Source organism: Pomacea canaliculata, linkage group LG6 (assembly GCF_003073045.1).
Source record: "Pomacea canaliculata isolate SZHN2017 linkage group LG6, ASM307304v1, whole genome shotgun sequence".
In the NCBI taxonomy this organism is placed as follows: Eukaryota; Metazoa; Mollusca; class Gastropoda; order Architaenioglossa; family Ampullariidae; genus Pomacea; species Pomacea canaliculata.
Window position 1 is genome coordinate 15,815,327 of NC_037595.1, and position 123,450 is coordinate 15,938,776.

Sequence of the window (123,450 nt, forward strand, 5' to 3'; positions counted from 1 at the left end):
GCCGACCTGCTTTTCGCCGCCGGACGTTTCGGCGCGGGGCACTTCATTTCGGCATTTCACGCGGGACCTTTAGCCGAAGTCAAGTGTGGGACGCCCCTTAGCTCACACATTTCTCTCGCCATTGTAGCAATGTATCAGTGAACTCTCTCTCACTATCCCTCCTCATGTGAACCGTTAGCTCACACATTTCTCTCGCCATTGTATCAATGTTTTTTCTCAAAGCTGTTGCGCATAATCTGTGACAATCAAAGTGAACTGTCTGTGAAGTCTGTGTGTAAAATTTGTTTGAAATAAAGAATTATTGTGTAATCTAGTAGTTACTTTCATTCTTTGAGAAGTAAGTAAGCTCTCTCTCTCTCTCTGACATAATGCGGCGAAACGTCCGGCGGCGAAAAGCCAGTCGGCAAAACGTCCGACTCCGAAACGTCCAGCGGAGAAACGTCCAGTCGACAAAAAGTCCGGCTCCGAAACGTCCGGCGGAGAAACGTCCGCCGGCAAAACGTCCGCACACGAAAGAAACAATGATAAAATTAATACTAACGGAATGGTTCAAATTGTTCTCCGTTGTGTTCGATACAAGAAACCAATCGTGATGCAACACTGCGACTGACCTTTTGGCACAGTTCCACATCGATTGTGGCAAAATTTTCGGTAATAACATTGCGAATGTCAGAAAAATCTACATTCGTTATCAATATAAAATCGGGCGAAACTTTTTGGACACCCTGTATGTCTGAACGTGTCTGTTTGTATATTCTTGTAGATGTGTACACGCATGTTCAGTGACTTGATGTGGAGATAATTAAGAGCTTTAGCCATCTCATACACCGTGTTTCCAGATAGTGTTTCTATCCAGTGTATAATTCCATCCAATAATTGATCTCCGTTTGTCTTTCACCACTGTACCTAATGTTAAACTTTGGGTGTGACATGTGTCACAGTGATGTGTGAATTGTGACCTGTCCCGCTAGGTGTCCTATTTGTCGGTGTCACCAGCCCTGTCGGACAAGGCCAAGTTCCCACTGTTCGCCCGCGTGACAGCGCCGGACACACAAACCAACCCTGTTCGCCTGCTGCTGCTGCAGACCTTCGGGTGGCGGCGGGTGGCCACCATCCACCAGTCCTACGATCTTTTCGCCGCCGTGAGTACAACTCACTCTCCTACAGCTTTCGTCATCTTACTAAGAAGGTTAAGAGGATAAAGGAAGGCAGAAAATGGTTGATGGAAAGACTGAAGCATGAATGAAAGTGATGAGGTTACTACTGTCACATGATTGTCACGTGCTACTAAAAATCCCTGAGATGTGCCATGTTTTCCATTGTGTTTCACCAAAGCTTTCCCGTCTGCTGTCTCCCCTGTCAGGGACAGAAAAAGAGAGTATGTATATCTATTCTCTCTGGCTGGGTTGCCTCTCCTATCAGGTATTGTGTCCCCTGTCAAGGATTGCTTCTCATCTCAGGAACCTTATTACCTAGTCAGACATGCGGCGTGTATACATTAATGACTCGCTCTGGCTCACCTGTCAGGTGTTGTGTCTTCTGTCTTACCTAGTTACTCATGCGGCACCTGTGCACTTATTCTTACTCGCTCTAGTTCACACATGCGCCCTCGGTCTTTTATCTCCAGACGACGGAGAACCTGGTTCGCCTACTGCAAGAAGCCAACATCACCATCATCAGGTCCGAAATTTTTATGGATGACCCCACACCGCACGTGAAAAGTCTGAAGGTTAGTCCTCTGCCATTAGATTCCACGTGGCATCAGGCAATGAATGTGTTCAAAAGTTTCTTTTTAATGGCGGTGTAGACTTTGTAGCACATGACACCTGACAGAGTGAAACAAATGCCTGCTTCCCTAAAGCAACTCGAGACTGTGCGCGTGTTCAAGACGATAGATGTCATCATCTCGTCTGTCCGGTCTTCCTGTCCTTATCCATACCGGCAAGAAAGCCACGTGTTCTCCAGTATCGACACTTGTTGTCATGGTGAAAAAAAACAGTGTTTTGTTGTTGGTCACGTGTTTGTGGACTACATGCTTTGAAATAGCTTTTGACTAATTGGGAATAGCCCTGAAGCTATATGGAAAGACTTCTAGTCTGAGGGACACGACTGTTGTAGCAGAAACTGACAAAGACTGATAACGATAAAACACTTTGCGATAGTAACACGATGTGTTTCTCCTGCTGATGTCAGGACAATGACTGTCGGATTATCGTGGGAGCATTTTACCAGGACAAAGCCCGCAAAGTGTTCTGCGAGGTAAGTATAGTACTCTGAGCTCTCCTCCATCTCTTTCCATCTTCCTCCCTCTCCTTCCCCCCTACTTCCCCCGTGTGGTTCTAGCTTCTGACAGCTTTTCGTTCCCCGTGGGAATTGCAACATACACCTTGATTATCTCGCTCTCTCTCTCTCTCTCACACACACACACGCACGCTCATCCACACACGTATACATGCCGACACACCCAACGCACACCCAGTCAAAGCTAAATTGAATTGTTTTCAGCCGGAATGCTACGCCACGTGCATCTTCTTTCTTTGTGCCGATGAATGAAGGTGTGTGTGTGCGCGCGCTTTTGTGTCTGCGTCACTGTATATGCATGTGTATGTGTGGCGTTGTGTCTGTCTGCCTGTTGCAGGCGTACAAGGTGGGGTTGTACGGGTCCCGGGTGGTGTGGCTGCTGCCCGGGTGGTATGACGCCGGGTGGTGGTTGATGGCGGATCCAGCAGTCGACTGCAGCCCCGGGCAACTGATAGAGGCCGTGGAGGGTCACTTTGATACCGGCATCCTGTCCATCAACCCCCGGTAGGCACGTGTAATGATGATGTAATGGTGGTGGTCGGGTAGGTGTGGTGGTTGTGTGACAGCAATGATCTGGTGGGGATGGATGATAAAGAGATGTAATATAATGTCAGATCATGTACATCAGACCAGATGACTCCGAGAGTATGCTCACGTGCGCGCGCGCGCGTGTGTATGTGTGTGTGTTTTTCAGCGTTTCTTTCTTTGATTCTCTCTCTCTCTCTCTTTGGAAGCAACAGGTTAGTGTTTTGGGAGAGAGAAATCACGAATAAATTCTTCCAAAGAATTCAATGATAATTAGCAAACAGCTCTGTCTCTTGTCTATTTGTCTGTCTCAGCTCTGAACGCGCCATCTCAGGCTGGCTGCCCTCGGAGTTCACGGCCGCTTATAAGGCTGCGGCGGGTGGTCGCCATTTGCCCGGTGACACGATCGTCTCACAAGGCTACGACGCCGTCTGGGCCCTGGCTCTGGCACTCAACCGGACACAGGAACAGTTGACAGGCGAGTGTCGGTGCCACTCAGTGGTCTAGTTCAAATGAACTAAGAAATATCTGAGAATCTGATCGATGAGCTGCGCGTGCATTTAGAAAGACTAAGAAGAAGCCTTTGCTTTAGGAATCCAGAAAATTTTGAAGAAAAACTAATTACATCAAAAAGAAAAATAGTTTTACTACGTGGCTTAAGATGATGTAAAAAGCAAGGAAATTTTTCAAAAACGTTCCGCTCTGCCTTGTGATACACAGCCATTGCATTCATTGAAAGCAAAATGAGACAGACGTAGAACTACAAATTAGTTTGATTCCTTTATGATATCCAGAGTATTTCAAGAAAATCTATACAGGAAAGTACATCTTCAAAGACCTTGAAAAAGCTACAGGCAGTAAACTTGCTAACACACCGTAAGAAAGATGTTAAACAGAACAAAGAAAGCTCCTTGCTTCACTCCTCGCTTTCCGGGAAAGTGTGTGTGTATGTGTGTGTGTGGGTGGGGAGGCCAGAGTGCCTTTCACCAAAGGCGCAAATCAGCTGACCACACCTCCTGAATAAACATACGGAAATGTCTGATGTGGCTAACTCCTGGAACTGCTGTAGAAAAATACATATTTTTTCTATATATATATAAGGAAATAACTACAGTATTTACATCATGACAGAAAACAGGCTAGTGTGATCTTTGTGCTGTCCTGTCTCCTGTCCTCCTATCCCAGTCTCACGTTTTCATACCTTAGTCTCATCTCCTGCTGTCCCGTGTGGTTTCCTCTTGCTTGTCTTGTGTTCCCGTATCTCAGTCTCATGTATTGCTGTCCCCTGTTCCGTGTGGTTTACTTCTGCTGAAGTCTTGTGTCTTGCTGTCTCAGTACATCTCATATCTACCTGTCTCATGTGGCTCTGTTTTGCAGGTAGCAGCAAGGGTCTGGAAGACTTCACCTACGAGAACAGCGAGATGGCCCGGATGTTGTACAACAACCTGCTGCAAGTCTCCTTCACTGGCGTTAGGGGACCCATCACCTTCGACGCCAACGGTGACCCAGTGGGTCTGGTCAGTGTGGGCCGTGTACAAGGTAAGCAGATGGTTTAGTGGGTCTGTTAGTGTGAGCCGTGTACAAGACAGAGAGATGATGAGTGTGAGACATGTACAAGGTAGATAATGTAGTGTGGTGTACAGTGTTGGCAACTGTACTCTCACTTTTCCACGTGACTATTCTTTGACAACAGACCTGAAAGTAGTAGTCTCAACGTTAAATTACTGCAGTCAGTGGCGTCCAGAATCGTTGTGTTGTCATGGTAACACAGCTATCGCCCTCCATCACCTTCTTACATTTGTAACTGTGCGCCGTGTAACTGTGTGACATATAACTGTGCGCCGTTTAATCTTTTCTCATGATGCTGTCTGGCGGTACAAGGAGGCCTCCACATCTTGATCATTGAGTATTGTCCAGTGACAATAACTAAGACTAGCGGCATGGACTTCGTAATGGTGACTGGCAACTCGGCTCTAACCACGATGACTAAAGACAGTCAAATTAAAGACTACCTGCCTGCTGAAAGCACAGTAACTGCACAATGAGCGCACATAGACTGCACCGTGAGTTGTACGCAGTGATAATATAATTTGAACTCTCCAGGAGGGGAGAAGCAGACGGTGTGTGTGTACAACCCCACGAGGCCCACAGGTCAGCGGCTGGAATGGTCCACAGACACGCCATTGCTGTGGGAAGGTTAGTCTGATTTCTGGTGTTTATACATCAGACAGGATGGGATGACGGAGGTAGCTGGACACACACACACATGCAGGCCGCGCAGACATACATTCTTACATCATGAATACACAGGTGCAAAAAACAGCAAGGTAAGCTTTGTCTGTCTGTGATCGTCTTTCACGTCAATCATCAGCTTCTTTCTTTAACAGATATTAACATTCTCAATGGCCGTCTAACTAGTAAGATTTATTTTTGTCACACCTACGACTTTTTTTCGATACATGTCGCGACGCTGTATCCTGAGTGAGTTTACTGAACACAAATGGCTGATAACCAGGTACGTCACAACTATCACTAACTGGGTCATAGCCTCGTTGTGAATACCAGACGGGAATGTGTATTCTGGGTTAATGTAGCAGTTGCGTGCTGTGTTGTGTTGCGCAGGTGGGTTACCACCCCGTGACTCTACAATGACACGAACGGAGTACGTCACTCTGTCCTTGCCTCTGTACGTCACGACGTGTGTCCTGGCCGCCCTCGGTGTCCTTCTCACCTGCGCTTTCCTCGCCTTTAACATCGTTCTCAGGAATGCCAGGTGAGAGAACCTGGAACAACTTAGTGAAGGTCAGACAACTCTGTCAAGAAAGAAAGAGGGTGAAAGAAAGTAGCTGCATGTTTACAGGTTATAAAGTCGAATGTGAGTTAGAGTGTCAGCTAAGTGAAGAATGAAGAGGTGAAGAAAGTACACCAAGAGCCTGAAGAAAACCACAGACTGTAAGTGAGCACACCTCCTGAGTGTAATTGGACACTGGGATTAATAAAGTTGGTCATTGTCATTAGTTTGATACAATTATTAAACTGTAAACGTTTACAGTCTCGCATCGCCAGGCAGATTTAAAAAAATTACTTACGAGTCTCTCGGCGGCACAGAAGATAGACATTTAATGCAAATCTGCAACTCAGCCTTGACTATTTACAGCTATCTATATATAACTATATACGTGACTATTTACACATATCTATATATATATATGATTATTTACAACTGTATGTACATATCTATACATATAACTCTTTACAACCTTGTCTATTCGTCTGATTATTACAACCATCTATTCATTTGACTAACCCTGTCTATACATTATTTTGATTATGTACAACCATGTCGGAACTTTGCCAGTTTCTAATATGTTTTTCACAAACATCGGCTAATTACTCTCTATGGCTGTTGTTAGAAGTAAAATGTTTGTTGTTTATTTGTCTGAGTTAGTGGTCGGTCTGTACTATCGTTGTCTATTATTACGTCACAGACTCGTTAAGATGTCGTCTCCTCGCCTCAACAACGTGATCCTGCTGGGGTGCGTGTGCACCTACTCCTCCGTCTTCGTGCAAGATGCAGGAGGGGAACATGGAGTCCTGGCTTGTGAGGTAAACACATTTAACACTACTTGGTCTACTTGGTCGCTGTTCACACTAATAAGAGGACGCCAACAGCTTCAGTAGCAAGATTTTCTGCTGTAACTTCCGCTAAACAAGCCATCGTTTGCATTGACCCCTTCACTCCTTGACAATTCAGTCTGTGGTGTTGTGTGGAAGGTGACTTTCTTACTTATGTAACTCACCCCCACTCTTTACATTCTCTTGTTTTTATGCAAATGTCTGTCTTCTCTTTCTGTTTATTGAATGGAGGGGGGGGGGAATTGGTGTTTTACGCCGTGTCAGTAACTAAGGTTATATTACGGCCATGCAGCCAGCCCTGTAAACAGATGCCACGTGCAGAGAAAGAACAGCGTGCCCGAGACGAGAAATGAACTCAGGGCAGCCAACCTTCACTGTATTGGTGACAGGCGCTAACCGTTGCGCCACCGGACCGCTCTTATTGAATGGAGGTGCACCATGTCAGCTTCATGTCTCTGTAGAGACCGCCCTTCATTATCTTGTAGAGACAGTTTGACATTCCTTTAGACGCAAGCTATGAATTTCATACTTTTAATTTATTTGACAGCTGCTTGCTCTCTGTCAGTTTCTTCTAATGCACTAAACTCTTACTTTGCGTCCATCGCGAGTAGAGTTGATTCAAGTGATAAGTCAAAACAAAGCAACTTACTCGAATTACAAATCTTCTACAGCTCAAAAAATATTAACACAGCTCTCAACATTCTCCTACTGGAGGTATTGGATATATACAAAGCACTTACATAGCTAAAACAAACAAGCACCAGAGGCTCTGACAACATTAACAACAAAATACACCGGTCACTTCAGAAATGCTGACTACTTACATGAACTACATCCCACTTCCCAACCCTTCTAAAACAAACTAGTCATCGCAGTTCATAAATCAAGCGACGTATACAATCCTACTATCAAGCAATCTCAATTCTTTCATCACTCTCCAAACTCTTGGAAAGCATCCATACCCATCTCCAAACTCACCTAATAAAATACAAAGTTCTCCACCCTGATCAGAGTGGATGTAGACCCAAACACACAACACTAACATCTCTAGCAAAACAGTTGTTAAACAATGTAAACGTTAATTAATTTACTGCAGCCCTTGATAGACTTTGCAAAAGCTTTCGATGTTATTCATCATGATCTGCCCATCAAAATAATGTTTTACAATCTTAATAACAACTACAACCAATTCCCTCAGCCCTTTCTCTCGAACAGAACTCTGAGAGTCGCAGTTAAAGACCAAATGTTGCATCCAAGTGAAGTGAAATTTGGCATAAGGCTCAATCTTGGGTCGTCTTCTGTTCTTGTCTGCGTAAATGTTAGTTATCTATCTTCATCAGTGACCTTCCCCTTCATGCGAAATGTTTGCGACGACACAACAAGACATGCATGTCACAAACAAACTGAGGCACTGGCGGCTCTCCAGAGTGCTGGTGAGTTTCAGCTCTGGACGAAGCTAAATCACATTTGCACTCATAGCCTCATTGTAAACACCGGAAGGGGATGTGTTGTCACGTGCAGTGACATCAGAGGTGTCGTGCTTTGTGTTTCAGATCAAGACGGCGCTGCTGGCGGTGGGCGTGTCCCTGGCCTTCGCCTCACTCTTCGCCAAGACTTGGCGAGTGTACGTCATCTTCACCAGCACCAAGGTGCAAAGGCGGGTACGTGGCGGGTAGTGAAGATGAGATCATTATAATTGGTAGCAGGTGGCAGAGATTCGCTTCTTCTTAGTCCTGTTTGCCCCCAGTGGAGCATAGGCAGGGCCGCCGAGAGCCAGCCCGGGCCCCGGGACAGACCTCTCCGGGCCCCTTGTACTTGTGATCGTAAATTATTTTTCCAGTATATAATGTATGTTTACAATTCGAATCTCAATATCTACACTCAAACTCAACTTCTGCATGTGTAATGCTTGGGTGTTCTGTCCTTAGACCTTTCTTTAAAAGAAAAAGAAAAGGAGAAGAAGAAAAAAAAAATCCACTGACCAAGGCCGGGCCCCCTTGACAGCCGCGGGCCCGGGTACACCAGACCCCCTGTCCCCCCCCCCCCCTCTCGTCAGGCCTGAGCATAGGGCCGAAACCACACCATGCCAAAGGATACGGTTCTGGGCTTCCTTCTTCTGTTGGGACCATGTCATACCCGCTGCCTTCTCCTCGCCGTGGACCGATCTCCTCCATGTCTGTCTGGGTCTCTCGACCCTAGGCTTCCCCTTTGGGTTCCAGTTTAGAGCTTTTATCGTTAAAATGTCAGCAAGCTTTCGCAGGGTTTGACCAATCCAGCCCCACTTCCACTTCTTGATGTCTTGGATGTCAGGTTTTTGGTTGGTTCTCTCCCACAGGTCTGTACTGGAGATCTTCTCGGGCCATCTGATGTTGAGGATGTTGTTTATAATGTGAGTGTGTCGTGTCTTCTGACAACATGTTCTTTGTACTGGCGATATGATGCATCTGTTGTGTCTTGCCGTATGTTGTGCGCTGTGTTGATTGATTCAACAATTTTGCCGACTTGCATGGCGTGACCGTGTCCTGACACAAATGTGACTGATGGCACACAGTGATCTCTACCTGATGTCATGGTAATGGACTGACCACACCGGCGTCACCTCATTGTGTTGTCATGTGCAGGTGATGCATGACGGTCATCTGCTGGCCATCGTCGCCGCTCTCGTCTTCATCAACCTCCTCGTGCTGCTCTCCTGGTGGATCCTTGACCCCCGCACGCTACAGGTCACCAGGACAACCACGGTGGAGGTCAGGGATCGTGAATATAGCACACACACACACACGCACTCACTAGAATGTGACGTCCTCCTATCTAACCTGTTATCTTAAACTGTCTGCCTTGCCATTTGTTTGTAAATAAAAATAACTGCAAACATGTTTGCGGGCGCGTAGGTTCGTGCGTGCGTGCGTGCGTGCGCACCCCTCTTAACTGTCCAGTGTACGCATGCGTAGGAGAGTGAAGCGGGCGGCGTGGTGTTGGTGATGGTGCAACGCTGTGAGCTGACCTGCCGGTCGGACCGCGAACTCTACTTCCTGGGTACATTGTACGGCCTGCATGCACTCGTGCTGTTGCTGGGCACGTTCCTGGCTTGGGAGACTCGTAAGGTACGTGTGTGTGTGTGTTTTTGTGTCCGTCTGTGTGCGTGAGTGTGTGTGAGTGTGAGTGTGTGTTAATGTAACGACTGCAGGCAGTCTTTACATCACCTTCTTCAAGTGCTTGAAACATTAAACTGTGTTACCATGGCGATGTTGTGGCATCGCTGTCCAAGAAATCTCCAAGACGCTGTTACTTGTTACTTGTGACGTAACCGTAGTGGCAAGATCACCGATGACGTCACAGTCTGTCTGGGTAGGTTACATATGATGAAGTCACGTCCTGTCCTGTAGGCTGCATGTGATGACGTCAGAGCCGTGCATGTTGACCAGGTGCACTACCCCGAGCTGAATGACTCCAAGTTCATCGGCCTGTGCATCTACAACGTGGCGCTCCTCTCCATCCTGGCAGTGGTCGTGACCTTGACAGTGGACTCGTCCTTGAACCTGCGCCACCTCCTGAACTCTACGCTCGTGCTGCTGGGCACCACAGTCACCCAGTGCCTCATCTTTGTGCCGAAAGTAGGTGACGGGAAACCACAGCAGTGTTCTGCACATATGTGAGGTCAAGGTGGGGGTTAGGGTTAGGGTGAGTCTAATCTGCACAGTTCGACGCCAATTAAATGTTTGTTTGTCGGTCATGTTGTATGGTTGTATGTGGAGCTAGACATGAAAGTGCTGTGTGCTGTGCTGTTGTATCCTGGGTGAGGGAGAGACGTTCAAGAGATAGTCTTGGCGTCGGACCACGGAAAGATGACCTGTGTGTTCCTGATTTACCTTTTCCACGCATAAAGCTACTTGTAATCCCTGTACAATCTCATATATAGCTTGTTGTGGACATTTGTGCACATAGAGAAGAGAAGGCAACATGAATGCTGCATTTAGAAGTTTCCTGTTGTAGGTTAATTTTGTGTCGTTCTGTGTCCTCTAGTAGGGGCGTGCTATAGGGCATCTGTTGTTTGTTGTTTGCTGCTGCTGCTGCTGCTAACAACTCTTTACTTTTTACTCTTTACAACTCTTGATGACCAGTCTTCTCTTAGCGCCTTCCTTATCTCGCTGTCTCCTCGGTACGTAGCAGCCATGTCTGTCACGTCAGATAAGTCACTGGTGTCTAGACTGAGGTGTCAAATAGAAACCTTCACAGTTCATCTGCTGTCTGACTGACATGACACTGAACACTACAGTCTTGCTCTTTGTGCCTCCTTGTTTTCTCGCCTTCAGCCACCGGCACTTGAACACGTGACGAAATTTTAATCTTGATCGGAGCTTGAATTGTGACTGATCGTGTGCCCGAAGTTATCATGCTTGACATGGATGATCGAGATAACTGTATGCCAATAACATGACACTTTTGATTGTCTTGTAGGTAATGACTTACCGTCACAACCGAGTGGACGATGACAACAAGACTACAGTGCACACCATAGCAGCCAGAGAGGTCACGGCCAAAAGTTTCGACTGCAGCAACATGAGCGGACAAGCTGCCCACCACACTCGCTCAACTCGTGACCTGCAGCTTTTGGCTCCTCCATCTCAGACAGACTCGTCCATCGGGTCCTAGTCCCGCCAAGCGCTTGACTCAAACCCAAACGGACAAGGACTTCAAGTCCAGGGCCAACCGTGTGTGACGGCTAGCGTGTACGTCACGGCGCCAGACGTGTCCTGGTGGTACGATGACGCAATGCCGGTGTAGAAACGTCACAAGTATTTGAAGTGCACGTGATTTTCATGGCACTTCCTGCGGCCCATCGCTCTGTGGGAGAGACTGACATGTGGAAAGCCTCCCTTCCTTATCCGTCCGCCCAGTTTTCTCTCCCGTAATTGTTATTACCCGTCACGTGATCTGTGCAGTTGTCTGACTAGTCTCAAACTACACAAGCAGCAAATCGGTTTCATTAGTGTGGCTATATTAATCTACATGTATTTACATCCTGGAAGTTAATAGCCTTATTTGACCAAGCTGTTGAAAGAGTAGGTCAAGTAGAGGAGATGGGCACCGCCCTTACGTACTATGATTGTAGTGAGAAGTCTTCAGGCAGCTGTGTATCATATGAGATATGCTCAGGCAGCTGTACATGATTGTGAGGTATGTTTAGGCAGCTGTTCACGATAGTTGTAGTGAAATGTCTTCAGGCAGTTGTGTGTGGTGACTGCTATGATAAGTGTTCAGACAGCTATGTACAATACTCGTGCTTTGTATCTGTAGTTTCAGTATCTAACCACCCGTTGTGCTGTCCCGTCCTGGGGTGTACCTGAAGCAGCTTTGGGTCAGTGTCTTTCATCCTCGCCTTTAACTAGTGTCTTTGACTAGAGATGCGGTAGTTTATGATCCATGCACAGTGTTACTCTCTATAACATCCACATAACCACTAGACAAGCTTCAAATGGCACAGAAAACAAAACTGTCGTTCGTATTGTCTGCCGTAAGCAAAAGACAGTTACACCTTGATGTTGCTTGTGATTTTGTTTCTTGTATGGCTGACTGTCGGTTTGTAGTCTTTCGTGCATTGAGTTTATCTCCACCCGTGGAATGCGCTCTACGTGTTATTACTGAGAAAGATTCTAGTCTTTCTGTTGATCTCAGTGCAGCTCTTCAAGATTTTTTTTCAATTATTTTTATTGTTTCGTGACATCATCATAGTACTTCTGACTATTGTAAATATTCCCCATTCCCTACAATATACTCAGCAATCTGGCAACAACTCATTGGTTCACATAATATTTTTCAATACCGAGAAAATAAAGCACCGAAGTCTGTAAACAGACCAGTCACTATGTATTCGTGCTGTTAAGTTCAAACTTGGGTATTTCTTCTTTTTGCCGGCGGCGGTGCAAACACACATAGCCAGACATGAAGAAGTTGATGAACAAATCCTCAGGACCTGTTCACCTCATGCAATCAACCCCATTGAAGATTAATTTAGTTTTTTTCCATGTGGTAACTTTAAGCGAGACATATCTTTCACAATATATAAAACATACAAAACAGTCTTGCTAGCTGTCGGCGAGTCCACAAGCCAAAGACCATTTAATGAAAGGGGAAGTATGTACCAGTCGGTCAGTCATTTGTCCCTTGACAGGTACCTGTCGTTGGTGGAGCTGACAGGACCAGCCATGTTTTGGGCGATAGTCAGCAGGTCCTGTACAGAAAACCAGAACAGATTTTAACGTTCCTCTGGCCACCACGACGTCGACCATCCTCCAAAGACCAGCTTCCGTCGCTTGATTGTTGCAAGTAGAGGCTCCTGATGTCCTACGAGTGTGGCAACCGTGCTTTCTAGGTTTTATAATCTCTGTACGTGGACTTTGAACGTGCAGAACCCGAGAAAAAAAATTGCACAAAAAGAGCAGCAGTAACAACTGTCACTAAGTTGATGTGCTTGTGTATGTGAGAGTGGATTGCGGTTTTCACGGGAATTAAAGTACCGATGGTACAAGACTCCTTTTAAATAAGCGATATTGTCGTATTAAATCAGACATCAGCTTCTTGATATCTTTAGAAGTGGAATGTTACTGAAAACTGGTATGCTTAGTTAAATGGCAGATCATTTAAATGTACCATATATATATACCATACTTGCAATAATACCATGCCTAAAAAAAAGACAAAAAGAGTGATTTTTGCATTTACTTGGTATACAAAATGTATAGGCAACCCAGCACATAGCCCTCATAAAAAGTACACAACAGATTTGGCAAACTTAATTTGCACGTTTAATAAATATCCTTGTTGTTGAATTCCGAGTCGTTCAGTCTTTTGTTTGTGCAATAACAGGGGTGGGGGCTCGTGACCGTGCGACCAGATTTTTAGTTACTGTGGATATTGTAGGAATGTGTCAACGTGGGTGGTAAGAGTTACATCATAACGGTCACTCAGTGTCCAGTTTCCCCCCGGGGGCCAATGTTCTTATGTTGATGAGAAAAGGCAGGAACATTTTTACGGTCAATAGCATCATGACTACAACTTTTCAAGGTTCACCTGTGTGAGACTTTGTCCGTATCCACATCAAATGTGTTTAACGCAGGATAATTTATTTTGCACTGTAAACTTTACCACTAGTGTTCTCCTGAAAATATTTGTCAGTCTTCTGTTAACATGCATTGTCATTAGTGTTCTCCTGGACAGGTTCAATAGCTGCACACACTCTGAGACATAAAAACCAAGCTAAATCAGGTATTAGCTTCTAGATGTTTTTATTTAGAAGTGGAATGTTACTGAATACAGAAAATCCACTCTGTACATAAATACATCATGATCCCAATACTGAAAACTGGTATGCTTAGTTAAATGGCAGATCATTTACATGTATAAGCTATATACCATACTAATAATAATACCATGCCTAAAAAATTGACAAAAAGATTGATTTTGCATTTACTTGGCATACAAAATGCATAGGCAACCCAGCACATAGCCCTCATAAAAAGTACAAAACAGATTTGGCAAACTTTATTCTACTGCTGTACATCCTAAACCATTATTTCCATATACACTATTTCCAGAAAAATTATTTCAGTGTTATGAATTTTATTTTGTCATTTCACTTTCTTAGCAGTATAAAATTATGTTTAATCAGCAGATAACCAACATGGAAGGAAGAAGTGCAAGCAACAATGATTGTATGTATTGCAGGAAGACAAACTACATATCCTGAGTATAATAACTATACACCAGACAGAATGTGAACAGTCTCAGATAAATTTAGTTCACTGTATTTCATAAAAATTACCATCACCATGTTAACAAGCTTGCAAAGTAAGCACCTTATTTAGGTCTTCAATTGATAGAAGGATGTCAACACCCTCCTCCTCCTTTCTTTTTATGTCATCTTTCACCCTCACTGCCTTTTTTATCTGTAAAATAAATCAGATGCCCATCACTGGTGGATAAACAGAGGGAGTTCCTGTCATTGGCCTTAGCAAGCTTGAATAATCTGCTTCAAGGGAGTGTCTATTCTATATGCCCCTCTTAGTAATAATAAAATATATAACTATAAAAAATCATTTAACTTTCTACACTAACTACAATTTGTACACAACCTCAACACATCTGTTTTAGAAGGACTGCAGATATATTTGGATAGTATTTCAATTCCGTTTAACACCTGTCAGCCCATCTGTTTTATGTGCACTAGCACCAAACAACAATACAAATTTTTTCGTATAAGGACTGGCTTTCTCCAGTACAGCTTTTACCAGAAATCTGTTTTGCATATCATGTACATAATTACAAAACATGATGTGTAATATTATCACATCTAGTCTCCCAGTCAACTTTCTTTGTGTCTGATACCCACTACTTCAACAGATCTACCTGCGGCATATGTTCAGTGCAGCCACAGTTGTGTGTTTAGTGCAACCTCTGACTCTGGGAAAGTTGTTTCAGTAAAGGTATGTAAGGGTAGTGGTGGATGTCAACAGATAACAGCATCTAAACAGAAAGAGAACTTACTGTGGGATGCCCACAATCAACAGGACTGATTAGGCTCATGCAACATTTCAGCTGACTTGGCTTTACACAGAGAGAGAGAATGCATCAAGTCAAAAGTAGTAAAAAAACAATTAGATGTACTTGAGTGCACCAGTACAGACACCAACAAAACCTGATTCATCACAGAAACATCCTATAATATTAAGATAAGAAAATATTGGAAAACATCACACAATATTAAGATGAGCAAATATGGAAATGCATAGAAGACAAAAAATATCTGCATTAAGATATGAAACTTTTCTTTCCATTGTATATGTAATCCCCAAAACTCATCCTTTTCAGTGTATAGTGGTCCAGAAAATCAAACACAAATGCATACAATACACAAATGAAAAACATCACAAAGAAATAATGTTGCCATGGTAACCATTTGCCAAACCTGCTGAAGTGGCTTCCAGGTTTTGAAAGAAGTAACGTTATCTGATAACGATAACCAGTTTTAAGCATCAATATTGTAACTAGATTCTTCATCAGTTGACTGCAAGAAGCCTCCATTCCTGTCATCAATGAGTGCATAGGTCTGTGCATATTGTAAAAAAGAACTTTACTTCTTCCACCTTTAACTGATAAGAAGGTCCGGTAACATCAGAAGTCAGACATGCCCACATTCATATATTTTGTACCTTTGATATTTTTATTCTGCTAGGACTCCAGTCTCACCTATGGTAATAACATAAGGTAATAAGGTGATGCTGGTAAAGGTAATGAAGTGAGGTTAGTAATAACATAGCTGCCTTGAAACTATGCTCTGCCCTATCAGAGACAAGATAAAGTCTCCTCCTATTTTCAGCAGTTGTAACTGAGAAAACTGTCAGCAGTTGTTACTGAGCAAATAATATAACTTTCAGCAGTCAATTCTTCATGGTCCCCATACCACAGTAGTGTAGCCCATAGTCACACCCTCCCTCCCTCTAAATATGCACCTCCCACTAAATATGCACCAGCAGAGGCTGCTGAGCAACTCTTGTTACTAAGCATTAAGCTCTATAACTATTAAGCTCTATTCCTATTAACCCCTTGCCCAGCACAAGACCATAAAGATGGCAGATGGTGCTTAAGGACCTACCCAAGTCAAACATGAAATCAAATGCAAAATACAGGGCAGTTAAATAGAACACAAAGCTGTCATTAGGTTTGTAACAAAACTTCAATGATTTTCTCTCTCTTCCTTTCCTCCCCTAATCTCTTCTACTTCTGTTTGCCTGATCCTCATCCACACGGTTATGCAAATCATCAATATGCATAATTGTCTGTTTGTGCGTGCATGCACACACACACACACAGGCACAGGTTAGACACACATCACTATGCTGTGCACAAGTGTCAGCCCCTCGTCAGCTGGTGTCATGTGACCACAATCCTAACACTGTGGACCTTGTGTGCAAACTGACAAGCTTGTGTGCAAGCTTGAAGCAGCGAGTTAAAGTTGCCTTGTGCAAAGAAAATCCCCAGTCATTTTGTGTCAAGCAGCATATATATGTAAATCTTTGAGAACAATCCTATTTTGCTCAAGCAGCATGTTCAAAGATTAGAGTTTTGTTGGTTTGTCCAGATTGTTGCAAAGACATACAACTGGCTGATAAACTCTGACACCACACTTGATTATGTTCATGTGGCTACACTAACATATTTAGCAACAGCCTTTGAAACAATTCAAGTCTGTGCAAGGACATTTAAAAATGCTAAGAACAAAACATATTTAAAATTAATTATGTATATTTGTACAGGCACACAAAAGTTTCACTTGCCAAGTTGACTGCAGGTATTACAAGTAACAGATAAGATATAATGAATCGCTAAAACTACTAAGAAAAGCAGAATTATTGGCAAGTAACTTTTGATCAACGATTTGACCACCTGTACAGAATGTAGCTTGAACATGAAGACAAGCTTGGCATCAAGAACTTCAATGAAAGAAAGAAATGTTCTGCACAACCAATATCAAAAGAGAACATAATATCAGAAATGACACTCGTTCTCTGCCAAATAAAAACACATTCATGTTTTAAATGCTGTACATGCAAAGGCTACAGATTCCGTCAGTAAGCACATGTCATCAAAAGATATGATTTGTGTCAACTACTGTTTTACACAGAAATATAAACTAATGAAACCCAGATGTCAACCTGGGTACCTACTGAATATTATATCAATAATTTGCCCGATCAACAACATGAACAATGCTATTTTAAAACAAAAAAGAATACCAATGCATTTACTTAAGATAATTTACCATCGCAAAAATAATTAACACATTAACACACTATCTGAATCACACCTAAATGGACCTGACACAGACTCATAGAGTGCCAAGGTTATTGCAATGTCTATGGCAAAGTACAAATCACTCCAGCAAGCTAAGAGCTTACAGACCACCATGACAAGACAATGTCATGAACAGAGCCTTGCATACTAGTGTAGGCCATTGGGTAACTCCTGTGAAAATGATGGTAACACGAGGGATACGGTACATACAAGTCACAAGCACATCAGGAATTGGACAAAAAGGAGATAGAAAGCACAGCTGAATAGAATACCACCTACTCGCTGATGGAAAGGGTAGTGGCAGATGTTTAGAGCACTTTGGTCCAAACCTGAAGTTGTGCTAGTTTAATACCCATACACCACAGTAACCTTCCCCAATTTGACCCAGCTGTCAGGAATGGGTACCTGACTAAACCGGGAGGTGGGGTTGGGGGTTGGGGAAGGTAAAGCAGTGAGAGGGGGAGATGCACCACCCTCACCTAAAGCTGGTCCCAAAAAAAGTGTGGTCTCGACCATCTCACTCTTTACTAACATAGGTTAGGGTATGACCCTGACCTTCCCCAACACCTTCAGGCAACACAACAGTGAGACAAAGCAAACAATTACCAATATACTGACCTCTGCAGACTGTATCTCTATTTTAAAAATAAAAAGCAAATACATATTATCAACAACACTGGCATCTTGTGTATGTACAAGCAAAGAAAGCAAAAACCTCATGATGCTATGTGAATGCCCACAAGTTCACAATGTAAAAGAACAAAAACACTGGCTGTCTGGAGGAAAACAAAAACTAAACAGCACTGATTACCTTCCTTCCAGTTCACAGAATCTCTTGGACCAACTTGTAACAACTTTCACCCAAACTCAGAAGGCAGAATACTCCACATCCATTGCAACATGATACCAAAAATAGAAACTATGACACATGGTTAAAAAAAGTACAAAACAGTTTACTGTATTATGACAGCTTTGCCTTATGTTAGTCACCACAGGAAACAAAAACGCAGAGATTTTTCAAATGGATCAGATAAGCATCAGCCTTAAACTTCATGACAGAGATCTTCTATTTATGTCTGCTGCACTAAAGGTACATAAAAACAAACCTTTTTCAGATCACACTCTTAAACACAATAATATTACATGCAAGCTGCAAATTACTTTTAAAACAGACCATTTCCTGATCCCACACTTAAATGCAACAATATTACATACAAGCTGCAAATTACTTTTAAAATGTTGCTGTAAAAATTAAAAAAACCTATAAAAAAAAAAACCCACCTTTTTTTTGGTCACCTGACAGTTATGAAAGATGTCAGTTCCTTCAACCAAACCATGTTCACACACATCAAATATAAACATCAGTCACCTGAAACTATGTATACACACATTCCAATTGGTCTAATATAGCATATGTCTTGGACAGGAAAAGGAATAATGTATAACCTGTATGTAATAATGATTTTGTAAATATGATGCCCTATACAGAATTTTTACTTTTGACTTGTTACATGACCCTCAAACTAATCAAGAGGAAAAGTCACAAAAGGTTATTCCTAAACTCATTACTTCTCATTCTAATCAAACACACTGCTTTCCTCTGCCTGAATGGAGTTCAATTACATAACAATTCTTTATGCAGATAAAATGTGACAATATATATATATACAGCTACTATCAGCAGGTTCTTACAATTCGTATATCACTGGCCTATCATTAATCAAGTACAACTTCAAATTAACACACTAGTAAACAGACACAAAAAAGAATAGGATATTTTACAAGTATCAAAAACTTCATGCATATATACATCATGTGAGAAAACAATATTAAAATGACTAGGAACAGTCTACACTTAAAAGATAAACTATTTTTACTTTGACATATAACTAAAGTACATTGAATCAGTAGGAAATATGTAGTTATCAAGTATCATAAAAGCTCTTTTAAAAAACAATCCTAAAATACAGCCTTCTCTCTCTCTGTGTAAATGCCTTAAGTCTGCAGTTAAGGCATTTCCATACTCAATAATTATATAATACAAAGCTTTACAAAATGTGTCCTATATTCCTCTAGTTTCATCATGCCATGTCTTTATTTAAGATAGTAACAGCCTATGAAACAAACCCATAGCACAGGGGTGGAGAATGTCCAGCCTGCAAATTTCAGTAAATCTATGCTTTTTTTATACCAACATAAATTTATAAACCAAGTCATATTAATAACTTACATTTTTGAGGAACAAGGAATTTCATTAAGGGACAGACAGAACATATACAATTTCAGTACATGATGGGACACATATGTTTCTTGTCAGCTGCCCACGACCTATAGAGACAATTTGGGAGAATTATGCATGCATGTGACCTTCACCCTAAGCCAGGAGAGACCACTTTCAGTTTGATATCAGCTGTTAATATGTGTAACTGGCGTCAACCATGCCAGCCCATGCAATTAAAAAAAAAAAGTTGACATTGCTGTGTACCTTAGTGAACAGTTCAGACTTACAAATATTCAACACAATGACAAGCAGAAAATTGTGCATTAAGAAAAAAGGTTCTGTCTCCTTTAGGAACTTTCTAATTATAAACATATTCTACAGACTCTAAACAGTTGTTTTGCTCTGCTTTTCACAGAAGCAGAGCACATTTTTTGCACACTTAATTACAAAAAGGTAGACTGTGGTGACTCACAGGACAGTAGTATTGAATACACTGCAAAAGTGTTAACACACTGCCGTGAAATTACTGCTTGACCAAATTGAACACGCTAATTTTTTTAAGTAGATAAGACTGGTCAACATCAAAATTCTTACTGACTTAAAAAGGTCCTAATCTGTAGTATCTTCATGAGCTGAACACGAATATGACCATGAAAATTTTTTATTGGCTCTTGTTTTGAAGATATTTGATATAGTTCATTTCCTATGTTTCAACGTGTAAATGTACCCAGCAGGACTGTCACAACAAGACGTAGGATACAGTTTAAGCTACTGTTACATGAAACTCTTATTATTTTATCCATTAAGTTACAATACATAACACTATTGCCTCGAAAGTGCGTTAATACTGTGGACAATTTTTGCTGAATTTGTGGGGAAGTGACATTTGCCAACCAGAAGAAAAGTATCACTTCTCAGGTGAAGAAGGCATATCATCTTTGCTTCGGATGCAAGATTGGTGACCAAGACAAGCCTTGGGCCCCACATATATGCTGTGCTACATGTGCAACACACGCTTTCACAGTGGTTGAAGGGCAAAAGGCCATCAATGCTGTCTGCAGTCCCCATGGTGTGGACAGAGCAAAGCAACCACACAAATGACTGTTTCTGCTTGGTTCCTCCTCTTTCCGGCAGGATAACAAAGCTAAAGAAGTGGAAAATAGTCTACCCCAACATTCTTTCTGCATTGAGACCAGTTCCACATGGTGAGAGACTTCCTATTCCAGGAGAATATTCACAAATCAGCTGATGAGGACGAGGGTAAGCCGACCTGTTGATTGTTCTCCTGGTCATGCAGATTTTCACTGCGGTGCATCATCAACCCCAATAACACAAGACCGAAGAACTTAAAATGACCTGGTTCATGTTTTCATCAAGATATCGCAACAATGGAAAAAAGACACCAGGAAAAACTGTCCACTACAATGCTGGCTGACTACTGCTGGACACTCCCCAGAGATGATCCTGAACAGAACAGCTGTACAGGAGACAGGCAAAGAAATTTAAGACATAGTTTATGACTTGATTTTTTACAGGTGTTAACCTGTGGTCAATTACTATTAGCATACATTTCGTGATGTACACAATAATTATTACAGATTACAAGAAAACTAGAGCCACGTTTGCATTTTGATCATCATATTTGTGTTGAGCACATAAAAATTGATGAGAAAAGAATAATTTTCATTAACACAACTTTTGTAAAAATTTGTTGACCAGTGTAACTTTGTATGGCCTACGAATGATGTTATAAATATCAAAAAGGGCCATTTGAGAAAAAAGGTTCCCCACCCTTGCCTTAACAGTTTGCTTAAGCAACACTAAAAATTTATAAATTATGCACATATGAAGTCTTTGAAAATTTGTCTTTATGCAGTAAGTGATTTCTTTCCACACCTTTGACAAAACCACTAACAACAAGCTGCCATTTACCATTTACTGACAGATAACTATCCTGCTAGCATAAGAACTTCACAATGTTCAAAGGCAATGTCAAAATGCAAATGAGATGATATCATTGACATGTTTACCAACCTGACTCTTGTGCCATCAGGGATGTACATCTGTAGCTATCCACTGTCTTCTAACCAAAATTCTATCTACATGGTGGTCACTCCGAACCTCTTGCTGTCACTTGCAGCTAGTGACCTAAAGAAGATGAGCTTCACTAGTGCTAATGCATTTGAAAGAAACTAAAGCAAAAAGAGAAAATGATAGCTTTTCAGGGCAAAAAATATGGCTGAGGGGATATATATTCTGCAGCTAGATAAGCAGGTTTTACAAGATAATGAGAGTTAAGATGGTAAAAATCTGCAACATTCCCCTGTCCAAGCCCTCTTCTATGATTTTCCAGAACTTTGTCAAATTTGTGATACTAGAAGTCTGATGATAAAAAGGCACATATAACATTTTACAAACGTTGTGAAAAATGCAAAAACATTAGCAGATCTCTCAAACTAGGATTATGAAAGTGACTGGGAAGACAGCTGTTTACTTTTAAACTATTTAACTTCAAAATGAGAACTTGGTGAGCATTAAAAAGGTAAAACAGCTGTAACAAGCTCCATTTAGATTATCACCTTTTTAAAAATGCTCTATGTGTGTCAGAATGCTTGAAAACTAAATACATACAAAAAGTTTAAATCCTCAAAACAGTTTATAGAAAGAAAACTAAATCTTGACAAATACCTGATTTTCATGGAATGTGGAATTTTACAAGGGAAAATTTAATTTTATATAAGCAGGCATGTGTGTGCGTGTACATGCAATAAACAATGGCATAAAGTCAAATTTAAGATTAATCAGACAATTGAAAGATGACAGATGGTCCTGTCCTGTAACTACTGGCTAAACATACAACAGGTGGCAACCAATGAAGCCAAAGCAAGCTACAACAAAGAAATTATAAATAGAAAAAGTATACATCTCCTAAAGTTATTAAAACCACAACTTATGAATTGTGAAGGTTAGTATCACATACAGCTGGTACTGTAACAATGAGCACAGTTCTTCTGACAAAGTCTTCTGCCCCATCTACTTCTGTATTTGTGAACAAAGAACAGTTGTCAATCAACACATTTGCATGATTAGGTCTACACTTTCCTCCACTAATGAATACAACTAGCACCTCTGAATTTTTAAAAGCAAAATGATATTAAGATCCAACACACACACAGTATACTTCATGCTTTTGAAAAACCGCCAAATTGTAAGTGGATAAACACTGAGATGAATGATGAGCAGATTACTCATGAAGACATACAAACAGGCAATCCAAAATTAGAGAGAATGGAAACAAATTTACAAGAGCATAATCAAGGGATGACAAAGGGCAACATAACAACAGCCAATTGAGACAACTGAAAAGGAGATAAACATTTTACAAACCTTCCCCTTGATGAACATAACTAGATGAGCAAATAATCAATGTAATAACCACAAGTACTTCAGAACAGAATCATAAAAACACCTCCAAGTAACAAGTGTCCTTATCAAACTGACCAGCACCTGCAGACAGAAAACACACTTTAATTTGCTAATACAGCAATTGCATTTTGCATGTCTAGATTTATGAAGCAGCAACTGGAATGATGATGAAGTAAAGAATAATCCCCAAGACAGCACTGGCGTAGATCAGCCGCACTGTAAGGCGTAGGTCTCTCTGTGCCATCCCCATCAATCCTTTTGATTGATGGAGACGTGCCCGACGGACAAACTTCACAGCAAATATTCCTGTGATTAGGAAAAAAACAACACTGATGTAGGCTGCAATTTCAATTTGACGATATGTTAGCCATGGACGTGGGATGACCTCTGACATTGTCACATGACGAAGACCTGTATCAGACTCAGTAGTGTCGCAGTATGGATTTTCAAGACTGTTGGAAATGATTGGATCTGTGTAATATCCATTGCGACTTGATTCTCCAGGTGCTCGACCAGATTGTATCAATGACAGATCAGGATCTTGTGGATCAGGGTCATCATGCAATGGTTGTCGTTCTGTGGAGTGGTCTGGTGGTGCAGACATTCTCGTTTTTTTTGGTTTTTTTTGGTTGCTGTTCTTTTGAAAGTGCTTAACTCTCTGAAACATCATTTGCACACAAAGTTTTAAATTATCTACAAGGAGATATATAAGTAAAGAAAGAATGTTGCATAAACATCTACTATCCATTTGTATCTCTATGTATCTATTTGTATCAAACATAATACATGTACAACATCAAAAGTGTCCAACAACAGAGCCAAGGAAAAAAACAGGACATATGAAGGATGACCATAAAGAGAAAATTTTCTAACCACATCGCTTTAATCATTTTTAATGATTAAATGCTGAAACGTAAATGGTGATCACAAAACAGAATCATATTTACTTCTGTGATTCACTAATATTGCTCATAAAACGTAAAAAAAGCCAGAAAGCAAACACTCCTTACATGTTCTCCTTTTACGATATGACAGACTTTTTTTCATAAAACGCTATCAGCTGGTTGTTATTGTCATACGCAAAAACATATTCCATTCACAAATAAAAATTAGAGAATTATCTTCTCTTTGTTTGCAAACATTATCGATGCATCTCTAGGATAAACTATGGAAGTACACATTTATAAAGTAATAGGGCCCCACGCAAAAAAGTTTTTCCACAAACAGCAACATCGCCAGCTACAAAGACGCCACGCGTGAAGCTACATATTGCCACTGCTTGCACAGGATCGTGCATAAACACTATAGACAGCTTACACCTGTTTCTAATTTAAGTATATCTGCCAAAAGTATGAAACTGAATAAGAATGGAAAATTATAATATTACGCACCCCAGGCAACCAAAAACTTCGATACTTCACAGTTTTAGCAGGTAAAAAGCGATCAATAAAGTCGACACCTTTCGATGTTTACATTTGCTTCCGACATACGTACAGCACTTCCGCGCCAAGTAGAAATCAACAGTTTGCAGATAAACCATTTAAAGCCGACGACCGTCCTGTCCGAAACGTCAAGAGGACAGTGACGAGAGAACAACCACCAGAAAACGTACGAATATGACACTATAGTGAAAGTAGTAAACATATAAACTGATGCTTTTAATTGTGAATACTGTAACTACCCCGTCCCCCAAAGTCACGGAACATTGAATTGGTGTGAAATAAGGCGCCGCCTAAATTAGGACCAACAACTGTTTCACATACCTTTGGAGACGTACTAGTTCCAAGTGCATCCTGAGTTGTTGTTTGTTTGTTTTTTTTTTAAGCAACACGAGCCCTCCCATGTTTCCGTTGGCAAAACGTATTGCACAACATTTATGTGTCTAGAAACGATGTTTTGTGGATCAAATCCTGAAGGAGCCTTTTACTTACAGGACATCATGCATTGTTTCATACTGTGTAATCAAGGACGTGTATATTAGTTCGTGGTGTAATTCAAATACGCAGATTTGTTTGTCCCGCCACAGTACACATATGGTCAGTGATCTCTATGCTATTACCATGTTTTCCTTATCTCAAAGCTTTTCCTATGCATGTCCAAGATTTTAGAACATTTGCAACATTAGTTTTTTTAATTTTTGTGGCAATATACAAACTGCACCAATGTTAAGCTCCACAGAAAACACGCTAGACAGTCTGTAGGGAGCTAGGCCACATATTGCTGCAGTCAGACTAAGGAAGCAGAAATCTGGTCCAAAAGTCCAAACTCATCAAATGTACACAGACCTAGCTAACCCAACCAAGTTGTGCCAACCAGACAGGAGAGGCCTATCAGCCATCTTATGTCTCTCCTTTGACCACAAGGGTCAAGAGATCTGAACATTCAGCATCTTTTAAAAACATTTTTGTAGGTTGTTGTCATTTCCTTTTGTGCATTAATACTGTAGTTTAATTAATGTAGTATTTAATTTTCCCTTTCTCAAGTTTTGATATTCCCACCTGCATCATGCACCATAGATTTGATGCTTGGCATTGCCTACTATCAAAAGTATTAGCACAAAGTTATGCTTCACACCCATTCTATCAAGAGCAAAGGAATTTTTTTTAATGCTTCAACCACATTTCCATAACACGTCTTTTAGGTATTCAAATGTTGCACATGCACATTCTCATCTCAATAAAAACCTGCAAACTAGATGTTTGACGAAAGACACTTTAATACCTGGACTGAAGCAAATGATCTGATCATGTTATTGGCACAGAAACACAATGTTATTATTTTATTTCCACTCCCAGAGTTAGGGCTAGGTCAGGGAGGTTTGTGAACATTATACCAAGCACTTTTTGTGCAAATTATTTTTAAAAAAAACCAACTGAAAATAAAGATTTTTCCTGAAGGTCCATCAGATTATCACTAACAAAAATCATCACAAAGGTGTGCTGTAAACTTTGCTCAGACATCTGGGGTTGATAGACATCATTCAGCTTCTGTTAAAACTTACTTACTGCCCGTTATGGTCCTCCAGGTTGGGGGTTGGGCACAGGGCTAACAACCCTGTCCCATAAAAAACTCTACTGTTATGGAAACAGGGTCTGTAAAAACACTAAAAGTTAAACACCAAGATCAGGCTCCGCGATGCCATCCTGCAAGGTCTAATTACCCTGTAACACCACACATTCTGTTGTGGGGTTCACAATGCCATCTTAACAATTTCGTAATACATATAAATTGTTATTCCAGAAGGTCATACTTATCTGAGCTTACATCACCTGCGTGAGTAAAGTTATAGATTCCAAAAGTAGCTCTTCTTAACATGGTAGTAAAGTGTTATGAGTGATCTAATTGGAAACAGTTCTACACTTGTTATAACCTAATTATCACCTTTTCTTCTATCCACTGTCTTTGCTGTTCCTTACAATCCCTCTTGTGAAACCCAACACTAGCAGGCTCTCCAACTCTAGTAAAAACAATCTTGACAGAGACCATTTTTTTCTCTAGAATGTTTGACAGTCTTACACTTCAGTGTATTCTATTCTGCCAAGTCTGGCTCAGAGATCCTTTTGCTTTAACATCTACTCACAAAATTCTTGACCATTCATGTAATGAATCTCGTAAAAACAGTATCCCTTACACATGTAAACCAAATCTGAGATTTGAAAAAACACACACATAAAAGCCTATACATGAAACTTCATGGTTAAAGCCAATGATCATGTATTTGTTAACAGCCACCCACTTAGACATAAAATATTCAGGACTGAATAGCATTACAAAACTGGGCAAGACAAAGGTTCTACAGCCACTTAAAGGACAGTGAACAGCAACTGATTCACTATACCTACAGCTTGGCATGTAAAAGGAGCCCAAATCTCTCCTTCATCAGCCTTTTCTAACAGGTCAGATTGCACAGGAGAATTTGTGTACCGTCTGTGATCTGCAGGAGCCTTACTTTTCAGACCTGCTCTGAAGTGGATTGCATTAACCACACAGTTTCAAGGATTCCCAAATCAGAGAAGATGGGGAAAACAAAATTGTTACAATTTCTTGCAGATGTTAACATAAGTACATGCACTACTTTGTTCATAACAGATGTTCACATGTACATCTTAACACAAAATGGAATCTGCTATTTTGATTCCTATATGTCACTCCAGAAAAATCCAAAATAAATTTATCATCAGATGGTCAAAAGTCTGAGTATGACATTTCCAGGTCCTAACCACAGCACTTGTACCATGTGTCAATGTGACTTTCACACACTGCTGTTTAACAGTACCTGATAAATTCTACACATTCCTATGCTGCAAACACCTCACATGCATGACTGCAGGCAGACATACTGTTCTGAAAATCATGCATTCCACATTCTTCGAGTCATTTTGCTTACTGCCCAACACACACCACAATCCTTCAGGCCCATGCATTTCTCCTGCAATCTGCATGTCAAGACAAAAGCAATCCCAGAATTCTGTCTGCTGATAGACTTCTGTCTACATTGCACAGTATGTCAGTAATGTACAAGTGACCAGTGTAACAACTGTGAAGCAAATTAGCCACTTAACAACACTGAACATTTCTATTTATAGAATCTTTTCCAGGACTTCCACCCCAGCTGCAATAGCAACTGAGGTAATAAAGATTCAGCCAATGCAGATGATCTCTGTTTCTCACTTCACAGCCATATGCTCCTTAGACATTATCTCTGTGGTCCTCATTTCAAACCCATGTCAACCTTGTATGCTTCTAAGATGTTATCTTATCTCTCATCCAATCCTCTCATCCCTAACCCAATGTATCTTGCTCCAAAATTTCTGTAAATCCAAGTACTTTAATGCTTTTCCAAACACTGTCAACTGGGGTGACAAAACTCTTGAAGAAACCAATAACTATTAATTTTGCTACAAATTTATTGCTCTGAGTATTTGCCTTAATGCACCATCAGCAAAATCTTGTATGACTGTCTTTTCTTCTGTGTAGGTCCATGTCTTAAACATGTATTCTATATACCATGATTTTGTCCTCAAGTGACAATAGTACAAAAAATACATTCATTCTTATAAACAGAATGCAAAAGCTAATGATTTCCACCCTAACATAACTCTTCACTAGCAAAAGAACATTAATTTTTGTAAAAGAGACAAGATAACTCTTAAGTACACGTAGTTTCCCTATCATCCTGCAGAGTAGCAAAGACTGACAGGCAATGTTGGGTCCAAAACATGTTTATCTTCGGGAGAAATAATATATAAATCCTTAGAAACCAGACTGCTACTAATTATGCATTTAAGTTTTAAAAATTCATTTGAAAAAACAAAGCAGGAATAATAAGAATTTGTCCCCCCCCCCCTCTGCAGTGCTTCAACAGAAGAACTGTGAAATATGCTAGATACAGCACTGCAGACATGGTTAGGCAAGACTGCAAGTTACTGCTCTAAACATTTGAATGAATGGTTATACCACACTCAAATGATTTACAAATGTATATACATGAATATACAAGTTAATGGAACATCTGTTCTACAATGCACATCTCTTTCTTTTGATTTTCTCTTGGATGGTATGTTCACAACCCTGCTGTACAGGCTATGCATGTTGCTTGTGTTCTCTCAAACCTCTATGATTGCTAGGTGACAGTCTGTAATGGCAATAATTCTTAAAAGTTTTGTTCTTCTCTCTAGAATTAGATCAATGAGACAAGCCAAAAACACACAAGGCTAAAATGCACTAAGCAGATGTTCAAGTGTTGACCTATTTCTAACAGACAGGCTATTGTACATTTGTTTATAAGGTCCAGCTGGCACCTGGAAGATGGAGGGAAGAGGTGGTGGTAATAGATGATTTCTGCTTAAAGGTAGGTGCACCCTAACTATTCCTTATTCTACCCAAAGTAGAGGATGGAGAAGAACCTGAAATATTTTTATTCTGCAAGGTGACTTGAACCTGGCCAGCAGACTAATTAATGGCTTAGGAGTCATAACACCTCTCCCTCAAATCACACAGTTCACATCACACCAACATTTTCATCTTTCCCCCCTCCCTCAAATATAAATCCTTAGTATCTGCCATAAACTGTTGATAACAACACTTTTGCCTCAAGCACTCCTGGCCACTGCACTCAGATCACTGGTATCCTTGTTGGTAGTTGGCTGTAGGCCTCGGATAGCCACCACCATAGCCAGGCCCTCGGGAGTAAGGGTTTGCTCCAGGGGTGGGACTAGGGGATGTCTGGCTGGGTGTCTGCTGAGGAACATATCCAGTGAACTTTCCACTCTGAGCCTGCTGACAGAAAAAAGTACATTGATGGAAAAAGTGACCTAGCATAGGGAGTAAAAAAATTCTCTCACGTACATCCCATTCCCCCAACACAAACAGATCCGCATACCTGCAAGTTTGGCTGCTGCTGTGGCATTCCAGCATAAACAGGCTGTTGCTGTTGTGGTTGCTGAGGTTGCTGAGGTTGCTGATGGGGTTGGCCAGGTGCTGGCTGTGAAATATAACCATACTGCTGTCCAGCAGACTGGCTGTAGACAGGCTGCGTTTGCTGCTGGCCAGCTTGATACTGACCATATCCTGTTGTCAATATTGTAGACATTCTTACATAAAGTGTCCACATTCTTCATGTCAATTTCAGATGATTTTTTCCTTAAAATATGCTTCACATTTTTTTTATAAAGTTAGAGATAAGATCCTTTTTATTTACTTTTGTAAAATCTGCAAGGTTTCACTGAAGCGAAGACATTTTTTTTAAATTGCACAAAATGAAATAATGGACTATATATTGAAAGTGATGCACCTGACCACCTGCAATCATAAATAAAAGACCTTTGCTAAGAATACTGTAAAAAAAATTATCTTGGCCAGCCCGTAAATGCGTGGACTACAGAAAAAGTAGTCTTTTTTTAAGAACCTATAAATGAAGGCCAGGAAGGGGGGGAGGGAAATTACCTTGGCCTTGTTGCCCATAGCCTTGGTACTGCTGCTGGGGTGAGCCAGCAGTTGGTGTCTGACCATAGGGTAATGCCTGAGGCAAGGGATGAGGTTGTCCAGTCCCCTGGGAATAAGCGCCTGAAAGAGAAATATGTTTGCGTGTAAACTTCACCTTTGCCAGTACAAGCTGTCGTGGGCAATGTTTGGACAGTACACTCAAGTTAAACTAGTCTACATGGTATGTGTCTAGATAGTGAGCTCACATTAGCCCAGTCTACACTGAGTCTACATAGTGCACATTAGTCCAGTTTACATGTGGTTAACACTGTAGATAGCAGAATGTATATGCTACCTATTTCAGTTCATATCTAAAAATCTCAAAAAGCTTTTTTAGCCCAGAAGTGACAGTGACCTAAACTCCCCACTTCCCCCCACCCCACCCCTCAAAAAGGGAGAAAATTTTGCCATTTTGTTTTTTAATCATAAAACAATGCTTGTGTTATTCAGTTCACTGGGGCACTAGGTAAAAATGTCAATAGTTCCAGAAGATCAACAGCAAATGCCAAAGCCTACTGAATGTTGCTGTTGATTAGTGGGTGGTGTTCTTGACACTGTGTGTGGCACCTCACAACTCTTACCTGGCTGCTGCTGCTGGTTAGTGGGTGGTGTTCCTGGCACTGGCACCTGTGACGTGCTACTGAACTGCTGCTGGGGCTGCTGTTGTCGGAACTGCTGCTGGTGACTAGCAGATGACCCAATGCTAGAAACGCTGTCTGGTGTAGAAGCCCCCCCTCTGTCTGGAACTGGAGCCACGGTAGAGGCTGCAATCGCAAGACATACTGTAGAAATGTCAAATAGTAATTACATGTTTTACACTGTCTTCATCTGATATTCCTGATTTAGTAACTTTCTTATCTCAATGGACAACAATGATGTCAGGCCATGTGTCAACTCCTAGGAAGAGAGGATTAAACACAGCAGGTACTATAAAGAACACCAGCAGGCTGGAGTTATATGATACACTGCTAAGAGATGACCCCCTTCTGTGTATACAACAGATGAAAGCAAACCTGAAAATGGCTGGTGTTATACGATGCATCTGTGCCAGAGATGACTACTGCATGTATATCACACATGAAAGAAAACAATGCAGATGGCAATAGACTGGATAATGATGCACATGTGTATGAGGGAAGTTAAGTGTGTGTGTGTTTGCGCAAGTTATTTTTTTTCTCATTTGGCTGTCAAGAATTTGGCAAAGATGTGTGTCTATATTGCAAACCAGTTTACTCCCTCTTATAACTTAAAATGCTATCATAGTAGCCAAACTACAATTTTGGAAACCAAAGGCATAATTTTGCAACACCACTACAAACAATAAAAAAATAAGACTGAAGAATATCATTTAAAATCTGGAAATACAACATTACAAAAAGATACCAGCATAGCCATAAATTGTAAGTGCTATTGCATGTTCAATGCAACCAGTCACCCGTCACCAGTTTCACCCCAAAACTTTTCAAGGCTTTTTTAATTAGCATAATAAATTTATAGGCTTACATAATATAAAATAATCTTCAACTTCATGATGATGAACAAAAGCATGAACATGCACACAGAAAAGGTCAACACATAAAGCAAATAATAATAGTAGAGAATTTTACATAGTGCTGTTCCCTAACAGAAGTCAGACTTACAGCACACTACAAAACTTACTTATACTTTGAGGAAATGATAAATCTCTCACACACACACACACATTCACACATATGTCCAGTCTAAGGAGAAGAATCATTGTAGAAAAGTCTGAGACTAGGAAGGGCTCTACGCTACTAACCATCACTGGGTATGCCAAAAGATGACATGACTTTATTTTGAGTGACACTTTCATCATTAGGGATGGACCGCTGCGTTGAGAGAGGATCAAACTCTTTGCTCTCTGCAGCACTTGCATGAGTGAGCCCGGAACCTCTCACACTGACTTTGGTGCTGCTTGCTGCATCTGGTCTCCCTACAGACACACATACAGGCAAGCTTCAATTTAATGTTAATGTACATACTATAGTTAGTTAAAACTACAGATACTGTGGTAGGGTGTGTAAGCACACGTGTGCAGTTAGTCAAGGGATTGTCTTTCTTATATAAATAACATTTCAAAGACACAGTCAAACCTCTCCCGAAGACATTAAAATTCACCGAAATCAAGTCGTGACAGAGAGGGGTTGTAGTTCGGAGATCAACCAGTCTGCTTTCATTCAAGGAAATGTAACTTCAAGCACCTATAAATTCAAGTTCATTTATTGAAATAAAGCTCTTTAAAACCATATAATAATGCTCTTCTTTGTTGCTTTTGCTTTCACTCGGTCATGTTTATTCTGCCGTTGCTGTGCTTGACTGAAGGACTAATTCTCCAGGTAAAAGCAATCAATACACATGTGCCATGGTAGAAAATGATGCTTTCTTAAAATGCACTATTTATATTTTTGAATGTGATTTCTGAAACAAATTGTAAGAAATTACAAAAAGTTGATCACAAGAATTTTATTTTTATAAACATGTGACTCCTGCAAAAGGTCCTTAATGAAGCATAATCAACCCATGTGTTCCGATAAAGAGACAACAACAGGGAGAGGAGGAGGATGAAGCTTGCCGATCATTTCAACCGATTATCATATTATATATACTAATGGTGCTATATTGACCTCTCACTTGAGTCGAATTGACCCTGCAACATACTGTTCTACATAACACCACATCATCCCAACACTGAAAGTCAAATTGATCAGGCTCAATTCACCAAAATGAATACCCGAGGAGTACCACCTGTTTCATATTAACTGAATGTCTACATATACACTCAATCTCCAAACTAAAGAATAATGATGACAAAGGCTTCTTTAAAATTGCGTTATGCACTATTTCTCAGAATGTGTATTGCCAAGTGGCCCTTTTCCTTTAGTAAGATGGTGGCTGAATTTGTTTGAACAATCCATGGCACTGTTGGTAGTATTTGACATTAATAACTACTCCTGTTATCAGTGATTGATGTGTCTTTTGGGGCTGGATTGAGTCAACTTTTGGTGTTGGGACAAAATTGTTGGTAAATATGAATGGAGTGATACAGTATGGCATGAAATAACTGGTGAACAACAAACAAACAGTCTCTTTCAAAATGTACTTATTTTATATAATTTCTGCATAAAATTTAATATATGGTAAACAGTTGACCAGTAGTAATCTATTTTAAAATATACTTAAGACTTTTTAACACATACCTTCTGCAAAAAAGTTGCAATAGAGCACAGTCAGTTGTAAATCAGGTTGTTGGGGTAGGGGGTGTGGGGTAGCAGTCATACTAGAGATGATGTTTATATAGCAAAATATATCTGTGAACACATTTTGGGTTGTCCCTAAGAGGGGTTGTAACAGGGAAGGTCTTAATAAGGAGGTTTTATGGTAAATAGTTTTTTCTAGTGATATTAGAAATGCACCTCCCACTGGTTAAATGATAGCAGGAAACCTGAAATTCTACATTCAGGTGCCACAACAGAGGAACATAAGGTTCTCATTAAACAGCACACTGCAAACTTTGTAGCAGCAGTATAAGCTGTGTGTTGTCTGTATAACAACTGCCTGCAATATTTTGATATTTTTGCTTACAGCATGGCTTAAAAAAATAACTTCATAACAGACTTTAAGTTTCATGCAAGTCTTTTCTGCAAATTTATGTATCTTGTCAAGGTATTCACCCAAAATTTACCTTAAAAAAAATCACAAAAGAAAAATAACACCCCCCATTTCTCACCATCAGTTATACTTGAATCTGCAGCAGATATCACAGACGTTGCTGGTGAATCCATTCGATCCAAAATGGCAGTCACACGATCTCGTATTGCTTGTAGCTCACGCCGTAGTGATCGTATATCTCCAACATCACTCAGTCTTTGCCCATTAACTGTTCAGAAGAAATGTAAATTACAAAACAATGACTTGTATAGTTAGCACCTTTGAAAGCTCAATAAATCTGTGAGTAAAATTAACACACCATTCTACTTGATTGATTGCACTCTCCATCAACTCTTACTAGCAATAACGGCAGTGAATATAAAATTATACTTAAGCTAAAAATTGTCTGTAATGTTATCTCATACTTTGTCATATACCTGTTAGCGTACAGGCAGAATAAAGCTTTTGTAATACCTTACCAAACAATGTTATTTTCAGAATGCGACTGCACTGAATTGCAAAAGCCAGATCTGAACTGTCAAAAATTGTTATGAGATCTCCATCTGAAAAACATAAAAAACCCTTTTTTTTAAAAAAAAGTTATTCTTCAGCTTTACAGTCTTGAATAAAGAAAATATGGTAACTTGTTTTGAACATATATGAAACATATAAATACATACATGGTCATTTCCTCTGACTCTAATGATCCTCATTATGAATGTCCAATACAAATGATTACTATAATACAGCAACAAAGCACTGTTACATGTTTTTTGGGGGATACACAACAATTTGAAGTCATTTCAATCTTATATGTCTTATTGATGAAAACTGTAAGGAGCAAAAGTCATGGTTTTACAAATGATGTGAAATACATTTATCCCTCCAACTTCTTTGAGCACATATGTAGAAAAATCTTCATATTAGTACAACCCAAATTTTAAACACGTTACCTTCATCTTTGTATTTAATGACAATGTCATCATTTGTGGAGAGTTTTCCCCGGTAAACACGCTGCATCATCAGCACCAGTTCATCGTAGGTGATGTCCTCATTGTGAATGGGGATGCGACGAATGTCCTCCCCTAGTTGCACTTTGATGATGAGCTTGCCACTCAAGTCAAGTGCAGCCCCATAGCTGTTCTGCATGGTGGACGCTGGTGTTGTGTTCTCACTCAGGAGGTTTAATCTGTAGCCACAGAGATCTGCTTTTTAATCCCAATAAAACTTTTTGTATACTGAGAAAGTACCATTTATAAGAACACTATTTACAGTTACAGATACTTTACACTAGGAACATCAAGTTGATTTTTCATGTGTAACTGGACTGATCAGTTTCTTTGACTGAGCTACAAGCAGATCTGGGTCACAGCACCATAATTCTGTAGCCAGACTGATCTGCTTTTGAATACAAGGCTTTCTACACACTGTGGCCGTACCATCCATTAGTCGTGGCTCCTAAAAGTCCTAGTGCCAATCAGTTCATTCCTCTTTGTTGCTCCAGGAAAGAGGACATAAGTTCCCAAGGAAAATTTTTCACTAAAATTCTAGCTCTTACTTGTCTGGTGTGCTATGTAGTCTACTATATCTCTATTGTGTTCTTTTTTCGTCAGCTGTACACCTGCACTTAACCAACCTTGGGAGTCCACAAAAAAACCCTGCTTTTTCCAGTGTTCTCTTTTGTGCATCATTTAGCTTTGTATTGGTTAGTTTCTCTGTCACTTGTCATGTGTGCTCACCACACCACAACTGCTTATATTCTCTATCTCAACATGTATGAGATGACAAGTTTCATTTGCTCAAGGAATTTTATTATTTCTTTTGTACTACAAAGAAAAAATGTACATGTGCTGAATCACACACACAAAGAGCTAAGTAATTTAAAAATGGATTTATTAATTTTATTTACACATGTAAACCAATTCCATCCTACTCTTCGCGTACCTAACTCCTACATTTCTTTCAATGCCTACTTCTACTTGCATTACTAAATTACCAATAATTAAGGGGCAGGAAAAAGGGATTTTGAGGCACATGAACTGCTTGACAGTGGACTAAAACACCTATATCTTGCAGTGGTACTTTCTCCTGCACTTGAAATAAGGGAAAAACTGAAGAGGAAGAAGATTTTGAGGTATCAGAGACACTTGTCAATGGACCAGAACACCTAGATGGCGCAGTGGTACTTTCTCCCACACTCAAAATTGGGTAAACTAAAAGGTGGTATTTGGAGATCCGAGAGCCACTGGTCAGCAGACCAGAACACTTACACAGTGCTGTGGTTCTTTCTACTGCACTCAAAATAAGGGAAATCAAATCTGTGGGATTTTGAGGTATGTGAGCCTCTTGTCAGTGAACCATAACACATACATGTATCTTGGTGCTTCTCCTGCACTCAAAATAGGGACCTAACGGAAAGAGTATTTCGATATACCTGAGCCACTTGACGGCGGACCACATCAACTACACAGTGCAAAGGTATTTCCCCCGTACTCAAAATAATCAAAGGAAAGGAATGACTAGCTCATGCTGTGGTGAGCAGAGTGCAGGCACTGTATTTTTCCCACTACTGAAACACAAAAAATTGGGTGCTAGGCCACCCATTCCACGGTCATTCCCCTGCTTGCACAGCTAGCCAGGTAAATGGGTGCAGGGTGAAGAGAACATGCTATCAGCGATACACTCTGTCTTAAACAAGTGTTCCTGCTACACATGCAACAGTCATGAACCCATCACCCCAGTTTCTGAATGCTGTCAACAAAACTTTTAATGTGTTAAATTCTGTGAAAACATTCATGTGAAAGGAAAGTAAAAGATAAAAATGAACATTGCTTGAGTTGTTTGTGTACCAAACGGTCTTAACTTCACAAACTAATACAAACATTTATGTTTGCTACAATATTTTATCCACATAATCAACAGAAAATTAAAAGCCAGGATTACTGTTCGATAGAATATCCTAAATTCAATAAAAATAAGACGATACGCCCATCTATGTGAAACGATTATTTCATCAAGTTTATAAAACAACAGAAGTGACTTCCATTTTCTTTTATATCGGATCGATAACTTGGCATTAATAACAGAAAGTTTAAGTAGGATATGGTCTTTATATGCACAGATATTACACACAACTCCTTTTTTCGTCTCTCTGACGTCTACCCTTGGAAAAAAAAACTTGACATAAAAATGAACAGAATCAATATCCAGAATACATAAAGTCCATAGCCACAATAATAGATTTGCTGAATTTTCTTGTCACTTAATTTTGTCATTACTTTAACTTACGGTCTACCGGTTAAAAGAGATTACAGCAGTCTGTGGCTAGTGTGTCGTCAGCGGAAGTGCGAATATCAGTCGCTTACAACAAATAACAGGAACGAGCGTGAACACAACAACAACAAAGCAAACCCCAACATGTGAAACTTACTTTTTAAAATACTCAGCTTGTTTACATAAACTGTTACTAAATTTTTTTAAATCATTAAATATGTTGATTTCGTTTCTGTCTATCCGGCGTGGAAGTTAAGGAATCTTTTCATGTGATAATGAGTCAACAGTTACTGCTGTTGATATTTGAGTCAGATAAGGAGCCAGTAGAAGTTTGCATTATAAGTACAAGTCGACCTATGATAAACATAATTTTGCAATTCATTCTAACGAATAAAATGTGTCACCAGGTCCGTGGTGCCATTACAGAATACGTGTTCGAACTGCAGAGAACATTAATTTTTTATTTGCTCTTGAATGATTTTTTTTTTTTACACAAACTGAAAACGTAAAATGTCGATGAAATATCTAAATGCGAATTGCGCCAAAAAGTCAATATTATACATTTAAATTTTGTCCGTCAATGATACCTGTATGTTTATGACTTGCCAAACGACAAACTTCAGCCTCATAATTCATATCTTGATAATGCTTATTCGGTTACGCACACCAATCCAAGCGCAGTGAAGGTCTGGTTCCTCGGAAGCTGAAGGGTGTTTTTATATTTCATGGCTACGAGAAGTAGAGTAACCATCACTCCCTCGATAATTATAGTGGCGTCTCTTTGCTGCCCGAAGCAGCCGAAAATATTTGTCCGCTTGCTTCATAACCACCTTTCCATAGCCACTGCAGACTCCGTGCTGGATGCAGCACAGTAGACATGATGTTACCTGTTCACTGACTTCAAGAAAAGTGCAAAGAGTGCCATTGTGACCTTATACAAACTTTATCAACTTAACCAAGACTTTTGACAGCGGGGATGGCCTCTGGAGAATTATCAAAAAGTTCAGATTCTGCTTAGGTTTTATGTTGTCTAGCAATGACAGTGATGGTCCAAGTTTTTGATAACGAAGAGTTTTCTAGGGCTTTTCCTGGCACCAAACAGGGTTGTGTGCTGGCCCTAGTGCAATTCAGCATGGTCTTCTCCATCATGCTGACGCCTTCCATGACTACAATGATGGACTGGAGTGGTCAAGAAAATGCAGTGTGCATCAGGACTAACCCACAACTACAACCAACAAATCTCGCAATTTTAGTATGGCCTCATCATCCTCAAAAATAAATCCTTGAGTTCACAGTATATAAAGACATCTGGATAGTTTGCACTTTTAAAAAATGTATTAAGAACCTTAGGGATAAAAGAACAAATGCAAGTTTATGATGAATTTTTCAAGGAATTAGTGCAATTGAAAAGTTTGCATGTATGCAAAGCAACAGCTAGTGGTGATAGGACACACATACAAATACCCATTCCCCCAACACACCAACATACTTGAAATTGGTCATGATTATGCAATAGCACACTTTAATAAACCAAATAGCCATTACATTTTTTATTAACTTTTCTATCATATTCAATAACCCTAATATGAATCAATCTTTTAACGTCTCTTACCAAATAAAAAGAGCAGGTATTTTATTAAGGTAACATTTGCAGGTCATATACAGAAACCTCTAGACAACTTAAACATACCTTCGCAACACTATAAACTGGCTGGCGCAGCTACTATGTTTGCCACTGAGTGAATATCAACTACATTTGCTCTCTATATATGAGAAACAATTCCTTGAATTTAAGCATATCAAAAACTAAGGAAATCATCGCCAATTCTATATGCTCCACAACAGTTTGGTCTTTTATTTCTCAAAGGGCAAAAAGTTCAGATGATCAAATAACTTGGAATCCATTTAAACTTTCAAAGACCATGTCAAGTGTTTGTGCAAGAAAGCCCAAAGCAGGTTATATATGATTTGCAAGCTGTGCTTGTTTGGCATCAAGACTAAAACTCAATGCTGTTCTATAAACTGATTCATCAAAGGTCTGTCCACCTCTTTCCGTGCCTGGTTTGGAAACCTGACAAAGATTATCCAGGTCAGGCAAAACTAGCGGTGCACAAATGTGCAGTCTACATTATATGTCGTTGTATCATCGACCATTCTAGCAAAAATTATCCAAGATGGCAAGCTAGCTTTGCCCCAGACTTTGAAAGCTCTTGTTAAAACTTACAGACACAGAAACAGCTTTATTCTCTCCCTGAACGGAGTAGCAAGTAAAACATGACACAGCTACTGTTGGTATGTATGTATTTTTGTCAGTGCACATTTTGACACAATAAAAGTCGTCTTATCAAAGTAATTGTAAGCCCTTTTTTTGCTGTTGCTGACAACTGAAGAGTTTCACTGAAATAAAACTGCACTGAAATAATCCTAGGAAGTCCCAGCACTAGGTGTGCTTCGTATGCTGCTGCTGTCACCAAGTTTCATCATGTCTTCGTGGGCCAGACTAGGCTGGCTCTCCAGTCCTTGTGCTGCACTCAGCAGTTTTGGATTCTTTTCCAACATGGCTTTAGGAATATGCATGTGCAAGGCCTGAAAATACTTCAGGACATTTTCAACATCTGTTAGATTTAGCTTATGTTCTCTGGCTATGCTTTCAGCAGAAAATTCTTTGGGGTTCAAATGGTGCTGTGAAATGAATGCCAGAGCTTGCCGTAAGGTGATGCAACCTTCCCGGATGACATCAGGTTCTGGAATACCATATTCCCACGAAATTGCTTTGCTACGGTCTTCAGGCATATGACGGCTTGATTTAGCTTCAATCTGCAATATTTAATTTTCATCTGAATTAACCTTCAGAAAGTTCTAAAACACTTTTCTAAAAATGATGTAAATTGATACAAAAATCAAACTCCAACCTAAGATGTCTCATCACAGTTTCGTTTCTGACATTAGAAAGTTTTACTAAAAATGTGAAATTCATACACATTCATTGAAGAATGGAAACAATTTTATTTTAATCAGGCTAACAGTCATTCACAAAACAACACATTCATGCAATTGTTTTTGCATCATTTTTGTTTATGTTTGTTACAAGTTATGATCGGGCTAAGATTGATCACCGATGACACAAGTAGCTATGAACATCAAATAATACCAACAGAGCCAAATGTGGTTCAAACTCTGAATATGAAAGCTTAGCTTCCTATTTTAAACAAATACCATGCAAACAAGTTCAACCCCCATTTTACGAAACAAAAATGGCCACTGTAACTAATATTCCACATTAACAGCTACTTGTGTCATCAGTGACTGATTCAACTTTTGCGCCACAAGCACACAAATATTGACCTGGACACATAGCGGTCTTAGCCGCAAAGAAAACTCTACATCTGCTCCCTTATTCCCACGCTATCCCCTCATCCCAAACAATTTTCTTCTTGAAAGCAGTATAATAAAACAAAACTTTCCCGCATACCTCTGGGTTGTCTCCAATTGAGTTTACATGAATCTTCCTCAGGTTCTCATCTAGTTTCAAGTTTTTTGTATTGTGTTCATGGAAGAACTCTGGGTGATCTATAAAAGAGTAATAGTATAAATCTATTAGTTACAAAATGACGTTAACACTTTTGTTTTTTGGTAATGACACTAACAGTTTTGCATGAACTGCCTGTAAAAAAAAATTCATCCCATTTCAGATGATGTGAATCTAAATTACATGTCTGCATTTTGGTTCCGTTATTTACAATCTCTTCAAGTTATAACTGTCTGACCTTGGTTGTACCAACACTCAGTAAAAATGTCGTACCCTTTGCATGACTTTCGTAAGCTGCCACTGTTGTCGGGTGTCGAGGTGCTGGACGTGGTTTCTCTGTTTGTATCACTTTTTGAACACGGTTCTCTATATTAAAATTCCGTATAGGTCGCGTAGCTTTCGAAATAACTTTCCCCATGTCGATTCTATTTTTCTTTATTGTTTGAAATGGATTTCTTACTGCACCTCACCAAGGTAATAAGAGTGTCTTCCCTTGATCGTTCGGTTTCGACTCAAAGAGTAGTTTCCCTTGTGTCCTCTGGCGGCCTGTAGCATCTACGTTAACAGTTCGTGGTTGTAGTTGTCAATGGTAGGTCACAAGAGGTGGATACATCCGACGGTCAATCTTGTTAAAGAAGTCACGCACGCACCTTCCCCTACAAACATGAAAGACATCACCAATCGATTCATCAACGCACGTGTACGTCCGTGATTCGGTAAACATTGTCGGACAAAGAAAAGAAGAGATAATGAAGTTGATTTATAAAGCGCTTTACTACACCATCAAAAAAAAGAAGAAGGGATAATGAAGTTGATTTATGTAGCGCTTTACCACACCATCAAATGCAGGCTAACAAAAATAAAATAAAAACATGTGTCACGCCGTTTTTTTTTGTTTTTTGTTTTTTTGTTGTTGATTTTGAGAGGGAAAAGAGCTTCAACCTAAAGGCAGTTTCGCACTTTGGGGTTGTGGTGGTGGTGATCTGGGGGAATATGGCTTATATAGGGAGTGGAGTATGGGAGGGTTAGGGGAAGTGTGGGAGGAAGGTCACTGCTCTGTGACACCGCGCGGTGTTACTTTTGCTGGTGTTGTTTACTGTGGCTGGTGCCCTCTTTGCCTGATGTGGTCTTAATTGCTCTTGGTATACAGGCCTGCCAAGTCATTCGAAGTGGTAGTGTATTCGACTGGTTGTCAGTTCCCTTATATTTTGCTTTATTCTACACGTATCTGTTTAGTTTTAGGTTTATATATTAGTTTCTACTGTTAAAGGTCCTCGAGTTTGTTATAGATTTCTTTTTAATATTAATTGCTTTTGTCTTTATAAACCTGGTATTGGTATGGTTTGCCACCTCATCCTTTTCAGTTTACATACTTTTTTGTAAAAGGGCTTAGACTTTTACTTTATTTGTAGTTACCTTACTTTATGTTTGGTTATAGTTCTGGTTATGGTTAAGGAAGAAATACCATATTTCCTGTGGTATAGTTTGTTTCACAGATATTTTAAATTTTATATGGTTTTGCTAGGTTTGCAGTCTTATTAATTCATTTATGGCAAACTTTATGGTTTTTTGTTTGGTTTCTCTGCTTTTCATGGGTGTTATCTGGTTATACTCTGCCTATTTATGCGAATCTTGAATTTGGATGGATTGCCACCATTGTTACCACTAATGACAGCATAGTATAGCTTTAACTCTTTGGGTGGGTTAAGGCATCTTTTAATGTTCAATTCTAGTCTATATTTATCTAAGGCCTGTTTGAGATCTTCTTTTTCTTGTTTTTTTCATTACACTCAAACAGCACATATACTGTCTGTCATCAAATGTGCATGTAGCAAGTACCTGTCTTTTACTACTGATTTATCATTCCCACATACATCTTTTGAATGTGTACAAGTCTCTTTTTTGGCTCTCTATTGCTCGATACACCTGTTCTACATCTATAGATCCCCTCCGAGTGCCAAGAATAAACTCACAGCCTCTACTTTTTTCTCAGAATTTCATGATCTGCTGGACTATAGTGATGCACTCAATGGACCTGCAGTGCTCCTTGGAGATGTTAATGTCCATTTTGACAAGTCTCACCATGGTACAGTAAAAATCTCAGAATTGTTGCACACTTTTCGTCTCGTCCAGTCTGTTTTGCGGCCCACTCATAAAAGCGATCACATCTTTGATAGGGTCATGCATCGACTTGATGACCAATTAGTGCAGGCAGTTGATGTTTCTCAAGATCTCACATATGATCATTACTGAGTATTGATTGAACTTGATTGTAGTTGCCCATCATCAGAGTCAGTTTTTAGACTCACTCGCTTATTACGCAGTGTTGATATACGGATGTTACATGTTGATATACTAGCATTACATGTTGATATGCTCGCATTCAAAACACAGCTGCAGGTGACGCTGCTCCAGCCACCCTCTGCTGGACTGGACTGTGTTTTTCATAGCATTGTTTATGACCATGCCCGAGTGTCTAAAAGTCTGATGTGCCAATTCAAATGTGCACCTTGGTATTCACAGATCTGTGTTGAGCTCTGTGATGTGGTGACCTTGCTGGAGAGCTGAGCGTGTTTGGTGGAAAACTGGACTCACCATCCACAAAGAGACTTATAACATGATGAAGTAAAGCATTGCAAAATGCATCAACAAATCCAAATCATCTTATCTTCAGGCTCAAATAATTAATAGCACCTCCTCAAAGGCACTCTTAGACATCTGCAGTTGAATGACTGGAATTAGCAAGGCAATGCCGCTGCCCACTGCCTGTCTTGCTCCACAGCTGTCACAAGTGTTTAGTGATTATTTTGCTAACAAGATTTTGGAAATTTGATCATCCTTGGACTCCATATCAGTGACTGACAGCATCTCTTGTGATATTCTTCTAGGATGCTCTCTGACCAAATTTCCACGAGTCTTTGATGCTGATATAAAGGCAATTATTTTGAAAGCCAATTAATTAGCCAACAACTTGCAACTTAGATCCAATACCCACAAGCCTTCTTGAGTGCTTAGATATTTTACTTTCTGCCATCACAAACATTGTAAATGTCAGCTTGTCATCTTTGTTTTAAAATGCCCTGGTGAAGCCACTTTTAAGAAATGTCAATGTGATGTCAATTGATTGCCCAGTCTCCAACTTATCTTCTCTCAAAGATCATAGAAAGTAGTTTTCACACAGCTCTGAGCCTACTTACCATCTCCCATGCTCAGTCAGCATTTCAACCTTTTCACAGTACCGTGACTATTTTAATTAAAGTGAACACTGACATATTATCTGCCCTTGACAGTGGTGATGTTTCTGCCTTAACTCTACTGGGCCTTTCAGCTGCATTTGATTCTATCGACCACACTCTGCTCCTTCATAGATTACACACCCTCTATGGGATTTCTGGACATTCACTAGCATCGTTCCACTCCTGACAGGACGCAGACTGTTGATGGTCAAACATCTCGCCCTGCTACACTTTCTTATGGCAACCCTCAAAAGGCTCAGTACTCGGCCCAAGTTTGTTTTTTCTGGATATGAAGCCACTTTCATCTTGCTTCCAGTCTCACAAGGTTTCTTATCAATCACATGCTGATGACACGCAATTGTACTGCTCCACTCCACCGGCTGAGTCTCACTTTGCTACCAGCACCATAGAAGCCTGTGTTGAGCCTATTAATGAAGCCAAAGACTGGATGAGGACAAACAAACTTTAACTCGATGATAAAATGGAAGCCCTCGTATGAAGAAGAAATCTATCATCACTCATTCATCCACTAAATCACATCAAGGTGGGTGAAACCAACACCACCTTTGCGTCCTCCATCAGGAATCTGGGATCTATTGTCACTGCAAACATGACTCTTGCTAAGCAAGTGACAGCTGTCTGTCAGTCTATTATGATAGACAAGTTACAGCTATCTGTCAGTCTGTCTATTATGGTAGATAAGTCACGGCTGTCTTTCAGTCTGCCTATTATGATATGCTAGACAAGTCTTAGTTGTCTGTCAGTCTACAAGCTACACATGATCAACGCCATCCATCACATTCTGTCTACACGTGCTACCACCACTCTTGTCTGTGTGTTTGTTCTATCAAGGCTTGATTACTGCAACTCCTTGCTTGCTGGCTGTTCTTCATACCTTTTTCACAAACTCCAGAAAGTACAGAACTCTGCGCACGTTCGGTGCTTAGAGCTAGGAAACAGGACCATGCCACCCTTCTACTTCGTTTTCTGCACTGTATATGAAATGACATGATTGTGTCACGCCTCACCTCTCCCTCCACACTTGCCAGGAGGGTTAATGTGTGAAGGGTGGCCAGCCATATTTTAAGACAGCAATGATTGTACTGCAGGGGTCATGTTGAAGAACAGCACGCATTGTATTGCTGGGGTTTGGTCCCCTTCTCCCCTTTGGACAACACAAATTTGTGCACCAATACACACTACTGACCAGTACTGTCAACCAACTAGCCTTCAGATGGCCTCTAAGCCACCCTCTACCACAAACATGCAATGGACACTCATCTCAAAGACAAAGAGCTTATTGTGTGCTCCCATAGTCTACTTACTCATTTCAGTGCATCTTTGAATGGTTTGTAAAACTACACAGCATATCTGTCATTCAAGTTAGGGGCACATGGAGTTGTTGAGACTTTTTTGGATTAGAAACTATTTCACTATGATCAATTTACCATTCCAGCTATTTTTCTGATTAAGTGTGTCATGCAAGCCTAAAATCATGAGCATATTGCATTACATGAAAATGGGAACAAAAATTACAGAAAACATTACTTCAAAGAAATATCTCCACACACACGCACACACAGAGGTTTAGATTAAGAGTAGATTTGAAAGATAACAGTATGTATTTTTATTGTTGTATCAGTTGTTTTCCTAGAATTTTGATTTATGATTTAGAGATATTCTGGGTGAATAGCAGTATTTTTTGAACAGCTTGATGCTTTGAGTCTTGAAGTGTGAAAGTCTAATTCCTTGATGCAGAAAAAAGAAGAAAAACAAAAAGAATCCATCATTAATATGTTTAGTAGATCTGGACAGTCCAAGACAATCTTGTGATTTGTTGAAGGAATGTGCTATTGTCATCAGAGTGCGTAAAGCCAATGTGACAGCTACAGGCATTCCTAACAGATAACAAGATAAATGTCATCTGCATCCAAAACAGGCAAGAAAGACCAAGTGACCACAAAGGAACAGTCCTAACCCTCATCAGACACAATTTGAGGCACAATTGGCAGCCTGGAAACTTCCATCCTCTTGGTACAACGTGGAGGAATGGTCTGTTTGGAACACGAACTTATATCCCCTGGACAGCTGCCTGACGATTTTTTTCACTTAACTGCTAGAATGAGGCTCCATATCAGTAAGCTTTCAGTTTATTCACGTTTCAGATTAACTACTAAAATGAGACGTTAAACGACATAGCTTCCGGTTTATTCATATTCTTTGTTACAGCTCGCCGAGACTAACAGTGGCTCACTCCGCAAGAGGCCAAGAGTCTCAGCAAACAGACATCAGTCCATACATAAATACACATCCATGTCCATGGTTTGGAACTAGGGCTTTAGAAGCCATTACTACCAAAGGTCCAGCAACAGTGTAGCCGTGTGAAGTGGATCAGTCTGGGAACAGACTGATTTGGTGCTAAAGGCCGTGGTGTTAATCTTAGTGAGGAATGTGTTCAGTCTGGCTACAGTACATTTTGCATCTTTTACAGCCATATAGTTTTGATAACTGAAATGAATTCCAAACATAACAATCATAAAACAATCTTTATCAATGATATCAGCAATATGATGCAGTTTACATAAGTTTATTTCCCTTTCCTGTTAGCTCTCATCCACACATTAATTTATAGTATCTGGCATTTTCTCTTCCTCCATTCCTTTCTGTTGCGTTATTTATAAATTTTCTCACCCAGCAGAACTATGATCAGTTCTTGGCAATGGAGGCAAAAGTGTTATATAAAAAAATCATGGTTAAAAATAATTAATGCACAACCATCTCTGATAAAGTGAAAAAGATGATACTTTGATTATATGCTGCAGCTGACAAGTGAAGAAACAAAACATTTATTTTGTAACAGAAGCAAGAAAAAGCAAAAATATCCAGATTTTGGGAAAAAACTAAATTACACTAAAATCAGTACTTAATTTTTTTTTCTGTACCTATGTTTCATCATTTTGTAGCAGAATAGAAGTGTCAGAATCCTGCTTCATTATGGTGGAGAAAATATCTACAAGGATATGTTTAATATAGTGTGAGTGTATACATATATAAAAGGATGTAATTTATAGGTGTTAAATGCTATGTCTGAGGAGTTATGCTTACAGACAATGAGTGTAATTTCGCCTATGGTGTTGAATATTAGAGGTCACAAAAAGCTGTATTATTTGTGAAAAATCATCAAAATAACAAACAAATATATATATATACACCAAGAGTCAATCTTATACAGCAAAACCTCCCTATTAAGACTCACTAAAATCAAAGTTGGGTTGTAGAAGGGAAATCAGCCAGTCTGCTTTCATGAACCATGACTTCAAACATAGATAAATTCAAGTTCATTTACTTAAATGTTGAAATAAAGGTCTTATAAACCATATGATGCTTCTCTTTGCTGTATTTGCTTTCATTTGGTCATGCTTACTTATTCTGTAATTATTGCGTTTGACTAAAGTTTATAGGAGAACTCTTCAGGTAAGAGCAGTCAATGTACTGTGCTAGACAAATGGGTCTACCGTGGTCTTAAAATGCATTATTTATATTTTTTAAAGAAAGTTCTGCAACCAAAACCCATATTACCCCAGCTATATTTGCCTCTTGCTTGAGTCGAATCGACCTTGCTATAACCACATTATCCCAAGTAAGACCACGTCACTGTCCTAACACCAAAAGTTGAATTGAGTCAAGTTCAGGCTTAACAAATGCCCGAGTAATGACACGTGTTTGATGTTAACCTAACTTCTGGCTATACTTTACCTACAAATTAAAGAATAGTTACAAAAAAGAATTTTTTTAAACTGATTTAAAAGAAAACCATACTGATGCACCGCTGTGAGATTTTAACCAAATGTCTGCACGTACATTTAATAATAATAAACTAAAGAATAACAATAACAAAATTTATTTAAAAAACCCCAATGATTTAAGAGAATATTGTGTTTTTGCATCATTGTCAGATTTGTTCTTGGAATATGCATTGTCCAGCGGCCATTTTTGGTAAGATGGTGCATGAATTGGTAATATTTGACATTAATAGTGTCATTGATGATCAATTTTGGCATGGGCCGATTCAACTTTTGATGTTGGGACAATGTATATTTATGTGGGATGATATAGTCATAGCTGGGTCAATACAACTCTGGCAGATGGTGGCTATGACTGGAGTGATATGGTTTAAGTCAAAATGACCAGTGAACCAGTGAACAAGCAGTCTCAAAATTTGCTTAATTTATTTTGTTATTTCTGTAGGAAGTCATAATACATGACAAATGGTTTGCAAAAAGCAGCCCATTTTAAAAAGTATTTAATATTTTTCAGCATATGACTTCCGCAAAAAGGTCATAATAGAGCCCAAACAGTTTGTCTTTAGTTACATTGGGGAGGTAGTTGTAATAAAGATAATGTTTTTATAGGAATGTAGGTCTGTGAAAAAATTTGGGTTGCAATACCTAAGGTCTTAATAAGGAGATGTTCCTGTATTGGAAAAAAAAAAGTTAGGGATTGAAATTAGTATCAACTGATACATCTGGTTTCAGTAATGTAGAAAGCTTTGGTAATCGTCAGTGCAAAATGTCCAACATGCAGAAGCAGACAATAGTGCTTCAACATGATGTAAACACAGCAGCATTCTCTGCTTCACAAAGAACTGTGACATACAAAGGATCAGCGGGTAGACTTTATATCTGCCAAGAGCCATCTTGCATCCAGATGCTGGTTGGGTGTTCAAAGGCTGGCCTGGACTGAGGACTGAAACAGAGGAAGACATGTCATAAGCATCAGGTCATGTTGGTCAAGCATCCATGTGGAGTAAAATGGCTGGAGTAAGTGATGAATAAAAAAATTTTTTATATACTTGCTGTACATCAGTGCAAGACAATGTGAATGACAAACTCTCCAATACAAATAAGAGTATGATAAGAAAGCCTGTGTGACTGTGTCACAAGTCTTGCAAAGTGAACATCTTTGAAGAGAAAGGGTTAATCAGCAAAACACTGGTAAGGTGCAATAACAAATAAAATCAGCACAAGAAGCAGAGAAACAGTTGGGCACAAAAGGAAAAATCTATCATGCTAGCACTGTTTCATAAAACCGTTTAGCATTTACCCTATGAGAATGTGCACAAGGACTGTACAATTTATAATCAATCCAAGACATTGTGGCAAGTTTTGTCAGGAGGTGCCGTCTGTCCAAAAGTAGCAAAAAATAGCATAGAAGGAAAGTAAACTGTAATACACTATTGCATATGTGTTCAATCAATCAACATTCTCTTCTGACAAATCGTGAAATGTTTATTTTCAGTAACAATAATGAAACTTCACACTCAGATTCACTCTCAAAGTACTTTTGACAAATGGTAAATAGGGACTTGAATTCAATGAATGTTTAAAAGGTCAAATTAGAAGTGACTGTCTTGCCATCTGTAATGAATCTGTATAGTCACACTCAAGACCTTAAAGTGTGGCAGTCCAGCTGCTGGTGAGAGTTGTTGGATTAGTACCAGATGACTATTTCACAACCCGCCACACTATCCAAGCAACAGCTGAGAACAGTTAATATTTCTCAATGCTTTTATACTGAAATCATATATTTTTCACCCAGCACCAAGAAGTGTAGCTTATAAGCCATTATATAGTAGTCATGCAACCATCCTGATAACTTGAGCTAATAATATTTACATGCACCTCCAGATCTTACAGCAATTTAAATGTTAGTTCTTCACCATCCATCTTCACAAGTCATACCATTTACAATGTGAATGACATTCTAAATCTTATGACTGTAACCATCTCCAGATTTAGACTTACAGAACTATCAATGTCAGTTTGACCCTGGCAGCCACATCTGTTTGCAAGCAAAATGAATGCCCTAGGCCCTCTCTGTGTTACCTCAGACTTGACAGATAAAAAGTCAGAGGTGTCCTAGGGATACTTATAATGTATCTTGTATGTTACCCACAGAAGTAGTTCTTTTTTGGCATTCAAAGTCTAGTCATTCCAGCTTGAAGCTTAGTGATATAAACTCCAATTCCGTTGGTCTGTAAGGAAATGCAAGTGATACATCAAATAACAGCCATGATCAAAGGACACATCTGCTTGAATTTTTTCATGATTTCAGAAATCCACACAAAAAAAAAGAATAAAAACCCTGTTGCATGCAATGAATTCTAAAAACATTAGAAACTTGGGTTCTTCATTTGTCTCTTGAATTCCTAAACTTGTTCTTAAAAGTTATAAAAGGCTGGCTAGCTTTATATATTTATAATGCAGCTCACTGTACCATGCATCAAACAGGAGAAATTTGGTAGACACTCCTTTTCCTTCTCTCGCCTCACTGTTTGGAATTCCTCCCTATCTTTGAACTATGCCTACTTTCGAAACCTTCAAATCCAGTCTCAAAACCTTTCTCTTTTAGAAATATTTTGTCTTATCAGTACAGTTCTACCCACTCCTAATTTTTTTTCATCCAATTATTATGTCTTCTGTTTGCTTAACCCTCTTAGCACAGCATAAAAGTATAAGTATTACAAAGACTGGCTGATAACTGAAGACTGTGAAGACAACAGTGAGTGAAATTATTTTTTATTGCTGCTCTCAGGTAAACATTAGAAAGGAGAAAGCTTGAACTTTGCAATAAAAGTAACGAAAATTACCTTCCCTGACAAAGCTACAATCTACAGCTCGGGATCGTGGCTCATCGTGCTCTAAGGGTTAAGTTTCTGTATTGCTGACTGTTATGCAGTGCATTGAGCTCGTGTGCACATGGGGAAATGCACTTAACAAATCTTCCTCTTCTCCTTATTTTGCAGGCCTGCAGCATTTGTTTTCCCTATGAAGCCATAGGCTTGTAGTATCAGGTTACATTTGAAGGAGTCCACAGACCATCACAGTGTAGTTTGATGTGTTAAATGTGAAAGAAATTTTGAAACATGAAAGTTTGAAATACTAGTGGTTTTTGAAGCGTTATTGCATATGCTGTACATGGGGTTTGTGGAAGATCATGATCAGTATGGAAGACTATTTCCACAACATGTTGACCACAAGTGTAGCTACAATCTTCTACTTGGAGTAGAAAACTCCCTGCTTTGCCATCAGACAGCTATCCCCAATGAAAATGTTTGGCCCAAGAGATGGAACATGTATTCTGCTGTTTTTGCTGGAAGATGTCAACCCCAGATGCAGCACTATTACTATCAGTTGTGTGTTGAAGGACATTAACCTCCAAAGCTGACTCCAGAAATTCTCTGTTTTCACAGTAAAGCAGACTCCTGGAATTCTGTAAGTATTCACATTAAACATATAGAGCTCAGTCTGAGACCTCTGTGGAACTTGTGAAGTGTCATTCTCTACAGACTTTAGCATTATGGTTAGTGAGTTCCTCAAAATGCGAGAATTTTTTTTTGTTGCCATTTTTGGACTGCATGCCAGAAAAACTGGGTTTGAGCACAGGACTGTATTTTTTTTGTGCATATTATTGTATGTAGTAACTGCGCATCTTAGTTTAGAGGTAAGGTTTAAAGATTTGTAATTTTTTAATACAATTTTTAAATGTGAGTTTCATGTGGAAGAAGAAATTTTGTTCTTCAGTAATTAATTTAGAGAGGCCCGCATTGGCAGAGTAGTTATCTCTTGTCAAGGTAAAAGAACATGAATGTTCAGCTATGCATACCAGAAAAAAGGGTGCTGTGCACATTTACTGTGATGATATATATAAAATAATTTGTGTACACTAATACATTTAGGCAAATATAAGCAGGAAGACAAAAAATTATTTCTTATAGGTAAATAAACTTCAAGAATGCTTTTCTCAAACAATTACATGAGCATAAGATTCGATAAGGAGACTACCTTTGGAGACTTGAAAGCATTTAATCCCTGTCTCACACGGTTCCCAAACTCGGGATCTACAGCAGTGAAATTCTTGACAGCACGTTCTTGGATGAAGTCCAGCGTAAGCCTGAGATGGTCAACAATATTCTCCACCAACCGTGCACGCTCTTCAGATGACAGCACCTGTGGTCAGTTGGAGGAGGTTAAACAGTTTACAGACATTCTGTAACAGTATGAATGAGAGAAGGAGTGTGTGCACATAAACCAAGCAAGAATGTAAATGCATATAATTTGTTCTCAAAATCAAGGTATTCATAATTTCTGCCATTATAAACTAGAACTTGAAATACTGCATACTAGTTGTTCATAGATGAATGAGAGTACAACTCAGTATGTACACACACACACTCTTTGTATATTTTGTCTGAACTGGGCTCAGGACCAGGCACCATATGTGAAGGCGAAAGGGCACGCTTGCATGTGTTATCCAATGCTTTTTCACTGATTGTTGAAGTTTCCGGTGTTACAGATCACACACGATTCTAACCTTATTCCAGAAGACTCCAGGTTGTGTAAAGTTGTCATCATCTTCAGTGTTGTAGCGGGTCACATCCCCAGCAAAATGCTGTGGGCATTCCAAATATTTCTTGTCATCAACAGGACCAGAGAAACTGTTGGGGTAGTAGTTAGGAGCACCACCTATGCACAAACATAATACATGAATTTAAAAACTATATGGTTTTGAAAAAAAATAATTCAACATATTCAATGTTCTTGGGGCAGATGCTGGTATCTAAGTACCTTCAGGGCACAAGCTAACTTTAGGAAGGTACTTTTCTTGTGAAATTCATATAAGGAGTAATATTCAGCATTGAAAAAGTGAGTATAAAGTAGTGCAGAGGGACAGAATGCACTACAGACCAGTAGGCCTAGAAACTAGTTATCAGCCTATACTAACACTAAGGTGCCATCATGACACCCAGGATCTGAGACATCTATTATTTTAGTAGAAAGCAATGGGACAATCTTAGCAGTACACAGAAATAGAAAAATTGAGCAACTCATCATTATTCTTCTGCTACTTAATATAAACATTACAGATAATGAGTAACGAAGTAGCAGACACTGCAGATGATAAGTGATGAAATGTCAGACATCACAAGTGATGATTAATGAAATGTCATAATTCACCTTGGTTATCATTGACACACTGAGCACCATCTCGCTGGTAGTTCTGCACTTTGGAATTGAAGGGACAGTTAACAGGAATCTGCAGGTAATTGTTGCCAAGGCGATGATGGTGAGTGTCTGAATATGCAAAGAGACGGCCCTGTGTTGCCAAGATTAAAAAAAAAAATGCAAGTTTTTCTGTCATCTGCATGATTCAGATGATGTCTATCAGGGATTCATGACATTTTTAAAAAGAAGTAAAGTTTTTAAACCACAACACACCAAGATGCCACACCAGTGACACAAACAGAACGGTATGTTGTGCACCGAGATGCTATAAATTACCCATTAAGACTTCTCACAAATTTGAAAGCTTCCTTAAAGCTTAAGTAGTGAAGACTGAAACAGTGTTACTAAACCTGCAACATCTTGTCTGGACTGGGCTCAATGCCAGGCACCATGTGTGAAGGCGAAAAGGCAATCTGTTCAACTTCAGCAAAGTAGTTTTTGGGATTGCGGTTCAGAACCATGCGCCCAACAGGGATCAGTGGGTATTCACCATGTGGCCAAACCTGAAAGATGCACCATCTATGATAAAAAAGTTTTAATAGTCTAGAAAGCACACTTCCAATTCTTGAAGTTTTTTTTATTCTATTGGTTCATAAACCTTCTTACATTCTTTTACTCTTGTTCAATGGTTATTAGCATAATTTTCAGTCTCTACTTTGCAGCCTTACCTTTGTTAGGTCAAAAGGATTGAAGCGGAATTTTTCTGCCTCCTCGAAGGTCATGACCTGGATGTATAGGCTCCATGATGGGAAGTTTCCTTCTGAAATGGCATTATAGAGGTCCCGTTGTGAGTAGTCTGGGTCTGAGGCACAAAGATCCATTGCCCTTTTGGCCATCAGATTCTTGATGCCCTGGTCAGTCTGCGAAATGAAACACATTTGAGTTGCATGGGAAATGATTTTCTGATACACTTAAGACCTCTAGTGTCGAACGGTTTGTGTTTTATGCAATAATGCACTGAGCTTTTAACTTTGATAAACAGTAATGCCATCAACTATAACACTTCAGCATAGCTAACAATTAACTTAAGGATACAATAATATAAAACAGAATACACACATAATGTGAAGAATAAGATTGTCAATGCATAAAAATATAATCAGCTGTTGACTAAGATAATAACAACTAAGAAAGATAAAATATATCCTAATAAATAGGAAGCTGTCTGAAAGCTCTATGACCTTGAAGTGAAACTTGCAGTAGACAGCCTGATTGTCTTTGTTGACAAGTTTGAAGGTGTGACTTCCATATCCATTCATGTGGCGATAGCCATCAGGTGTTCCTCTATCTGAATACATGAAGCACACCTGATGGGTTGTCTCTGGTCTCAGTGTGATGAAATCCCACACCATATCTGGGTCCTGAGGCACAGAAAGTTGCCAGGTCGGGTACTGACCTTTAACCCTCATTAAAATATTAATACTATGCCCAGTACTGACTTTTAATCCTCATTAAAATATCAATACAGTGGAACCTCAGTTAACGAACTTAATCCGTTCTGAAAAGGTGTTCGTTATCCAAAATGTTCGTTATCCGAAACAATTTTTTCCATAAGAAATAAAGGAAATAGATTTAATTGGTTCCCAGCCCCTGTTGACTCGCTAATATTTGAAAGTTACAGGCTATATAGGTATTTGTTTACAAGAGAACAGTTATAATGCAATATAAATGGAGTTCAATAAACATAAAAACATTAACGAAAGCATTTAAACATCAGAAAACTTGCCGTTTTGACGGCGTGGTTGGAAGCAAGTGTGGGGAGTAAGGGGTGGAATTACTGCTTGGATTCCCCCTCCATGAGCACAGGTGACAGTATAAAATCGGGGGTGACTTCCCTTTTCTGTAGCTTTGAGGTTAAAGGAAAAAACTTGTCCAGTGTCTGTTCCTTCTGCCTTTTTTGTAAAACTCTTCGGTAATACGACATCACATATCCGACAGACGTATGCCACCTTCATACTTTGAAATTATTTCCTTTTTCAATTCATTTGTTGGCCGCTTCTTTGTCATTACCTCACTACTATTGCTCTTAATCTTCTTTGGAGCCATGATTGAGGATTATCTTATTAAAATAAAGCACAAAAATCACTAAATAAGAAGGATCCGCAGTGAAAAGGAACGACCGATCGTAACTGTGTCTCGAGCGCGAATGATGACATGCTGGTCGGTCACGTGTGGTCCACGTGGCTGTTCGTTATCCGAAATTTTGTTCGCTATCCGAGACAAACTTTTAACGAAATTTTTGTTCGTTATCCGAAATATTCGCTATCCGAGGCGTTCGCTAACCGAGGTTCCACTGTACTAATGTAAATTCGCCCCACTCTGTTACAAATCCTTAGTTAGCTAGCAAGTTAATTTTACTTTATAATGATAATAAGGCTTCTGCTTAAATATTTCCTGATTTTGAGATCATTGAAATGTCAAAATTTAGAAGCTTAGGGTTAATTTAGGTTAATTTTGCTGACTTTCAAGTTTGTAGCTGGATTCCTCTTCTGAGTGTGAATGAAGCTGGGAAACTGAAAAAACAAAGATTGCACAAACAATATGAGTTAAATGCATCTTAGTTTTATTGCAAATACATGTCTTGACAGTCCTACAAAGATTTCTAAATGCTAATGAACTGAGAAATTATTATTTTATACAGCCTTGTGTAGCATGTAATTTACATCTACACACATGCCAAGAGCTACAGTAATCAGGAAAAATAATTTTATTTAATACTGTTATTGATATATGTCACTTCTTTTGATAATATAAACTCTTTTCGGGCAAACAAAGGTCATGAAAAGGGACAGCATTTATAACCCAGTTAGACAACATAATACATTTGACCCTAGAATATGGGTTTGCTTCACTTACAAGAGTTCATCTGCCCTATGAATCCCTAACAAAGAAATGGGCCCCTTGAGGGTTGTCAAAACCCCTGTCTGGTAGGTGTAGAAGCAGGCCCTTCATGGGACCCTTGCAGTTTATTTAGGGTTATTCATGTAAGCTTGCATATTACTGCCTTCGCCTAACCCTCTTACGTCCCACTAGTACCCCTCACTCAACCCAAGAATCATTTTACATGTCAAGAAACATAAACCTTTTCCTATAATCTTTTCATTTATGATGTCTAGTGTTAATAATAACTTCTATGATGCTGATAATATTCTCACTACTGATGTTATAAGAAACTATTGGTGTAAATACTGAAAGACAGATGAATCATCTTGTAACCCTGATGATGTAAACTTCTATTATCATGAAACACAGCACTGTAAATGTATTTTTTCTTCTTGACTACTTTTAATAAAACTTTCTTTTTTCTTGTTTTGTAAGAATACAGTAGATAATACATATAAAAATCAAAATAAGTATTAATCAATCTTTTATGTTATCAGCAAAGCTTCTCAACAGTAGGCTATTAGCTGACCATAAAGTCACACCTAGAAATCAACGCAGGGGATGCTGGGTATATTGTCTCACCTGCTATATAATTAATGCTGTTTTTGTATGTTACTGCACTGTGTATAGTGTACATATGTGCACCACATTTAGGTATGTGCATGTGTAAAAAAATCAAATAGAAAGGATGGTTGTCATGCTGTAATTGCGATCACAATCATGAATAAATGTGATTTTGCTATGTAAAAGATGAAAACTTTGGGATCTCATAAATCATTTATTCACATCCACCGGTGAAACACTTCATGACTTGAAACCTTTTTAAAGCAAAAACTTATTTGCTGGATTAAAGGAAGTGTTATTTTAACAACTAAGAACTGTGGGTGTTGTCAGACATACTTATATGGAATGGTTAATTTGAAAAAAAGGTCATTGTTACATAGCATACTTAGAACAAAGTGAAAGTACCACAGCAAATATCCCATTCTACTGCTAAACATATAGTGCTCAGCAATCATATTGCTATCCATTCTATTGCTAAACATATAGTGCTCAGCAATCATAATGTAATCCATTCTACTGCTATAAGTGTAATGCTTGGCAATCTTAATGTAATCCAACAGCATATTTCAAACAAAAATCACTTTCATTGGATCTACACCTCAAAGTTTTTCTGTTCCTTTCATGAAACAACACAGCTTTTAAAATCAACATCAATAAAATTGTTGTTTCATTTCTAGCAATACACTTATGTCCATTTTTTACATTACTTAAGTCCAAAGAGGTGTATTCAAACTTCCAAAAGTTGTCGGGGGTCTCATGGTTTGGGGGAACTATGAAAATTAATTTGATTGTGATTTCTTTATAAACACCATCTTATGATCTAATTTCCATTCCTATAAACTGCAGTTATTCTGAAAATATACCAGGAACAGTGTTGCTTGTTGTAGCTTCCATCCCTTGCCTGAATCTCCAGTCAGGCAAGCTGAGATCTGTGAGGGATGTCTTTGTCACCAAGGATATCCCAGTTCTGGGTTCTCAGCTCTTTGTATTGGTGTTTGATACTCTGTTTCTTGAAGCGGTTCTTTCTTGGCTGTTTGAGCTATGAATGTAAGGGGTGTGAAGGAAGCCTTCTCATTGTTCCCTGCCTCTGCACGAGGACTCTGAGGTTACGTCTTCTCTCTCGAGGCTCTATATCAGACATCTTTTCATTTCAAAGACTGAGGTAGACTTCAAAATGCCCAGAATCAGGCACAGCCCCAAATTTTAAACTCGACAGTCTTGTGCCCCAACAGTTATTATCTTGTTTCTGTAAAGTGCTTTAAGCCCACCTTGATTTTGGGGAAAGGTGATATCAAAATCACATTATTATTAGTTCTAGTTAAGTTCTTCAGGAGTCAAAGTTCTATGCAGATTTTCAATGGTGTGTGGATGTTGGTGGCCCTAGACCAGGGGTGGGCAATTAATTTTCCCAAGGGGCCGCATGAGAAATTGGGATGGTTTTAGAGGGCCGGACTAATATAGTTAACTCAGTTTTACCCAATACTGTATATATAGTATATATACTGGCGGGTGGGCCAGCGGGCGGGCCGGTCAGAGACAGGAGGCGGGCCGGATCCGGCCCGCGGGCCGGCATTTGCCTAGGTCTGCCCTAGGCCCTACATTATTCCATGGTCAACTGTATATTCAAAAACTGGTGAATGCAAGAAAAATAACATTTTGGTTCCAATGGTTGCTTTCGAAATTTGAAATGGTTTGTCACAAAACCAGTCAAAATACTACAGCATGTTCTAGAGCCATGACTCTATCATGCTGCAGTCTCTTGTAAGGTTTGAAAGTACATCAATAGAAAATGGTAAATAACAGTGATAAATAAAAAAATGCATACAGAAACAGTACTGCAACAGGTACAGGAAACATCTCAATAGTACATACCAGCATCGGATCTCGAATAAAGAAAATGGGTGTGTTATTGCCCGTCAGATCCCAGTTGCCATCTTCTGTGTAGAACTTGACAGCAAAGCCCCGGGGATCACGAGCTGTGTCTGCTGAGCCTTTCTCACCACCTGTTATGTACACACACAGAGTTTATAGCACAGACCCCTCTCATAATCCACTGGTGCATTTAAGCACCTTATGTTTACCTTATGCGTAATTGGATGTGCATCAGCAGGTACTATGAGTTGTCTGTTACAGATTATCTTATCTAAAACAAACACAAGGCAAAATTTAGCTTATAACATGGACCCTTTCAATTAAGTGCTTGTTTACATATAGATAAAATTAAAAAGCCTCTATCAGTACTTTCTCAGTATCTGTTTATGTCCTTACATGCAAAGCCGGAGCAAAAATATTATTTAGCAGCCAAAAGCCCCATCATGCTTGACAACACATACCAACTGTGGAGAAACGCACACCAAGAGGTGTTCTTTTGCCGATTTGATTAAAAAGCTTGGCCTTAGTGTACTTGGTGATGTCATGGGTGACCTCAAAATAGCCAAAGGCTCCTGTTAAACAGAAAGACATGACAATTTTTTTCATTTATTATTCTTAGTCAGCTTTTAAATTAGTTTAAAAAAACAGTTTTGTATGACAAGGCCATGCTAGTAATAGTTCTACAACACAAGACCAATAGCTTGACCTTCACTGGCCTATACAAGGACAAAACTTGACCTGTGCTGGATTATGCTGCAAAAATAAATTTTTTAATGACCTAAATTAGTCCATTAAAGGATGGAAAAACTAAAAAAACAAAACAGACATGGTAGCTGCAAGTCATTTCTCCCTTTATGTCTGTAATATAAATATGTATATTTAGAATATACTTTGTATCTTTCTTTGTGTGTTTTGACAATATTATCACTTCCTTAACCAATATATTTAGTTGCCTATATTTTAGTTTTTTAAAGTTGTAAATATGCTTATCCATCTTGATAAACATATGCATTTTGAAATTTTTAGGTTTCCCTAAAAACAGCTGCTTCATTTGTGCTTGTCAGTTTGTGGCTAAAGACATACATGGTTGATTTGTCAACAAATCCTTTCCATTTGTGAGTACTCTACATCTTGTAATCATTCTGGATTGAACTTTTTTTTTTGGGGTGGTGGTGAAGCGATGAAAAGTTGTTGGTGGGATAGCAAAGGGAAGAAGCAAGTCTACCAGAAAAAACCTTGATGCCATAAAGATAAATTATCTACCAAAGAAGACAAAGCTGATCCAGGGGCTCATGGTTCTCAAATGTTTAATCACAGGTGTGTTATCATCGTGGTGTCAAAAAATTCTACATACATCATGTACCTGCTTTCACAGCATAGTTCACCCCCAGTCATGGTCTCCACCCCACTACCATATATCTTAACATCTTTTAACCTCCTTTGAAAATATCAAGGCAAGTTCATCCTTCTGCTCAGACAATTTAACAAATAGAAGCTATAAACAAAACTCCGTTATGCCATATAGTTTCTCTCTACATAAGGTACTACCCCTTAGAGAGGCCTGCATATCTGCATCAGCGGCATACTTCAACAGACCAAATGAGGTCTTCAAAAGAATCAGAAACACTAAATGTATGCATCATTAAATTTAATGACATAGCACTTATTCAGGCCTAGAGAAAACAGCCTTCACAAAAGGCACTGCTGCATACTCAATATCTATAACTGCAGCCAGAATTAGAGAATGATTTCCATACTAGCTTTTAACGGCTGTCATAAAGGAAAGAAATCTTAACATTTCTTTTTTTCTTTCATAACAGGGTGGTGTCCATGATCTGAGAAGGATGCTACCTTTGTCTTAAACAAGTTTGATGTGAATATCGTTCTTTCTGTTAGATCTTCAGATTAGAAGTGTAAGTAGCTCCAGTGAACACTAGTACAGGCCTGCTATGCCATATGGCATGATCAAGTCATCTATGCATTTCTACATTTGAAATGCTTTTTGTGTATTGCATTTACTTTTGGGGGTTTCTTTCAAGATGATTAATGTGACAATGAGAATTGTGCTGTTAAACTGATTATGCTTTATAGATAATTTTATATTAACTTTTTATATATTACTTTATCATACATTATTGTTCTCTCTTCCTAGCAAATCACTCAACTAGCTAGTAATTATATCTTTTAACAAAAGAAGAGTGTGGTAATGTGTCTGTGCTGAGTACGATGCAAAACCACATTGTTTGCTCCATCATAACCAAATTATGCAGGATCACACCTTTTATTAATGGGAAGGTCACAGATTATATGTTTGATTTATCTATTTTACACTGTGACATCTTTCTTTTAATGCAATTTTTATATGAGCAAATCTGGAAAGGCACTATATAAATCCTCATTATTATTATCATCATCATCATCATCATTATTATTATAATTATAATAACATGTGTTACTTCAATACACAACGTTGGTAAAGATTTTGAAATGAATAACATTAACATGATTTTCTCATATCACTGACACTGACATCATTGTGTATGTTTTTGTGTGCATGTTTGTGTGCAGGTGCCTGCAAGCATGGAAGGAAGCAGTACTCAGTCACAGGTGCAACACATTCTTACAGCTGATCATCAACGCTGTTTTCTTCTTGTCCAGTAACTGACTTGTCCTATAAAAAACTATTTCAAGACGTTAATTGCTAGATACAGTGAACAGATGGTGCTTCTATGTGGTTTCCAGCCTGGTTGATCATTTGTTACTGGCATTTTATGTGTATCAGATCCTGACACCACCAATTGATTAAAAAGTCTTAAATGTCATCAGGTCACTCGATCTTGTGAAACATTTGATGACTTAGAAAAAGAAATTAATGCATACACTTTAAGCATTTATTTTAGCCTACTCATTCATTTTATGGGTGTGTTATGTGAATCATTTCAATACCATAATATATTTTTAATAGCTGAAGCATTTTAATGTCAAACATACTTGATACCCCATCTTTGAAAGCTTAAAGAAGCTGGAATATTTAATCATTGACTTCTACAAAACTGAATTTTTTAGCTTTATTTCCCCACCTCTCATCTCTTGCACTCTCTAAAAATAACATAAAACTCAACTGTTTTTATTCAGTAATACATCACTTTCTCGTATATAGCCTGGGCTTATGAGAAACACCTTTTTTGGTACTCAGATCAGAAGGATATAAGCAAAAATATTAAACATGTTTTATATGAAATCAAATACAATAATTTATAAGTGACAGTTACTCCATGGCCATGTGCTATCGGTGACACGTGTACTGCAGGTCAGATGTGTTAGTTAAAACACTTTGCAAACAAATTGCCAAGAGCTCCTTAATAATAGCACATACAAGATAGTGCCAAATGTCTGTATCTTTTCTCAATAAAAGTAATTCACATAACTCCTTAAGCAAGTTAATTTTAGTGCATGTAGCTTCTGCATGCATTGTTATGAACTACAGCAGCAAGCTAAAGGCTCACAAACACTAACAGAAATTATCAGGATATGACTTAACTCAGTTGGTAGACTAATAGCTCTGGCTGGGGTTTAAATTCACAACAAAATATTTTAAAATGTAATAGGTGTGCACAAACTTTTTAAAAATGACAAATACTTTTAAAGAATTTCTAATAAAGAACTGATGGAAAAGCAAAATATGTCACACGGGTTACTACAGCACATCACAGAATGCAAGACACTGTCCACATCACACTATACACCCAAAAGATTCCTTAGCCTCTTAAAGATAAAATTACATCATCAAGATACCGGCAGCCCATGTAACAGTGTTCCGTAAAGCACAACACTCAAAATGTCCACAATCTTCAAAGCAACCTTAGCTATTTTATTATTGCATAAATGTGATCATATTTTGACATTCGTTCTATACTTTGGCAAACTCACCTGACCCTTTGGCATGCACCACTCGTTCTGGGATTCGCTCTCTGGTAAAATGCATCATTTCATCAAAAAACACAAAGTCTTGTGCAAGAAGAGGCCCTCGTGGCCCCACTGTCATTACGGCATTTTTGGCGCCAACTGGAGATCCTGCACCTGTTGTAATAGCACTTTTCTGGCCCTGTTGTGAAATATGCAAAGTGGGAGGTGTAATAAGGTCATGCTGATGTTCAAACACACTAACTTTTAAGTTACGTTGCCATTGACTTTGTCTGAAGAAAGCTACAATATGAATTAGTAAGGGTTCATGCTGGTTTGTTTGTAAATACACAGTAATCCTGCACTCATTGGAAACTTATTGGTAACCCTCACTTATTGGTACCATCATCCCTTCTTCTCTGAAAAAAGCAATAGCAAAAGCAAGAAAAAAAAACCCCAAAACCCAAATCCACACATGTTTTGGATATTTATATATTATTTAAATTGTTACTAAAATAAAAATGGTTGCCTTCTAAACGGTTTAGGAAATTTATTTCTGAAATGCTTTTTGAACAGGCTAATGAAATGCATGGCATCTTAAAGATCTTGTGCGAACTTCCAAACTGGCTTTTGTTTTATGTAACAAAACAAACTGAACACTAACTGAATGGGACCTACTAGTGACAGACCTGTAAATGATCGATTGTCCATTCTTTAATATATACTTGTTTTCATTTGAGCATGACCGTGAAATATGCGAGATAATGTTGTCAGAGAACATTTAATTGGCTAATGCATATAAAATGCTGAAGAAAATTATGAATACTTTATGGCGGACAGAAGCGAAAGAATGAAATCTAAACAAGTAATGTGAAATTACACAATCAGGGGAAATGCACCCTACAAATTCCGCCATTATTTTTATTACATGTTTAACTGTTTCGTATGCACATGAAAGTTTGAAAACAATCAACAGTTGTCAGAATGACGCATATAAACATCTGGACGTAAATACTGTTGCTTATCTCTGACTTTTGGACCTAAGCCATAGCTCGGGTATGGGGAGGTCACCCAAACTGGCACAATATACTACGTAGCAGTTGAAACTGAAAATGCAAAACACATTAATTCTTGCAGACGCAGATTCTTGTTTTAGCTCAAACATAATACAAAGGAAAAAGTTTTCTAGAGAAAATGTGAGCGATTACTAGAGTCACTACCAGACTTGTTATCGTCTGCATTGTAACGATCTTAATAACAGGCATCGATCAGCAATTAAGCAGATAGACAATTTAACATCTCGATTCACTTACAGCTTGATTTTCATCGAATTCCTTCAGCTGATTTGCGGCTCTGTCTCTTTCTGCCATTGTGTTGAGTTTTGCTTTATAAGCAGTATCGAATGCACACTTCTTGTTACAGTGCTGTCGCTCAACTGCGCATGACCTACTTGAGGCCGCAATATATAGGTCTACTTGGCAATGACCTCCACAGCCTTGACTTTCAACCTCCAGTTCAAAGTACAGCAGAGGGGTGTGTCTGTACAGACGTTTTCTACGTTTGTGGATGCATTATAACGTGTATGACACTGTATGATACTTCCAGAATTCTTTCTGGCTTCGATTGGTAATTGATGCATTTCATTATTTCACCGGCGATTATGAGTGTCAATATACAGATACAATGTGTGAAATGTGTACGTATCGATCGATTCAGTCTGCATATGCTATATATATATAGCTGGTTTCGTTTTACTTTTTGCTACTGCGTGGTGTAAAATCCCAATTCTGTTGTCAAATATGTAGTAATAATTACACTAGTCAACAAAGTTTTACAAAAGTAATGTTACTGAAATAAAATTAGTCATTTCTTATTAATATTTATGTTCTCAACACGAACATCACAAACAAAATGCAAAAGTGGCTCTATAGTTTGTTTGTTTGTTTTTGTTTTTTTTTTGTTTTTGTTTTTTTTTTGTAATCTGCAATAATTATTGTGTACATTACGAAATGCATGATATAATGATGATGATAATAATAATAATATTTGGCATGTACAGCGCCTTATCCTCGCCTGTGGATAAGCTCAAGGCGCTTTACAGCTGACAGATGGTGTGACGTGAAAATAATTAAACGTGACGTCAGAACAAACTAACGGTACTCCAGGCCAAAGGTCAGCGTCTACACCAAACACTAACGCAATCCGAAAGCCAAATATCAAACTCCGGTATACACTCCATAGCAAAAATAGTTCCAAATACCACATTCAACAGACGGCACCAGTCCCACGTACTGGAACGACGAATGACCCCAGAACATGCATGAGTTCACTGATCAAGCAGATATATTTTTCATGCAGGTATCGGGAAAACTCGCAGCCTGGTCCATGGATTTCACGAAGTTTTTTTTATCAACTTTTTCTAAAAGATCTCATTGTTGGAGTCTTATACTTAGCACATCTTCCTTGTTCTTGGATAAGTCATGAACCAGGTTATTTAAAGTTCTTCGGTCTTGTGTTATTGGGGTTGATGATGCACCGCAGTGAAAATCTGCATGACCAGGAGAACAATCAACAGGTCGGCTCACCCTCGCCCTCATCAGCTGAATCTGGAATATAGGGAGTCCCTCATCATGTGGAACTGGTCTCAATGCAGATGGAATGTTGGGGTAGACTACTTTCGACTTCTTTTGCTTCGTTTTTCTTTTGCTAAATTATATCAAACATCTTCAAAACGAGAGCCAATGCAAATGGTCATATTCGTGTTCAGTTCACCAAGATACTACAGATTAGGACCTTTGTAAGTCAGTAAGAATTTCAGCACTGAACATTGTCATAGGTGCGATGTCTTATTTTTTCCAAAAAAATTTACAGATAAACGTTTTAAAGCATATGAATCAATGAATGGGAAATATGATGCGTAATGGATACAATGGTCGTTATGAGCGAAACGTGAGCTTGTTTATTTGAGAGGCTGCCACTGCTATCGGGGGGCAGTATGGTAAGTGAGAGGGCGGAGAGGATCGGTGTTTTACGCCGGGCCAGCAACTATAAGGCTTTATCACTACAAAGCAGCCAGCCCTGTAAACAGATGCCACATGCATAGAGAGAGAGAGTGGGGAAGAGAGCAGAGGATTTTAGTTGCTATAAGATTTTAGCAGTTGATGGAGTTGGCCACGCTATAGGCGTAGGGCATGTGTGTGTAAAGCATTTTAGCAGCTGATATGGCTTGCTACAATGTAGTTGCAATATATAATATAAGATGTTAGTAGTTTACACTATAGGCGTAAGATATTGTAATATACGTATGCATGAACCTTAAATTATATACGACGTGCATCCAGCCCCAGGTGCTGTATACACACACACACAGAATACAATGCAACTTTATTAATCCACAAGGGTATCCACAATCACAGGTAGCGCTCATACACTAGCATATACAGCATGGGTGGGCAATTAATTTTCCCAAGGGGCCGCATGAGAAATTGGGATGGTTTTAGAGGGCCGGACTAATATAGTTAACTCAGTTTTACCCAATATTGTATATATAGTAAACATACTGGCGGGCGGACCAGCGGGCGGGCCGGTCAGAGACAGGAGGCGGGCCAGATGCAGCCTGCGAGCCGCCCCTTGCCCAGGTCTGATATACAGATAAGTACGTACATATGTATGTATCCTACATTGAATATAGGTCCTCTCTCCACACATACACAGAAACAGTAGATGCAGTTGGTGCACTGCGTTAGGTCACCTCAGGCTAACATCATGGCCAATAGAACTGATATACGCATGTGATCTACATTAATTCCATGAAGATGTACATAGAAAGACGATAATCCATGTAGATGACAGCGATGCTTTCCGGAGATCGAATGGCACAATCGATCTAGTTTCCAGACGGGATGAACTTCTTGCACTTGTTATCATCGTCACGTTGCCAGTTTTCGGGGGAGAAAAACAACAAACAACAACACCAAACTGTTAGTCATACTCAAGGACAGGGTCAGCAAATAGAGCAGCCTTGGTGATAAGATTCACCTACCCTAGAAAGGGACGATATAAAAATCTCCCGGTATGCGTAGATTGCGCCAAGAACAAAAGGAGGCCTGTTATATCTCGAGAAAAGTTGAGTCAGCTGGCAATTATTAAGATGAAGCTCTGTTAATCGCCACCCCAAACCAGCACTTCGACCCATGGCCGCCGAGATCCAGCAGGAGCCCCGGGGTGGACGACCTTTCAGGGCACCTTGCAATTGTACTCGTAAATTATTTTCCCAGTATATAATAATAATATGCTTATCAATTGCTATTATATACATTTCAGGCAGTACCGTAATATAGACTGCAAACATTAGACAAGTGCACTAGGATCTACATCCCTACTTCAACATAAAGTTGTTTAGTGGTTAGTAAATCAGGAAACCTGACATTAAAAGATCAAAGTTGTAGAAACCCGCTCCATAGGAAAATCTCCAGAGTGAAGAATGTTTTAGAGAAAAAGGAAAGGAAAAGAAGGAAAAATCCACTGCCCAAGGCCTTCCGGGCTCGGGTACACCAAACTCCCTGTCTCCCACCCCACCCCCCAATCTCGTCAGGCCTGCTTCAACCTCTTCTTGGTGTACAATGGTAATGATGATGGCAAGCCATTGAAAGATCCACGGATACAGTGGAAGAGATGGTGAAGCACAGTAAAATCTCGCTGCAGTAATGCACACGAAGCTGTACATCCACAATTGCAAAGACCGGAAAAACTGGAGTTAAAGACACAAAGCACAAAGTGTATACACCAGTACTCAATGAGGATATTCACATGCACTAATATATATATATTAAAAAAAAACAAAAAAACACTTCTCCAAATTAAACATAACAGTGGTCATCTTGCGAACAGTCAACGGATATCAGCAAGACAGGAAAAGCAGACTTCGCACAACTTGGAAGCGACCATCTTGTTCCTAAGATGATCACCATGAGATCCGGGATCTCCCGACCGAGCTTCGCCAACAATTAATTATGTCCTTTGGGATGTGTTATATCTTTTGAGGAAGTGAAAAATTAATGGCCTATTGTCAAAAGGCTTATGTCAGGAATGGGAAACCTGTTTTTTTCTGCCAAAGGCCATTTCTATAGTTATAGAATCATTTGCGGGACATACAAAATTATCAGCTGAAAACTTAGCCTGGTATATTTGGTCAAACATTTATATTAACTCACCCTTAAAGTAGTGGCTGAAAATGTTTCTCTAGAACCACATTAGCTGATTTCATTATTTCAAAATATATACGTTAAGCTTGACACATTATAAATTTATGTTGCTATGAATAAAGTTACTAGATTTATTGAATATTAAGTCTTTCCTGAGGTTGCCGTGGCCGGGCCAGACCAAATAATTTCGCGGGCAGGACGTCACCTCCTCCTCCCCCCTTCCACCCTGGCTTATGTCAATTCTGACAATATGTCATTATATGTGACCACATTTTGAGGGAAGGGTAGAGAGGGATTAAGTAATATGTATAATTGTATATATTCTTAATTTTGTGTCTCATAGCGCGCGCGGGCACACACACACACACGCAGCTGTAAACAGAAAAACTCGCGAACACTCACGCTCATCGTCAGTTTCGAATGTCAACCGCACTTCTCGAGAACGGGGGAAGGGACATATCTGCTATTTAAACCCTTATGTCATCATAAGGCTACTGAGACAGCAATATTTAATGGTTCCTTAAGCTGCTAGTTATTCATAGTCGCACACGAAATGAGTCACGTACGCAAAAATCACTAGAGCGTGACAGATGTCAAGTTTCCCCAGAGGCTGAACCCTGATGAGAAATATGGCAGCGTCCGCTCTGAGCGACTTTAATTCTTCACCAAGTTGAGATCCATGATGCTGTGGCGTAGGACGATGCTCGGCTTTGGGGAGGGGGGTCGCAAACTTTATGTTGACAGTAAACGACGTTCGCACTCTTACATTACGGAAAAAAGGGATCGAGGTACGTGAGATCAGTCATGTACACACACATGCGCGAACACGGTGGTAGAATCAGAACATATGCTGCTTTCAGTGTTAAATGACAAAGCAACACTTAACAAGAAACAAAACTCATTGAAAATGACTCACCTCGTTATCGAAATTACAAGAAATATTCAGAATAAGATATTTTTCACATTCAAGATTTGCAAATCAGTGTGTCAAAATCAATTTAAAAAACGCATGTCTTCTTTGGTTAATGTCTTTGGTTTGCAGTAGTATTTCCTTTTTCTTTCTATAGAATTTAGATCAAGAGCTAGATGTTAAAAAAAGATAACTTTTGCTAGATGTTAAAAAAGAAAACTTTTGCTTATCACCACTCGGTTACGCTTATTCTGTACTGACAGACACACCCATATACTGTACTTCTGACCTACCACCTGAATAGGTCTTTTAGGTCTATTTTGTGTTGCTCTCTCTCTCTCTCTGTGCCACGCATCAGACGGGAGAAATTTGGCAGACCTCCATTCCACTTCTCAGCCCATCCTTCTTGGATATCTCTGCCTCTTTCTCTTTGAACTGTCTAAGTTTGAAGCTTTCAAGTCCACAAACATAACCCACTCTTTAAAAACAAAACTTTCATAATCAAGCGTAGTATTCCGCTCACTCCTCATTTCTTCATCCATCCATTTCGGCGATATCATTTGTCATCGCGTCTTTCTGTGTGCACGAGTTGACTATCGGTTCGTTTGTAGTCTTTCGATCGTGTACAGCGCACTGAGCTAATCTCCACAAGAGGAGATGCACTATAAAACTCTATTATTAAACAGTCCAAGGCTGTATGCACAGTCGACGGGGGGCATGGCCAACGTGCACACTGTTGATGAAGTCACGTTATAATGTGCACATATTCCTCAAAAAGGATGAATGTTGTCCGAGAACGCCTTTATGGCTTTATAGTTTTGCGGGACCAGTGGTCCACCACAAACCACTTTTAAAGAAACCCTCTAACAGGTCATAACATTTTGCAGATTTGTCGATAAGCCACAGGCATGTTTAAGGATATAATTAATTGCTTTGATGTTTCTGCTGATGAGATAATGGCAATAGGTTCCCCCTTCCTCACCATTGTGAGAGGAAAGAGTTGGTGGTGAGAGAGAGAAAACAAAAACTATTTTCAGGGGAGGCTACTGATCCTAACAGATAAAGAAAGGATAGGAGTTGTTTCCTTTCAGCTCCCCGCTTTCCATTTTATGATGTAGCACTGTGTGACGTAGGCTTTTAATCAGCTGAAAAATGACAGGTAAATTTTATTGAAGATAAACTTTATGCTTTAATAAATAAATCAAATGATGGTGTACAGTGGTGTTTTTAACTGTGCGTTTCGTGTGTAAACTATTGTTGGAAAAGTAGTTACATTGATTTTTAAGTGCCTAAAAAATATATATAGCTTCTCTAGCTTGAGAGACTGGCTCTTAGTCACTTTTCTTAATACCTATTCATGTCTAAATTTTTTTCAGTAGCAGTTCGAACAATGAACATGTCAAGGTGGTAATGATGTATCAAAGAGACACATTTTTAAGTTGAAGATTTTCAGTGATAGATCAAATACTTTTTGAAATTCGATGAGATCTGAAGTAATTTTCTTAATAGCTTCTGTGTACGATCAACAAATACCGAGCCATCGCTGATTTCTAAATTTGCTAAACGTTTTAGCATTTGGAAACATAAATTGCAATGCACTAAAGGAAATATTTCATGATTTAAACCCTGTATAAAAATACTGTCTTCGTCGTCACCCAAAACAATGACTTGAGTAGGTCCAGTCCCTTGACTTCATTAGTCGGGGAACAGGACAGACGTAGCATACTAGTGTATAAACTTACTGGACAAAATAATTTACGTTTGTGGTTGATTTGTGTCAATAGCGCACTTCCTAACATGCTGCCATCAAGTTTGAACTCCAGCGTTTACACTCACACACACCAACGCGCATTGGGCGCCACAAACTATGCGCATGCTCAGTGAAGTCGTCATCGCCGCCAATCAAGCCACCTAAAACCCAAAGATATAATTTCTTCATATATGTCAATGTAAGTATATTTTTATTGTTTTTGCAGAAAATAAATACTGTTTGTTGTGATAAACACATCTAGTATTGATTCTTATATGTGTAACATTCCATTTCTAGGGGAAAGTAGCTGAAATTTAATCTTCACTTGCGGAGGTAGAAGACGCCATATTGTATTTCCTTCCTCCTGTGTAGGAGATTCTCGAACTCTTCAATCTCGAGGTGTTCCTCCGACACTTCTCGTTTCGATTTTAGCTGACTTTCATTGCTTCGTTATTAGAGTATGAGAAATATGGAAGGAGCTTCACTCATTGAGAGGAGTGCTAGTGAAGATTTTCAGCAGAAACGCGCTGTTCGGCATTGCAAATGGCGGACCCTGTCAATTGCACTACATGTATCAACCATTGTTTACAGCTCGACATCATTAAATGGTCTCAAGATAATCGTTAACAGTACTGCAAATGAGTTAGTGCATTTTCTATTTAGCAATAACCTGTATAAGTGTTGCATATTTATAAGATAAATGCTTCAGTTATTTCTGTTTTTTGCATAATTTACCTTCAGTAACCTTTCAATCTAAGTGATCATCGAGTAAGTGGAACGTTTTTCATCCTCCATTGTTAGTACTTTTTAGTAATTATAGTGAATGGGGCCTTGTGAAATCTATTTAGAGTTTGATTAGGTGTCTTAGTAGTAGACATGTTGTGTGTTGCAGGCTAATTTGGTTGAGAGTTAAAGTTTTCTCTTGACAATTTATGTCCTGTGAAATACTTATTAAGCTTTTGAATTTATCTGCTAAGCCCTCAGTGCAGCAGAAAGTTATCATTAATTTATTTGATATTAACCAAAATTAGTAAGATATTCGTCTGTTACCCAGAGCATTTTGTTAAATATTTGTAGTGTTATTGCTCCTAACATTTCCCAAAATTCTAGTCCTTTATCACACCATTTTGCAATATGTTACTCTTAGCTCTTGTTCTTGTTATTTGGCTCCTCTTTGTGTTTTCCATGTTTGATTTTATTCTGTTTAGTAGGTTGTTTATTCTTTCATAGTTCATATGCTATTTGTTTTCCTATCCCTTGTATGCTGTGCATGTTTCGTTTTCGTTTTTAAGCGCTAAGAGCATGCTCCTTAGGAGTGTGAGTATGCACTTTACAATTTTGCATTTTTTATTATTATTAGTGTTTTTACTTTAATTCATATTCACTTGCAGAGATGTTTATTCCATTCGCTAGGTCATGCCACAAGGACAAAAAGCAAAGCAAACAAGTGCCCATGGTGTCACTGGTGTGAAAGGTACTATTAGTCCATCTAGATTACTTTTTTAAATTCAGAAAGCTTTAGAAAAATAATTTTGATTAGATCATCAGTCCAGTGACATCAGTAGTCATTGTTAGTCACTATATATATATAGGCAGTCCTCGACTTACGTTGTTCCTTTCCCATGTTGCGTCATCAACCAAATTTCGCTGTAAGTTTGAACATACGTACATAGTTTACATACTGCACGTAAATAACATACTGTAAGCACTTACCCTATCCTAACACAGTAAATATGAAAAACACACATAAAATATGTTTAATAATAAAATGAAACACAAAGTTCGCATTACAATGTTTACGACGCAAAACCACGTAAGTCAAAACAAGGCTTTATACAGTAAATGGGAGATGTGTCGTAACCACGAAACATCGTAACGCGGGGCTGACGTAACCTGAGGACTGCCTGTAATTAAATTTTTATAGTGACCAGCCATATGTTCTGGAATTGACTGCATAGGGATACCTTTAAAAAAAAAATCCTGCGCTACCAGTTACATAGGCAAAGACCGAAGCAATTAGAAGCAGAATAGCACATCTCTTCACTATATTTTACAAATGAAATTTAGTAATCCCAAGACAAGTCATCCTGAAGTCATCAGACATGTACTTGATATCTGTTGAATTGGCTACAGGGAGGCCATACGATGATTTTCAGCTAATAGTGTTTTAATTTACGCCAGCAGAGACAAGATAGAGTACCAGTGCAGAATATTTTGACTACGTAGACCAGAAAAAGAAATGGCAATTAAAACTAGTAGCTTTACAAAAGGCCTACTATCAAGTATCATGAAGATTTGTGCTTGCAGGTAGCAGTCAACATGCAGGCAAGAGCAAGGTTATTTTTGAGGAAGAAAAAAGAAGTATGGCTGGTGCATCAAGCTCTAATGACACATCTGTGAGAAGCGCTAATAGCACAGAAACTGCCCCTTGCATCTTACAAACAGCTGAGGTGAAGACGGCTGCCATAAAAGTGGGTATTGGCATAGACACTGCAACCGTCACACCTGGAGGATCAGCCACTACAAGAAAGAGGGGGAGGCCACGCAAAAATTTGGCTGGTCAGAGTCCAGAAGTTGGTGGAAAAGATGAAACTGCATCAAAACAGCCCAAGCTGATGGACAAATCTTGTAATAGCAAAAATACATGTGCAATCACTGTAATACAGCATGAAGGGCCTTTAGAAAAAGGTACTGAATTAAAGCAGTTAAATCTGGAAGTCAGCGAAAAACAGGATGACAGACTTCAAAAAGCATTGGTCAGCGATGGTTTGGTGCCTCAAAACTCAGGTGAGCACAGCAGTAGTATTTTTTCATAAGCAGTTCATTTAACCATTGTACAGAACAAATGTTGGATTTCTCAGCTGGCCTCTGCCATTTGTTTCTTCTTCACTTCTGGTATTTAGCATTTCTGATTGATGGAGTATTTGGCACCTGTTGCTCTGTAATGACTAAACACTATGCAAAATTTAAGTGTCTGATTTCTAGTTGTCGGTTCCAACATCACTTGAGCTGTTGGGCCAATGAGTTGCAGACTCATTGTCAAGCCCATGTCTCTGAGGGCAAATAGTATATTGCAGAGATAACACAGTTTTTACCCTGCAGTGAGGCAGAAAATTTTTATTGTTCTGTGATGCTCTCTATATGATCCCATCTGTTGACATCAGGTCAAAACCATTTTACAAGAAATTTTGTCTGCTGACAGCTGTCTTTAGGAATCAAAATATTCCAGCAGTCAAGTCTCACTCACCTGATCAGGCTGAGCCTGTCCATACAGAAGTAAACATGTGTAAGGATGCATTTACTCCACGTCGCAGTGGACGAGGTGTTGTGCCCAACCGACGCTTCCAGGATATGGAGGTAGACTTTGGTCGCAGGAAGATAAAAGAGGATATGCCAGGTATGCTTTGTGTTACTTTCTGTTTGTGGGCAGTAGCTAGAGAAGGCAAGATCTGTTGGCAAATAATTATCTTTTTAGGGTTGTATTTCTGATCTTGTTTTCAGCACAATAGATGACAGATGATTTGTTTTTAAATTATGGAATGGATAATTGGTTTACCTTTTTTTTTTTTTAAATCTTATCCTGTTTTTAATATTTTATTGAGAAAGAAATGGGAATGTTTGTTATTCAAATAATGTCCCCTGAGTATGATAGAAATGGTGACTTTATACAATTTAAATTTTAATAAATATATTAAAAATAGATTGCTATTGTTACTGCTTACAGTATATCAGTAAAAAGTGACATGGCTAGTCTCATGTCATGACCTGTTTGTTATGATCGGTTGTCTTTTATGTCAATGTCTGTGTTGATGTCTTTCTGGTGTCTGTTCAAATATTAGTATGTTGAATATCTATGTTGCTTTTATTAGATGTCTCTATTGATATGTGCCAATTAGTGTGTGGGTATCTTTCATTGCCTGCTTCGCAGCCTTAGTTTTGTGAGGATTGTACCACCTGCTGCTCTGTGATGACTAAACACTGCGCAAAATTGAAGTGTCTGACATCTGTTTGTTGGCTCCAGTTGTTAAGCTGTTGAGCCTGCGACTGACCAGACACAGTGTCAAAACCAGATTTCTGAGGGCAGATAATAAAACCTTTAACCTATGAATCTTGCAATAACTGTTATTAAATAGTGTTTAGATTTATATATTCAGGTTACATTTCTTGAGTGTCTAAGATCATAGAATGATGTAAGTCAGTATTTACATTCCCAAGAGTTGGAGGATGCTTTGCTTGTATATTGCTGCCCCAAAAGGTAAACTTCTTTGTTAGTCCTATAAATGAACCATCTAGATCAGGCATGTTAAACTGAGGATGCCGGCAGGCAGCATGTTTGAAAAACCTGATTTAGGTAAATGTCAAGAATCTGATATCTCATGTAAAGGATATAACTGATCACTTTATCAGTAATAGTATATGACTTTGGTTTTTGTTTTTCAGATGATAAGAAACTTGGTAAACTTAAGTACAAGGTACAAGGAGGTGATAGTGTAACTTGTAAACCTGAAAGAGGGTAAGCAGAAAGTAATTATACATGCTTTTAAATGTGTGTATGTGCACGTTTATACATGTACAAGCATGTGCTCTGTAAGTCTGCTAGTCAGAAATGTAGTTGTACCACATATTATTATTATTTATATTTTTGTAGAAACTATTTAAAAATTATTTTTTTGTGGTGTTTATTCCCATCATATATTCCATTAAGTTCCAGTGTTGGTTTGAGCTAGCTAACCTGCCCATGTTCACTTGCACTTTCTTTGAGGCAATATGCCTCCTGTGTCCATTGAATCGTGTCTATTTAAAAAAAAAATCATTTTAAAATTGTAATAAGTTTAAAAAAAATTTATGTAGAAACGAAAGTAAATATTTTATTCTAGAATTCGTTTGATGCATATATTAACGCTAGAATTGTATTAGTGTTAGATCTGTTATTGGACATGTCCACCTCACCTTCACCTTTGGTTTGAGTGGACATGCTTCAAGCAGTTTCTTGGGATTAGCCAATAGGAAAAGGTGTAATTAGTGGTGAGCAGCAAGAGTTGTCACCATAACATATCCAGTAACATTTAAGCAGAATTGGTTATCACCATGACATACCTCAGTGACATCTAGGCAGAATAACTAATCTCTATGATGTACCTAGTGACAGATATGCTGATTTCTTTATCAGCAATTATTTGGCTTCTTTTCTTATTAAGTTAGACCTCCAGGTTTTTTTTCAGGACGGAACAGTTGTTGCAAATGCAGAGTACCCTATATTTTTCCTCCATTCATTCTTTTGCTGAGAAAACTCACACTAATTCATTTGGTGGCCAGCCACAGCTTGACATTTAAGATGTCTGATACTTGTTTTTCTTCCAGCACTTTGGCAAAGGTAGAAGAAGATTTTTCCATACCAAGAAATGTTAAAGCAGTGAATAAAAGAAAGCTGGCTGTATCCTCCAAAGCTGTCCAAGATACTTCTGTACTGACCGATTCAAAATCTGTGAGGCAAAATTCTGAAAGATCAGAGACCTTGTCAAGCCCTTCTAAAGCAAAAGAGGGTACTTTGGAGCAAAAACTTGGTTTGTTGTATGTTCATGTCTCTAAAAAGTCAGCTCAGGGCATCAGTCTTCTTGCAAGGAGCTCAGAAAAGAGTAAAACTTTGTTGCAGTCGAGTGATCTTAACAACACAGACGATGACCATGTTTCACACTCTGTGCAGTTGACGTCACCAGCACAAATATCTCTCTTGAAAACAAACCAAGATATTTTGATAACTAGAACTCTTGGTGATGCCACTGATGTTCCTTTGGTCAAAGATAAGACACTTACCAGTGTGTCACCTGGAAGGGTTGTTGTAAAAGATTGGAGAAGATAGTCACTTGTCACCAGATTCTTTGCCAGGCGCAGCAAAAATTTCCATCCAACCCAGGGAGATGAGGCAAAGTAGCAGTGCAAAGTCTGATCAGGTGGTCAGTCCTGGTGTAGGGCGGATCATTGTGACGGAAAAGAACGTTCCTGAAAAAGACGATTTGTTGATGTCTTACATGACAGTTGATCATAGCAAAACAATTCCAGTTATCATTGCTGAGCTACATAAAAATGCTGTTGAGTCGGTAGAAGATGCTGTAGAGACTGTTAATCCAGTGCAACATCTACCTCCCCTTCCTTCATCGCAATGCACAGCTGCAGAACAGACCAAGGCATGCAGTCTTATAAAGGGGCCTCAGGGGAGAGTACCAGCGCATCGTTGCAGCAAGTTGTCTCTGAGGAAACATGCGGTGCAGAGACGGCTTGTGGTGAACTGCAACTCGTATCACAGCCATCCGAAGACAACCAGACACACATTGTTATGTTATCTGGAGATTCAGCAGCACAGTCAGGTGTAGTTAAACAGCAGGGAAATCTACCAAAGGTGAGTTAACTACACTAAAATATAGCAAATATAACCTACCTTGTTAGATGGCATTGGTGAAGGTTACAAGTTTTACACATAATCTGCTTTGGGCAAAGATGCACTCACACAGTACATGTACAGTTTACATGTGAGATAAATGGTAGACAGGATGAAGTCCCACAATACATGTATAGACTGCATATGGGATAAATGTCAGACATGATAAAGGAGAAGGCAAGACAATAGGTACATGCTGGTTTTTATTATCAATGACACGTGGCAAAATGTTGCTTTGTAAGAATGGAAGGAGAGTATTCTAGTATTTTTTCAGCTTCACACTCAGCAGTGTACTGCTTCATTCTTCATTACAGGCATTAACTGCACACTGAGGTGTTATGTTATTCTTGAAAATAGCAGGCATTTTTAACAATGTGTTGTATTTTACATAAAATAACACCCAGAGCAGGATAAGATGCATAAAATAATGTCCACCAGAGAAACTTACCAAAGGTGATCTCCTAACACTGTGTATAACACCCAGAGCTGAGTAACAGTGCTGTTTGTGTTTTTGAAGGAATCAGTGGAGGTAACTGACATGTCAGAGCCACATCAAGGACCAAGGGTACAAGAGGAAGTGGTCAACATATGTAGTGTTGAAACAGACATTGCTCTTCCAGAACATTCAGACATGACTGGTCAATCATCACCCTCTGAAAATCAGCACACACAGCAGGAGGAAAAAATAACCATTGCTGCTGCAGCTGAAAAAGATGAAGCTACTAATGTTCAAGCTGTCTCATCTACAGACAAGGTTAATGAAAGTGGTCCCACTTTCACAAATGCACCATTTACTGGGAAAGCTTCAGTAACTAGAGAGAACAGCTCACCTCTAGCCACTTCATCCTATACAGATAGAAAGGGCATATCTTCTATTATAACATTGGGAAGCTCACAGAATAAGTTTTCTACCAGTGGTACCCAAACTCCTTACCATCGAAAAAGGTATTGGAAAGAGAGAGAGTGTGTGTATGTAGGGGGAGTCTTTATATTTCATAATTAAAGTGTTCCAACTAAATCATGACAGAGAAACACTGTGAATAACACAATTTTGATTTTTTCTTACTTAAGGTTAATCATGCAAAAAAAAGAAACAACCAAAACTGCATTTAGAAACTGAATCAATTTTCTGTTGTGTTACTTTGAAATACATATTCCAGTGAAGACAAAAATTGCGAAAGAGAAGAAATAAGTACTTGTAATTTCTAGTTCTTCAGGAGATTAGATGCAGATCTGTAGTTTTACATCTTTCTAGTAAATGAAAAGTAGGAGCTCTGTCAACGGAGTCGAATTGAGAAGAAATGCTGTCCCTTTTAAGAACAGGTTACTGTGCTGAAGATACTCTTCACGAGGTCATTTTTAGTGATTATTATGATTGTGGGTTTTTTAAAAACAAATTTAAGTCTTAGAATGTGTCATTGGGGTTGAGTTGATAGCATGAGAACAAAGACTCACATATGTATGACAAACATAATACACACAATTAGATTAGCATCTATGTGAGAATGTATGTGAGGAGTACCTTGTTCTTTACTCAAATTTCTGAAGCAGTTTTCTCTTTCCCAATAGTCCTGCTGAAGGAAGTGTCATAACTATCCGTGTCCAACCACCCAGCATCAGCAGCCACTCGAGACCTGATGATCCACTGAGTTTGAAAAAAGAGAAAGAGGAGATGGAGCCTGTGGAGGTGGTTGTCAGGGATGATGGGCAGGAGGAGAGTAGCAGTGGGGGTAGTGGGGATGTGACAGAGGTCAGAGAGGTGAGCGCTACATTGTGGTAAATCTGCCCGAGGGGAGTACTGTCAAACAGCACATCATCCCTTCACGTGACAGGCTGGAGGTAGGCTCTTAACAGATATTCCTTTCCTGCTGCTGTTCTGCCTTGGCCAATAGCATCTTTGATTATTATCTCTGATATGAGGCAATTGTTTAGCTGTCTAACCACTTTTATTATAATCTCTGATTTGATACAACTGTGTAGCTTTTTTTAACCTCACTTAGTCCAGCCACAGATATGGCACATTAGGTTTATGATGATAGTCTCATAGAGTAAACTGTGTCCATGAATATATTGACAGTAAATTCTTGTCTGTAAATGTATGGCTGAAGCATATGTTCATTGTCATTAGATTCATGTATTGTATTATCATGTCATCTCTAGATTATGTATCTTAGTGTGGCTAGCAAGAATCCAGTTTGTTTTCTTATGGTTGGAATGAACCCTATCTCTTACTTTTATTTTAGGATGACCCATCTTACTACAGTGTTGATGAGGCAGGTGTGTTTACCTGTGTTACTTGTGACTATAAGACGACAAAGAAAGCTAACTTCTACAAGCATAAACGCAAACATCTTGGTGAGTTGGTTGTAAAATCGTGTAAATAGACTCTTGCTATTGATTTTTTCTTCAGCTTTACCTGATGACATGACTTTAAGAATAACTCTAGTAGCAACTAAATTGACAGCCCATGAGTTCCTTCCCTTACTAAGAACCCCCAAAAAAGAATGATACCCTGGGAGACTTAGTGACTGGGAGCGCAGCACAGCATTGTCTGTAAAAGCAGCCTTTGCCATTCCCAAGGGTAAAAAGACTTTGTACACAGCATGATCACCGCTTTTATGTGACACCAAGAACCCTGTCTCACGGCAATCAGGTGATGCGCAGAAAGTCTGGTTTTGACTATATAGCCTGGCATAACACTCCCTGAGGTTCCTTGCAAGGGTATTGATCAGGAAGTGTCAGAGAAAGAACTGGCTTGCAAACACAGAGGAGTGGACCCAGGGTCATTCTGACAGCTTCCCAGGCCTCAGCCTCTCCATCTATTCTCTATTCTCCTCTGTTCATTGTCATTGGGTAATTTTAAAGAAGGAATACGATTTTTAAGTAAATTGTCTTTGCTACTTGCCCAATGATGTGATTATGATTCCTTCTCTCTTTGCCACTGTCCCCCATCTGTGACTGAAGAATAAAATGAGTCATCAGCAGACTTGTGGGTAGAGTACAATGAGTGAGTACTCAAGGGGAGATAATTAACTACACATTACTTTCTTTACATCCATTCTTTTTGCTGTTTATTAGATCTTTTTCTCTCCCACTCCCTTTCCATGGTATCTGGTTGTGTGTACATTTGCATCCATAGAAACATTCAAGGATTTTATGTGTGTATTTAGCTATTGTTAAGACGGCGTTTGTACACTATTTCTATTGTAATTTTAGCATGGCTGTAGCTGCTGTGTACAGAGCGGTAAGTAACATACTGGTCTCTTGACATTTGCAGGCATCCGACCTCACAAGTGTGGTGTGTGCAATTACAGTGCTGCCACTAGCAGTAACCTCAAACGCCATATGGCTATCCATGCAGATCTGCGCAACTACAAGTGTAGCATTTGTAGCCTTAACTTTCGGCAAAAGATCCACCTTGAGCGACACATCAAGTACAGACATGAGGTACAGTTGCTTTGCTGGCTTAGCAGAATGTTAGAGCTTCTCATTCATTGGATAGCTTGTGTTTAATAGCTGTACTTTGGGCTCAAATTACTTGTCTTTGCTTATTGGAAAGGATGTAAAACAGCAATGTGAATTGTGCACTTACATTGTCATGCCTATATAACTAAGTCATGTGCAGTGAATTGTATGCTTATATTATTCTACCTGTGCAAATGCAACTGGCTGACTGTAATATCTATGTTTAAGGTCAAAAGCAACTCCAGAAAATAGCAACTGTGGGTAGCTGTGGTTGAATTTGAGATAACAACAGACTTGGTACTTTGACATATAATGCATATGATTTAGATATATTTTTGTCAAAAAAATGTACATTTTGATGACAAATAATAGTAAAACAACTTTTGTATGCTTGAAATGCTGGTTAAATACCCAGTACAAGATGTAAACACTGTAAGTGGCTGTATTTAGTTCAACTTTAATTTTAAAAATTCGGTTTCTCAAAATAGCATTTTTTTTTTGGCTACAGTGTGTGTTCATTTGAAAAGGGTCCATACTGGTTGGGACAGACCTCCTGATACTTGTGTATGATTATTTCTTTGGGAAAGTAGATATTTGCCCATTTTTGACAAAAGTATCTGTGTACTAGCAGAGTGATTGGTTCTTGACAAAATCATGCATTGTCTCTTATGCCTTCTTGAAAGGGAGTTAGAAGGACCCTTGAAAAGCACATGAAATCTTCATTTTCACTCTTGATGATGTGTGAAACTCATTTCACAGACTTACACATTGTCACAACTGCATGCATCTTGTTTGTAGGAGAAAAAGGTCAAGTGTCCACTGTGCGATTACATCTGTGCTAATGAGAACCCAGACCTGAAGGTGCACCTAAAGCGTAAACATGCATCGCAGGGAGATGGAACTGGGGCAGCTGCTGCCTTCACCTGCAAGGAGTGTGGCATTGTCGCCATGAGCAAGCGTGACCTGCGACAGCATGCAAAGTTTCACACCAAAGGTCCAGAACTAAAGTTATTCTGTCAGGTATGAAATAGCTTAATTCATTTCAGATGTGGATGGAAGTATCTCATCATCAGTGGAAAAATATTGCAAAATATTATGCATTGACTCAATTGATTTATCCTAGATTAGGTCCTCGTCCCTCACTGATATCTTGAAAATTACTTATATAAAATAAACAGATGTCATTTTTAGCAGTCTTTATGCTATATTTATTTCTCCTGATGTAGCCACAGATTTACATTTTTTGCCCATGTGGATTGTATAATTATATACTAAACAGTTGTCTCCCAATGTGACCATAGATATGGAGCTTTACAGATGAACATATGGATTGTATAAATAGATTGATCTAAATAGTTTTTGCCTAGTGTAGCCATAGAAGTGCAGTTGGTATACACATAGATTTTATGAATAGACTGATCTTAATAGATACTTCCTGATGTGGCCACAGATGTGCAGTTTTGTGACTGACTGCGAGAGTCGTTTGCGTCGCCACATGTTTATCCACACCAAGGAGAAGCCATTTCAGTGTGGCATGTGTGACTATCGAGGCTCACAGAAAGAACATGTCCTTAGACACATGCGCTCTGTACACAACATTGAGATTGTCCGGAAACATCGGCCCCGAAAGGAGGGCCTGACTCACAGAGTGGGAGGTGAGGCTTCTCTATAAATGCATAAAAACATTCACCTGCATTTAAATCATATAGTATACATATGTATAAAACATTCACCTGCATTTTAATCATATTGGGATAATGTGCATGAAGACATTCATATGTTAACAGCACATTTATTGGTGCAAAAAGGTGGAATTCCAATGCATCTTAGAAGTTTCTTCTTTTAGGTGAGGGAGAGACATCTGGACAGAGACCACTTGACAAGGCTGATTACTCATCAGATGAAAAAATCTTTGCTTGCAATCACTGCACAATGAAATTTGCGAAGCTTATCAACCTGTATAAGCACCTTCACACGCAGGTGAGTCTTTGAGTGCAACAAAACTTGTGCAGAAAAGGTTTTGATAAAACCATACACAAACAAACCTGTGACAATGACAATAGTTGTTTATCCTTGTGGAAGTTATGCACCACTGGAGGTCTTCAGTAAAGGTCACCTCACAATCATCACTTGCCCATTCAAAAACAGTATATAATAAAGAAGTTACATTTATTAGTATATGTAAAATATCAAAACAAATTAATAAAGCAGCTACTCATACACTCATGTACAACAGTAATATATAGACAGACTGGTCACAGATCCAATTATCAGACAGTAAGTAGTAATATCCAACCAAATAAAAAAAATTAATGAAATAACGAAGTAATGCGATGTAAACAGACTCATTTATGCTCTTGTTGTTGAGTCAGATTATTGAAATTCTTAATTTTATCAGAGATTTAAACTGCATTCCTCAATAAGTGTCTGATAAGATACTAGGTAGGCAGTAATGGTGACAGATGAGATACTGGATAGGCACTAATGTCTGCCAGAAAAGTCCTGTGCTCCACATGCATGGCTGAGTCTTGCAGAATGCCATAGTAGACAAGAGATCTTGATAATGCCTAGTGCACAGTAGCATTTGAGTATCATATTTCTTGTTTTATTCACACGTCAGTTGTACAATATATCTGTTGTCAGTTGCCATGTTCAAGAGGTCTGTGTCATGCTTGTTTTTAAGTCTTTTTTTTTTTGCCCCTCCATTTGACAGCACCGTGACATCATGCCTGCTGAACAAGGCTCAACTTTCAGTTGTGTGGTTTGTGATTTTCGCACATCCAGCAAAAAAAATCTGCTGGTACACATGCGGAAGCACAATACGACTGACCAATCACCACCATCTCATGTCTATTCTTGTGTTCTTTGCCGCTACATGAATCCCAAACGACGCAACCTATTCCAGGCAAGACATTTTACAGAAGTTGTGCATTCTGTTGCTTTTGAGTACTGAGGTTTATTAATATTTATTTAAGAGACATTCTTCTAAGACAGTTGCCTTTTGTTTTATGCTTAAATTTTGCTTACAACAAGCATTTAGCATTTACATTACTTTGAGTCATGATGAGTAGAACAATAGGAGACAATATAACAACTATTTTTTGCCTACAGCATATGCGCAAGAAACATCATATTGAAATTATCTTGCGAGATGATGGTACAACGACCTGTTTTGTCACCAATGACACATTTAGCAGCACCAGTGTCAGTACGCTTCAACTTCAGAATCCTTCCAATGATGTTAGTGACCTGGTACTGGGGGAGGTCATCACCACAGTGTCACAGGTGAGTTTTTGTTCTGACATTAGTCATCCTGCTTTAACCCCAGAGGGCTGATACTGTTTACAACACAGGGTTGATACTGACTGACTGCTACACAGGGCTGATATTCATTGTCTGTTGAACACTATTACAACAGTGGGCAGGCTTTGGTGTACAGTGTTAGTAACATTCCATCATGACTGGCAATCAGACTTGCTTAAATAATCCATAGTAGACAATTCTTAATTATCAACACTATCACATGTGTGACTTTACCATGTTACACATTGTCTCTGTTACATGTGGGGCTTTGACAGTGTTACATTCTATGACTTAGTCAGACTTGCTTAAATCAGGATCTGCTGTTACATTGTCCCTGGATTGTTACACATACTTGAATCAGGATGATGTTTAAATGACTGTTATGCATTGTGACTGCAGTAAGATATGCTTGAATCAGAATGCCACTACAAATGACTTGGCAGTGTGTGATTTGTTGCAAAAGCAGACAGGTTCGAGTCGTGATGATGGAAGCCTGGAGACTGGCAATAGTGCCGCCTCATTGCCAGCCATTGTCAAGATGGAGGACTTGGCCATGGTGGTCTCCAATCCAGAAACAGCTGGTGTAGAAGGACCACTGATTGTGGATGCAGGGCCAGAAGTGGTGGAGGGACTCAGTGCACAGTCGCTAAGTCAGCATGAAGCTGCAGAAGCCATACAAGGCCTTCAGGCATTGGCCCAGCACCGTGTCGTGGAGACGGACACTCTTGTGGAGGAACAGGTGCAGGTGTGTGGGTGGTGGTGGTGGGGTGTGAGTGTATATGTTATCTAGTAACACAAAAGCCATAATGTTCTGATTGTGTAGTTGTAAATATTTTCTTTTCTTGATACACATTGACAAACATAAGCTTTGTCTCTCCAGGTCTTGAAAAGCTTTTCCAGCTGACATAGGCTTTTCTGTGCAGGTGATGGGTTCGGACGAGCAGAACACATTGGTGATTGACCCCTCCACGCTGGGGGTGGTTGAACAGTTGGTTACGCCCAAGACTGAACCTCTGGAGGTAGTGGAGATTGAGGAAAGCCAGTTGCTGGAGGACGTTACAGAGGCCACCACAATCTCTGAAGATGATGCTGCCATGCTAGGAGTTCCACCCTCCACCATCTCAACCTTAACAGAGGAAGCGCCGGACGGCCTGCAGCTGTCTGCTGAACAGCTGATGAGCCTGACAACTGGCGACTACCTGGAGATCAACGGCGAGATGTATAAAGTAGAGGTGTCAATGGAGGAGAACACTACTGGAAGCATGCTAACACATCAGGTTATCAACATCTTGCCATCAGTATGATCTCCACTATCACCCTGCAGTGTAGAACAGTTGACGTCTGGACCTTGAGTGGTACATCTGTGTACAGTTGAGGAAGCTCAAGCCTGCAACCTTTATACAGTATCATACAGGCACTGTCCATAAAGAGGTTGTTGGGGCCTGTTCTTGATTGAGTGGCAGGTTCAGTGCAAAACCACAGGAACAAGCACAACACTTGAGGGTGATGGTGATGTACCTGCACATGTTTTTGTGCAAACTGTAAGGATGGGACATTGGAATAGATTTTTATGGAAAGACTGAATTCATTTGTGTGCAGCACTTACAGATCTGAGTACAGTTTGCACTTTTTCCTCTTGGCCTTTGTGGAGAGACATCACTAGAAGTGCATGAATGTACACTCAAAGCAGCATGTTATTGATAGTATAACACACCACAGAGAACCCATCATGCTTCACAAGCGCCTTTCCCTGACTTTCATTGGTTATTTTAGCCACTTTTCCCATTTACCTTAACTCTGTTGTCTTTGTGTTACCAGTGATTTTATTTTACTAATGCTGGAGAGGGTTTTATGGTGAAAAAAGAAATTTGCAAATTTCTTGGTTAAAAGTTGAAGCTTCATTCATTGTGGGAAGGCAGAGCTGTATTACTACCATATGAAGGCTTCATGTTCACTCTCTTAGGCAGTCTGCTGGAAATGTGATAACTGCCATCTTGTGTCAGAAAAGATTAGCTTTGAAGGTGGATTGTTCTGCATTTTCCAGTTGAATGGATATAATGTGCTCGAATGATGTCAATACTTTATTGGTCCATGCAGATATTGATAAATATGTTTTACAATTTATGTGTTGGTTGATTTGTCAGTGATGAAATATAGGACTGCAGTCTGCCCTAAGGTGCTTCAGATGGGCAAACTGATATTTCGCAGTACACAAAGCATCTCATGCAAGTGGCAAACTAAGCAAAAGTGTTTGAAACAGTGAAACATCCTAATCTGAGGACTTGAATGGTAGCAACACTTAGTTTGCAATATTAAAACCACCACCAACAAAGATAAAAAAGTAAAAAAAATGAGTTCAGTTCAGAGATTTGCAAGTCTGATAGTAGTTGTCAGTGGTAAGATAAGTCCTTGAAGGGCCATCCTGTCAACCAGTAGACAGGTGCTGGATGTTTGGGAAGATCACAGTCAAAAAACAATTGTACTTAAGGGTATTTAACACAAACAAGAGCACACAAATACTGCTTCAAGTTTTGGTCCTGTTGCCATCTTTGTTTTGAATGGATGGTGATCAGAGGATGAGATTGTATATATATGAATGGAATGTTACTTTTTGTACATGCCATTTAATGGCTAACCTAAATCAAAAATGAAATTAAGCTTATAACTTGCTAGCAGCTTAGCAAAACATACAGCTTTATTATCACAAAGATATGCAGCATTTTTTTTTTTCTTTAGAACACAATGATTGACCAAAATTCACACACCTGACTTCACTGAATGCTGCAATCAGCATTTGTGATGTCTTGAGAAATGTCTCAACATCTTTCCAAAACTACACAAAACTGTGGTGTTCAAAGGCTTTTATCTCTTGAATGAAACATTGATTGGAGAGTTAATATCTTTAAATGAACTAGACCCACTCCTTTTGTAAGTAATCTTCCACTCAGCTTTCAATGTTAACCTATTACTCTGTTCTTTACAAAGAGACCAAGCATAGAAACAAAATTTGTTATAAACTACCATCTCCTTTGACAAGACAATTGATATCAAAATCAGTCAGCACAAATGTAACTAAAACATAGCAACCACACACTGATAAAGGTTTTATAAAAGGTAAAATAAAAAAATAGAAAAGAACCTTATCCTTCCAACAAAAAAAATGGAGAGACAAGTACAGATGCTAATAATGATCAAGACGTGACAGCATGAAAGAAACTGGAAGAAAGGTTATGCTAATACAGTAATCCCTTGTTATCGCGGTCCACTCATTGTGGCTTCAGTGTATCCAATTTTTTTTTGGGGAAAAAAATCAAATTTTGTATTGTGGAGTTTTTGCTATATCACATTTAAGTTGTGTACTTCACTGGTGAGTACCCATATAGGATTTTATATGTTAAAATTACGTAGGCTTAAAAGTGTAGAAAGTGTTCAAGCGTATGAAGTGTTTATAAGAGTGTGGGAAGGGTTTAAAATATACATTAATAATAAAATAGATAAAATGCTGCTACTTCACAGATTTTCACCTATTGCAGGGGTTTCTGGAACGTAACCTGCACAAAAGGTGAGAGATTACTGTAATGACCAAGAGGCAACAGCATGAAAAAAACAGGCAGAAGAGTTCTACAACTACATGCATGATCTACACCATGTGACTGTGCTGGTGATCCACACAGATCCTGGTTTACGGAGACGGAAGTTAAATACACTGTATACAGATATGTAAAAGAAAAATCCAAATTTGATATCTTACTATCTAACAATGCATCTTGCAGCCTTGACAAACGTATGTTCCATCTTAGTATACACTTTCCAGTGCCAGCTGATATGTATGTGTAAACTCATGATTGAGAGCAAAAACACTAGAATTAAGGATATAAATCAGGTCTGCAGGAGGGGGATGGCCTTAGAGACTGTAGCCATATGGGTCTACTGTCACACTAGGACCCTTTGACTAACAATAAAAAAAGACAAAATACTTGTGTAAAGTAAATGGCTAATAAAACAAATCTCTGAAATACTTTCCCATTTACTGATCAATCCAGTATGGATCATTAAGAACATTTGAATAGTGAGTAATGTTTATCCACATTATATCTGGCAAAACAAGAGCAGTACAAATTGATATGTTACTAGGTAACAATGTGAACATAGAAATAAAGCAAATGGAGAGATTTTCTCAAAATAATCAATGTCCAAAGTCAACAGCTGCTTAAAAGTATGTAGAAAAGTTAATCAAGCTGATATCAAAGGAGGACAAACTGGATGTGTGTATTTTTTTTTTTTTTTGGGGGGGGGGAGGGTCTTCACCAATATTCTGGCAGGTGAACAGTTGCAAGTTCCAATGCTTCAGTGCTTGACCTTGAGACCAAGCTTCCTGGCTTATGTCATCTTAAGAGTTTGTGAAATAGACCTTTGTACAAGTATCATCTCCCAGGCATTCATTAAAACATTTTTTTTAAAAACCCAACTGGTGAAATCATTTCTACTTCATTTGCTATTCATGTGGATTAGTCCTTCTGTGATAAATTTTTAGCTTCTAGAACAGTGTAGTCTAGGACTTAATGAAGTGAATGAAACCACGGGTTTGCAAGCGCAGAGAAAACAGAACATCAGCAAGGTTTGACGATACATATAGAAAAACAATAAAGTAGAGCTTGAAGGAAACAGCAACACGCAAAAATTTAAAAACAACCATAACCACTGTAAATCACTATAGGAGACAAAGGTAAGAAATGAATGGTTGGGACATTGGAGGGTGTACTGACAAGATAAACCCAGCACTGTATCTGCGTAGACACGGTGCAGAGTAAGGGACCACCATCAGTCCTCAGAAACCATCGAATGTGTCGAATTAATCAACTCTATGTGGAAAAAAAAAAAGCCTAATCAGTTTGACAAACCACCTGGTTCTCCTTTTGATTGTTTAAAAACTCTCGCATGTACATAGTTGTTTTTCAAAAAGCTGATGACACCTATAGCTGTAAAATGGAATTTCTTGCTCACTCTCTTGCACATTATACATGCACAGGTATACCGGTATGTGCACACCACCATACAAACACTATTTATACAACCTCTATTGTACTCAGCAGAAAATTATTCAACTGAATGTAAAAAAAAACAAAAAAACCGTAGTACTGCAATATCTGAGTACGGTCACCATCTGTTCACAGTGAAGTGATGCAATATCGACATGAACAAGTATGGCTCAAAGAGGTAAAGAGCTTTAAATACTCAGAATCCACCCTCTCCAATGATAGCAGCTCCACAACATATATGCATCAGGACTGGTACAGCAATAACATCTGTTTTACTACAACAAGACTGTACAAGTTCCTGGCAGTTCCCACCCTGCCATATGAATGAAACATGGACTCTGCTGATACTGAGAGGAGAACCCAGGCATTTGAGAACAAGTGCCTGAGGAGGCTACTCCAGATCTTGTACAGGTAGCACAAAACCAATGACTTTGTGTGAAGCACAGTCACCACACTTGTAGGACGCTAGGAACCACTACTTGCAACAGTCAAGCAGTATAAGCTGGTCTGGTTCAGCACAACATTCTGTTAAAGACTGTCCTTAAAAGTATCTTGGAGGAAGATCAATGCTGAGGTCAGAGGAAGGTCAATGATGAGGTGGCCAGAGGAAGAACTGGCTTACAAATATGAAAGAGTGGCATTCATCACCGCTCAAGACAGGCCAGAGTGGCAGATCTTGTCAGCTGCCACATCTATCCATGTGCTTTCTGCAAGGACGGGTATTAGTCAAGGGATAAATGGATCAATATAAGCATAAAGTCATCATCTGTCCACACTGAAGAACCATACAGAGAACCATATACCTGCCTACACTGAAGTACTGCAACATCTGCATAAAGTCCCTATGGCCAACAGACAAGCTATGCTGACTGCACACAGCAGCAAATGTATCACAAATTGTCCATAAAAAAATGGCCCTCCCTTTTGCTAAGATCACAAGAAATTTGACAGAAACTGTTGTTTTTCTTGTTTTTCTCACTCTTGTTCCACTCTTTGGTTCTCAGAAGATAGCACTCTGGCACAATCATCTCCCATCAGAAGTAAGGTTGAGAGAACTGTGGGTATGGCCCTGACCACTGTTAGTTCTGTCAGACTGCTTTCTGCCAGGCCTGTAAGGCTTCTATCGTTGACTTTGTGGTGGATTCTGTGGCTGCTCCTGAGAGTCAAAATCTGATGTCCTTTGAGGTATTTCCTGATGTATTGGGGGTGATGCCTGCTGCTGCTGTTTTTGCTGTTGCCGCTGTCGAATCTGGTGGATGCGAGACCTCACGATGTTGAGATGGTTGCGGATATAATCTGCAGATGGTTCTAGTGCCAGGGTGTCAACGAGGCATCTTTCTGCACGAAGCAGGTCACCACGCTCCACATACACCACACAGAGGTTGTGATGAGCTTGCACGTTGTTTGGCTCATGCTGTAAAATGGTTCTGAAGTTCTGGCCCAAAATAAAGGAAACAAAACTCATAAATTAATCCAATAATATAAAAAAAAAACAAAAAACGATCAAATAGGCAAAGCAAGGGAATGGGGAAGGGGGGAAATGTAAAAGACAAAAAAGTGAAGGAAAGAAGGTAAAGACTAAGTGACTGAGTGAAAGAGATGATAAGAAATAAAGGACAATAAACACAGTCAAGTTAAGAAGAAAGCATAAGACTTTAATAAACCAGTGATGGTTGAATACATCATGTTTCACGATTAGCCAGTGACTGAGCTGAGAAGCTAAGGTCTTAACCAATGGTATGAATGTCAGTATGCAAGAAACAGGAAAAGATATAAATGGACAAGGGGACTGAACTAGATTAAACAAGTGTAGACAAGGGAACTGAACTAGACTGGGCAAGAAAGGGATCAGGAAGTATGCTGCAATGTGAAACAGTGACAGGAGAGATGTCAGCCAACAATGAAAGAAACTCTTAGTGCTCAAGCTTTCTCACATGTCTCTTAAAGCATCGCAAAGATTACCTGTTCTGCAGCATCCAGATTCTTAAGGTGGTTAACATTGAGGTCTCCCATTAAAATCAGGCCTTTAGTGTGATCTGGGTAGTGCTGTAGGTGTGCACAGACAAGTGTAAAGACACACATTCATTCTGAGTTATTTCAACCATTAGGATTTTACATTAATTTGAGGACAAATTATTATTGATAATAAGTAATGAAACATCTTGGTATAGTGAACAGTCCTAAAACATTTAAAAGATCTTTTCCATGTAATGTGCTTTCTTATGATATGTTGCTAAGCATGGCACCCAAAAGACCTGAGGAATGCTAATAATCATAGCAAGTTAGTATGAGAACAGCTTATTACACCTGGCCAACAAAAAAGTCTATTAACCTATTCAATAAAAAAACTGCTGAGTGTAGCCACTGATGTGACACAAAAATTATTGCAGCCAGGTAACCTGCCACAGCTTTGAGTGCAAGCTGCCATCTCTTACTTCCATCTCCATTACAACTAACATCTCCTCTACATCTTCCATCTAACATTCACACTTGCATCTCCACTGTATCTTCCATGTAACACTTCCATCCCCATGATACCAGTGTACTTTTATACAAAGCAATTTACACATCAAGCTTTTAGATAAATTATAATATAGCTGATAACTTATTAAAACCCAAACCAACTACACACAGTTAGCAGCTGCTCCAGGTACGGAACTGCTTCCAACGGACGGTTGACATCATTGACCAGCATTAAGGCCAGGTTAAACAAAGCACTACGGAACTTGGGGTCCAGCTATAAACACACATACAAATATAAACATTTGAGGAGTTTCTTATTTATCAACATCTTTCCCTGTGAATAATTTAATCTCTGTTTACCTTACCTTAGCACCTAGAACTGTTTTTCATGAAATCTGTGTACTTTACAAGTTGCATAAACTAAAATTAGACAGTGGTTTGAAATGGTGGAGTTCCCCTCCTTAGCCACCTGCAACCCTCCCATAGCACACAGGCCTGTAGTCCTACACCTCAATTGGATTCTGACATCTATTATATATTGAAAGCACCCAGCATAAACTTGGACAACCTAATGAAGCTCAACTGAAGTTGTAAAGTTCTGTTGTACTCCATTGTCTATCATACTTCTGGTATTGTTTTCTTAAGAGCTTTACCTTCTCCATACTGAGCTTCTCTTGTGGTGCTGAGATCTGACAATACTGTAAATATTCTACAGTCCTTTAGCCCTCCTGTCCATTTTTGCATCCAATAATATGAATGACTTTGATCACACTCCAATGTTCATGTTCACACCCACTCATGTCACTGACCTTAATCACATGCTCCTCCTCACCTCCACACCCACTCACCTGAACTGCTTTTTTGAAGTTGATCTCAGCGGCCATGAAGTTCTTCTCATCCATGGCAAGCATAGCACTGTTGAAGAAGATCTTGGGGTCACGGGGGTCGCCTTGTTCTAACTTGTGTAGCCTACAGGTAGGACAAGAAGGTCTTATTATGTATGACCTACTGCAGCTCAGGCTGTTTTGTCTGTCTGATGCTCTCAATACATTATTACATCTTAAATGTGATAAACATTTTCTTTTTATCATGACATTTACATACAGTTTTTCAAGTTGGTTTAACTATGCCACTAAATTCGAGATGCCAGTAACATAGATTAATCCATTTAATACAACTAACCAGGCATCTTAGAAGATCAAAGCATGTCTTCTAGTCAAGAGAAAAACTAATGTGCTCTCTCTCTCTCTCTATATATATATATGTTCTAGTCAAATGACTACCATGTCACATGAGAATGGCTAACGAGATATGTTTCTGACTTGTAAAATAAACCTTGGGTGATGGAAATACACATTTCTTGTAAAACACACACATAGAAGAGAGAGATATATATATACACTGAATTAACTTAAAGGCTACCTCCTCACAGCCTCTTCTCTATCCTTGGGGTTACCACCCTCTTGCATGAGAATAGCAGAATTGTAGAGGGATTGCTGCATAAGATGTACACAGATAGTAGAAAGGCATGAAATGATCACGTGTACATAACAACAACATATAACACATTAGAGTAAATATCACATCTTAAGGTGAACACTGCTCACTGACTGATACTTTAGTTTTTGGCCAACTTATCTAAACTCACTTGGAAGCTCATTTCAAGTATCTTTATAAAACTAAGATTTACTAGTATTGCTTCCATCAGTACTGGAAAACTAAATGTTACTTTTGTTGATGATTAGAGAAACAGACTGAAAGTTTTTCAAAAAAGTTCTGAACCGAAAAAGAACAATCTTACAGCAACTATTTCAAAGACTTCAAATTTGAAAATGAATGCTACAAAAGCAAAATTATAATGGGAAGAAAGTGACATTAAAAGCCCTGGAAAAGTTCATCACACACACTGCTCATCACATGACCTTTACACACACTACATACAACTCACCACATGGTCAGGGTCTATTTTCAGAGCATTCTCAAAAGCTTGTCGTGCTTCTGCCATGTGTTTTTGTTCTAAATGTACGACTCCAAGCTGCAACATGCATAAGACACTGTATATTACTGAGATTTGGATAAAACATCAGTTACTCACCGGTTACATCAATGGACTTAAAAAATAAAAATCGTTACTACTAATATATAAATAAAGTTAACATCCTGCCAAACTTAATTTTTCAAAATTGTTCATGCAACAGAATGTATATTAAAAGAAAATTGGAATGAAATGTAAAGACCTTCACACAGAAATTAAAAAGTGCAACATCCATATTTAGTTGTGAACATTTTCAGAAACTGAAGACAGAATGGAGGGGAATTTTGTAGTTAGCTATGAAGACAGAATAGAGGGAGCTGTAGTTAGCTATGAAGCAAGGAATGACAATGGATGAGACAACTGCTGTAAAAGCCCTGACACACTGAGGGAATGAGACAAATGCTAAAAGCCCTGACATACAGAGTGGAAATGGCCAAAGGAAAAGGAGCAATAGATAAAAAAATGGTTACGTCCCCTTCTGATTGTATCTTGTAAAAAAAATAATAATCCACTAAATATTTTATCCACTAAATAAAACATAAAAACAAAGATTTGAGATCTCCTTGTTACCTACATAGCAACAGCAATTTTAAAAGGTGGAAGAAAAAGAAATCAATAGTTATCTCTGCAGGAATGCTGACAGTCATTTATCGCAAAGAAGCAAAGCAGAACATAAATATAGAAAGTACAGAACTCTGCTGCACGTCTGGTGCTTAGAACTAGGAAACGGGACCATAAATCACTCTTTTCCTTTGTTTTCCTCACTGGCTACCCATCCATTCTCACATCCAGTTCAAACTGTCTGTGCTGTGTTTTAATTTCTTTCTCTACTTTTCTACTTCCTACTCGTCTTCCTCGGCTAAATCCTTACACTCTGTTCTTTTTACCTGATTCATCTTTGCGTTTTCTATATTTGTCTTTTATTAGTAATCAGTACTATTGTTCAACCTTCCATTCCTTAGTATGTTGTCCGTGCCTCATGTTTGTCTCAAGCTCTAAGAGAGCATTCTTTTACAAGCATGAGTATGCACTATACAGTTCACAACTTTATTATCATTATTATTACTTAGAGATATAAGTCAAGGACTATATTACAGAAGGAACATGTAGTCATTTGCCATTAAGACCAATAATAAAATATAATAGGTGGAGCTGTGTACAAAGAACTTCAAACTCTGCCTAAAACTGTAGGAATAATAGAGGCAAGTATGACAAATGACAAGAAAACTCACATTGAAATGGAGATCAGCGTTTCGTGGCTCTACACGAATGGCATCTTCATACGTGTGTTGCGCATCCGCTATTCTGAAAAAGGAATGTCAATATTTAAATTTTGCCATATAAACATCCCCTTTAAATACAGGAATTTCCTCATATTTTAGATATGTAATAGTTAATAATATTCTGCTTATTCATTTATAGTCTGTCATGATGCTCTTACTCTGATGAACTATTTTCTAGGCTGATAGATGGCTAGAAGGCTGCATCTAGTTCGTCCATTTCTACCTGTCTGTGAAAATAAAAATCTCTTAAGCTGATATGTACCCTGATAAGAATTTGTTATTAGCTGTTCCTACACTCCTGTCTAGCTAATTTTACAAAGATGTCTGTCTCCTAAATGTAAGCCTTTATACACCTACCTGCCCAGTTTTACAAAGATGTCTCCCAAGTTGATATAGGCTTCTATGAAGTCTGTTCTCATGGAAATAGCTTGCTGGAGTAGCTGTCCAAAAAAAAAAAACTTTATCACTTGCTTGCAAATGAATGGTCTCATTTTATCAATGCATCACCATAGATGCTAGGAAGGCTGACTTCTACCTTAAGGAGGCAAAGACTGGTTCAACTCTGGAGAAGATGAGGAGCAGACCTGGTGTCGGTTATTATAATTAAACCAGATTTATAATAGTGCAATTTTCAATCAAAGAATCAACTCAATGCCCTTTCCACAGACTAATAAACTTCAAAACAGATTGATACAAAAACTGGGTTTAAACAGAGACCAAACATTAACAAACAATTACACAGAGATATTGCAATAAATAAAAATACAAGGAAGAAAACAAAATGCTGCACACAAGCATGAACAGAACATCTAAAAGATAACAGTAAGAGTTGTGGTGAGGTGGAGTCTACAGCTGTAAGCTGTACCATTTGATGAATGTCAGCAGACATAGTCACAGTGCACACAAGTCAAGACGCCCAAAGCATGCATGAATGCATGCTCACATGGCAACAAAGACAAGCAGACATATGACTACCCATGTCTGGCATGTACACACAGATTGCTGGCAGAGGTATCGCCTCAACACAAAGGCTGTGCACAACAGTTCACAAGACAGAAGGTTGCAGTCCTTACGCACCAATGAAGTCATTTTGTTGGAAAAGGAACTGGTCTTGATTATGTATAATTAATGGCAATCCTTTATCCCTAATAATGGCAGCCTTTATCCCTAATCTAACTCTTTACAAAATATTAGCCTGCTGCAACTTTTGCCCATCCTGTAAAGAGGGATAAGAAGGGAGCTGACTAGCTGAACAATGGCAGGCAAAACGCTGTAGACAAAACTTTATTATAGTCTACTGACCAACCTCTTTTAACAGCTTAGCAGGTGTGTAAAGAAGTGTTATTTGAAGTCTCTTAAAGCATGTCCAATTGTGCTAATCAATACTAGATTTTTATTTCTAAAAAAATCATTTGCTTATATATGTAAGTAGTCTCACATTCCTGGCTTCCTCCAAGCGGTGAGGATCTTTCGATACAAGGTTGGCCAGGTTCAAGTAAGCATTCAGGTGGTTGGGTGCGACCCGAGCAGTGTAACTTCGACCTGATAAAGAAGTTCTTAAATTTAAGGGTCTTACACATATTTCTTTATGGCTTCAAAAGACAAAAATAGATGTTTTGGGACTAGATGTGATATATATATATATCATATGGGTGCACATACACCCATATAATATAAATATACACACACATCTGTGTATGGGAGGAGGTTTGGTGGGGGAACATCATGAATTGCAAGATAGTGTATATGATGACAACAGTCAACAAACAAATGAAAGGGTGTAATCACCTTAGATCACTAAAGGATGTTACCACCAAGAATTGACAAGGCTAAGAAATGAGAAGTAGTGGAACTAAAAATAAGTTATTGGAAGGATGAAGGTCACAGATGATTGAAAGGAAAGATAAAAGTACATAGCTGCAATAAAATAAAAAACAGAACGCTGGCTGGCCTTTTATGATCGGAGGAAAGAGACTGATGGCTCTGCGATATGCTGCCTTCAGCTGGTTGACTGAGGTTGAGGTTGTTGTAGGTTCTTCCAACGTTGATGTGAGCACCAATGTCATCAGGCTGCACACTTCACAAATACAAATGGTAACAAGGTATCATCAAAGAAGCAAAGTGAAAACATAGTTTTCTGGTTTTCAAGAACTTGCCAGAACACAAGCACTAATAAACCATAGCAAACAATGTGCAAATTTCTCCCAGCATTTTTGTAAAATCCTTTGCTTTGAGAAGTAGGGAGAATGAAATAATGATTTGTGCAAAAGACACTTTGTATGAGTACTCTCTTTCCATGTACCTTGCTGCCTTCTCAAAGTAGTCTAGTGCCTCCTGGTACTTCTCCACCTTCTCCAGGGCATGGCCCACATTGTTCCAGAGCTTAGCATTGTCCTGGTTAACTTTCAGGGCTGATCGGAACAAAGAGTACTCTGACATCCTGAAAAAAGTTGAAATCATCACGAACACATTGTTTACATACAACGTCAAAAGATTTTTTTAACTTTAACTTTTTGGATTGTAACCAAATGCATATTTACAATCTTTGAGTCCCTCAAAGTGATGAGTGCTGCTGTGAAAAAGACCTTTAGACTGTGAAGGAGTTTGTGAGAAAGTAAAAGAATGACTTTGTGACAAGATGAACGACTGTAAATAAGTCAGATATGACCAGATACAAGACTGTATATGATAGACTAATTATGAAAAGCTTGATAGCAGACACAATCATATGCCCTTGTTATCATTTCATAAATGCATAAAATATATTTCATAGTGAGAGCTTGTAGCTGTATTTAGCCTGGCTTACTGGCCTGCTAAATGTGCAGAGTGTCGTCTAACATGTGGAGAGACAGGTCAGAGTGAAAGTTTGTCATAATGTTTTGCTGTAGTCTCTAGCCATTAATTAACAAAAGGACAAGTCTGTGAGTCATGCTCAGTTTCTCACAGTCCTTTCTAGTCATTAACCAGACAAGCAATACCTATGAGCATTGTCCTCTGTAGAGGAGATCCTGTCAACAAAGAAAACCACGAAAGCCTGAGAGGCTTTCCAAGAGAAAAACAAAAATGAAGGCATGTAAGCATGGCTCACTCACCAATCGTAATTCCTGACAAAGGTCTTGGCACTGTGGCACAACAATAGCAGTGTCATCAGCAGGTACATCAGACCTCGTAGACACCTAGACACAACACCATCATCATTAGCATCTTTATCAAGCCTCTCAGACACCTATGCAAGTCCCAATGCATCATACAATTTCAATAATGTAAATTAAAAATTCCTTGACTTACCTTGTGTACATGCATGCATGTGTGTGTGTATACAGGCGTTCATGCATATACATGTTCAACATAAATGTAATACATTCTCACTGTCAAAAGCACAGTTTCATTTGTCCACAAGGCTCATTTACACGAGGCTATCTGACCATCTGACAGCACCTGACCTACAGAAATATGATCTGCAGTAAACTATACAAAGTCTGTATCTCACTTTCTGTTCTCTATGATGATATGAAAGCCAAGGGCCACTAGAAGACAGAAGCCCAGGCTTGGCGTGTAAAGAATTCGCTCGGCAACAACAAAGCCCACAGGGAAGAAGAGGTTGGAGGCTGGAATAAATGGAAGCACCAAGAAGGACAGGCTCTGAAACAGTGAGCAGTACATGTGAACGGTATCTGTAAATAGAACATGTGAACAACGTATGCAAACAATATTTATAAACAGTAAACACAGACAGTCTACAGTGCAAATGGACAGTATGTTATGAAAGTGGAAAGTGAACATGATGATGGACAACAATCAGCAAAAACAGACAAGACAAAATGAGGCAGAGAACAGTAAATGTGTATATGTGAGGCAACAGACACCAGACACACGGAACAGCAGCTGATTCATAGTGTTGGGTGAATAAAAGCTCTAGAATGATATGGCAATCAATGTAGCGGACAGGTAAATGCACATAGTGTGGGGTGGACTAATGCTCTAAAATATGGCTATCAAAATAGTGGGCAGGTGAATGCACACAAACAAAGGGACAGAATTGTTTGTTTAGCTAGTCTGCTAATGCAATAAAATGTAAAAGTATCAGCAATATTATCTTATGTCAGCACCAGAGCATACAAACAAGTGCTAGCTCTTAAAATCTATCAGTTAACTTTAAACATTTCTTTAGAATAGGCCAAGAGGCTGAAAGGCTGAAAAATGATCTATTTGACAAGAATTACCATGATGATTGCCCGAGAACGTCTTGTCTGCTCAAACAAAGCATAAACAGTAAAACTTCCAAGGACCAGATAGAAGGCTAGCGTTGCAAGGTTGCGCATGTCCACAAGGGAGGTAATGATTGGAATGGTGCCCATGGTCCAGTCACAGCAGAGACCACTGGGATTCAACAGCAGCCAGGCGTTTACAGGCAGGAGATAATTCAACGTCAGTTGTCTTGCTGGAGAAGGCGACACTGAGGCTGGATTGTCAAACCTGAATATATCAGGGGGAGAAAAGTATGCAAGTTTTTGTTGAGAGAACAGGTGAGATAATACTGCACTCAGTTGCCACATATATACAAGTATGATGTCCAAAAATGTACAAAGAATATATACATAAATTATATGTTTGTTAAAGCATAAAGGATGCATACAAACATAAATTATATATGAGGAGCAGTCAAATAAAACAAAGCAAATACAAGCCCAGGTCCACTACTTTTCATTTGAGTGCCCCATAAAAAAAAATAGATATATAATGTTTACAAATACAAAGGATGAATAGAAACACAAAGGATATCAGACACATGGGATTAGCGCTATATCATGCTCACTTTGTAAAGACTGGAAGCTGGGCCCCCATGACCTTGATGCGAGCAAAGAGCAAGAAGAGTGTTGAAAAAACTAGGAACCCAGCTCGCATGATCGACGTCTGCAGCCAACCAGCCAGCTTGGGCTTCCCTTGAATCACGCTGGTCAACATCCATAGCAACTCTGACATTGTGGCCTGTCAGACAGTAATTAGACAACGACAATGACCAGCTTTATTTGTCCCAGCGGGCAATTTGAACATTAGAACAGATGTGGACAATACTGTTCAGACTATTCCTATCATGGACAGAGAGATTGCGAAACCAGCATACAAAAGAAAAAGACAAAAGACTCTCAATAAATGACTTATAGAAACGGCCTAAGATTGTTTGACTAACTGAAAAACTATTTAGGCTTACACAGAAGGTATATTCTTTGTTGGCCAAGTTTAACAATGTGTTCAGTGGCATGTGAGACATCCAAAGCAGTACATTTGCAAATATGGATGTGCTACAACTTATAACATACCCTTTCAAACAGTGTGAATTCAAGACAACATACATCAGCTTTCAGTTACGATCTTTTTTCACACCTGGGTACTGATGGAGACTCTAGTATATGTGTATTCCCTTTCTCAGACTGATGCAAACACATACAAAGAAACACTCAATATAGACATACACACAAAGAGAACAAGAGACCAGGCAAAGGATGAAAGACAATGAGCACCGGTGTTACTTACTCTCTGGGCTACAAAGACTTCATACACACAGCACACACCTATCACGGTAATGCCCTGTTCCTTGCATATTACAGCCACTGTCACCAGAATCACTGTCATAATCAGGGGTCGCCATGCTGTGAAATACAAGGAACAGAAAGAACAGAATCAATAAAGTGGCAGCTACAGCAATAATTACTGCAATATTGGCACTGTGGAACTACATCTTGTGATAAAAGATTATCTCTCTCAGACTGGAAAATACTAGCCCTGTAATCTAACCCCCACTCCCCACAAAATGTGGTCAATACCCTGTCAACTGTTTTACAGTTCACTTTACAAAGGATCAGTGCACACTATTCAAGTCTCCCAGTATTAGTATATTAGTGAGTCCTTTAAAAGAAATACCAATAGGAGATCTGTATCCTGTGCACTTGGAATACATCAGAAAGGCTGCCAAGAAGAAGATGGAAGACAAGCACTCTGCTCTGCCTACTACCCCAGTTACCTGTAAAACAAATGATGGTATCAGATGGTAGTCTGTATACTACCTCAGTTATTTGTCATAACAGAAATACACACCAAGGACAGGCTGATTATTTCATCCTTCTACCCCATCAACACACACACTCTTATACACATACAGGACTAAAAGTTTGAAACAAGAATGTGTGATAACACCATTCAAAAACACAGTTAGTTATTTCCCAATATGACTGCCAACATGTTTGTCACTGAAGTTCAAGTCCTTGGGGTTACATTTACAGGTTGCATTGCTTGGATTTAAACCACATTTTAATGTTGGAGTCAACAGACCACCACTCTGCTGAGTGGCTAATCATGCAGGTCATGGAGGTCAGTCAAGTGCATCTCTAGAACATGACAGGGAATGGGCAGAAGGGTGGTGAAGCCACCCCAGCTAAGTCCAGATTAAAAATAAAAATGGGAGAGTACTCACAGCTTCTGTATGAACTGGGTGAACAGCAAACAACATGGCTGCAAGAAAACTGGTACTCTCCTTGACAAACATATTGCACACTCTGCAACAGTCAAAATTAACATAAAAATAAAAACCACTACCCCAGATACCTGTAAAAGAAACGATAGTAACACTTTGAATCAGAAAATATCACTTCAACAGATGTTTTACAGGAAAGCACTATATTACAAACCCAATTGTTCTCCTGAGATGGAATGTCCAAATAACCAAATAGTGATGGTTTATGGATAATATGTAAAATGATTATCTAGTGCAGACAACAAAAGAACAGGGGTTTTATCGATTGAAAAAATGGTTCTCCTGCTACTGAACAACACAGTTCAGTTGGTTCTCAGGATGCTTATCACTAAAAGATTATATATAGTCTCCAATTGCTTAATGAAAACAAATAAAATAAAGGAAAATATGAAACAGAATGACGACAGTCAGGTGATGGTTGACCAGGTAAATGGCAAAACAAGGCTGGCAACATTGACCAAGTGTCATTTACTTCATAAACAAGATACAAACAATGATGTATTGTACAACACTGACCAGGCGCCCTCACTACAAATACAAGATGCGATGGCATCTGGTACAACACTGAACAAGTGAAACTCACTTCATAAACAAGATACACACGATGGCATGGAGTACAACATTGACCAGGTGGTAGGTCATGGGCTCCAGTTCACTCAGCATATAGTTAAAACGGAATGTCAGAACACACAGCGGCCGATAGGACTTGTGACTTTTTTCCTACAGCATACCAACAGACAAAAGATATTATAAAGTTTAATTGCACCACACTTATGTTTCACAGACACTAGTGTTTTTGAGCTCATGATATATAAAACAGAAGAAATTTTTTTTAAATCCAGCATGAAGCTGTCTTTTACATGAAATAGTCTTTTTCTCTTCACAAGGACATGAAAGTCCAAGGGTTCATCCAAAGCCAAAATGTTACACTTTAATGCCCCATCTAGAGATTCTGTACAAGGTAATACCACATACAATGTTCAAGATAATACCACATACAATGTACTTAAGAAAGTAGATATGTCACCTTGTGCATAGGTGTTCCCCAGAAGTCATTCCAGAAGAGGTCTGTGATAGGTGTTTTTGGTCGCAAGTCCTGGTTCTCAACTATTGCAGACATGTCATCAAAGACAAAACCACAGTCCAGTGCATTGTGGTAGATAGCTAGTGTAGTGACTACCAAAATAATGCTGTGCAATGTGAACTGTTCCATTTTTCTTGCCAGCTGCTTTACTTTCTATTTCAGCTCAGTCATTTGGTCACCACTCCTCAAATTTTCTGAAATCACACAGGCAAAATGTTTCTTTAAACCCACCGGATGTTAATATTCCATATATTTCCATTTTGTTTTTCTGATATAATTAGACATTCAGTCATTAGTCAACCTATTCATTCACACATGGACAGTATTTGTACTGTGTTTCGTAGGAGTATAGATGGCTGGATCAGTCAGTATAGTGATGTATGTTTTTCAACGTTAACAAAACAAAAAGTCTAACCTCCCTTCCCCCTCACAAATAAATCGGTGCGTCTCTCTTCTTCTGCGGAAACGCACTATGTGAACTGAAAATTCTGAGGCGTTTGTTATGCACAAGCCCTGCTACCTGAGCGTGTGCCAACTCGCTGGATTGACAAACGGGTTAGGGAGAGATCAAAAAAATATATATATACACATGCAACCATCACCTTGCTCTGTGATAGTTTAAAAGGTCAGGGATGCTATACTTGCTAATCCACCTGTGAAGAAGCTGGCGGCTCACCTGAAGCGTCTGCTGGCGGCCGCCATGTTGGGGACGTCAATGCTGAGCGCTGTCTGTCAGTTTCGTACACACTCTATTTTTAGCATCTTTACCTGCAGAACGACATTCCTGGCTTCTGCCTGTCAGGTAGCCCGTGTTTGTGGCTTTGACTTGTGACACTCATCATTCTGCTTGTTTGCAGCACTTGAAATGTTAAAACGTGTACCTCTGGGTAGCAAAACTGTGCCCCGTAATTCTCAGGTTACGGATGAAAGTCTGCAGTTGAAACACTGGTGAATGGCTTGACACAACCATGGTGACATATATACATGTTCAAACAACAATAACAAAAAGCTACAGCAACTGCAGCAACAACAAAAACAAAAAGAAAGGCTGTGTTTCTCACGCCGCCCCTCCTTCACTCTCTATATGACGGATATGAGACGGAGTCTAGGAACGAAAAACAAAAAAGTATTTAAAGCAAACCTTCACAGTTTGGGATGTAGATACAACTATACATGTACATTTCACCGAGTCATACATATCTATCTTGGGATCATTTAAATTTGTTATTTAAGTGCTTAGAGTAAGAGAGATAACATTTAAATCAGGAGGATGTGTTCAAGATTGCTTGTGTGTGTGTTTTGATAGCCAACTCTGTTTGTGTACGTGTGCGCGCGCTCGTGTGCACCCACGCATGTCATATAACTAAGTGTGGGCGTGACAGAAATCTCTTTTCCGTAGATTCTCGGATATGGGAGACCGAGACAGTTGGAAACTGGGTGAACTGGAGTTAAAAGCACAGTGAAACAACGACTTAATTGTGTTTAAAGGACTGCTAGAATGACTGAATTAGGTGCAGTAGTTACATCCGTTAGCACACGTTAATTTCTGCTGTAGTGAGGTAAAATCAAAGTACGGCCGTGAAGGAAGGCGGGAGAAGAGTGTGTATAGTGGCGTATAGGAACCAGGGGGGCAAGGGGAACAGCCCCCCCCCCACTCAAGAAAAAGGTACTGAGGTGATAAGAATGTGAACGTCGTCCACTGTCAGGATGGAGTCCCTTCCCCCCCTAAAAAAAAAAAGAAGCTGAGCATCTTCCTACGCCACTAGAATTGGGGACCTTATAGTTTTTTCCGGGCCAGCTTATGTGAGGTCGGTGTTCGATCATCTCCTCTTCCTTGATCGCTTGCATTCCACAAATCTCTGTCAATCTCCAGTCCACACCTGGGTTAACTATAGGCAGGGGGTTGAGGGTGTCTGGGTGGATAGTCTCTAGTCTATATATATAGTCCCACCTCTTGCTACAACAGAGTGGTACCAGTAATGATGAAGGGCTGTGTCAAGCACAATGCGTGGTTTAGGCCCCGTGAGACATGTGTACTATAGCCTATGGCTTTTTAAGCTGGCGGCACTAGTGGTGGAGTCTCAGGTGGCCCAAGTACAACAAATAGGTCTATAGCCTTGTCAGGCAGAAGCTATCCTGTTTCTGGAAGCTCACAGTAAGACAAATGGGTGTACAAGCTAATGTCAGGTAACCATTTGCGGTAGAAGTGATGCTGTTTCGGAAAGCTCATTGCTGCTTTTGTTATAGGTTCTGTTACCTGAAGACTATTAATAATTAAAATAGTATCGAGGAAGTACGTATATCTTGCGGCTACTTAAAATGGGGATCAGAGAAAGAAAGAAGTTGATCGAGGAAAGGGATGGGGGTATTGTCAGGGTATCAGAGATCACAGTCTATGTTGACGGTATGTCGGTAGTATGTCAGTTACCTATTTATCAGAATATCAAAGATTTCAATCTGTCACTTTTCGTGGTGTTTTGCCATATGCTATGTCCTATTGTGTCATGTGTCAAGGATTTTGTCACATTACCATGCAGTTGTGGGTCAAATTCGATATATAAATAATGTTCCCCCTTCAGAAGGGTTAATATCATGTCTCGTACCAAAGACAGATATTAGGGCACTTGTCTGAAAGACTGAGCAAGACAGATCGACTCGAAGATTGAATTATCGATGACATCTCGCAGAGAGGGTAAGGGGATCTACTGAAGACAATTCACACCTCTAAAAAGCTGTAATGGCAGGTCGGGTGAGTTAGTCGAACAAGAACACAACAGTAGATTTTATTTCACTCTGTGGCTGGCCTGCCGTCTCTCCACTCTCACTTCCAAATCCAAAAAAGCCTTTTTCAACTGTCAAGCTACACTACTTATTCTATCCCTATTCCAGAATCCCCCCACCCTTTCCCACGGTTTCGTCACATCCTTTTCCAGCCCACTTGGCGCCACTGGTTACCCTTATCCCGCCCTGTCTGGTCATTGTCTCCCCAAGTGGCTCAGGCAACTTCTCAACTTCGGGTGTAACAATAGGTCCAGTAGCCAGTGGCCGCGGGCGGGCAGCTCAAGGCTGGCTATTACACACAAAGCCGGCGTGAGGAAGGGACAGTCCTGGGCGCCGTTCGATCCCTACCCTCTACAACCAAAGACATAACTCAGTACACTACTAGAGTGCTACATTTATTTAGAATTACGAGTTTGTTTGTACTTTATTTATTATGAAGCGTTCTTTCGTAACCGCTTTCGTCCCAGAATTCCCAGCTCAACCTGCACGTGCTGCACGCACCCACAGGTACATCTCGGCCTTCAGCTGGTGTTATTAGTGTGAAGGGTGATGCTCAGCGCAACATTCTCTATCCCCAAATCTGGGTGAAAGCCCTCCTTTGTCCTTTTCTGGATACACTCCCTCAAACATCTTCTTGTGTAGTAAGAGATGTCAAGAGGAAGAGGTGTAAGGATTGTACATGGATTCCGAACGTTGTGGAGGCCGGTAATTATGCTAATTTATTAGACGGATCTGTGTTTAAGCGCGACCTCTCCATTTTGAGATTTTTCTGTGCGTGATGATGTTTGTAGGGAAATATATCAAGAACAGAAGGAAGATATTCAACCACACTAGGCAGCAAACGTATAATTTTCGTGATCCACCCGTACTGAATGCGGTACCCAATCATTAGAAAAACCAATTGCACTTCCCTAAAGTCTTTTAGAACACGTCACCAACGTGAACGCCTGTCATGACACTCGCTGTCACACAAAGCTTGTCGCTGAAAATTATGATTGTGACACACCTTTTGAGAAGTCAAGCGGGCGACAAACACCCCTTCAAGGAGGAGAAAAGAGGACATAAAACATCTAATAAAGAACATTCGCACTACGAGATGGCGTAAGGATAAATCTTTTGTTACCATGACAGCGAGGATCGTGAGCTGTAAGTTCAGAGGTCGCTCCAGGTGACGTAATTTCTGTTTATGAATGAGACTTGATTACAGGTTAGTCTACAGACTACACACTGATATTAATACACAGTTATTACAATATGCTGATTATTATGTTATAACTCTGTGCAATGTCTATCTTTGTATCTTTTTTTATTACAGTGTAGCATGAAGCTTGCACAATAATACATTTTATTCCTGTTTGTTTCCCTGTAAGAGGTGTATCTTTTCGTCGACTTCCCGTTGCGGGCACCCGACACTTACTGCGCATGAACTGACAGCTCCATACTTCTCCTCGATGTCCCTTTTCAAAAGTTGTTTGCTTAAAAGAAATCAAAGGAAAAGTAAACAAGATCTTAGGGGGATGCACGTATAAAAGGGGGGGAGGACGCTCTGCCTTTTGCGGCAATGCGCACCCGTGGTATGGACATCAGCGGTCGTGCGGTCTTTTATAATTTTATTATTGGTGTCGCCATCTAGCTATTTATCGCTGGACTAGAGATGTCGAGGCACATCTTGTAAGTAATTCTTGCTAAAGATCAGCCGGCAAGATTATCGTCCTCTCCTGCACGCCGTCCGCTCTCCCGCGTCTCACTGCGTTTGCTGTGTCACGTGTCTGAGAGTGACACAGGTAAAGGCACACATGACGTGTCTGAGAGTGACACAGGTAAAGGCACACATGATATCTAAGAGACACAAAGGTAAATGCACACAAGACAAGTGTCTGAGAGTGACACAGGTAAAGGCACACATGACATGGTGAAGGGGGACAGTAGCAAGCAGTACAGGCGCTGAGCAGGGGTGTAGCCTGATACATGACAGGCCCTCACCCATCCGTAGCTTGGCGGGGTGGCACCTGTTCTTCGTGTGGCTGATTACAATGTTCCGCTTGATTGCTAGGCTGGCTGCTGCTTTGTGCCAGAGGGAGCGGCAGTTGTAACATCCGGGTTGTGTCTGAAGCACAACCTACAATCACATTTCTCTCAGTGTGAAGGCAGTGCTCTCTGGTCCTGTGATGTGCTTACCTGCCTACACAGGTGACCTCCGCCAATGTCGGTAGTATGTCAGATAGGCAGGAGACACACCAGCAAGACCACGCTATACTTGTTGAGTTTGTTGGCACGTAGAACATATCGACCAACAACAAGCACTCAGCAGGTAGGTGTCATGTGTTGCGGGTACAGCGGGTACAGCGGGTAGCGGTGCTATGGGACTGTGCTCTCCAAACTCTCTGTCATCGATTGACTGCGGCTCGGCGAGACAGGTGGGTAGAAATCTACAGACAGGTGGGTAGAGATTCAGAGAATTGGCATTGGGATGAACGCTGTGTGTGTTACAGAGAGACAGAGGAAAGGAAAGAAAAAAAAGAGACTGACATAAATGTATAGAGACAGTATATATATATATAGCTATATTATACAGATACAGAGACATTATATATAAAGAGTGACATTATACATAACGAATCCTGTAATAAGTCAATATTGTGAAAATATTTGGCTCATATTGTTTGACATATTTTCTTCATAACAGTAGAACTTTGAAGGGAATGTTGCTCGACCTGATTGCAGCTTCTGATTTGTAGCTCTTCCAGAGAAGGGTATACGTATAAGCTCGTGTGTCTTTATATCACCCTACGTGTACTATGTACTGTGAGCTCGTGTATCTATGTATCACTGTGAGTATACTATTGCACTGTAAGCTTGGGTGTCAATGTTTCGATATATGGATATTGTAGGACCAAACTTCATCCAAAATAAATTTTCCAGGAGGTAACACACCAGCTCTTAAATTGGCCTATCTTGCAATAAACTAAAACAATTTCATCTTCAACAAGAGCAGATGATATTCTGTTATCCGTCAACAAATAACCTGTAAAACCCAAACACTACTTTGATCTCAAAAGAGCACGTGACGTGCAATACATATATGTCACCACATTCATTTCCATAGCTCCACCCGACAACTACTATCGGGTGTGGCCGATAGCACCTTCACGGCAGCCTCCCCTCTTCCCCTCCTCCCCTCCCACATCAACTGTTAGCTGTTGAGGAAGTGTGCACTTTCGTGTGCATTTATCAGTAAGTTTATTGTATATTTGTGTTTTATTGTATGCAGTCTGTGTCAGGCGCAAGCGAAATAAGCTCCCATGTTTGAGAGAAACCCACTGTACAAATATTATTCAAGTTAATGTAGTAAATGCAGGGATAAAACTGTTTTTGGTGTTTCTAGACGTGTAAGAAAGGTTTTCCTGTCTACATCCGGCTTCACACTTGAAGCCCAGAAAACTGATTGACACTGAGCTGTCACTAGTCACTGCACAGTGAAGAGTGAAATATTTGATTTTATGAAGTAGGTGTATACTATGATAAGAATGCGGGGTTTTCTGAAGTATGTGTGGTGTGTAGACAAACGGAATAAGCTTTTGCACACCTGGAGGGCAAACCTTGATACGCGTTTTCAGTCTTTACCATATACGAGCCCTGATATAAATCACTGTATGTAATCTTCTGTAAATTCATTCTTTCTTTCTGTCTTTCAGATGACAGGGCAGCTCAACACGTGGCTTAATGACGGGAGGGTGATCGCCGTGGGGCTGTTCATTCTGTGGCTTTGTGCCCCACAGTCAGCACCGCAAGGTAGGGAGGATAATTAGGATCATAGTCACACATGTGGTAATTGACCGTTAATTAGTGACAAGCAATCAACTGCACAAACAATAAATGGTATCGTTTCTAAATCATATTCTTCACTTCTAGAAGACAGATTCATGATTACAGACGATCGGAATCATGTGAAGAAACGACTGGAGAATTTGGGTGAAGCTTGCACCAAGCTTCTGATTTCCTGACGAGAAGAACATGACACATCAAAGACACAGCAGAAGAAAACTTCATTAATGTTGTTAGCCATGCTTCCGCCACACATCTTAATTAGTTCTGCCCGTGAAATTTATTCGTCGTCGGTTTTGTGCTCTAGAGGAGGAGAATGGCTTTTGCCCGAGGATCATCAGATTACGGATATTAAAGATGAAAGGAGTCACTTCTACTAAACTTGTGATTTCGACACTGTCACTCACTACTTGAATTTACTGACACTGCCACTAACTTCAATACCTTACTGACACATGAGACACTGTTACTGACACACGAGACACACTCGAGCTAAGTGTCTTTATTCAATACCTGATCTTCCAGAGATGCTCGTGATAAAACTATTTTTACCTCTGGACTGTATTAACCCTATTAACCATGTATTAACTCTTTCCAGATGTGGTGGTCACCGTGGAATCCAGCAAGTGTTATGGTAAAAGTGACTGTTCACTTCACCTCATGAACTGTTCAGCCAGACACAGGATGGCCATCAAAGAGGCTGCCTACTATTTTCAAACAACGGCCAGGTTCACCCAGTGTGGAGGTGCTGTTAACGCAGTCCCTCCTTACTGCATGGACGACTGTTGCAGGTGACAATTTATTTGTTTATTTGTCAACGCTAACTTGTCTTATTTAACTTTTGTTTATCCGTTTACCGGTACAGTTCAGGACAAGCGACCAGCTTAGAGCAACGACATCTGAACGTGAAGGCGCACACTAGTGTGACACAGCGTACGTCACTGTCAGCTCACCCAGCAGTGGTGTGTCACACGTGGGTATATACGATACTGTCAGCTCACCCAGCAGTGGAGTGGGTACCTGCCGCCAAAGAGGGTTGTAGAAGGATAGGCAATGGACACCTTCCTCCTCTGTGGCAGTAGGGTCTGTAGGGTCAGGGCTGGCTGGTTTTTGGCGGGAAGGTGCTTCAACCAAGAGGTGATTTCCCACTATGAGGGGAGAGAGAGGTGGGAATAATCCAGAGTACCCGAATAAAACCTGAGTGGGCCTATACGAGATCTGAACCCAGGGCCACTCACTCCAGTGGTGCAGTACGGTCATGGAATTACCTGTACCTTTTATAATTATGAAAGCGCTTTGTCGTAGTTATGCAGTAATAATTCAAGAGGCAGTTGTTCACAATTTCTTTACAATTTACATTCTATTGCCCAGTCAATTTTTATTTTACGGACTAGTTCCATTTCCCTCATGTATCCTGTATCCTATTGGCAGAAACAATGGATCAGATTGCTCGCAGTCCATGACCCCTGACAACCTTGAACTCGTTCGAAGTTCATGCTCTTACCAGACCACATGCAGTACTCGGGCTCAGTGGGCAGGAAAAGTCACCTGTGGAAGTGGTTTTGCTGTTTCTTCCACCTATGATGTACTGCGGGCTGACTGTATCTCAGGTGAGACTCCTCCTCTCCGCAAGTCGAGCATTCAGAGATCCCCTCGTTATGACACTCGACACAGACGCCGACAGCATATTTTGAGCGCCATCTAGAAGAATTCATATCTGCTTGAGATCCGAGCTTGTATTCTGTCATACAGCGACACACATGTTGATGACTGATAAGCAGAATGACAGTAAAGATGGTAAATGTAGATCACGTGTGATATCGGCTTTTGAACATTTGCAGATGATGTCATAGTCGACCCATGCACTGACGTGACTGTTAAAGGAAATTTACTTTCCATCATCTACGGCTACAACACAGTAGTCAACCCCAACTGCACCTGTCGCTTGGATGCGACCTCTGGCAACGACACCAACAACAACCAGAATATCATCATCAGCGCCTACGACATCAATGCCAGCTATGATAGCGTTTGGTCAATGACGATAACCAAGGCTGGCATGGAGCACCCACCCATCCTCTATCAGCTCCAGGGATTCCAAAACTACTTTCCGGCAGCCGAGCTATTGCGGCAACCCTCTCCCTCACCCTGACGTTTTTCAGTCCAAGTCAAAACTCGAGGCCACAGCGAGGCTGGCTAGGCTTACAAGGTCAGGGTTACTGTCATGTTAGGCAGTTGTAACGTCATAAAGTAACTTTTGATATGAGCTGCTGAGTCAGGTCATTTGATACAGCAATCCCAGCGCACAGCTGACGTCACAGAAGTATGTGGTTCTCCTTGGACCTGCGCATGCAGTATGGTTGATCTGGCAAAAGTTAAATCACATTATATTGTAACTGTAAATGCAAACAGATTTTCTTTCAACTGACATTATCTGCTATAAATATATTTCAGATAGTGTACTGCGCACTATGAACACAAATTGTATATTTAAATCTTAAATTCCATGTACTTCAGACAACATAATGCACATCACAAAAAACAAACCAAAAGCAAAACATCACGGAGGTCAGCTCTCGTCAATCTCTCGACTGAATAACCAGTGGGTAGCTCCCGGTAGCAGCTATCCCAATGACCAGTGGGTAGCAACTATCAATAGACAGTGTTTCTCCTATTGTAAAAGTGTGAAAGTAAATGAAAGATTGACAACTTCTAACCAGAAAAGTGACAGATTTTTGTAGATAACACAAACCAGAAAGTATTATCACACTTTAGCACAAACACAGAAAGAAACTCCTAGTCCTGGCGAACTTATTTATGGTCACATTAATTGTTTTAAAGAGGACTGCTTAGCAAGACAATGTTATTGCTCTGACATGTCATGGACACTGACGTAAGACAATGTCATTGCTCTGACATGTCATCAATATATAAATATTCTGTTTGTAGCTGACACAGGCACCGCCGAGATAACACTGAGGTGCGGTCAGGATGTCACCGATTATGAACGTTACCTTGGTAAGAAATACTTTTGTTTTCATGGGTAGGTGCCACACTTGACCTTAATTAGCAAGTACCACACATTCTAGTTCCTGGGTAAATGTGACGTGACACAATAAACATAATTCTACATGTACTACTTCCCTTGACTTCATTCCTAGAATTATACTTGTACTATTTCACGCTGCTTCTCACTCTAAGTCTGACAATATGCATTTCTGAGTAAAATCACATAGTTCTTGAGCATGCGTCACAACCACTGCAGAGTTAATACCACATGGTACAGTCTAGCCTTATATGGTAGTCATGTAGGTAGGCTGTGGTAATCGAAGTGTCTAGTGGAACTATTCGCTATGTAGTAAGTCCTACTGTCAAACATCTTCGTTTCTTGCAGCTTATTTGTCCATAACGACGACAACTACAACCTCCACTACAACACCGCCACCAACTACTACAACACCACCACCAACAACTACTACAGCAACAACACCGCCAGCAACTACTACAACACCAATGACGACCACCACAACACCAACAACAACTACTACAATAACAACAACCACTACAACACCAACTACATCAATGTCATCAACGTCTTCTACACCAGCAACAACCACTACAATACCAATAACGACCTCCACAACACCACCAACAACTACAATAACAACAACCACTACAGCACCAACTACATCAGTGTCATCGACTTCTACTACACCAGCAACAACCACTACAATACCAATAACGACATCCACAACACCAACTAAATCAGTATCAACAACCGAAACGTCAACTACATCAATATCAACAACATTAACATCAGCCACAACCAAAGTGACAACGCTTGCAACAACGACGGAGGCTCTGACATCAGTTACGCCCTCAACGACTTCAACAACCGTACCTGTACCAACGACAAATGCTTTTGCTGTCACATCGTCCAGATCCTCAGTGAACAGCACCACACCTGCACCACCCATCGCTGACACTACAGGTGAGTAGAGGTGCTGCTCAGTCTGCTGCTGGTGTCATCAGATCAGTGACACCAGGAAAACGAAGCTTGAATTCAAGATGTCTGCCTCTTATTGTGCTGTACCGTAACTTAGCAACAGTTCCTCTTAATCATTTCACACTTGCTACCTGCCGTCCAAGTCTTCTTTCTTCTATGTGGCCGCCTTCGAACGCTCCATTCATCCCATTCATTGGGGTTTGAGTGGCGGTAACAAGGACTTTCCTGTGGTGGACATGTCCCTACTGCCAATGCGTTCTCAGAAAGATGAAGCATGATCCATGTTTTGTTATTTTGCTTCGTTAAAACTGATTGCTGCTTGTTGTTGTTGTTGTTGCATGTGTGACGTTTTCACGTATCGATAAGACCAGCAGTGGGTTGCAGAGTTAACGATGGCTGTGTCATTAGTAATTAGTAAGCACTAAAAGACTGCTGTATTGACTTCCTTATTTTAAGAAAGGAATATTTTAGGTCACGAGATGTGGAGTCTCTCAAACCACGGAATTATTAGTCACTGAGCTCATGTTGCCCAGTAAGCTCTGAATTAGACGATGATCTATCATCTTGTAGATGGTAAGAGGTGGAACTGGTGTTGGATGGTGAGCATAACGATGATTGATGATGGCGATGATGATTGTGGGCTGTGATTTATTCTTTGCAGCTGCCCCGGGAACTGCTGCACAGAAGTTTGCTGACGAAGCGTCAGGTAAGTGACGTCATACGTGTCTCGGGGTGTGTCGTAGCGTCTCGTGGTGTCTCGTGATGTCTCGCGGTGTCTCGTGGTGTCTCGTGATGTGTCGTGCTTCTGACTTGCAGTCTGTCCTTCTTGTTGTCTCTAGATTTTAGTTTCCTCTCTTTAGCTTTTGTTTATGTTGACTTTCCTGCTGTAAACAGTAAAACTGGTGACGACGTTCATAGGTGGTAGAGCAGTGAGATGTGAGAGAACTTAATTTCGGGAAATAGTTTTTTGCGAGGGCGCTGTCTGTGTAGTCTTCATTGCGGTCTTACCTTCCCCAGTCCTTACGGAGTCGGGTACCCACCCACTCCACAGCTGGGTCAACAGGGTAAAAATAAGCTGCGTCATAGGGGTATGGAATAGTTAAGTATGTCAACTGTTGACACAGAACTAGGCTCTCCGCTTCGAATCTGTTTTTAACTTTCTGCAGTATCTTCACTTTTTGTCTTTCATGTGCGTTGTTATCTTACATACAAACGGGCGTAAACATGTCCAGCATGTCTTAATGCGCCAACATTCCTGCTACACGCTGAATGTACCACTTGTGTGACGTCATCACTTTGTGTGCAGAGGGTCTGCCCGTGGGAGCCATCGTCGGCATCGTTGTGGCTGCCGTGGTGTTGAGCGTTGTCGTAGTGTCGCTGGCCGTTCGCTTCAGAAGAAAGTCAGTACCACGTCCCTTGCTCCTCATCTCCCTCACATTTTATTTTATTTGTTTTATTTTGTTAGTCACTCTTATTTTAGTCTAGCGATACATTGGTTTCTTCATATCAGAGAGATTAGGCCAGTTGCGTTTGTGTACTTGTACTTGTAGTAGTATCGTTGTGTGGAGACCAATAAGCGCTAGGGAACAGTAACAACAAACCACGCGCCTAGGTCTGGTACTACAATTACAAGTACATGCGCCTCGATTTCGTACAATAGTTACAACTACATGCTCCTCGATCTCCTACAACAGTTAGCGTCTGCCTCATCAAAAATGCTCTGAGTGCAGCCACGTGTACTCATGCAGGTTCCAGCACATATTTGACCACAATGAAGACCTGTAAATTGCTAATAACTAGCTATCATATTGTAACAGAGTCTTCTCACTACAGTCATCAACATGCAGTCTGTAACTGAACATAGTCTAGCGTCTGTAACCGTGTAATGTCTCAGCATCCTCATAAACATCCTTATCAACTGTGAGGTAGCTACAGCCTGTATCCTCTTCTTCACATTGTCGTAAACTGCCCCTGACCTCTTCTCAACACCAAAACTGGTTGCAATTATTTATCGTTTGTGATGACCAAAAGCCGTTTGGATAAAAGACAACGAAGTACACCTTGTAAAATCCTAGTTGGTGCTACTCACACGACGTCACTGCAACCGTTACAGTGTGACAAGTATCTCGGCAAAGGTGTCTTGTTAGCATCCCCGTAGAGGCAGTCAAACCCTTGGCAGGTACGGTAGCAATGTATCAGCAGTTTCCTCAAAGGGAGATAACTTTTCATGTGATCATTCACAAAGGCAAGAACAGTCATAGTCATCCACAAGACCGCCCAGACGGTAACCGTGGTTACCTCGCTTGACACTCACAAGGCCGCCGTGACAGTAATCGTGGTTACCTCGCTTTACTTTCAGCTGCTACGACGAAGTCACCGTGAAGCTTTTACCAGACCAGTCCAGCATCCGGGACCTTAACTGGAGGCAGCAGAGGTATGGCAAGAGCAGGCTGCTTCTGTTATACACACCGCTGGCAAGACGTGTATCTGCTTGTGAACAATCTGTACCACTCACACTGCTTGCTGCTGGCTGATTGGCAAACCTGTACAACCTGTCACTCACACCTGGGGTCACGTTTACAGTACACCCTCCGTCACTCACCTGACTAAACTATTTATCCTCTCTTCTCTATCTTATACCTCCTTTGCTTCACAAGCCAGCCCCTCATTAATCTCCTACCATGGATCATATTCCACGCTCTGTTCATTAGGTCCTGCTCGCGCTCCACTCCCTGGATCACTGGATCCTCACGGCATCTCACCCCACTCATTACAAGCAGAGCGGCTGGCCATGTCTCAAAGTGTTGAGATCTGAACCAGTTCTGTCCCTCTGCGTAATAACCTGAACATAATCGCAGAGTAAATACAGACACACTTCACGATGTCCTAACCTGAATATCATGGAGTAAATACAAGCATACCCGTACCTCACACAGGGACTGACGAGTTGGTTACACATGACACTTCTGAATAGCATTAGTCACGTGTGACAGTTCGGACGTCTTATCGGTGACATACTTTTGACATTGTATAATTGTCGTGTGATTTGTTTTGTCTACTTGTACGTCACAGGTCAGAGCAGCGGTCGCTCAAGCTGTACAGTCCGGGGAGTGGGAGGAACTCTGCGGGCGACGGCTGGCACAGTCAGCCCCAGGAGATGGAGGTCGTCATTACACCCACACACGCCGACAGCGCCACCAGCTGCAACAAGGGAGATAACAGTAAGGGGCCAGATACCGACAGCGCCATGAAGAACAGCAAGGGAGACTACAACCCCACCAGACGCCGTAGACCATGAGACAGGAAACAAGGGAGACAACACCAAGGGAGTCGGCGATATTGCAGGACCAAGATGGCCGCCATTCCTAACGGCCATGCTCCTTTTGTCAGTCACGTAACTGTTGGCACTGACAGGTCCCAGGTCAGGAACTCCCCGCCTGGAGACGCCATTGACGAGACGTCAGGTGGTCGACATAACGGCCCGCAACACTCACATCCGGGCAACAAACATGAGAGTGGGGTCAAGGCCGAAGTAGACACAACGAACATCTACAGTAACATCGACGACTGTAGTGAAGCCAAGGACACACAAACAGAGCTCAGACACAGCTATTTACAGTAACATCGACGACAACCAGCAGAACGCAGACACAGCTATTTATAGTAACATCGACGACACCCAGGAGGATTTGGACACGACGGTTACCAGACTGTAAGCAGCTCCACCCTACACTGTGTGTAACAAACTGTGAAAATGTCCATCTTGTCACGTGATAAACCAGGCTAGCGGATCATCCAGTGTGAGAAAAAGAATGAGTGTCGCGATGCGGAACGCACTTTGTTTACGACTGAGTGAAAATAGTGGAGTGGAGGGGCCTGCCATCGTCTGCTCGCACTGGACACGACATGATTGAGGCCCGTGGTCTCAGTGTTGCTTGTTGTTAATGTCACGTGTCATGTGTCATGTGTCATCTGTTAGTGTCAGATTAATTGATGTCGACGAAGGAGTCTGCCCCTGACCTTCAGTTCTGCATATCACGTGACAGTGCATTTAATGTCTCGTTCTTGCGGTGAGTGTGGCAACGTTCAATTGTTCTATCACGCGATTTGTGAATGTAGCGTAACTTTCACATGTGATGAGGTAAACAGTTATCGACAGGATGATTGTGATTAAAAAAAATAAAGTGATCAGTTTTGGACAGACTATGAAATATTTTGGTGATTTCATGCTGCATTGTGATTTCCTTTAATCCTACGACTCGCAAAAAGTAGATAATACAGTCGAAATAGATATATTTTGGCTGAATTGTAATATAAACAAAGCTATGCAGTACCAACATTTTCATTTGATCTGCTGAGGACTTTGTAATGGTCATCAAAGGTGTCATCAAAAACTGCACGTGCGTCAAAAGGATGACAGACGTGCACTATGCATGTAACGACAGCCGCAGTATCACGACTTCAAATGATGTGTTGCTGACTGAAAATGATGCTCCACAATAAAAATGCTTCACAGAAAACGCAAAACCACGAATAATAATAATTTGCTCCTCTGTCGTTCTGGCTATATTTACGATCTCTAAATAAAAGTCTGCGAACATGTTTATACTTTATTGTTTGAGGGCTTGAAGGCGTATGTACACTTAACCAAGTAATGTTTACCTGGTGTGTTTGTGTAGCAGCACGATAGATTGTGTAGAGGGAGGAAAAGGTTATCTACCATTGCTAGTAATGATAAGACAAGGCTGACCAGACAGAACGAGTTAATGATGATAACACAAGGCTGACCAAGCGTACAGCAAGGCGCACAAATGACAAATCTTTATTTACGATGGTAACAGATGGTAAGCAAAGTTAATGCTTCTTTTTACATCTTGCAGTCCACCGAAAAGAAACTGAAACTCTAATAAACGCACTAAAATAAAAAGAGGGGAAAATGTACAAAGATAGAAGCTTATGTCTGACTTATTTTGTTGATTTTAATTCTGCTTATTAGCAGCAGGGCCCGTAGAGACGAAAACTCAGGGAGCCGTATATTTGGTTAAGTAGCACCGAATTAATTGCTCTTCTTTGAATCCTTACACGAGACCTTACGGAAGCACAGAGTGGAAGTGTCATCAATGGTCGACTGAATTTTAACTGTGTACAACATGCCATACGATATTTTGAATGATTCAGGCTTTTGGCACAAGTTTATGGGCGATACAAGTGCAGCCCAGCATATATGCGGGACCCACCGCCAATCTTGCATCATAAGTAAAGAGGATTTACCTTCTTCACTTGAAGAGTGATACTTTTCTTTTGGTTAGCAAATATCACTTCCCTACAAATACAGCATGCATTGTCCACGGTATTAACGCACTTTCGAGGCATTAGTGGTATGCATTATAACTAAATGGATAAAATAATAACAGTTTTATGTAGCAGTAGCTTCAACTGTACACAATGAAGTGTGAGCTATCTTAAATGCTAGACAACTCGGTTCCTCGACTGATGATCGCCTCCTTGCTCTTCCTGTCACCAGAACAACATATGGCCACAGGATGTTTAGTTATTGTGCTTCGGAACAATAGAACTCTCTCCCTTCCATTATCCGCCACCTACCCACTATTGAATCCTTTAAACGCGGACTGAAAACACACCTCATCCGTAAACATTACTCCTAACACCTTTCTCACAATGCTAGTCCTTCGACAATATCATGTTACTCTCATTTCTTGTTCTTGTTGTTTTGGTTCCTATTTGCGTTTTCTGTATTTGATTTTATTCTTCGTTTAGTACGGTTGTTGATTCTTTTATAGTTCATATAAAATAGATTAAAAGATTTAAAAGTGATATTTAAAAGAAGACCAATAGAATTAAACCACAGATTTAAAATAAAAACGATTCGATTAGTCTCGATGTATCAATACAGAAAGTATTTCATTCTCCGAATAATAATGGGCTTTAACCCTTTGCTTTTCTATTTATAAAAGGTATAAATATATACATACATAATAATTATAAGCATATTTTTTTGTCAGTTCAGTTTCATACAACTAGCATGTGATAGCTGAGAACTTCAAATTTATGACCAGATAAAGCATGACGAAACAGTTAATAAGGTAACTTTTATGGATATTATGTATAACCGAGAGTACCTCAGCATTTTTTTATAACAATTTTACTTTGAAAAAACCTAAATAAAAACCTAAAAGTAAAGAGTCAGTCTGTATCTGGATGTGAAATCCTCGTCACACGACAAACATTATATTCCCTGACACATCGGCACCTTGATGTGAAATATCGTTCCTCTCATTACAAATTTCAGTTTTAGTTTGCTCATCGGTTAGTGTGTGTGTTACGGTGTCTTCAGCAGCTCGCTGGTTCCAGTTAAGACCGAACATGGCTTTAAACGTCTGTCGAAATCGAGACGAACGGGAATAATAAATAAACATATGGAAACAGCTATTGACTGGTCCAAACCCATGAGAAATATTTTTCAGTAATAAAAAAGCATTATAGGAAGTATTGAATGGATCTGGTAACAAATAATAAGTAATCTGACACACTAGGTACGGTACCATCGTCACTATGTAGACAGTCGACACAAGTACCAGCATCAAGGTCACGGCCGTTTCTTTGCTGGAATTGTTCATCACGTGACCAGCTGCTTGCTGTCTCCACTTCATGGCTGCTTTGAGCTTGATTACTGTCACAGTCGTCATGACGATCAGGATCAGAAAAGCTGCAAGAGATAATGTTATACCGAGAAAAATAGTGATGATTCCAACAAGGAATTCGTTATCGTTAAAGAACCGTGTCTTGACTAACAACCAATGTTGGCCAGATCTCCATTTTGTCCATGTGCCTTCGAATAAAAGTGAGTAAAATGTGAAGAAAATCTGGAAGAAAACGACTGACACGAGGATCACTATGCCCATAGTTCTGGTCCGTATGAGGGTAGAAGCACGAAGCGGAAGCACAACACACAAGCACCTCTCCACAGAGATGACTACGCCGATGAAGGTGGAGGAGGTGCGAAGGCCGTAGAGAAGAGACACCAAGATGGCGAATGAGTTGATGTAGTATTTGTCACCTAGCGCTTCATCATGCAACTGTAGGAAGGCGCTGACGGGATAAACTGCACACGTGCACATCAGGTGCACACAGTCCACGAGTGCTAGAGAGAACAGACAAAGGTTTATCCGGTACTGAAGGCCCTGTCGGCGAAAGACCATGCAGTTGATAATATTTGTTGGGATGCCAAGACAACATCCTGGCAGCGTCAGACCTATGAAGAAAATCTTTTCTATAAGTTTTCGAGTTTCCTCATTAACGTCGCCAGAGAAGGAGTTTTCTTTGTCAGAAAAGTTATTTAACGATTTTCTCTCATTTATTGTCGACGCATTCAGAGATAAAGCCATATGAATAATGTATTCAGATAGAGTATACTCGACAGTTTTCACGCCAAATTTCAGTTGAAACAGTCTTCATATCATGTCGAACTTGCCAGGACAACACGAGAGAGAATATTTCATGAGGTTCGTCGCATTAGCCATGTGAGAATGGGGAGACTGTCCTTATATAGGCACGCTCATTTTAAAAAAAAAAATTATCAGAATAATTATAATTTCATAGTTCAAGTGCTGTGGGATTTCAAAGAATAAAAAGAATTGCAGCTTTGTTCGGAAACGGTTAAATTTGCGAAGACAGCAAAAAGGTTTGATGTTAAACAAATACGGCGGGTGTTCCTATTTGCAATGCAGACGAATGTAAAATGGATGAACACCAGAGGGATGTTCTACCGGTATTTACACGAGATTATTTTTATTGCTCTTGTTAAACTTGCGAACTTTTTTTCTGAGAGTAGCGACTTTCAAAAATTATGATCATTATCTACATTCCGAATTTGCTATTATGTGAATTTTAATTTTAAAACACAGACTTGCATGCACTTCTTCTTTCTCTCTCTACACAAAAAACCGCACACTTCCAAATGTACACACACGTGTACAGGTATACAAATATACAAGTCTTTGCACACACATTTTGTCTAATGTGTGCACCTATACCATGGGAAGTGTCTTTTATGCCGACGTACATATTCAAATATTCTCTTTGTTTGCCAATATTTCCACAATAAAGCGAAGCTTAAGAATCACTTCCCTATTGTTTGAACATGAGATCTTGTGTGTTTGCTTTTGAACCTTGTGACTGTATTTACTTCATGCTTCATGTCAGTTAGTTTTCACGTATTTTTGGTTTTACATCTGAGTGTCAGCAAGCAGAGATGTTGCAAGCAACGTGCACACAGACAACAGCACACAGACGTAGACTAGAAAGTCTGTTGAATCGGTCTTGCTGGACTGACCACACTGTCAGACTTACTTATATACCCACAAATGTAACTCTTTGTCTTCTTGAACGAAGGACGAAATGACTTGGAGGAAATGTTGGATATTTGCGGTTCCTACAGTCAGCCCCGGGGTACCTCACACCCACAATGAATCATCACAGACACCAAGAGACGAACTGCGTTATGACGAGAAATTTTGGACATTTCCTTTGTCTAACTGCACTGCAAGGTTGGAATGATGATTCCGGGGTCAAATTTCTTGGACTTTGGTTGTCAGGTGTCATTGGAACCGCACTATGCAGAATCAAGAGTATCAGTTATAGGTAGGACCTACTTTTACCCGAAATCACGGTTTATACTGAACATTAGATGTCACTTTACTCGCTGTTTATAATAAACTAGTTCTGCTTACACTAAACTTTGGATATCACATCATGTCACGTCAATTTTTTTTTCGAAAGCTTCTCGGAACAAAAGAGTTGTGAAATTGTGGTTAGAAGACAATCTCCTGCTGTTACCTGTATTTCATACGATTAAAACTTACTCACTCACAGCTGACGGCTATCGACAGCATTTGAGATCATGAGAAACCAGTAGAAAAAAGAAAAGCAAACAAACCAGGCCACGGCTTACTTACAGAGTAACGGGACGGCCATAAAAGTACCCGGAGCTGTATGGAAAAAAGTCACCTGTCCTCTGCTCGCTTTAGTCACCCGCTGTCGTCTGCTCCACACCCGACACTAATATAAACCGGTTCAAAACAACAACAACAACAACAACAACAACTATAATGTCCTTGTCACGCGGTTCATTTAATGCAGTTTATTAACGGCACACAACTCTACGCCACATCCCAAACTCCCCTCTGCAAAATCGACTGTACCCGAGCCGAACCTTGCCTACCCTCTCTTCAAATAGCATCGACCGACCTATGACGTAACCAGTAACCCTATAAGAAAGCTGAGCCAAAGTCAGGCTCGCTGTGTAGAGGGTGGCAAGAGAAATATTATGAGGGAAGGTAAAGGGTACTAAGAGACCAGCCTAGTGACACTTGAAGTTCCTAAAGTCAAACAGGTGTGAACAAACCAAAGTAGCCAGAATGAGGCTTAATGGAGAACATCTAACAAGATACATGTACAAGGATCACCCTTCATGCGCATATGGGGATAGACTAAGCATGAACGTATATACTTTCATGGACTAAGCACCACACATGTGCTGGTGGAGTGTAATGAAAACAAATTAGAAAGGGAAGAACTGAAACATTTCCTAGACAAATATAGACTTACACTAACTTAATAACTGCCTCAATCCTCCAAAAGAGCTGTGAAAAATACTTTCATTAGTATCATCAGTAGCGACAAGCCACCCAAACTCTAGACTAATAATGTCGCGTGTCATGATTTCGTCTAGGTCTGCATCTCTCTCAGCGCGCGGGGACGCTCCTGTATTGGAGAAGTAGCTGACAGCAGACGACAGTCAACGTTTGTTTTCAGGCTATTTTTGTCCGGTTCGCGGGAAAAGGTCAAGGCCTTCGCCCGTTGTCTGTAGCAGCACCTGACGTCACAGTCTTGCTATGTCACGTGAGGTCTGCTTGAGAGCTGCTGTTGAGAGATTTCTTAACAAGGCGCTGAGTAGAGCGGATAGTTTTTTTTTGTTGAGAAGACGGCTGGAGTCTGTGCTGTGAGGCAAGGTGCCGGTTGTATGCTCTGCCACGACTGACCCAAGCTTGTGGACACTGAGAGGCTGGTTGTACTAGCGAGTTGATGCCAGCAGTGACCACCGGGACTTGTGGAAAGTGCGGAGGGTGTCGGAATGACAGCATTGGGCTGTGACATCCAGTGTCTACGGGAGTGTGCTTCCGTTTCTTCTCGGGGTGACCGTCGGTCATTAACATAAGCCGTGTGGGTGAGTGCATATTTTCCCCATTGTTATGTTTGTTTTGGATGAGAGGCTGCACACGCCTGAGCATTAGGATACGCGAGTGTGTGTTTACTCCTTATGAGTTTATTTTTGTATGTGTGTAAGTTAGGGCTATTTCATGTCTTGGTTTAAGGGGGTCTTGGAGGGGGATGTTTTGTTATTTTCTCCTGTAGCCTTTTAGTGACCGTTGTTCTTTTATTTATTTCAGGCTTTTTGTGTATGTCCGGGGTGCACGCCCTTGGTGTGTATTTACTGTGTACTTCCTGTGTATACGTGCTGTGCGTGCGTGCCTTATGTCCTGGCTCCACGTACTTTTGTTCGACGAGCATTCGTCTGAGATATAATCAACCATTCTGTACTTCTTCATTTGTGACGTCTACGTCTACGGGTTCTACACCTTCATTCAGAAAGGGAACTGTACTGTGAACCAGCTCCTGAGACTGTGTACTAAGCGCCTCAAGCCCCTGTTCTGTGTTAAGAATTAAAGACTCAGGGAAAACTACGTTTAACTGACTGTACTGGGCCGCGGTGCGCGGGTTGTTTTTTTTTTTTTTACTGCTGTGTTATAATTTGTGCGCGTTTGCGCTTTGTTTTTATTTTCTTTGCGGGGGTGCAGTACCTGGTTGTTGGTTTTTTTGTTGTTGTTGTTGTTGTTGTTGTTGTTGTGAGTACTCGCATCGGTATTTTCTTTTTCTTGGTTGTATTAGGTATTTGGGTGTTTGGGTATATATATATATTTTTTTGATTAAACTTCGTATTTGTGTCGTTCTTTCCGTCTTTGTCTTGGTCTTCGCTTGGGCACGGGTTCGAGAAGTAAGTCGCATCCTGCCTCCGGCCGACTGACTGAGCGTGTTTGGCCTGCTGTGTGAGTGGCCTTGAGTGTGCTCTGTGGACGCTGGGGGGTGGTACGCGACAAATAAAATAGACAAAAGTTGATAACTGGATACAACAACAACAACAACAACAACAACAACAACAACAACAACAAATAATTATATGCATCCACAGGAAAAAGAAATCAAATCGTCTAAAATCCAGACTAAAGAGTAAAAATTAGAACACCACCATTGCGGACGAGACAGGCCTCCAAGGCACAGAGAGCAAGTGGTCGAAGCAAAAAAGAGGGCACCAACAC

At 39.9% G+C, this 123,450-nt stretch overlaps 8 protein-coding genes and 2 long non-coding RNA genes across 17 annotated transcripts; 5 read left to right on the forward strand and 5 right to left on the reverse strand.

The window, feature by feature from the left end:
* Window positions 1-1,010: 1,010 nt before the first annotated feature.
* Window positions 1,011-13,260, forward strand: LOC112566153 (gamma-aminobutyric acid type B receptor subunit 2-like; the record flags this gene model as incomplete). Its single annotated transcript, XM_025242137.1, has 14 exons — window positions 1,011-1,142; window positions 1,628-1,729; window positions 2,194-2,259; window positions 2,639-2,805; window positions 3,141-3,304; window positions 4,204-4,365; window positions 4,930-5,022; window positions 5,449-5,599; window positions 6,315-6,432; window positions 8,016-8,123; window positions 9,084-9,209; window positions 9,414-9,566; window positions 9,849-10,076; window positions 10,921-13,260. Coding segments are annotated over 14 exons (1,965 nt in total), but the record flags the coding sequence as incomplete, so codon positions are not given.
* Window positions 13,261-23,578: 10,318 nt separating this feature from the next.
* Window positions 23,579-24,460, reverse strand: LOC112566851. Its single transcript, XR_003099709.1, has 2 exons — window positions 24,352-24,460; window positions 23,579-23,618 (listed from the first exon to the last, which is right to left on the reverse strand). It is a non-coding gene; the product is annotated as an uncharacterized LOC112566851 (long non-coding RNA).
* Window positions 24,461-25,656: 1,196 nt separating this feature from the next.
* Window positions 25,657-37,014, reverse strand: LOC112566309 (protein TFG-like). 4 transcript variants are annotated; one of them, XM_025242397.1, is made up of 9 exons: window positions 36,902-37,014; window positions 34,567-34,802; window positions 34,093-34,176; window positions 33,693-33,842; window positions 31,725-31,898; window positions 30,526-30,708; window positions 29,906-30,025; window positions 29,343-29,530; window positions 25,657-29,239 (listed from the first exon to the last, which is right to left on the reverse strand). In XM_025242397.1, the coding sequence occupies exons 2-9, from the start codon at window positions 34,760-34,762 to the stop codon at window positions 29,081-29,083; spliced, it is 1,254 nt and encodes a 417-aa protein (XP_025098182.1). In that variant the 5' UTR covers window positions 34,763-34,802; window positions 36,902-37,014; the 3' UTR covers window positions 25,657-29,080. The 4 variants fall into 4 exon arrangements, with proteins under 4 accessions (XP_025098182.1, XP_025098185.1, XP_025098183.1 ...); XM_025242400.1 differs by having other exon boundaries at window positions 25,657-29,236; window positions 36,902-37,013; XM_025242398.1 differs by having other exon boundaries at window positions 36,892-36,976.
* Window positions 37,015-38,911: 1,897 nt separating this feature from the next.
* Window positions 38,912-40,937, reverse strand: LOC112567090 (protein NDUFAF4 homolog). Its single transcript, XM_025243638.1, has 3 exons — window positions 40,689-40,937; window positions 40,359-40,456; window positions 38,912-39,703 (listed from the first exon to the last, which is right to left on the reverse strand). Exons 1-3 carry the CDS (start codon window positions 40,831-40,833, stop codon window positions 39,311-39,313), a joined length of 636 nt encoding a protein of 211 aa, XP_025099423.1. The 5' UTR covers window positions 40,834-40,937; the 3' UTR covers window positions 38,912-39,310.
* Window positions 40,938-46,184: 5,247 nt separating this feature from the next.
* On the reverse strand, window positions 46,185-63,407 carry LOC112566036 (catalase-like). 2 transcript variants are annotated; one of them, XM_025241960.1, is made up of 13 exons: window positions 63,252-63,407; window positions 61,966-62,140; window positions 58,497-58,607; window positions 58,036-58,166; window positions 55,179-55,229; window positions 53,898-54,077; window positions 53,385-53,576; window positions 53,067-53,219; window positions 52,669-52,807; window positions 52,025-52,176; window positions 51,496-51,660; window positions 49,607-49,685; window positions 46,185-48,397 (listed from the first exon to the last, which is right to left on the reverse strand). In XM_025241960.1, the coding sequence occupies exons 1-12, from the start codon at window positions 63,306-63,308 to the stop codon at window positions 49,629-49,631; spliced, it is 1,563 nt and encodes a 520-aa protein (XP_025097745.1). In that variant the 5' UTR covers window positions 63,309-63,407; the 3' UTR covers window positions 46,185-48,397; window positions 49,607-49,628. The 2 variants fall into 2 exon arrangements, with proteins under 2 accessions (XP_025097745.1, XP_025097746.1); XM_025241961.1 differs by lacking the exon at window positions 49,607-49,685.
* LOC112566037 lies at window positions 58,616-61,078 on the forward strand. Its single transcript, XR_003099525.1, has 3 exons — window positions 58,616-59,150; window positions 59,856-59,948; window positions 60,604-61,078. It is a non-coding gene; the product is annotated as an uncharacterized LOC112566037 (long non-coding RNA).
* Window positions 63,408-71,218: 7,811 nt separating the features above from the next.
* On the forward strand, window positions 71,219-78,845 carry LOC112566156 (probable GPI-anchored adhesin-like protein PGA55). The gene is made up of 11 exons (XM_025242143.1): window positions 71,219-71,276; window positions 72,110-72,589; window positions 73,005-73,199; window positions 74,243-74,315; window positions 75,164-75,366; window positions 75,677-75,921; window positions 76,107-76,199; window positions 76,756-77,183; window positions 77,808-77,997; window positions 78,482-78,593; window positions 78,802-78,845. The coding sequence occupies exons 1-11, from the start codon at window positions 71,219-71,221 to the stop codon at window positions 78,843-78,845; spliced, it is 2,121 nt and encodes a 706-aa protein (XP_025097928.1).
* LOC112566024 (zinc finger protein 142-like) lies at window positions 75,672-85,128 on the forward strand. Of its 4 annotated transcripts, none has more exons than XM_025241947.1 (12): window positions 75,672-76,199; window positions 76,756-77,183; window positions 77,808-78,077; window positions 78,482-78,593; window positions 79,516-79,685; window positions 80,502-80,723; window positions 81,154-81,358; window positions 81,550-81,683; window positions 82,417-82,608; window positions 82,815-82,988; window positions 83,470-83,751; window positions 83,930-85,128. In XM_025241947.1, the coding sequence occupies exons 5-12, from the start codon at window positions 79,584-79,586 to the stop codon at window positions 84,308-84,310; spliced, it is 1,692 nt and encodes a 563-aa protein (XP_025097732.1). In that variant the 5' UTR covers window positions 75,672-76,199; window positions 76,756-77,183; window positions 77,808-78,077; window positions 78,482-78,593; window positions 79,516-79,583; the 3' UTR covers window positions 84,311-85,128. The 4 variants fall into 4 exon arrangements, with proteins under 4 accessions (XP_025097732.1, XP_025097734.1, XP_025097733.1 ...); XM_025241949.1 differs by having other exon boundaries at window positions 83,470-83,745; XM_025241948.1 differs by having other exon boundaries at window positions 83,473-83,751.
* Window positions 85,129-85,746: 618 nt separating this feature from the next.
* LOC112566023 (transmembrane and TPR repeat-containing protein 3-like) lies at window positions 85,747-102,171 on the reverse strand. The gene is given in 22 exon segments (XM_025241946.1): window positions 85,747-89,480; window positions 90,008-90,091; window positions 90,678-90,782; window positions 91,357-91,477; window positions 91,931-92,004; window positions 92,457-92,543; window positions 93,776-93,848; window positions 94,184-94,266; window positions 95,265-95,368; window positions 95,778-95,817; window positions 95,819-95,903; window positions 96,129-96,266; window positions 96,919-97,002; window positions 97,317-97,468; window positions 98,050-98,302; window positions 98,643-98,815; window positions 99,362-99,477; window positions 99,749-99,848; window positions 100,299-100,380; window positions 100,942-101,078; window positions 101,386-101,636; window positions 102,045-102,171. Coding segments are annotated over 21 exon segments (2,592 nt in total). The 5' UTR covers window positions 101,572-101,636; window positions 102,045-102,171; the 3' UTR covers window positions 85,747-89,165.
* A 3,848-nt stretch (window positions 102,172-106,019) lies between these two features.
* LOC112566158 (mucin-5AC-like) lies at window positions 106,020-116,662 on the forward strand. The gene is made up of 11 exons (XM_025242150.1): window positions 106,020-106,043; window positions 107,919-108,015; window positions 108,647-108,839; window positions 109,480-109,658; window positions 109,890-110,105; window positions 110,998-111,066; window positions 111,443-112,039; window positions 112,716-112,760; window positions 113,361-113,454; window positions 114,414-114,488; window positions 115,127-116,662. The coding sequence occupies exons 1-11, from the start codon at window positions 106,020-106,022 to the stop codon at window positions 115,350-115,352; spliced, it is 1,815 nt and encodes a 604-aa protein (XP_025097935.1). The 3' UTR covers window positions 115,353-116,662.
* The last annotated feature ends 6,788 nt before the right edge of the window (window positions 116,663-123,450 follow it).

Bases quoted from the DNA above. Each gene is read 5' to 3' on its own strand.
- LOC112566309 (XM_025242397.1), bottom strand. From the start codon at position 34,762: ATGCAGAACAGCTATGGGGCTGCACTTGACTTGAGTGGCAAGCTCATC. The intron at 33,843-34,092 runs GTAAGGTATTAC...TCTTCTGAACAG, and splicing joins TCTGAAAATAACATTGTTTG to TTAATGGGCAAAGACTGAGT. The intron at 31,899-33,692 runs GTGAGAAATGGG...GTGTGTCTGTAG, and splicing joins AGATTCAAGTATAACTGATG to GGAGACCAGATGCAGCAAGC.
- LOC112567090 (XM_025243638.1), bottom strand. From the start codon at position 40,833: ATGGGGAAAGTTATTTCGAAAGCTACGCGACCTATACGGAATTTTAAT. The intron at 40,457-40,688 runs GTACGACATTTT...ACTCTTTTATAG, and splicing joins TTACGAAAGTCATGCAAAGG to ATCACCCAGAGTTCTTCCAT. The intron at 39,704-40,358 runs GTATGCGGGAAA...TAAATATTGCAG, and splicing joins CAATTGGAGACAACCCAGAG to ATTGAAGCTAAATCAAGCCG.
- LOC112566036 (XM_025241960.1), bottom strand. From the start codon at position 63,308: ATGGCAGAAAGAGACAGAGCCGCAAATCAGCTGAAGGAATTCGATGAA. The intron at 62,141-63,251 runs GTAAGTGAATCG...ATTTCACAACAG, and splicing joins AATTCGATGAAAATCAAGCT to GGCCAGAAAAGTGCTATTAC. The intron at 52,808-53,066 runs GTTTAGTAACAC...TTGGCAACACAG, and splicing joins GTCCAGACAAGATGTTGCAG to GGCCGTCTCTTTGCATATTC.
- LOC112566156 (XM_025242143.1), top strand. From the start codon at position 71,219: ATGCCACAAGGACAAAAAGCAAAGCAAACAAGTGCCCATGGTGTCACT. The intron at 77,184-77,807 runs GTATTGGAAAGA...CTTTCCCAATAG, and splicing joins ACTCCTTACCATCGAAAAAG to TCCTGCTGAAGGAAGTGTCA. The intron at 78,594-78,801 runs GTGAGTTGGTTG...CTGTAAAAGCAG, and splicing joins GCATAAACGCAAACATCTTG to CCTTTGCCATTCCCAAGGGT.
- LOC112566024 (XM_025241947.1), top strand. From the start codon at position 79,584: ATGGCTATCCATGCAGATCTGCGCAACTACAAGTGTAGCATTTGTAGC. The intron at 79,686-80,501 runs GTACAGTTGCTT...TCTTGTTTGTAG, and splicing joins ACATCAAGTACAGACATGAG to GAGAAAAAGGTCAAGTGTCC. The intron at 82,989-83,469 runs GTGAGTTTTTGT...TTGTTGCAAAAG, and splicing joins TCATCACCACAGTGTCACAG to CAGACAGGTTCGAGTCGTGA.
- LOC112566158 (XM_025242150.1), top strand. From the start codon at position 106,020: ATGACGTGTCTGAGAGTGACACAG. The intron at 111,067-111,442 runs GTAAGAAATACT...CGTTTCTTGCAG, and splicing joins CGATTATGAACGTTACCTTG to CTTATTTGTCCATAACGACG. The intron at 113,455-114,413 runs GTCAGTACCACG...CTTTACTTTCAG, and splicing joins GCCGTTCGCTTCAGAAGAAA to CTGCTACGACGAAGTCACCG.